Source organism: Muscardinus avellanarius (assembly GCF_963383645.1).
Source record: "Muscardinus avellanarius genome assembly, chromosome: X".
NCBI classification, from domain to species: Eukaryota; Metazoa; Chordata; class Mammalia; order Rodentia; family Gliridae; genus Muscardinus; species Muscardinus avellanarius.
In genome coordinates, this window is record NC_137792.1 from 89,898,085 (window position 1) to 90,042,263 (window position 144,179).

Here is a 144,179-nt window from a genome sequence, read left to right on the forward strand (position 1 = left end):
TTATACTAAGTGAGATTAGCCAGTCACAAAAAAATAAGAAATCAGATGTTTTCCTAATATGAGAAAGCTAAGGAGAAATGGGTCATAGAAGGAACTCTAGATGAAAAAGGAAATCCTGTAGAGGAGCAAACAAGACAACCTAAATTAGGGGGTGAAAGGGGGGAAGAAGGAAAATCTATAAAACACACAATGTACTTCAACATATCAAAGTCAACCACTAAGCCAAGCAAGGGAGGGAGGGATGGGGAGAGAATGGGGTGGGGATTGGGTAGGGAATAAATCGGCGATGTGTACATGTTTGTACACACAAGTATTTTACCCCAATATGATGTATGGATATAATGCACCAATAAAAAATTTTTTAAAAGAAAATGAAAAAAAATTGGTGATATCTTCACTTTTATATTGTCTCTATTTTATTTTTCTTATAATTTACATTGTATTTATTTTTTATTTTAAGTCAATCAGTTTTAAATTCTTGGCTATATTTGGCAAGATTTTGTAGCAAGGTCTAGTTAATTTTAAAAAAATCATAAGAGAACACGTTCTTTATTACCATGGTCTAATGTTTTCTTAAATTACTGGTTAATTATATATTCTCTGAGAATCTAATAACAACATAAATAAATCAGTCTTGGAATTTGTGTATATATTTCCCAATAAATTAAATGCTGAATGGAGAATTTCCATCTGTTCAATGATATATCTCTTTCATTTAGAACAGTACTTGCACAGAGAAGGTATTCAATAATAAATGTAAACTTATAAGTAATCTCTCAAGATCTCTTTTAGAGTTATTTGAAAGTGTACTTTTTTCCAAATTCACTTCACATTTTGCTCTATAATGATTATTTCTGACAACACACACACACACACACACACACACACACACACACCTACTCACCGTAAAATAAACTAGTCTATTAGACAACTCATATATAGAAACTACCAAAATAAACATTTAATGTATAAAAATTTCCCAATTATAGTAAGAATAACTACCAAAATTTGATTGCCATATTTTTCATTATTTCCAAATATGAAAATGCTGAAATGTCTTTCTTCTGGAATTTTTATGTTAGCATTTTAAATATCAATGATAGACATAATGAATTATTAAAAATTTCAATGTAAGATAGACATGTAGTTCATTTTCTTAGTAAAAAATGGTAAAAGCAATCTCTTCTCCAAGTCCTTTAATACTTTCCCGAACATATTTCACATCTAAAAGTCACTTCAAACAAGTTCTAAACATGATTAAAAGTAAAACAGTACACTTTTATGTTAAGTTATATGACAACATCATGAATGAAATAAAGTAGAGAAACCAAATTATCTTTGGTTAGATTTGATCGTAGCATATATATTTTATCTCAGTTTTCTAAAATAAATAAATATGGTCCAATGTTCTCAATTCATATGTGATCAGTTGTAAATAACATCTCCTCAGATAAATGGTATTATAATTTAAATGTAGTAAATTGTTTATTGTGGTGTTTGAGAATAAAGAATTATATGTTTTTCATAAATACAATATATCATTTATTTATTTGACCCTAGATAATATGGCACAATTCCCAATGTAAGAAACATGAAATCAGAAAAGCATAGGATTAGGTAATCCCCCAAAGGAGGTATGGGGAAATAGATTAAATTTTTATGCATATATGAGTATATCACTATGAATCTATTATATGCAGTCACAAAACACTAATAAAATTACAAAATGTACTAAATTTACAATGCCTTCTTGATGAAATATATAACAATATAACATGTGATCAGAAAGAAAATTCCCAGACTACAAGTTTCTTAATTTATTTTTATTTTAGTTTAAATCAATTTCTCTAAAATGTGTTGTAATTTCTTTAAAACATGAACTTATTCTTTTTTCTTTCTCCCAGTCTCACATAACACGTTAATAGGAAAAATACCCAAAGTACAAATGGTTAATACAGTATTTCCCACTGCATGGCCTTGGGTGGGAATTAAATAGTCTGGCCTTTTTCTGAAAGAAAAACAATAAGGAGGAAAGAACCATTTTTAGACAATTTTAATTAAGTCAAGGTTAAAGAGATAAATGGGTAATGTTCTGAACAAGCCAGATAGCTGTCCTTGTCCTTTAATCTTCAAATATCACCAAAAAATCTTTACAGATGACCAAATACCTTTGTGGTTTATGGGCACAGGATTAGTTGGTATCCTGAGGCCAAAACTAAATCATCTATAGAAAGTATTACAGAGTTTGATATGTATGCTTCTCCTTAGAAGCATAACAATAATTTTTTCTGGGCATATTGGTCATTCAGAATAAATAAAACATGTCTTATACTTTTGAGGAGCAGGTTGGGTAAATGACTATATTATCAGCAGTAAAATGAATGTAGAACAATATGCAACATTTGAGAAATTTCTTAAGAGAAAGGAAGCACATCTGTCTTCACCTTCCACCATCTTAGTAACTGAAACCCGTTTAACAACCATCTTGTATCATGAGGTAGAAAATTTATGTTGGGGATGGAAAAGCAGCAGCCCTGGAGCACTGGTAGCTTTTTTCAGTTTCTTATTTTTCAATTTATTTTTTCTTTTAAGTGGAACATATTAAAAATGGCATACATTTAGACTGTGCTTGGTCCCCTCTCCCCAACCTGCTTCCCCTTCCCCACCTTCCAACAATGAAAGTCTAGGTTAACCAGGCTATATTCATACTTTTACACATATTGAGATTTAGCTCCTCCTTTAATCAACCTTCTTCCTCTCCTGTCCTTCCATTTCAGCTTTGCTAAAGTTTCTCCTTCATTATCTATTATGTATTCCTAATAGTCCCTAGATTGGGCATATTAGAGAAAATATATCCCCCTTCACTTTCTGTTCTTGGGTGATCTCATTCTTCTGAATGACATGATTTTCTTCTTCTTTATAGCTGAGTAGAATTCCACTGTATGTATTTCCCATAATTTTGCAATCCATTCATCTGTTGATAGAGACCTAGGTTGGTTCCATATTTTGGCTATTATGAATTGTGCTGCTATAAACATGGGTATGTATATGTTACTGAAGTATTCTGATTTCAAACCCTTTGGAAAAATACCCAGGAGTGGTTTAGCCATAACATATGGTGGATCTATTTCCAGTTTTCTAAGAAATCTCCATACTGATCTCCATAGAGGCTGAACTAGTTTGCACTCCCACCAACTATGTTAATGGTTCCTCTTTCCCCACATCCTCGACAGTATTTGTTGTTATTTGATTTCTTTATGCTTGCCAATCTGATTGTGTTTAGATGTAATCTCATCATAGTTTTGATTTTCATCTTCCTAATGGGTAATGATGTTGAACATTTTTTCGTATATCTATTGGTCATTTGTATCTCTTCTTTTGTGAAGCGTTTATTCAATTCAGTTGACCATTTCTTACAAAATCAATAAAAGAAATCAATTGCTTTTTTATGCCAACAATGAATGCACAATGAAAGAAATAAAGAAAACAATTCCATTCACTATAACCTCAAAACCAATAAAACACCTAGGAATAAAACTAACCCAAGATGTAAAAGACCTCTACAACAAAAACTATAAAACATTAAAGAAAGAAATTGAAGAAGACATATTTGTTAAAGAAAAATTTTTGATGAGTCAGGTTGAGTATAGGGTATTATTTTATATGCAAAGGATTAATTTGAGGATACAAATGTTCTCACTCCACAGTTATAATTCTTACTTCAAAATTGAATGGAAATAGGTCTGCATCTTCCAAACCCAGGAACTACTATATTTAAAGCTGAAACTATATTAAATTCATATAGATGTGTTTAAATATATGATATCATATCCAAAAGAAATTCCTGAGCAATGAAAGAAACTCCATAGTGCAACTAAATGGGGGCCAGTTCTTATGCCAAATATACAATCTTAAGATCATTTACTATTCTTCTGTCAGTTTCACAACTAGGGAGAGATTGAAATATCTGTTTCTCGTCCTATCAGCAAACACACTGAAATATTCAATGTGTTTGTAAAATGTTGATGAGATATCTCTATTTATTCACCTTTTCAATACAAGAATACAAAAGTGAAACTACCAAATTGTATTGAGTGTTCTCTAATCAAGGGAAAACACATGCAGGCCAGATGATGAGAGGACCCAGAATTAGCAAGCCAGGCTAGGTAACTACTTCAAAGACCTTAATCAAAAGAATGAAATTATTTGCATCTTTTCCCTACTTACCAAAAAGATATTAGGAGATTAAATTAAATCATACCAATGAAGATGCTTTGAAATGCAAGAAAAAGGTAAACAAATATTAGGGCACAGATTATTACCTAGATTATCTGAGATGCTAAACATTTTGTAAATTAGATATGTAACAAATAAACTTATCTAACTTAAGTTACCACAAAAGCACTCCAAATAACCTAATTATTATTATTTTTGCAGGTCTGGAAGTAACCCAATTATAATATAAATATTACATATATTCAAACATCAGCCTTGAAAGCATTTATTACATTGCCCACAAATATTTGATAGTAAGATGTAAATTGAAAAATCTGCTATTTTGAAATTCAATATTGCTTTCTTTAGCTTTAATAAGGTATTAATGAAAATTATTATTGTTTATATTAAAGGTATATGAATGAGACAAAATTAAATACATGCATTTTGTAATGATAAGCAAAATGTAATTAATTAATATATTCTTTTTTTGAAGTACAGGGGATGGAAACTAGGGGTATTCTACCTCCAAGCTAAATCCCCAGCTCTGAGGCAACCCCCTCCCCACCCAGAAGGGCCCTGAGGTCCGGGCCGCCTGGCCCCAACCCTGGGCAGATGGGCGGGCTCTGGTGGGGCACCCTTAGGACACCCCCTCCCTACCCGGAAGGGCCTTGAGGTCTGGGCCAACAGGCCCCGACCCTGGGCAGACAGGTGGGCGCTGGTAGGGCACCCTTAGGCGACCCCCTCCCCATCCGGAAAGACCCTGAGGTCCTGGCCTCCAGGCCCCAACCCTGGGTGTGTCAGCGGGCATGGGCGGGGCACCCTTAGGTGACCCCCTCCCCACACACCCAGTTTTTAAAATAATTTTTCATCATTACTAAGTGCCTGATCCCACATCCTCCCCAAACCACACATACTCTCTTCTCTTTTCTTTTTTTTAAAAAAGGGAAAAGAAAAAAGAAAAATATTTGAGAGGGGTTAAGATGGCTGAGGTGGCAGCTAGAATACTGGAGATGCAGACAAAACATATACATCTGAACTAGAACTTTTGGAACAATTCCCCGCGAAGGAGGATTGAGGCTTCTCTACATCATTAAGAATCCTGGACATCACCTGTAAGGAGAGAGTCTAACGGAGACCTAGGAGGAAGGCAGTGGTGGTAGCATTGGCCGAGATGGCGGTGGAGACTTGTCTTTGGGAGAGGCAGACATCTGATCCAACCCACCCTGATACTCTGAAGAAATTACCCCAAAGGTCCAATGCTACTGTTGTGCATGCTTAGGAACAGTGCACATTATGCGGCATGGGAAAAGAGCTTGGGAAAGATTTCAGATGGTGGAGGCAGTCACATTGGCAGTGGCAAGTACTCTGGGGAGGCAGAGATCTGACATAATACACCTGGAACTTTTGAAGAAATTACCTGAGAGGTAGAATACTACCACCACCACATCCGGAACATGGGACAACCTGCTGGGAGAAGAGGGGGCGCAGATCAGAGCCTGCCATGAGGCAAGGCAGGTGATGGGGCCTCCAAGGCTGGGATCGGAGCCTGCCGAGGGGTAAGGTATGTGCCGGGGCCAGTGAGGCCGGGATCGGAGGATGTCGTGTGGCAGGGCTGGTGCTGGGGCCTCCGAGGCCAGGTTCGGAGGCTGCCAAGGGTTTAGGCCGGTGCCGGGACCAGCGAGGCCAGAATCAGAGCCTGTCGTGAGACGAGGCTGGTGCCGGGGCCTCCGAGGTCGGGATCAGAGCCAGCTGATGCATTAAGCCAGTGCCGGAGCCAGTGAGGCCGGGATCGAAGACTGCCATGAGGCAAGGCCAGTGCTGAGGCCCCCAAGGCCGGGATCGAAGCCTGTAGAGGGGTTAGGCCAGTGCCTGGGCCATCGAGGCCAGGATAGGAGCCTACCGAGGGGTTAGACTGGTGCCAGGGCCAGCAAGGCTGGGATCGGAGACTACCTTGAGGTATGGCCAGTGCTGGGGCCTCCAAGGCCGGGATTGGAGCCTGCCGAGGGGTGAGGTCAGTGCCAGGGCCAACGAGGCCGGGTTCAGAGCCTGCCATGAGGCAAGGCCACTACTGAGGCCTCTGAGGCAGGGATAAGTGCCAGACGAGGGGTTAGGCCGGTGCCAAGGTCAGCGAGGCCGGGATTGGAGCCTGTTGTGTGGCTAGGCCAGTGCTGGGTCCTCTGAGGCTGGGAGAGGACCCAGCCGAGGGATTAGTTCAGTGCGGAGGCCAGGATCGGGGCCTCCCATGAGGCAAGGCTGGTGCTGGAGCCAGCAAAGTCGAGATAAGAGTTCTCCAGGTGGCCAGGCCACTACTGGGGCCATCAAGAGTGGGATCAGAACTTGCAATGCGGCATGCACAGAGAGATAACACAGAAAATAAAATCCATGTTTCCCTTAATTAGCAAGGACTAGGAGGAAAGGGGTAACAAGAGGAGGTCGAGTAGTAGAAAGGGCCCTATTGAGAAGCAATTAACGTGACCAATCAGAGTGGAGGGGATGAGGAAGGGTGGAATCTCTTTAAAACTCATGAGGTATGTAAACAGTTATATCAAAGATAATCACCAATTAAGCATGGGATCGAGGGGGGGAGAGAATGGGATGGGGATTGGATGAGGGCTTATTGGATGATATGTGCTTGTATATCCTCTCGAGTCTTGTATTCCAAAGGGATGGATGATTACAGAAAAATAATTAAAAATAAAAAATAAAAAGTAAGTAAATAAATAAAATCCCCAGCTCTACTTTTATTCTTTATTTTGAAACAGGATCTCATTGTCTTGCAAAGGGCCTCACTAAGTAGTAGCTGAAGCTGTCCTCAAGCCCTAATCCTGTTTCAGCCTTCCAAATGCTGGAATTACAAGCATGTACCACCATGCTCTGCTTAATAAATACATTATTATCAAATATCATTACCATTTATGTTGGGGAGTTTACATTTAGATTTACTGTCCTAGTAACTTTAAATAAAAAACAGAATTATTTGCCACAGTCACAATGTTATACATTAGTTACTCAGAACTTAATCACTTTGTAATTGATAGTTTGTATTCTTTTACCAACATCTCTCCATTTCCTCAACATTCATTCATGGGAACCATCCTTCTATTCTTTTTTGCTATGAGTTCATATATGTAAATTATATGTACATATATGTAAATTATACTTTTTTTGCAGTACTTTGGATGGAACCCAGAAGCATTCTACCTCCAAACTTACACCCCCAGCCCTATTTTTTAGTTTTATTTTGAAACAGCATCTCACTGAGTTGCAAATGTCCTTACTAAGTAGTAGCTGAGGATGTTCATGAATCCAGATCATCATCCTGTCTCAGCCTCCCACATGCCTGGATTACAAATGTGTGCCACCATGCCTGGCTATATGGTATTCATCTTTCCATGCCTTGTTTATTTACTCTAGATGCAGATGCATCCTTCAGATTCACCCATGTTATCACAAATGGAAGTATCTCCTTAATTTTATGACATATATACATATATATGTATATATATGTATATATGTATATATGTATATATACAAATACATACATACATGCATACATATATATATATACATATGTATATACATGCATACACACATCACATTTTTTATTCATCCACTTATACATATTTAGGTGATTCCTTGTCTTGGCAATTATGAATAGTGCTGCAATCTACCAAAATTAAACCAAAGTATATAGAAACCATAAACCAACCAATAACAATGATATTGAAGCAGTAATTTAAAATTTTCCACAAAGTAAAAGTTCCATACAAGATGGTTCTCGGCTGAATTCTATCACAACTTCAAAGAACTAATGTCTATGATCCTCAAATTATTATATATAATAGAAAAGGGAAAATACTTCCAAATTCATGCTATGAAACCAGTGCCACATCAGTACCAAAAGCCAGATAAGAATATATCAAAGAAAGAAAACTGCAGATGAGTATAGTTGCAAAAATCCTTACTAAAATATTAGCAAACTGTTTTCAACAACACATTAAAAAGACTGTACAAGCCTGGCATGGCACATGCTTATAATCTCAGCCTTCGGGAGGCTGAGACATGAAGATTGCATTTCACAGACAGCCTCAGCTACATAGTGAGGCCCTCCAGAATTTAGTGAGACCCTGTTTCAAAATAAAGAACAAAAAATAGGGTAGGGGGGTGTAGCTTGGAGTTCAAATGCCCCTGAGTTTCATCTCCAGACGCGCAAAAAAAGGGAAAAAAATGATTGTACAACTTAATCAAGGCATTTTCATTCTTGGGGTACAAAAATGGTTGAGAACACAGAAATAAACAGAGTTCATTCATTACATATATATGTATGTATGTATATGTAAATATATATACATATATATATTATCAAAGAAAAATCACATAATATCAATAGAAATAGAAAAATAGAAAAAGCCATTGACAAAATCCATCACCAAATTTATAATTAATGTCTCTGAACTTGGTTATTTCCCTTCATCTAACTGAGTAAACCATTAAGCCAGGAGCTTTACTCTCATTTACATTCCAAATCTTTCATGAGTTCCTATGCCACCGTGTTCTGCTTGCTACCATTTTTCTTAGCACTTATACATATATTTTTGTATTTGATTAGTGTCTGTCTCTCATACTAGAGTGCATATTCTAGGTATATCTTTGAAAATCATCCAATTCCCAGAATATGTGTTTAATAAAACTTTGTTAAATGAATAAAACTTCAAGCTTTGAACTAATAGAAATAGTATGACATGACAATTTTTAAAATATAATTCCTCTACTTTTTATGTATATAAAGAGGAGAGTTGTTCCTCAAGCAGAGTTAGTAGTTGCCTTTTGACATTTGCCTTTAAAGTACCCTAGTTGTTGCCTTTAGCATTGGATTTTTAGTTAAGTGTGTCTTCTACCTTTAACAGAATTTCTTAAAAATTTCTAAGTGGGCTAGTGCATTAGTTCCGGTATGTGTTAACTCCTTTAATACAAATCAGGATACATGCCAATTCCTTGGTTGGAAATTATTAAATACTTGATGCTCACAAGTCACAGTGGAGATGGAGAAAGAGTAAGTGGATGGGGATAAAGGAATGGGAGAGTTTAGCTCAGGATTCAAACTCCATACACTCCTGCTTTTGCTACAAATTTCAAATGAGCTTAACATCTGAATCTGTTTTCACGTTTGCAAGAATAAAACCAGTATTGAAAATCCTTTAGTGCAGATTTGTTATGAGACCTATATGAATAATTGTCCTTGAAATAACTTTTTAAACTGTTAATGTACATAATTAATCCATTGTGACTATGGTTGGAATAAATGCTGAAGTATGAGAACGTGGAGGAAGTGCTTTTTCTGTCGATGATTTACAATTTGTGGACAACTAATTTCAAGGCGCATTTCCCATCTTTTTATTGTTTGTGGCACTGGGGATTAAACCCAGGGACATTCTTACCTCTGTGCCACACCCTCAGTCCTATTTTTATTTTATTTTTGGTTTTGCTTTGGTTTGAAACAGGGTCTTGCTAAATTTCCGAGGCCGCCCTCTAATCTGTGATCCTTCCCATCTCAGCCTCCCAAGTACTGAGATAATGGCCTGATCTACATTGCCTGGCTTCTGGCTTGGTTTTTTTGTTTTGTTTTGTTTTGTTTTTGTTTTTGAAGAATAATGGGGCAGTTGCAGCAAAGACAAACATTTTTTAAGGAATGAGGAGTACTTAAAAAAATATATATCTACCCAGTCCATTTGGAATCTGCACTTCTATCATAATTCAGCTTCTTGGAAGTTCCCTATTTGTCTCTTACTGTCCTCTCTAATGACCTGAGACAGTAAAATGTGGGTGGTTACTAAGCGCCACCTGGTTTCCTGCAGGCTAAGTTTTCCGTCTTCTGACTGTGACGTAGTGCCTTCACGTGCGTACCCAATTATGAAGTCCTACACCCTCCATACTTTATGAAGCAGAACGACGACGGCGTCTATCCCAGTTGTGCCAGGCACTGGGAGACGCATAGTACACTGGCAGCGGTTTCACCAGTGGGGCCGGCTAGAGGCCCCCTGCTTTCCGAGTGCCAGCTGAAACCCTCCACCCTGAGAAGAGAGAGAAGGCTGAAGAGGAACCATGAGCATCATTTTGCTTCTACTGAGCACCGCTGTGTTCGCATTTATGTTTGCCTTCTGGAAAATCCGGTTTCAGGTATAGGCATATTTAAGAGATAGTGAAATTAGATGTAGCCACAAGAACACATTAATTAGAGAATATGTTTGTAAAACTTTAAAAAGACACTAAATTGAGAAGGGGAGACATCCTTATTCCTTTTTCTTTCCAAAAGTCCCAGACCTACCCCCTTCCGCCTGCGATTCCTGAATTTTGATCAGGGTTTGGACAGTTGTAGTCTGTTGTAAAATAGGCTTGTGTAACTAAGTGATCCACCTGGAGAGACAAGAGCTATGCCTCTTCCCTTTTTATAGATGGATACTCTCTCACTTTTTTTTCCTCTAACTTCGACAAGTAACTGCTTCCTATTCCCACCATCGTTGTGGTAGTTTCTGAACATTCATGAACATTACAGTCTGTGTGTGGGTTTCCTGGTGTTATAAAAAGGAATAAGAAAAGTGCCTTTGGATTAGGGTCAAAGACAGCTCCACATGTTGACAGACCTACTGGATTGGCCAGGAAATGTAAGCGAACAGATATAGCACTTTGGTACAAGGATGTTTTCATATATATTTTTTCCTCAGTCTACTTCTGGTCAGATCATACTTCTGAATCAATGTAGTCATTCAAGACATTTTAATCTTTATCTATTAGGACACATCAGTTCATTTTCATAACCAAGTTATTAGGTAGTGTTTGAAAATTAATAAACTCAAATTACATATGTATAATTTATTTCCTTTACAGAGAAACAATGGTGATATGTCATCAAATCCGGCTTCTCTTGCACTAGTAAGAACAACTTCTTCTACTAGGTCACCTAGCAGCAATACCGATAGTCTTTCCATCAACAACCTCTCTCGGGATATCTTATGTAATTTCCCACACTCGATAGCCATACAGAAGCGAATATTGGTAAACCTCAGGATCGTGGAATACAAGCTGACTGAATTGGAACATTACCTAGCTATCAAGGGCTTAAATGGTGCATTAGTTAATCAGAAATCCACTGGAGAGGTTACAAGATGTAATGCCAGTAGAGGCAATCATTAAAAGCACTTTGAGTGGATTCATGTGATTATGTTTTTAATACCAAATGAATTATTATTTAAAAAGGAAGGGGAGGTCAATTCAGATACAAAATCCAGACATTTATCAATTTGCTTATTCACATTTTATTTAAAGAGTTGATTACATGCTATTACTAATATATAGTTTCCTGGGGGAAGGAATGGAAAATGGAAGAAAAATACAGAAAGAAAATCAGTTTAAGAAGTTTGGGGTTATTATAATAAGCTACAGTACAAAGAGAATATTTGAGATATAGTGATTATAATTCCATTCAAGTATGAAAATGTTTTCTCTATACTGGTTTACAGTATAATACTGCAATCGTCTCAATGTTTGCATTAAAGTAAGACTTTGATGGGACTCTATTATTCAGAATACTGTTTCTAACTACTGTTGATTCTATACAGTAATTATAAGAGCCATCACTGAGCACCCCACATTATGCCAAGCACTTAATTAAGATCTGTGCTTTTCAAGTTTGTGAAGATCATGACACAAACTCTTGATTAGTCTTTGTGGTCAGCTTTCTAAAAAAGACTGCTTCCACTTCACAGCCACTCTGACCCAAATAGATATTCTTTTATTTAAAATGTGCTCAAATATTCCCTAAATTGCAAGAGCCACCTATAGAAAATGGCATGCATTCTCCTGTTTGGTGAACAATCCATATCTCAAATAGCACCAAATTATAGTGGTAGATGCATGTAATGTAATGCGAATAAAAAAGAGTATAAACTCTATTTTAAATGTTTTATAAAATCTAGCATAACTAAGGCATTAACCTAATTGCTGATGTTTGCTTACAGAGTTTGACCTGACTCAAAGAAAACCCTCAAAATATCAAACATGATTTCATCATATATGTATATATATGCATATGCATGTATATATGCATATACATACATACGCTGTACATCACTCACTGAAATGGTTTAATTACAGGCCGATTTTATATATATTTCATGAACCCTCCCCTCAAAATAAATTACCAGTAGGAATTAAGGAAATGTCTTAATCTTTCACTCTAATTTTCAGTGAAAAAGGGAGGAAATGAAATTTAAAATGTAGAAGAAAATGTATTCCTTCTATTGTTAATCACTTGCCAAGCACAAAAAGCAAGCAGTAGGGCATATGCTTCTTAAAATTTTTGAGTCTCAGGATCCTTTGGTATTCTGATGAAAACTGCAGACTCTTCCTAAAATGTATGTGTACACAAATGTGTAGGAAATGATACATATAATTTCAGTGTAATAATTCCCTAAAGCCTATGTTAAGAATCTTAAAATTGATGAAAAGTTCCTTATATATTTAGGCAGTGTTTATCATCATAGGCTATGATCTTTAAACTCATTTTCAATTATATATAGTTAAATATGGAACTATTGGTAATATATTTAATTATCATGTATAAGGAAAACAGGACATAGGACCTTCTTTTTGGACAAGTTTGTCTTATATTATTATGTAAAGAAGTTATTACCCATAGGCAGTAATTTAATCACATAAACCAATCACTCTACTTGATATATTAGCTATATATCACAATCATAAAATTATAGATTTGATTGAAGCCATTTTTGCTAACCTTTTGATTTATATTCTATGTGGAGTTAAACTTGAATTCAGAAAATAAAATGAACTACTCAATGTTGTGACACAAATTTGAAATTAGATATGTCATAGTTTTCTTCCAAATACAAACTAAAGTAGGAAGATAGTAAAAAGAAAAATATTTTATTTTGTTTTCCAGATTTAGCCTTTACTGGTCTTATTTTTATGTCCTGTTTCACTAAGTTCACATAGAAAACATGAGTCATAAATTCATGAAGCTTTTAGACATATTTGGATCAATACTATTAAGCTTTAATCCTCACCTAATATATGTAGTTAAATTTTTTCATATATTTATAAAATTTCTAAGTAAGTTGTTTAACTTACTTAAAAACTGTTTCAACTTACTTTGATAGTTTTTTAACTTGCTTTTAAATACATTGATTGATTCCCCCCACTTATACAAAAGAAAGATTATATACTAAGAAAATAGAAACAAATAATATTTAAACTTGCATAATGCAAAATATAACTATTTTCTAAGTAATCTCAAAATAAATTCTTTAATATATTATAAAAACATATGGTAATATTTTAAATGTCATTGGAAATAGATTATTATGTGTGTTATACAGATAGCTAATCTTAAAAGAAATAAAAACATTAATAGATTCACATTTTACATTACATTCCTTTTTAAGTGGGAAAATAATTACCCTAATATGAACAAGCATGTGTATTTTTCTACTAGATTAACATACAAATAAATAAAATTTCTTCTATTCTAAAAAATCACATTATTCAAAAAAACATTTTAAAAAATGAGGTTTCATTCTGGTTTTCTGCTGCCACTAATAGTAGGTATTTCATGGTCAGTCTCTTTTTTTGGCTCTACCATGTCCTTGTATCTCTCCCCACGATGTTGCTGCAGGTATGGACCCCAGTTAGAAGCTGGTCTGCAGCAGCTTCTAATGCGCTGAAATAAACAACAAAAAAAGAAAAGGTCTTGTTTTAAAATTTAAGTGATATAATCTGTAAACAAGCAAATATTAAACTATATAAAATTTAAGTTTCTATACTAACAACAATAAGAATCAGAAAAGTAAAGTTTTGATAGCACCAATTCTTAATAATTTGTTCTAATAAGAAGAAATTATAAACAAATAGCTATTAAACAATTGCTAACAGAATTATGCTAATTACTAAATCAAAATAACAGAATATGTAAATGATTCAAGAAGAATACATGTAAGCTCATTAGTTTAATAGTGTCACTCTAGGTATCTTCATGTAATTGTGCATTTCCATTTTGGCCTTAGACTGAGGGTGAGGTGAGGATCTAAAGTAGCATATACTTGGATCTGTTCGAAGAACCAGGGTAATGGAGCTCCAGAGTGAAATGACTCTAGTGATTCATTCTTGAGTGGGGAATATTTAAATCTAAGGCTCCTGAGTCTACCTTGTCACTATTTTAGTAAGAAATTATAACTCTATTCACCTAGGCTTCCCTGAAAAACAGATTGATTCAGGGTCTAAAAAGTATTCAAGATCATATACCACTCTTACTTCAGTCTAAACACACTGCTAGGAATGGATTATAACAAGGTGAGGTTTTAATAGTAGAGATTATGAATATAGAAAGCAAACCAATGCACCAATAAAATAAAAAATAAAATATTGCTTTGTGACATATTTAGGGATAAAAGTATAAGTATAAAGATCATAAATGTTTATGTATTAAACACTGGAATAGGTCTTGATGGTATAGTAACAGGCAAGAACAGACTTCTCACAAGGATCTTAAAGTCCAATACAGGGAGATAGACAAATATTTATAGAACACAATGTTAAATACTGTATAAATGTTTTATAATATAATTTTATAGTATAAATAATATGATTGCTCATTATTTTCATAAATTAATCTGCATTTTTCTGATAGTAGTTTATACAAAATATTTTCAAATTTAATGTTCTTACTTGAAATATGTTTCCTTTGGCTTGAACTATTTTTATGAGAGCCATAATTGGAATCCAAATAATACAAAAAACAATCATACACCAGCCTAGAGCAACTCCCCAATCTGGGTATGGAATTTCACCATATTTGGGTCTATGGAATTTAACCAGTGACCAGATTAAAATTGCCTGTGAAAGTAAAAAAAAAAAAATGAAAAGAGAAAACTGAAGGTTAGACTTGGTTGTACTGATGATTAGCATTTTTATTTCATTCCTAAAAATAATTTATCAAAAACAATTTAAATGAAAATACAGTGAAATAAGATAATCAGATAACAAACCAGAAAATAATATGAAACAAATAAAATTTCCATTACTTTAAACGAATTATTCCAACTCTAATGCTGCCATATTTTACAAAAGATATGAGTACTTGCCCAACATGTATTTCAATAAATTATTTGACTAAGTATTAGACTAAAATTTTAAAAACTGAAATTCTGTTATTGAGTTTTGGTTTTCTGTTTCAATTTAAATAAACTTTGTTATATTTTTTAATTTTTTACTGATACTTTAAAATTGCATTATTAATGGGGTATCATGCTTAGTTTTGTTGCACATATATATTGTATGATGTTTAAGTCATGTTAAACATTTTATCTCCCAAAACACTTATCACTTCTTTATTGTAAAACTTTCAAAATTGTTTCTTCTAGCTCTTAGAAATGTAATGTTACATTATTGTTATTATAGTCGCCATACTGTGCAATAGCACACCAGAACTTCTTGCTCCTGTCTGACAATAACATAGAACCATTGTTCAGTATTTTATTATATCTCTCCTCCCCAATCTCCCTAGTTTTTGTGAATGACTTTTCTTTTTTCAGTTTATCTGAGATCATTTTTTTCATTCCACATATGAATGAGATCATGTAGTAGTACTTGCTTTGTGCCTGGCTTATTTCACTTAACGTAATGATCTCCAATTCCATTCATGTCTTTGCAGATAACAGGATTTAATACATTTTTAGTTGAATAGTATTCCATTCAGTGTATATACTGCATTTTCTTTCTTTCTTTCCTTTTTTTTTTTTTTTTTTTTTTTTTTTTTTTTTGCGGGTCTGGGGATGGAACCCAGAGGCAGGCATTTGACCTCCAAGCTACACCCCCTGCCCAATTTTTTATTCTTTATTTTGAAACAGGGTCTCAGTGAGTTGCAGAGGGCCTCACTAAGTAGCTGAGGCTGTCTGCAAACCGTGATCCTCAGGCCTCAGCCTCCCAAATGCTGGGATTACAAGCATGCGCCACCACGCCCAGCTCAGCATTTTCTTTATCCATTCATCAATTCATGGGCAATTAAGGTTTTTTTTTTCTTGGCTATTGTGAATGTTCTTTCAATGAACATGAGAATGTGGATGTCTCTTTGACATGACAGTTTCATTTCTTTTTGACGTACACCCAAGACTGAGCTTGTTGGCAAAGATATGGAGAAAATAAAACCCTTGCACACTACTGATGGGAATATAATTTAATACAATCATTATGGAAAACAATATGGAGGTTCCTCATAAAATTAATTAACTACAGAAGTACCATTTGATCCAGCAATCACATTACTGTGTATATATCCAAAGAAAACTGTCTTTCATTTATGAAAGGCATGGTTGCATTCTGTACTATATGCTAGACTGCATATGTATTAACTTAGTGAGAATGTAAAAATGCATATTACTGGACATGTATCTCTCGTCTCTCCTTGCTTAGCAATTGTTTCTATTATATGTCACCGCAAAAAGCACCCATTTTCTATCTCAAAACACATGTGGATTTACTGGCACATGTTTATCAGAGCACATTTCATTTCCAGGCTCTTACTGAAATGAGCTTAATATAAGTTTAGGTAATACAGTTATATCTAAATCATAAAAATAAAATCACATTAAGGCCAAGTTTAAACTATGTTTTTTCTTTTAAAAAAATTCTAGAAATGTTGAGGCATTAAAACTAAGTACTTAAGCCAGGAGTGGTGGCGCACGCTTTTAATTCCCGTGCTTGAGAGGCTGAGACAGGAGGATCGCTCAGGTTCCAAGCCAGCCTCAGCTGGTTTAAGAGACCCTGTTTCCAAATAAAATATAAAATAGGTCTGGGAGTGTAGCCCGGAGGTAGAAGGCTGCTGGGTTCCATCCCCAGTACCACCAAAAGAAAAAAAAAAACTAATTACTTGTAGAAATCTGTAAGGCAAAAGAAACAAAACCCCCCAAATTCCTAGCAGTTATTCTAAATTTAGCTCTTTGTTTTACTAGAAACAATGAAAAAGCAATATTATAAGAATGTTTCTATTAAGATATACAAGTGTAAATTTTATAATTAAGTGGATAAATTATATTAATTTTCTTTACTTGCAGTACTGTAAATGTGTTTCATAATTTACCATAATTGTACTTAACTATAAAAATGAAGGAAAGACAGTAGAATCTAATCTATATTTCTTTATATAAAATTGATGGTGATGTCAATTATTTGATATTTAATACTTTCACATTTTAAAGTAAATTCAAGTATTACACCTATATAATCAATGAAAACTAGCCAGTTAGGACTAGTTAAATCTTCTAAGTTGATAAACATGCTTATATTATTATGGAGACTTGTCAAATGGGGAAAATGATAGTGCCACTTCAAAGGAATTTATCGAGAATATTTAAACTGAATTTCTTGTAAGATTTATGTGGCCCTTATCTTAATATTTTCTGTACCTGCAGAGAGGTTTAGAGCATTATTTATAGCTCAATATATTTTATGGAATAACCTAATTCATAATTTTATATTTGTCATATTGATGGTTTTATCCCATAGATAATTTTAAGTTATAACTTTTAAGTCTACAGAAGCCTTTTACTTTCTCAAATGGTGTAAGTGTGAAATTGTGTCCTCAAAATTAATACTGCAAAGGCATTATAATTTAGTCAATTTAAAGGTACCAGCTATAAATACTGCTAAACGAGAAAGTTGTTCCTTTACTACAGTACATTTTCTTATTGTCTCCAATGTGAATGATTTTCCAAGTTTATCTTAGAAATGCTTAAAAGTATATATTATTTATACAAAATTCATGGCATATTGTTACTTACAATCAATAGCACAGGTGTAATGACAAACCAGCAAGCTCTCCACCATAGCCAGAACATCCACCTTTTTGCTCCAATCATCATTTCTATATCTTCAATGAACCTGTTCCCTCCTAAAAAAAAAAAAAAAAAAACAATGCCAAAGAGTACAATGAGCCCATGCTCATAGTTTCCTCAAATAATCATCACCCAAGTTACCTTTCTATATGTAAACATTTTCATAAACCACAACAATGAAGTATATACCTGCAAATGCTTTGCCTCATAATATACATTTGCCAATATATTATACATTACTATTATAGTAGTGCAGTTATTAATAGTGTAAGTACATGAAAATAATAAAAAGGAAACAAACTGTTTTAATGAAATTCACAAATAATTATATAGTCCCTATTTACCATAAATCCAGATGATTCCTACAATTTCCAATATAGCTGCAATCAAAATGCCCCATCCAGCACAGAAGTGGTCAATCAGATGGACCCAGTAAATTCCAGCCTACAAAAAAAGCAATTACTTCTAAGGATATATTAATTACTTTTATATTTGATAAAGTGTTCCAATTAAATCTATTAACTTGAATTTAACATATGTTTCTTAGTTTTGCTCTGGCAAAACAAAGAAATAATGTTCAAAATACAAAAAACAATTATGTTCCTAATTATCTAAAAAACTTTTCATTCTATATTGAGTTATCAGGAAAAAATAAGCACTTTGAATAGTTGATTATAAAAACCGTGGGCAGTTTCTGTATGCTCCGTAGTAGCTTCTCCAATATACTAACAAAATTAAAATGAAGAAATATGATCTAAAACTTAGAAAACTTTGATCCATTGAGAAGTTGTATTTTTCACTAAACACCCTTTTTTCAGTACTGGGTATGGAATCCATGGGCCATGTAACTCTGAGATAAATCCTCAGACCTATTCTATTTTTATTTGGAAACAAGGACTTGCTAAGTTTAGCCTCACTAAATTGAGGCTGGCTTCAAACTTGCAATCCTTTTGTTTCAGACTCCTAAGTACTGGGATTGTGTACACACTGTCATACCTAGCACTAAGCATCCTTTTTAGCCCTTGTTTTTTACCTTATATTCTAAAACATGCCCCAATTAATATTTTGTCTATGATAAGAAAAGGCTATAGCATACCTGAGTTACACAGACAAGACCAAGGAGAAATAAAACCAAACAGCAGCCCATCGTTACAGGAATTCTCATTCTCTTCATTAATTTGGGAAATAAATCTTGAATTGTTGTTGTAATTGTTTCTTCAAAGTGAAAAAATGACATATTATGTTGGATCAATAAAGATAATCACAGAATTCAACTTCTATTAATCATATTTACAAATATTTGTGGAGAATATATTTTTAGGAAAAAATCAGTTAAATGATTCTCTTTTAGTTCATCACTTCTTGATTCTAATGAAAATCAAAAGCATCTGTATTTGTTATTTTGTCAATTTTATAAGTTTTTTTAAAATTGATGACAACTGAAAGGTTCCTGGGAGGCAGAAGTAGTTTGAAAATAGTTAGAAAGGATCCATTTTATTTTATATTTTAACTGTTTATTGGTGCATTGTACATACATCTTGTAAGATGATAGAAGCATACATACACACATCACTCATTTAGCCCTTCCCCAATTCCCACCCAATTTTCTCCCCCTCCCTTTTCCTCATGTTTGGCTTAGTCACTGACTATGATATGTTTGTGAATGTGTATCATGTACATTAGGGAAATTCCCTATTCCCCCGTCCAAAGCAAATAGTTTACCTTATTTGCTCATCTACACTTTCTCCTTCTTCTGGAATTTCTCCCATGAACCTTTTTCTCCCTAGCTTCTGAATATTAGGGAGTGCACCTGATTTTTTTTTATTTCTGGGACTGACTAATCTCAGTATAATGTTCTCTATTTCCATAATTTTCCTTATAAATGACATATTTTTTTCTGCTTTATGGCTGAATAAAATTCCATTGTGTATATATCTCATAGTTTTGTAATCCATATATCTATTGATAGGCATCTTGGTTGGTTCCATAGTTTGGCAATTGTGAATTGTGTGGCTAACACTAGTGAACACTAATGCATGCATTAGTTTGGTAGTTTGGTTTTAAGTGTTTTGTATAGATACCCAGAAGTGGTAATGCTGGATCATATGGTAGGTTTGTTCCCAGTCTTCTGAGGATCCTCAATACTGTTTTGCAAAGTAGTTGCACTAATTTGTAATCACACCAGTAATGTATTAGAGTTCCCACTTCTCCACATTCTTGCCAGAATTTGTTGTTGTTTGTGTTTTAAATGAATGCTTTCTAGTTGGAGTTAGGTGAAATCACAGGATAGTTATTTTTGTATGTTTTCTTTGGCGGGTCTGGGGATGAAACTCAGGGGCATTCAACCACTGAGCTACAACCTCTGCCCTATTTTTTATTTCTTACTTTTGAAACAGGTTCTCACTAAGTTGTGGAGGGCCTCACTAAACAGCTGAGGCTGTCCGCAAACCATGATCCTCCAGTCTCAGCCTCCTGAATGCTGGGATTACAAGCATGTGCCACCACACCTGGCTCACAGGGTAGTTTTGACTTGCATCTCTCTGGTTGCCAATGAGGTTAAACATTTTTTCATGCATTTATTGGAAAATGGCAAACAAGGAAAGCAGCACATATTAGTCCTGCTGACACTCTATCGCCATTTAAACAGTGTCTTGACAAAAGAAAGAAACCAGCATAATTTTGAATAGAACACCAACAACTGAAAGGCAATGGAAACAAATCTAGAAGGCAAATCAGAGAGCATAAAAGTACCCTGCCCACCCAAGGTGGCCTTGGCAGCACCATCTTGCCTCACCACACTGGGACTGCCAGAACGACAATGTCCAGAAACCCTCAGCAAAAGAGCCAACAGCTTTTTTGAAACAAAGTAAGCAGCTGCAGCTCATCAAAATTTTAAGCAGTCATACCACCACCCCTGCCCAGACCCCAGCTACGCCTCATCGTACTGTTGGCCAAGCTCACTAGAGATTCAGAGTGTTGCTCATCAACACTGTAAGTGAACCAGCCATCCCCAAGTGAGACCACCAGACACAACTGCAGGGACTTGCTCAGTAAGTGATAGACTCACAAAGTCTGAGACTTTGTGGTTCACCCTGGTGAAGGTGGGAATGGAGTCTGCTGTCAGACACAGCAGAGGCTAAGATTAGCAGACAGCCCCATGGACAATCAGGCAAAAAGGCCTACAGTCTCCAGGGCTCAGAGCCATAATAGGGCCTCTGGAGAATGACACAGATCACCAAATTGTGGTAACTGGGGAGAAGTAAGATCATCCCAGCCCTAGTTGTGGAGAATGCAGATTCCTAAGTATACACTAGGTCTGGTCTCATCAACACCTGCCTGCCACCTCCATAGGCCAGGAGAGACACAGGTTCAGTGCTGGTGGAAAGCATGGAGACCTGAACTTTACACTAGATCCAACCCCATTGTTACTGACTGCATAGTCTGAGAGAGTGTTAGAGACAGGTCTTTTTGAGAGCTAAGAGACTAACCTTGCAGAGTGAAAGGTGCCTGTAGCACTGGCTATCTGCACAGAGACACTAGATCAGGGTCCTAATCATTGAAGGAGACCACAAATCAGGGCTGTAAACTAACCTCATTACTATAGATTACAGAGCAAATGAGAGTGCTTGGAACATGCTTGAGGACCTGTTATAGAATGTGAACGTTAAATGGCTGAGAGAATCCACATAAACCCAAGAGGACTGCAGAAGCCAAGTCTGCTCAGTATTCATATATTTGTAGGGTTGTATTATTTTGTTGTTGTTTTGCTTTGTTTTTTGTTAATGTATTTTTGTGTGTTTGCTTTCTTCTCCCCCTCTTACAAGCTTCTTCCCTCTCACATATTCACTCTCTTCTCTCCATCCCTTTTTTGCTTTCCTTTGTTTTATGTTTAATACACTTCATATCACTATATTAAACACTATACACTGGTTACTAGATTCCTACTACATATCACCTATCTCTAATCTCTACTATATATTACCTGACCAAACTCAAACTCTCATTCTATTTAATCCTATCTGCTACATTACCCTATTCTTGCCGTTTTTACTTCATCATCTTCCTGCTCACTCAACCTTCACATTTGAATACAACACAACTTGCCCTTGTATATAACACCTGACACCTACGGAGTGAGAGAAAGTTATCAAATGGGACAATGATACAAACTTAAGAAACCTGAAATCATGAGGAGGAAGAGCAAGAAAGCATGGGAAAGAAAGCATTGAGCTCCCAGAACCCCACAATAACAGAACTGCAGAGATAGCCAGAAGGACAAATCAAAACTTTAATAATAGAAATGATACAGGATTTCTGAAAAAAATTTAGAGCCTGAAAGAAATAAAGGGACAAATAAAGAATCTGACAACCTGAACCAGAATCAGAAAGAAGCTCTGAATGAAATGAAGGATGCAATCATTGAAGTGAAGGCAATACAAACTATAAATAGATTAGACCACATGGAAAATAGAATCTCACTCTTAGATGATGATCACTCCAAAAATGAATGTATAATACATAATTTAGACAAAAAAACCGTTCAACAAAATGAATTGGACATGAAAGAGATTTGGGCCCAGAGTAAAAAGCAAACCTAAGATCAATAGGCATAGAAGAGGAAATAGAAGAATTTTAATGTAATTTAAATTAGGTGAATTATTTCAATTAGTGGCATGGAGATAGGAAACAACCTCGACTTTAAAAACAATTATGTCCGTTAAGTAGGGAACTGGTGAAGATTATAAGTGAATGAATTAGAAAATATAGTTGAGATTTATAAGAGTTTTGAAAGTCAGTGATATGAATCTGGACTTTGTTTTATAAAGAAACTATGAAAATGTTTTATGTAAGAGAATGTGATAATAAAAATTGTTTTAGAATTTCTAGTTGTGTACTTTAGAGAAAATTCCTGTGTATACATAGAACCATGAATAAGGATAGTCATTGCAACAGTTTGTGTAATTAAAAAGTGGAATCCAAATGTCCATCAATATGACAATGGCCTGTGAATTAAACAGATCTATATGTCTATGAATCAGCAAGTATTCATAATACATGTAAAAACTGTCAGAGTAATATATGCTATAAAATTATATTTATGTGAAATATTTAAAATTTATGTTATGAACATATATTTACTGTATACAAACATGTGCTGACTAATATATAAACTATGGTGATGATTGCCTGTAGGGAAAAAGTGAATTGTATTAGTAAGAGAAACAGAGAGAACTTCAAATTCATCTGTTAACTATATATTTTCTAAAAGACATCTGAAGCAAATATAAAATATTAATGTGTATTTCTTTTGTGTGTCAGTTACATTAGTACTTTGTATTTTTCTGTATTTGATTTGTGTGTGTGTGTGTGATGTTGAGGATTGAACCCAAGGGCATTCTACCTCCAAGCTCCACCCCTAACCCTTTTTTGAAAACAAAGATTTTGCTAGGTTACCAAGAGTCTTCATAAATTACTGAGGCTGTCCTCAAACCTATGATATTCTTAACTTGGCCTCTTAAGTACTGGGATTAAATGTATGTGCTACCACACGCAGCTTGTATATTCATTTTAAATTAAGAAAGAATTCAGAAAATTCTCTCTGAAAATAACAGCCCAAAGGGGTTATAGGGAAAAGAAAATGATATAGTTCAGTAAAGAAAATTTGAAAATAATGTGAATGTAACATTAACACTGGTGGAATTACTTACCTATTGAAGCAAACTGAGAATCAAGCCCCAATGTTAAAAGCATGAAGAAAAACAATATGGACCAAAATGGACCACCTGGAAGTTGGGCTAGCGCTTCTGGATAGGCAATAAATGCCAAATCAAAACCTAATAAAATTAATGGTATTTTAAGTTAGTTGTCAGGAAACTTTATATAAATGGACATTTTCAAAATACTAAAAATATCTCATCTTAATTTGCGAGTGCAATCCATGACATATATTCTTTACCAACTTTCTCATTTTTATTTTTTAAAATAGTGGAATTGGTTGTTGCATGATATGATAATTTAAATATGTGGCATGGATTAAGCCAATGAGACAAATTTTGTATAGGGAACATTTCTCACATAAGGAACCTAGCAATTTTAATGGCTCTAACTGATTTCAATTTTTTTGATTACTGGGAATTGAAACCAAAGCATTCTACCTCTGAGCTATACTCCCAGCCCTATATTTTATTTTGAAACAGGATCTCCTTAAATTGTGGAGGGCCTTACTAAGTAGCTGAGAGTGTCTCTGAACCTGTGATCCTCCTATCTCAGCCTCCAATGTACTGGGATTGCAAGCGTATGTCACCATGTCCAACCTAATTGATTTCAACTTTTTAAAGATTGTTGAAGAATAACAACTCTCTTAAATTACAGAAACGTAAATTAGGTCACCTTATCTTAGCCTAGATATTCCATGTATGGAACTAACTTTTAATTTTTAACTTTGTAAATGTTTATTCAGTATGAATAATGTTATTTAAATCACTTTATGGATAGCTAAAAAAATCATATATTTTTACTTGCCATTATGCTTAGAAATGCTTTTTATTTTGTTCTAGTTTTTTATGTGATTGTCAGTTTTAAGTATTTTAAGATTTTTTTAATTTCCAAGAGATTGACTTAGGATTTATAAAAATTAACTTCTAGTCTAAGCTGAAACCCTTTCTAAATATTTGAGTTTGTGCAATATATAGATAATATTTCTATGCATCTGTTTACTTTGAGGAATTAGATACTAGATGACTTGAAGGTCTCTTCTAGTCCCGACATTCTCTTATCATTCAAATGATACTAAGTATAATAAAAAATTTTAAAGTATTTTCTACTTAAAAATACTAATATTCTTTTTCTAAGAATCTTTAGCCAGATAATTAAATATTTCTAGCTAATATTTTTAAAGTTAGGAAGTTTTTAAATCAGATTTCCTTAAAGCTGGGCACAGGTATGTATTCAAAATCACTTAATTCTATGATACTGAAGTTTTTACAAATTCAAATCCAACACTGTCATTGTATATTAGGGAATCTCTACATGTACTATCTCTCATAATGCATGGATTATAAATTTCATGGACTGAAACTTGTAACTGTGCAGTAAGTATTTTTATTATGAACTAAAAATCTAGATTCATCGTGTTCTCTTAAAATTGTTCCCTAATACATTCTTGCTTACCCATATGATATAAGTGAGCTACATTGAAGTAATCAAAATTGATAAACATAACTTTATATACCTGATTTTACAACTTGGGAGACTTCCTTTCCAGATATATGAGCCATGTGTCCCAAAATAGAAAAAATAGCAAATCCAGCAAACACACTAGTCAGGCAGTTTGTCAAACAAACTACAATGGCATCAGAGAAGCAGTTGTTATTGAATTTGTTATAAGATGATAAAGCAACTAAGCCACCCCAAGCCACTGACAGTGAATAAAATATCTGAGTGGCAGCATCTTTCCAAACCTAGAAGAAAAAAATTAAGATTTTAAAATGTGTGTTTAATTTTTCATTTGTATAAACTACTCATACAATAGATCTAAATATATATTATAAAAAATGAAACTAACACCTTTGTCCCCACTACTCAGCTTAAGAAAATAATGCCAGTCTTTTAAAACCTCCATTTGTGACTTCCTGATCTTATCACTCTTATACCTTCCAGCAGTAACTACAATTCTAAAATTAATATTCCTCATTTCCTTATTTATATTTAGCCCGGTTTTTTCCCCCATACTGGGGATGGAACCCAGGAGTATTCTCTGTACTACAACCCAGCCCTATTTTTTATTCTTTTATTTTAAAGCAAGGACTCACTAAGTTGCAGCGGGCCTAAGGAGCTGAGCCTGTCCACAAACCCGTAATCCTTTTGTCTCAGCCTCCCAAGTACTGGGATTACAAGTGTGAAAGAGCATGCTCGGCTTTTAGCTTGGTTTTGAATTTAGAGAAAAGTTGTCTTCATGCCTGTAATCTTATACAACTTGTTTATTGAATTCAGTATTGAGAAATTTCTCCATTATCAAGTTGAGCCATGTAAAATTTCAAATTTTCTAATTCAAAAATAAAGGAATATAGAAAAATATCTGTTTCAATTAAGCTTATGTAGTTTCATTTTGTCACCTTTCTATTGCCCCACTGTATACACCACAATTTATCTTTTCTCCTATTGATGGATAGTAGATTATTTAATTCTTTGCTATTATATAGCTGTCGCACATTCTTGGACATATCTCCTTATAATCAAGTGAGAAAGTGTGATGTCAAAGAGTATTCATGTATCCTTTCTTTTACTAATTCTTGCCAAATTGTTCCTCAAAAATGGTTGCACCATTTTGCTCTCTGAACTGGATATGGATATGAGAGTTCCCAGTCCCCTACATCATTGCCAACACTTTGTTGGAATTTTAATTTGATTCAATCTAATGGCAGTGAAATAAGTGTTTTAATTGCTCTAATTGCTTATAAGAGTTAAATATGTTAATACATAGAATTATCAATTAAAGTTATTTCCAAATAGGATATCAACAGTTCAAGGATAATTGATATTATCTGTTATACCAATTGGATATTGATTTATCAGTCAGATAATCCATCCTTTCCCCATTAATCTGCATTGCTACCTCTGTAATATCAAAAGTTCTGTTTGTGATTCTGTTTCTAAGATTAACATTCTGTTCTACTAGTTATATGTCTATATATACATTAAAACTATACTCTTTATTTATTTGAGCATTATCATATTATTTCATAGCCAGTAGGAAAATCTTTCTTCACTTTTTCTGTGGTGGGATTATGATAGGAATTCCATTGACTCTACATAATAATGTAGGGACAATAAAAACTCATTAATTCTTTGCAAAGCTAATACTAGGCAGCCCCCTTACACTCTTCATATAATCCCATCCCTTTATTGTTTGCCTTTTCACAATTGACCCATTCTATGTTTTTGTTAAAGGCCAATAATTAGTACAAAAATAAAAAATGAATTGTGCAAATTTCATACATATAAATGCGAGCAAAGGTGTCTTTTCAGCCCTTTAAAATTCAAATTGGTTAGTAGAATGCAGGAAGGTAGGTTAACTAAGAGATCTGGCTTTGGAGTCCAAATAAGATTTACATCTATTATCTCTTACTCCCTTTGACCTCGAGTTTTTTAACCTCTTTAAGCCTGTTTTACATCTATAAAATTAAGATAAAGAACAATTAAAATAATATTTTCCAAGTAATAATATGAGAAAGAAATGAGATAACACGTGCAAAGCAATTAATAAAATGCTCAATAGTAGCTATTATTGTTATTGTGGGAAATAGTCATAAATTGATACTCAATTTCTTATATAGAAATTTAAAACAATAACTTTACCCCTGAATATTATATCAACATAAGTGATATGGCTAGGAAATAAAATATCACTAAGTCTTCAGAATATGCTTTGATGTTAGATTACAAGGAGTCAGTATGAAATGAAATGGACAGATGGATGGGGAGATAGATATATGCTAGACAAACAGACACATAGATACATACATACATAGATCAAGGTTACTTCACATATATATATATAACAAAATAGTGTTAGAAATAAAATTTCTAACTTAAGTTGTTTTCAGGTATTTTAGAGATGAACAAAATGTTCATGTTGTTCTTTGAGCCTGTTGATATATTATGTATGTATATGTCTTGGGGAGCTAGAAGTGAGTATAGCAGCTCTGAATTGTATAAGAATGCTACTATATACTATGATGTTTACTTTATTGAATACAAGCATAGATATAAATTCCAAACAGTAATAATCCTCTTATCTGTCAATATCATACATATATATATGATTATTAGACTAAAGATTATGAAATCTTAACTCAAGTTGCATTAATTGGATGTCCCTACTTGACTCAATTTTAGTCTTAATGGGTCTCAGTTTCAACATTATAAATAGAAGGAGTTAGTATAATCTTCTCTGAAGTTCCCTTTAGCTATAAATTTGTATGGTTTTCTACTTTCCTGAAATTTTCAGATATCAGATATTCAAAGAAAAAGGAAACATATATACTGATGATCCCATTTTTAGAATGTCAATTGTAAGAATTAAGCAAAACGAATAAAAAAATTTTTGTATTGGGGAATGGAAGAGAGAGAGGATTGAATTTTTCATTTCACAAGGATCTTTAAGTAGATAACTCTGACTTTTTTTTAATAACATATATATCAAAACACAGAAAAATATAAAATAATCATTTATGTTTTTCAGGAGGGTTTCAAGGAAATACAAAGCCAAAGTGCTTGAGGCTTATAAAAGTTACTTAAAGAATATCAAAGGAATTTTACAACTGTGCTCAAATTTATGAAGTTTAAACACTACAGTGTGTCAACTTCTTAGGGACAATGTTGCAATTATGATAATGTAGTATAACATTAATAGTTGAAATAATTATGCATTAACTCACATTTATATAAAAACTACCATTTCTAAAGTGAATTAACTTATTTTATCTTGTTTAATAACCTAACAGAGAGAACGTGATGAAGCCCAACTTCCGTTTTATTTGTTTCTTATTCATCATCAAAAATGTGCTTTGAGTTGGAAAAAGATTAACAAACAAGGCTAAAAAGAGTGAGGCCCAAGATGAATGAAGAAATGCAATAAGATGTCATGTAAACACATCAAAGTACATGAATCTGCAAGACCAAAAAAATAAAATGTCATATTTCTGACATAATTTAAAGCCATTGTGGTTAATCATTGTGTGAAAATAATTGGGCATAATAAAAGAAACCAAAGACCATAAACTGACATTTCAATTTTTTTTGTGGTACTGGAATGAAACCCAGGGGCCTTCTACCTCCGGGCTATACTCCCAGACATGTTTTATATTTTATTTGGAAATAGGATCTCTTAACCCAGCCAAGGTTGGCTTTGGACCTGCGCAATCCTCCTGTCTCAGCCTCCCAAGCACAGGGATTACAAGCGTGTGCCACCATGCCCGGCTTGACATTTCAATTATTTGGGGGGGGGGCACAGTCTGGGGATGAAACCCAGAGGCATTTGACCTCCAAGCTACAACCCCTGCTCTACTTTGTATTCTTTATTTTGAAACCGGGTCTCACTGAGTTGGAGAGGTTTCACTAAGTAGCTAAGGCTGTCTGTGAATCACAATCCTCCTGTCTCAGCCTCCCGAATGCTGGGATTACAAGCGTGCGCCACCACACCCGGCTGACATTTCAATTTTTAAAAAGGTAAATGACAGGTTTCATGACTAACAGCTGAAACATTTGACATTGCTTACCAAATATATTCTACAACAAATCATTAAATATCTGATTGTAGGTATTTAGAAAATAGCTAGAAATTAGCATGAATTACACAAATAATATCATCGCAAACAAAACTAATATTTACTTTGGTTAGCATTTCCTAGTGTGGTAAATATTAGTATAGTGTTTCTCCATTTTTAACCTAAGTTTGTGAAGTTTAAACTGGCCAGAAGCTTAGTATGTTTCAAGAACATGATGAGACTACTAAAAGAATGGAAATCTTCCAAGCCTACATAAATAGAGTACATATATTGTTAATGTTTTCAGAGGTTAAAACTGTAAAAGATTTTATAGGCCCACGACATACAGCCATTATCTAAAGGTAGAATAACGTTAAAAAAGGGTACCCCGATTCATATTTATGACACATGTTTATGTTTCAGATACAAGAAACTATTTATGGAATGCTTAACCCATGTCAAATTTGAGTTTTAATTTTTTAAATCCATTGGGCAAAATTTGGTCTTACTTTTGATGGCTAACTTTTAAAACAATTATTTTTTCCAATAAACCACATATTCCTAGTCATCTTTCACAGGTATTTACATATGTAATATTATTTTTCATATTAATATACTTCAAACCTACTGGCCAAATAGAATCAGTTACACGAGTAAAATGACTTCCAAAATCCTACTGAAAGAAATTTCACTTTCATTAAGAGCATTAGGTTCATATTACATAGTTAAATCAGACATTCTAGTGGAAGAAAGAAACTCTAATCAATTTAACTATATACTTTTTAACAAACATTTTGCAATATACTATGGCATCAATGGAACCAAAAGAATTTTGCTATTCAATTTTAAGATCTGCCTCCTAATTTTAAATGCAAATTAAACCTTACCTCTGCTTCCCTAAGTTTTGTAAAATTTGATTGTGCTCCAATATAGTATGAAATGCCTTTCGATGCACCCTCCAGAGTTGCACCTCGTATTAACAGAATGAGTAGGACTACATAGGGAAAAAGAGCTGTAAAATATACCACCTACCAAAAAGACAACAAAAAGTTAACATTATTTTTAAATCATGATGTAAAACTGTATACAAGTAAAATTATTAGACAGTTTAAATTAGCAAAACAAAGTACTAGAGATTTTATAAGGTTATTAGTAAGTCCAATGATACCAATACTGACGTTGGCATCATTTCCCATTTTTGTTCTCATGTTTTCAAATGACCTATTTGCACTGATACTTTGATGTATGAAGCAACATTTCCTAGGTTTAGGTTGTAAATAAACAATACATTAGCAATATTAACTTTGGATCTACATGAAGCCTTTTACTAAATATACCCTTATAAATGTCTGAGGAGACTGAATAGTCTCATTTGAAATTATTACATTAAGATGAGAAAGGGAAATGATAGTAAAACCTCCAATGGTTAGTATATATTTAGCCATGAGGAAGAAAATTCCTATTAGTAGATGTCCAAATTCCATAAAATATTTATTAAAGTGAATTCTGAACACTTGTTATTTAAAGCTACCATTAAAAGAATTTGATAGCACATATATAAGTTCACTGCTTTTGCCCTAGATAACATGTGGTTCCAGCTGAACAGATTGCCTTTGAGCTTACTTTTCGTTAATGTGGATGATTTCTTTGATCCATAGATGTCCTATGTTTGATAATATGCCCTAGGAGATTATTTAAATAAGTCATCCAGAGACAAATAAAAATTAATTGCCTGGGTAATGTCCTTTAATGGGCCTTTCCAATATTATCATCAAAAAGGAAGCTTCAAAAATATACAATTTGAATACACCAGAACATTTCCACTGAGTTTATGATGTTCCCAATGTTTCTGTGACATAGCAGCATGTCTCACTGCATCTTAACATTAACTGAATGTGCTTTATTTTGTGCTAGGAATACAAAGATAATATCCACGGTTATTACAATTCTCCACCTTTGAGAAAATTTTGCTCTAGTAGTTAAAGACATATTAACATTCACTTTTTTTCAATACTGTGTAACTTCTCACAGAGAAAATTTTGTCATTCTCTTAAATTGCCATTATATTCTCTGAAAGATTTACAAGTTAAAATAATGAAGAAAGAAAATACAACAATCTTTTTTCAAAAGAGGTCCTTTCATATAGAGAAAAGGTTCTGAATTAATTTTGGAAAACTTTAATATAAGATGATTATTACATAATATTTCTCTCTCTTTATAGAAATTGAGTTCTGATACTATTAACCCATATAACATGGATCTAGATTTTCCAAAATCAAACATTACAATACTAATAAATAGTGGAATAAAAATTTAAAAACACTCAAGCCTCAGAATAGTTTTATTTTTGTTTTGGGGGGGCTTTTCTGGTGCTGGGGATTGAACCCAGGAGCATTCTACATCTGGGCTACATCCCCAGTTCTATGTTTTACCCTTTATTTTGAAACAGGGTCTAAGTTGCATAGGGTCTTACTAAGTAACTGAAGCTGGCTGAGAACATGCGATCTGCCTGTCTTACGCTCCCAAATACTGAAATTACAAGTGTGCACCACCATGCCGAGCCTCATAATGTTTTCATCAGCTGGAACAGTTGAATACTGAGAAACTGCAAAACTCTAGTATTAGTTTCTATTTTGTTTTTACAGTACCAATTCTGTTTATTTACTTAAAACTAAGATTCCTATTTGGAAACATTTTTTTCATATTCAAATGTTTAGAGAGAAACATGCATCAGATGATGGTAGAAAATGAACTACAATAAAATTGAAAAACAGTTATACCACTTTCTAATACATTTTTTAAATTACCTTGCCAGAAGACTTGATTCCTTTAAATAGTGCTGCTCCAACTATGAGCCAAGCCAGAAGAAGACAAAGTGCTAAATACCACACAATTTCTCCAGTCTCGTCCATTCCACTTGACCGGCGAAGTGCCACTTTACTAAAATAGATAAGCTCTTTTATGCACACAGAATCATTTCTCTTAAAAATATTAAATTTTGCAACATACTCCATTCAAGGAGAAGCTTCATGAATACTCTGTCTTATTAGTACATTAATGTCCTCTGAGTCTTTTATTAATAGATACTATTGTATGAAGGGAAAAAAATAATTCATAAAAATTCCAGGCTCTGAATATCAAGGTTAACCATAGCTAATCCAAATTTTTAAAACTTAGAATAAGGGACCTATTGTTTGCTTTAGCTAAGATTTTTTCCCAATAGTTCAAGACCACTTTAATTAAAGAAATTAATCTCATATCAGATGCCTTCATTTAATTCAATATAGTATTTTTCTCTAGTTAAAATAATGAAAACATTAAAAATTATATAAAATATTTCCTTATCCCATACTAATATATATTATCAAACTTTAATGGCCAAAGTATTTACATATTTTTCAAAGTTTTTCTGTTATTTCCACTAGCAATATGCATGGATCTAGAATTTTAATTCTTTATTTGATGTTTAATAACATTTTAAGATTCAAGCATTTTAAATGTCACATGATGGAAAACAATATGGAGGTTTCTCAAAACATTAAAAACAGATCTGTTTGATCTGTGACTATGCCCCGACACTATGAAATGCGCATGCCAAAGAGATACCTGCAAATTCTGTGTTTATTGCAGCACTATTCATAATAACAAAGAATTGAAGACAACTTAGCCCATCAACTGATGAATAGAAAAGGTGATGTGGCGAATAGATAATATAGAATACTATCCGACCCAAAAAAGGATAAAATCCTATCATTTTTGACAACAGAGAAAAAATTGCAGGTCATTACATTATGTGAAATAAGCAAGACAGAAAAACAAGTACTACATGATCTCACTCATATATAGAATCCAAAAGAGGTGATATCTTACCATACAGTGGCAATTGTTTGAAAAACAGATGAGGAATTACAGCTTGAAAAAGAAATTTTGTTCCCTTGTTCTCAATTATAGAAGAACTGTTTTTTATTAGAATGTGCTCATTATAATATTACATTTGTGTATTTTGTTCTTCAAAGTAATGCCCTAGCTTATAGCTAATAAGTACTAAGTAAATCATTATTTATAGTGCTGTGCCTATTGAATAACTTATTCATAAGAGACATATTAAGTATGAGCTAATTTTGTAGGTAATTACTACTTTTTGTTTATTGAGTGAAGGAAGGTACTGTGCATAAAAGAGTTTATTAAAATTTTTAATAACATCCACTTAAGAAGCATATCATCAAATGTACTTACTTCCAGTATTGTTCACTGGGAAGTTGTCCTGGCTGATAAATTTCACTGCCGTTTATGCACGTCAGATTGTGGGCATCTACCCAGCTAATGTTCGCTTCAATGAATTGTCCACCACCTATACTCACATTACATTGAGTAACTAATAATTTTAAAAAACAGGAAATACAGACAGAGATATGTAATTAGATTTGGAAGCATGCTTTCCTAGAAAAAAATTAAATGGTAAAATATTTAATTTAAATTTCTGTCTAAATTGTTACTTTAAAGATGGAACAAAAGTTTTGCAAGTAAAATAAACCATGTACATTCAATATCTTAAATATTCTCTACTAAGCTGGGAATGAGTATAATACTTTGTCTTTTTAAACTCTGCTGGTATTTATGGTAATAACAAAACTACAGAGTAATAATTATTTGAGTTGAGATTTAATGCTCTAAGGAACATTTTGTATGTGTGTGGTTCTGGGGATTGAACCCAGGGGCATTCTACCGCTGAGCTACACCCCCAGCCCAATTTTTTATTCTTTATTTTGAAACAGGGTCTCACTCTGAGAACTATGATCCTCCTGTCTCAGCCTCCCAAGTACTGAGATTACAATCATGCACCACCATGCACGGCTATAAGGAACATTTGTAGGTGTATTTCCGCTCTAACCGATGTAAATATTTTGATGCTTTTAAATTTCTCAAAAGCTTTAAATCTTTATAACTTTATCCTCTGATACATATAGATAAACACAGTTGTAATAGCCTACAATATTGATGCTAATTATTCCCAAGTTAAACAACATATTGACATGGACAGAGCCCACTATTTCTTGAAATACCTTACTACTACTATTATAGATAACACTTTTCTTTATTACTTTCACAGTTTTTTAATTTTCTCCTTCTCAGATGGACTCAATCTTTTAAGCTTATTTAGAAGAAACAAAAGAAGGATATGGTAATGCCAATACTTTAAAATTAAATCAATAAAACTTACCTATAGGTGATCTGCTACAGTTTTTATCTGCCCAATAAGAACAGTATTTCCATGGTAGTTCACTTTGAAAAGAAGCAAACATGTAGTAAAGACTATAGCCAATTATGACATTGTAATAGATTGTCACAAAAATGGATATCAGGACCATTGTAATTCCCACACCTAGAAAACAGAATAAAAGAAACAAAGTCAAGTGAAATTTATTTTGATAATTCATAAAAGGAGCTAAATCTAGAATGCCAAGCGTGGTGGCTCATGCTTGTAATCCCCGTGCTTTGGAGGCAGAGATAGGAGGATCGTGCAGGTTTGAAGCCAGCCTCACTGAATTAAGAGACCCTGTTTATAAATAAAATATAAAATAGGTCTGGGAGTGTAGCCTGGAGGTAGAAGGGTTCCATCCCCAGTACCACATACACACACACACACACACACACACACACACACACACACACACACAAAGAAGCTGAATCTCAATGTCCATAGGATCTACTTTAAATTAACAGACTGTTTTCTTTAGGGGTGATTTTAGGCATGTGGGAAGTGTGATACTCTCTGAATAGCTTTCTTTTTAAAATTAAAGCTATCTTAAAGATTGGCTTTCTGAGGCAGTTTTTCAGTTGATTATAAAATGTTTTAAGGCTAAGGAAAGACATGTATTAAGCCATCAACTTGACATAAAGCCTGTTCATTACTCTTATTAAGTCTACAAATACTTTTCAGTGGACAGAGAAGGCATTTTTTAAAAATTCAAAGCTTACGTCCTATTGATACACTGACCAACACTTACATCTTCATCTGTAAATGACATTTTGACAATAAGAAAATGAAGCCTCTGAATCAATGCCCTAAAAGGACATGGTACAATATTTCTACATATGCATATAAATAAAATTTGAAAATTCAGTAACAATATAAAATCAAAACTACAAAATTTCTTTAAGTCAGTATTCTCAAAATGTAGTTTAGGCTGGGCATGGTGTTGCATGCCTGTAATTCCAGTACATGGGAGGCTGAGAGATAGTTAAGAGGTTCAAAGCTAGCCTCCACAACATAGTGAGACTCTCAGCAACCTAGTGAGACTCTGTTTCAAAGCAAAATATAAAAGGAGGGCTCGAGGTGTGCCTTGAAAGTAAAATGCCCCTGAATTCAATCTCTAATACCACAAAAAATGTAGTTTAGCATACTAAATATAACTCCGGTGTTCAAGACCAGCTTTTGAAATGAGTTCTCCAATCTTTCAGCACAATATTCTAGTCACTTTCTATGGATTTATTTTTTATGTTGCACTGAAGCTTTTACAAATAGTGTTCAGTATTTAGCACATACCCAAATGATATTTAATCTCCTAAGAGAAAGGCAGTTTGATGTTTAGTAATAATCAAGACATTTGACCTAGTTCTACTAGTATCCTATTAGGAGCATCCAAGAAAAATTATGACCTGTCCTTCAACTTTTCTGAATGAGTCATTGTAAAAGATTTGCAAAGGCAGTAAAACAAAGAATATATATGAAGTATTTCTGAAAGCCAGAGCTGCAAAATTAATGCACAATAAGATGATGTGCCAAATAATTAAAAAGATGGAAATAGGAAATCAGTAATATCTTTATGACCATCTCTAGTGTCTTTTCTAACTCTACCCATATCTGCATCTATGTTAAACAGAATGGAAATGAACTTACTATATGACCCAGCTATATCACTCTTGGATATCTATCTACCCAAAGGAATTAAAATAAGACCCCCATAATAATGCATGCATATTTGTTTCTAGCAGCAGAATTTATAATAGCCAAACTATGGAATCAACCTAAGTGTTCATCAACAAATGAATGGATCACAAAATTATGGTATATACACACAGTAGAATTCTACTCAGCCATGAAGAAGAACAAAATTACATCATTTGCAGGGAAATGGATGGAACTGGAGAACATTATGCTAAATGATATTAGCCAGTCACAAAAAGTAAAAATTCAGATATTTTCCCTCATATGAGGAAGCTATGGAGAAAATGAGACATAGGAGGGACTCTAGAAAAAGGTGAAACCTTATATGAGTGAAGATGAATTGACTGAGGGTAATGGGAAGGAGGAAGAGGGAAGCACCTCAGTGGACATGATGTATATACACAAATTTATCAATGCCAGTCTCAGTGTCATGTATGGGGAGGGTGAAGGAGCCGGAAGGGAATCAGGGGTTGACTCACTTCATGCTATGTGCATGTACTTCTTTATCACTCTGAAATGCATCATATGATTACAATGCACCAGTTGAAAAAAGTGAATACTAACAAGTATTTCTCCCAGCAAAGTTAATTCTTCATTATCATTGTGCTAAATAAAATACATCATGTGATTAAAATTTTTGACATAAAACTCTACATATTTTTATGTCCAACATAATGTTTTAAAATATACATATATTGTGAAATGGTTATATCTACTCTGCATGTTTAAGAGTAGAAGATATTGTTATTAACTCTAGTCACCATGCTGTGACTCTTTGAATTTAAAGATTTTTCGATTATAGATGTCTTTAACTTATTTCTCCTATTTAACTGTAACCATATATCTTTTGGTAAATATCCCTTCCTTCCTCCATAATCACTCTATCCTCTCGTGATCACCATTCTTCTCTCAGTTTCTATTAAACCAAATATATCCTACTTCTTTTGTTTTTCGCATAGCAAAGACATCTATATAAGCACACATAGGCCAATAACTTACTTTGACATTAAAAATGCTTTAATACCAGCTGGGCGTAGTGGCACATGCTTGTAATCCCTGCACTTGGGAGGTGGAGACAGGAGAATTGCACAGGTTCGAAGCCAGTCTCACTGGCTTAAGAGACCTTGTTTACAAAAAATATATATAAAATAGGTCTGGGAGTGTAGCCCAGAGGTAGAAGGGTTTCCAGGAACCCTAGTACCACCAAAAAAAAAAAAAAGCTTTAATACCAACCTTGAAACAATGGCAGAATCCTCCAAACCGAAACAGGACCTAAGCTAGCAAATTGTCCCAGTGAACACTCTAGGAAGAACAAAGGCAAACCAGCCAATGCTAGCATAATTGCATAAGGTATCAAGAAGGCACCTAGAAATGGAAAAAAAAGGAACAAAAGCACTATTACCTCTCAAAATCTTGATGGCACATTGACAACCAGCGTAACATTTCACTCCTAATAGAGTGAAAACGCACTACTTTTTGTGAGAAAGTAATTGATTCTCTAAACCTGAGATTTCTCATCTGTGAAATGAAGATATACTTAATAAAATAGTTTCAATTATTAAAAACAATAGCCTACAATAGGCTGTTGAGCCAGATGGATATGAGTTGCTGTTTTCACCATTCACTAGTTATGTGACCTAGCCAATTTACCCAACCTAGGAACCTTGTGTTCCCCATACAAGTAGAGAACAATACCAACTTATCAGTTTAGGGTAAGGATTCAAATAATGAGCTTATGTTAACACAGTTGGCAACATGGCAGGCTCGCACTATATGTTTAATGTTCCTTTCCTCTTCTCTCCCTTAAAAATAGTGGCATGTTTTTAAGACAGGGTACAAATACTAATTGTGGTTCAAAGTAGAATTTACTGCAATTACATTCATTACTCTTCAAATAGCCATGATACTCTTTACTCAATGTTAACAAGAAATTTAATGATTTTGATAGAAGAATCTTAATTTTTTTGTGGAACTGCGGATGGAACACAGGGGTCTTCAACCTCCGAGCTATACTTCCAGGCCTGTTTTATATATTATTTAGAAACAGGGTCTCACTAAGTTGTGAAGAGCTTCACTAAGTTGCTGGGAATGGCCACAAACCTGAAATCCTCCTGTCTCAGCCTCTTAAGTACTGGGATTACATGTGTCTGCTATGACATCTGGCATGAAGAATCTGAACTTTTAAGACAAACTCATAGTTAACTTAAAATTTCAGTGGCACTAATACTCCTATATTAGATTATCTAGCCCTTCTCCCCTTTTTACTAAACCTATCATTTTAACTTACTTTTTCCTATTCATATTTGGACCATAGTATTTCTCATTAAAACCTTAACCAAAGCTGGACATGGTACTTAGAAGGCTGAGACAGGAGGATAGCAGGCTTGAGATAAGCCTCAGGAACTTAGCAAGACTTTCAGCAAATTAGCAAGACCCTGTCTGATTCAAAAAAAAATAGGGTTGGGGGTGTACTTCAGAGATAGAAAGCCCCTGGGCTCAATCCCCAGTAACAACAATAGTAACAACAACAACAACAACAACAACAAATTTACCAGATTATAAACTGAAGCAGTGACAGAAAATTACATTTATTTATCAAATATTCTTTACATTTTGGAAAAATCTAATAAAAACAATTGTAGACCATTAAATATAATAGGCTTTGGGGTTATGTACCTTTCATTTACACATGTTTGCATTTTTTCTCAAGTATTTTTCATATTATCAGATGGTAACATCATATGTAAAAATTACACATTTTCAACTCTTAAAATAGATTTTACTCAAAATGAGATAATCAAGCTCTTCTTACATACTCATATTTATTTTGATGCTAACACTGGAAGGCCATAGTGAAAAATATGTTTTAATTGATGTTGCAATGTGCATGCCATCATCACTATGACTAATAGAAATTTAAGTCTTACCAATGACAAGTATGAAGAAAATATAATGCAAAATGTTTCTGTTTAGCCTTCAACAATAAAGTTTAACATCCCAGTTGTAGAAAAGCATTTAAAAAATTGATTATTTTTCTCAGTTTTATATATGGCTTTTTTTATATTTTTATTTTGAAACAGGTCTCTTAAGCCAGCGAGGCTAGCTTCGAACCTGTGGATCCTCCTGTCTCCACCTCCCAAGCGCGGGGATTACAAGCGTGCGCCACCCCGCCCGGCTATATATGGCTTTTTATCCATTATTTTATTTCATTCTTAATAATAACCATGATAGATAAATTGTTCACAAAATATAGTAGCCAAAAACTGTTAATAATGCTTCCCTAGATCTTAATTATTAAAACAATCTATAGATAAAAATATTTCCATATTTTAGCAGTACTTTTCTAAACTTCACTGTGATTTTAAATCTGGTCTTTTAACATTGGTCAAATTTGAATTTCGTGTTCCTGTTCTATCCTAGGGTTGGAAAAAGAAGGAATTGAGAGAACACAGAATATCTATTCCCCAAAATGATGTGATCTTTAAAAAATGAGAGCTGTGCATAGTGGCACATGTTTGTAATCCCTGTACTTGGGAGGCTGAGATAGGATGATTGCAGGTTTCCAGACTGCCTCAAAAACTTAGTGAGGCTCTTTTTCAAAATAAAAATAAGTAAGGCTGAGGTATAGCTCAGAGGCAGAAACCCCTCCCTCCAGGTTCAATCTACACACACACACACAAAAAAAAAAAAACAAAGAGCTAATATGGCATATTAACTTTTAAATGAAATGGCAAACAATAATATCTTATGTTAAATAATACTATTATGTTTGGGCTATATTTTAATATTCTCTACTAAAACTAGATTAAAATGGTATCTAGGAACTTGTGGCAATTGCTCAGTTGTATTTATGATGTCAAGTCATAAGGAATTTCATATTCTAAACACAAAGACAAGAGGCCCAAAAGGAGTCTGAGTTCTTCTTTTCACCCATTGAACCCTAGGACACAGAAACCAAAAAGACTGTGGTTTCTGACTCATTCATCATCTAATACCAAAACCGCAACCAAAATGACGTCAGTCCTACATAGGGAAATTTATTCTGCCACCACTTAAAATGTTTAATGAAAAGAACACCTTAAATCTGAAGATCAATATTAACATTTTTATGCACCAATTAACAAGAAATAGAAGATTGAATATCTCCACAAAAAATCCTATTATACTGAGAAAAAAATAATTATAGTGGCACAGTTTCAGTGTTGCCCAGTTATGAAATTTAAGGGCATGTCACCTCTACATTTCTCATACAACCTGTAACTACAAGTAAATAAAATATGGTGTAAGTGAAAAGTTGTTTCAACATTACTAGAGTATTGTGCAATTCATTTTATTTCCCTTCACATGTCACTGTTATTCTTTTTCCTTTCCTTTTTGTTCTAATTGAGCCTATCTTAATGATCTAAAAGGTGTAAGCACCATTATTTTGCAAGAATAAAACACCTAGCCTTGAATTAAATTCCTCCAAAGCTTAGAAAGTTCTACATAGTCCTTTCAATTTAGAATACGTATAACTGTATATTATATTTTAAGATAAAACATTAATTGCTTTGCCATCATCTCTTTCTACACTTAAATGATCAGAATGTAATTCTTTGTTTTAATTAAGCAAACAATTAAATTGGGCTTCATGATAGAACTAGGTTTCCCTTTTATCCGGAATTGAGCTATAATTTAAGCAAATCACAAGGTGAGTCTGAAGAGTAACATATGTATTTTTTTCTTTTAAATCCTAGATGAAAATTACATGGGATCTGAAATCACAAGATCAGAAGTGCTAAACATAAAACTTTTATCAAGTAGACAGTTGAGAATTTTTGAAGCCATATTCTTAACTTGAAGTAGTAGGTCACAGTCTAATAATAAATGGAGTATGATTGTTTCTCATCCTCCCACTAACCCAAATATCATCAAAGACCGTACTGATAACTGGAGGGAATAAAGGAGCGAGAATACCTCCACCATTGTTGTAGGTCAGATATGGGAATCTCCACACATTTCCCAATCCCACTGCATAGCCAACCATAGATAGAAGATAATCTGATTTTTTGGACCAGTTGCCACGGTCCTGATTCTCATCATTTTCACCAACATGGAAATTCTCAGATGAAGCTGTCACTTTCTGAGGAAGAAAAAATATCAACAACTTGTCTTTCTACTATTACAAATTCCACAGAAGAATAATTTCACAAATCCATAGTTAAAGGAAGGGAAGGGAGAAGGAACAAATCCTGAACACTGTATCCAAAGGGAATCTTCCTGAAATTGGAGAGATCTCTGCTTTTATTTAATAGTTTCTCCTTGAGATAAACAAAAATAAATCTGTGGGCCGGTATTTGTATGACGACTACAGCTGAAATCATTTAGATTTTAGTGAAGAGTTAAATTTCATACCAGAATGAAGGGTAAACAAAAATCTGGTTTCAAGTACAAAAGTCTTAAAGATGCATTAGTAAAAAGTAAAAGTCAATACTCTTGATATTGTATCAGATATTTGAGAGGAAATATCAACTGTAGTTTCTACTGAAATAAAAATAATTTGAGTACTCTTTTCTTGTGCACTGATAGATTTTAGTGTTTGAAGTCCAGAGAAGTTTAACTTCTCTGTCTGTCCTGGAGCATTAAAATCAGTGCTTTTCAAACTGCCAGAATAATCTGCAGATACAGTTAGTTTCCTTATCCCACCAGGTGGAGCAACTCTCTTTCCACTTGGAGGTGGGAGGAGAGGGGTTTTCTTTCAACCTGTCAGCCACTCTGGGGTATGAAAGGCCCTCGGGTCAGATAAGGACAGTGCACTTTCGAATTTCCCTCCAGCATATGGCCACAGCCTAGAAGAGGACAGATAACAGGACTTTGTGGACATTGCCAAGGTACAGGCTGAGGTGGTCCTGAGTCTCCTCGCTGTGAGCATAAGAGCCTTTCTCTTATTCGACTACTCTTATGTGGACATCTCCAGAACACAGCTACAATTTGGAGAACAAGGAGTAACCACAGAAAGCAAACCCTGAGACTAGCCCTCCCTCTTAAGTTTTCCCTTCCAGGGCCCTCCACACTTCCAACGGCTTCCAGACCCCTACCTCCTTCCCCCTGCACTTGAAGAAGCTCAGGCACTTCAACTTGTCCATGGTTCACTCACTCCCTCTGCTTGCTCCGCCTCGCGTCTTCTCACAGTCCGGCTGAGCTTGACTGGTGGCAGGTGCCAGAATGAGCCACCTTGCCCAGGGGTGGGACCATTTATGGAGGGAAGCTCTCCCTTCCCCCTTCCGGGCTCCCAGTGGTGTCAATTAACCGGAAGGGACCAAAGTGAGGCTCTGGTTTTTTCCCCAGGTAATCCTGCATGTAGCAATTCCCTGCCCCAGCCCCAGGAAAGGGCTGGGCTGCGAGAGAGCGGAGCAGCCTGAGCCCGGATGACTGACAGCCTTTGACTCAGAGTTGCAGGTGCCTCAGCAATCTCGTCTCCTTTCCTGGATTCCCAGCTTCCTCCTAACCTCGCCTCTCAGTCTGGTCTCTGTCCTGAAGCCAAGTGCTGATCTCCTGTGACATGGAAAGGCTGGAGGGACACAGTGCGTGGGCTGCATTATGTCCACCAAGATTATCTCAAACACTGAACTTCCCTGGGCCCTTGAAGTTCCCAAATTTTGCACCCCCACTAGATAGTTCCTCATCCTCGAGGGAAAACGCCACTCCTAAAGGGAAAGCCCCTGAATTGGGCACCTTGAAAGGTAGCCAGCTAAGATAAGATTACCCAGCTGGCTCTGTCTAAAAAGAGTGACTTTGAGTCTCTGTCTCAACCTCCTTTCTCTGCCTTCAGCACAGTTTTGCCTTTTACAAGGATTGCTTTGTGTAGTGTTCCAAAGAAGCCAAACACAAACAAATTATTGAGCAGGTTTATGAGAAATTCTAACCCTAACAAAGGATTCCACTCTACAAGAAGGGCGAGGCCTAGAAAGTAAACTTTAAGGAAATATCCCAGCTCCACCGAGGAAGAAATAGTTATTAGAATGCTGTTTACCAATGGAGTAACTTTTCATAAAAAAAACTCACAGGTTTTAAATTCAGTATTTCCAGGTAAGAGATAGTTGCAGTTCTAAGAAACAGTACAAATCCACTCAAACAGAGGAAACAGCAGAGAGCTGAATTCTGTTCTATGTAAAGTTCCTTTGTTTCCGACTAGCTGACAAACATTTTCCATTTGCAGTAGAAATAACGCCTTCAGGAGTCTAGGCAGGTAGAGAAAATAAGGTGAAAGCATCAGTAAGTTATCAGTGAGCTTTATATAACTTGGTCTTGAACATAACACAGCTAGTGTGTGTGTGTGTGTGTGTGTGTGTGTGTGTGTACATGTACACAAAAAAGAGTGAGCATAAGTGTGTGTTAGTATTACATAATACTGGCATTACCTAAAAGTTGAAATGAAGGAATTATGAGCTTGTCTTATATATAAAAGAAAACATAAAGTGAATGGCTTATAAACTTTATAAAATGTTGAGCTGAAAGTGGGTGTGGTGGCACACACCTGTGATCCCAGTAGTTGGAAGACTGAGACAAGAAGATAGCAGGTTAGAGACCAGTATTCACAACTTAGAGACACTATTTCAAAATAAAAAATATATAAAGGGCTTGGATATAGTTCAGATGTTGAGGGATCTTGGGTCCAATCCCCAGTACAAAAAAAAAAAAAGATGGGCTGAAAAAAATTGAATAGCTTTTACTAAACTATCAAAGAACCACAGAAGCAAAAGGGATCCATTGTGGTCCAATCTAAACAGTTGGGAATTGAAAAAATAGAACAAGACCAGGAATCCTAGGGATAGATTATGAGGATCAAAATGCAACAGATGGTATATAGAGAGAACAACCAGCAATTTTCCCTGCACATTACACAAAAGAGAAGCTGTAGTCACCACTGGATTTACAGCACTGTAGGTTAAAAATATGAAGATAAAAGGTATTTTAGAGAATGCGCTGTTTTGCTTCATTGGGGATGTCACTCCCATCACTGTGCATGGCTTGTCATTACTTGGCTACTGCCTACCATCATCTATTGTCACTCTTTATCTGAAACTTTTAAGCTTGGGTGTCCTCTCTATATATGCTATTTCTCAACCCTGTCTTTGCTCATGCTATTTCTTCTTCTGGAAATTCCCACCCTCTTCTTTATTTGGCTAACTACTACTCATCCTTTAAGACTCTGCCTAGGTGTTACCTTCTCTGGGTCATTCCACAATAGTTCCTCCTGTATTACTACAGACTACATTGAGATGCCTCTCCTCCATATTCCTGTGCTACCCTTTACTCTTTGCACATTGCAAGAAATTGTTTGCTTATAGTCTTCAGGACCAATGAGGTCTTTGATGGGAGGGAGATCTTTTAAAAGGTTTTATAAATATATATGCATTTTTATTTAACAGATACAATAAATATGAAACATGTATATATTAATGGGGTACTATGTAAGGTTTGATAAATATATACATTGAATTATTCATTATACAAACATTAGTGGCCAGGCGTGGTGGCGCATGCTTGTAACCCTTGCGCTTGGGAGGCGGAGACAGAAGGATTGAGCAGGTTTGAAGCCAGCCTCACTGGCTTCAGAGACCCTGTTTCCAAATAAAAAATATAAAAAATAAGTCTGGGAGTGAAGCCCGGAAGTAGAAGGGATTCCAGGAACCCCAGTACCACCAAAAATAAATAAATAAAATACAAACATTAGTGAATTATTTCTATAAAGGTTTCTTTTATTTCTAGGAAGCAAAACTTATTTAACAAAGCTAATTAGAGTACTAGGTTTATATCTCAGTGTTATATCCTTTGGCTAATGTATGCATGGTCCTAGGTTCCTTCACCAGCACACACATACACACACACAAGCTCATACACACACAAAGACAATCACATACACATTGTTGCTATCAGTCCATGTGGTAATGTTTCTCTAGCTTCATCAATAAGTGAATAAAGGGAACTCACTCATACAGCTTTCCTTCAAAATATAAAATATAACAGAGCACTTGAAAGAAAATAAGAGCTCCTAAAACATAATATTATATTGATGCTTTCAAAACAGGAAAAGTGGATTTGAAAATTTTTGTACTTTTAAATTGGCTATAGCATGCCATAAGAGTTTTTCAAAGTATAAACCTTATAAGAAGTCTGACATGCATAGTTAAAATGGGCAACTCTAAGATGTACAGCTTGATGAATTTTCACAAACTTTATATTCCTGCACAACTAGCAACAAATTCACGGAACATTACCAGACCCCTAGGAAATGCTCATTACCTCCCCAAAGTTAACCATCTTGTGTCTTTTTTTTTTTGGTACATGTGGTACTGGGGAATTAAGACATTCTACCTTTTAAGCTAAACCCCAGCCCTTTTTTGTTTTATTTCATGGTGCTGAGATGGAATCCAGGGGTGTTCTATCTTCGAGCTACATTCCCAGTTGTATTTTTTTATCCTTTATTTTGAAACAGGGTCTCACTATGTTGCAGAGGACCTCACTATGTAGATGAGGCTGGCTACAAGCCTGCAATACTCCTGTCTCAACCTCCTAAGTACTGACTGAGATTACAAGTGTACGCCACGATGTACAGCTTTTTATGTTGTTTTGAAATAGTCTCTCTAGGTTAATAAGGGTCTCAGTATATTGTTAATAAAATCATCAAAACTGTGATCCTCCTTTCTCATCCTCTGAAGTACTGAGATTACAGGCATGCAGCATGATGCCCAACTTATCTTGAATCACAGTATCATGAATTATTTTTGCCAACTTTTGAACTTTCAACAAATAATTTATAATGTTGTTTCTGGTTGCATTTACTCAAAATTATATATTGGAGATTCTACCATACTATTACACATACCTGCAGTTCATCTATTCACTTTTTGTGTAGTGTTAAAATGTAATATACTAGCTGGGCAGGGTGATCGATGTCTGTAATCACAGTTCTTGAAGGCTGAGCCAAAGAGGATGGCAGGTCAAGGCCAGCCTAAGCAACTTAGTGAGACCTTTTGCAACTTAGCAAAACTCTTTCAAAATAAAAGAGCTAGATGTGTAACAGCTCAGAGGTAGGATGCCACTGAGGTAAATCCCCAGTATTCCCCCCAAAATATATATACCAACTTACCATTTACCTACTCATTTTGCTGATAAATATTTGAGCTGTTTCTATCTTGAAAGTATTTTCAGTAGTCCCTCTATGGATTCAGCTGATCCATATGAGCACAATCAGTGCTCAGTGCTTAGGACGAAGGCTTGATTTCAGTAACTATCGCTTAGATGCAAAGGTAGATATATATTTTTCTCTAAGATTTAACAAAAATGCTTGGTTTGGAGCCTAAATCAAAACAAATTCTTATTATGACATACCTGAATCAGTTGGGCAATGGAGCTAATGTAGTTTTTTGACTATTTTCAAGCAAACAGATCAAAATTTTCTCTACAATGACAGAGAGCTTTTTTTTTTTTTTTTTTTTTTTTTTTTGCGCGTCTGTGATGGAACCCAGGGCATTCAACCTCCAAGCTACACCCCTTGTCCTGTTTTTTTATTCTTTATTTTTATTTTTTATTTCTTTTTTATTTTTATTGGTGTTTTATTCTTTGTTTTGAAACAGGGTCTCACTGAATTGCAGATGGCCTCACTAAGTAACTGAGGCTGTCCCCGAACCGCGATCCTCCAGTCTCAGCCTCCCAAATGCTGGGATTACAAGCATGTGACACCACACCCAGCTTACACTCATTCTTTCTATCACACTGAAACTCTGGATATGTAGCTAGTAGAGGCATTCTTTAATTTATTAGTATCAATGAATAAACATTTAACTTGACCTAGTTACCTGATCCTGTTATGATGGTGCATTAAACAAGGGAAGCACTTTTAAGTCTTCACCCTCAGTGCACTGGCATGTCTCCTTTCCGATGCATTGCTGTAAGGTAACAAACTTTATCAGAATTTTGTACACCTTTAATATCAGGCCCTTTACAGAGCCAGGTGTCTAATCTTTTGCTTTCCCATTTAAGGAAATCATTTATTCTATATGATCCACATGATAATTACTCTTGATAATATCTTAAGTAAAATAGCTGTAAAATAATTTATTATGGAACCAACTGCAATTCATGTTCTAGAATCCTATGGGGAGATAAAATCAAAGAATAATTATGTTAATAATAATAAACTTAGGTACAGGCATTTTCTGTATCTTCTAATTAATGTTGAATTTTATCACTACATATTCTAAAGAACTTGAAAAGAAAGTACTAGAAACAAAACCAATCATGTGTATAATGTATAGCTTTATTATTACTTGATTGGATGAAATCTTGTACTGTGAAAGTGATGTAAAGCTGAATACCTAATATGTGAATAATATAATGAAATTATTTTCTTTTCCAAGCAGAGTGATATTCAAATTTCTTTTGCTAAAATAGACATCTGAGGGGGCTATCTGTAGTATCTTTCATAGATACACTTTTTTATTGTTAAATGTCATGGCAACTGATTTGCTGTGTTTTATTACTATCAAAGAACGTTGTCACTAACAATAATACTGTAGCAACAATAAAAATAACCACCACCCAAATATTAGCTACATTTTGTTTGAATAGCTAATATATGTCATATACTTTATATGCATCATAGAAACTCCAGCAAACAAATAGTAATATTACCCTAATTAATTTCACAGGTTAACAAACAGGTACATAAAAGTGAATTGACTTGTCAAAGTCATAGTGCTGGAAAATGTAGGGACTGGTATTCAGATCCAGTTCTATTTACAAAACCTGAGCTTTCCCCAAGACTCACACTTCTCAGCTAACTCCTTCCCAACTCAGCCTTTCTTGATGATTCTACTACTTCTTCTCCTCTTCTCACCATTCCTCCCCCTTGTTTAACTCTCTTTCTCCTTTACATCTTTTTTCATTTAGCACTTCTTTCAAACTGTTTTCTCTTTCTTGACAGGTTCTCCTCCTTTTACCCCTCCCCTCTCAGAGGCTCCTTAAAACAGAAAAAGAGGGTAATTAGAATTCATTACTAGCCTGAACAGATAACACAGTAACACCTGCCAAATGTCTCACTGCTGCAATATGGGAATCCCTCTCAAAAGATTGCAGAAGAGAGGAAGAATGATTGTGTGTACAATCCAATTGAATAAATTTTATAAGTTTCCTACCTACAAGCAGAGATTTGTTTGTGAAAATGACACAGATTTCCACCAATATCCATGTATAGGACTTATAAACAAAATGGAGTCCAGCTCTATAATCAGTATTCTTAGAGTTAACAATAGTGGGATTTAGCATCCAGCTACCGGTGCTCAAAATTTGAGGCAGCCTATGAGCCTGTGTTATTGGGATATACTTGTTTTCAGGCTTAGGAGTAGTGATACACTTGTCCTGTAATTACACAACACCAGCTAATGCCTCAGTGTGGGTTACAGTCTGACTCATTTGTTTAGATCTTTTCTGTCTAGAAATGAAGGAAGCTATGTGATTAAGACTTACAGGGAAATATTATTCAAAATGCAGAAAAATTAAAACAAGGCCTCTTACATAATACCTTTCTGAGAAATCCTTTTACCAACCTGACTTGCTCATTCCAATGAGGTACAGAGTGAAATATAGTATGTGTTAGTCTTATTATTCTAAATAGTTAAGAAAAACACATTGTTGTGAGTATGATAGGTTTTAATTATGTGTTACGTATCAGTTTATCTCTTAATTTCAAATTATGTACTTTAAGAATAACAGAGTTGTATCGGAAACCTGTAAAATACTAGAAACATGAGAAAGACTGGTGATTTTTTGTATGATTTTCACAGTTGAATTTTTGGGTTTTTTAAGAAGACTTTGTTGATACCAAGACCCTGCCATTTAATGCCATATCTCTACCAGCATCAGAAGTAGTCACTGCTTTAAAGGTATTATGGAATAACTTGTGCCTTCTATTTACAGTGAAAAAGAAGTGTTGTGAAGGCATTTGTGGTCATCAAAAACTGAATTAAAGGCCCTGGATTTTAAAGCAAAGAAAACATTATTATATAACTCCTCGATGAAAACAACACTAGGGATCCAAAAAATAGCAATTTATCTTGGTATAAGTACTAAATCCTATTATCTGTTCTGACTAGAATACCTTTTAGGAAAATTTTTAAAAGCCTATATTGATAGTCAGTTTATTGAATAGTGATAGTTAAAAGCATGTCACTTTTCTTTTTTTAATTACTGCCTTAAACATGGCATGTGCAATCTCCAATTTCTAACCCCTAAAAACATTTCAAGTATATTCCCCAGCTTTTTTTGTTGTTGTTGTCATTTTCAGGTATTAAAAAGTCCAACTTAACCTTCTTATCCCCCCTCCCTTCTGCCCTTTCTAGTATCTAGTGACCACTATTGTACTTTGTTCTATAAGATTAACAATTATGGTTTTCTATAGCACAGTAGGGTAACTATTGTCTACCAAAGTCTATGATATATTTCAAAATAACTAGAAGAGTACTAAAGCTCCCAACACAGAAATGATTAACACTGGAGAAAATTATAGTGCTTATTATCCTGATTTGATCATTACACATTGTATACATATATTTATTTATCATACTTTAACCCAAAATATGGACAAATATTATGCATCAATAAAAATTATAAACAGGAGCTACGCATAGTGGCACATGCTTGTAGTCCCAGTACTTAGAAAGACTGAGACAGGAGAATCTGTGTTTACGGCCAGCCTCAGCTACTTAATGAGGCCCTTTGAAACTTAGTGAGACCCTGTTTCAAAATAAAGAATAAAAATCAGGCTGAGAGTGTAGCTCAGGTTCAATTTCCAACACATGTGTTCAATTTCTAGCACCACAAAAAGTTATAAACCAAAACAAAACGTCCAACCTACTCTAACACATTTTGAAACTTCAGTATTGATTGACCATGTATCTTTTCTCTTCAACTCCAGTACTTCCAGACTTCACTTGGAGGAACTTTGGAGTGGTGATGGAATATAGGAATGAAGGTTAAGTTGTAATGAAATCTCCTGGAGTAGGGTTGGTTCAAGACAGAGAAGCCTTGTTCAATATCTCAACTTAATATATTAAAGCAAGTCTCTGGTGAAGAAAAGGCTAATTGGTATAAGCTTTTCACTAGGTGCTGTGTGGAAGGAGCCTGCAGTCTTTCACAGGAGGAAATTAAGACAATGAATAATCAAGTGGTAAATTGTAGGCACAGATTTAAGTATTTAGATGATGAGAATAGCTGAGAAGATCTTCATAGGAGACTTAGGATAAACTTTTACTGAGTGGATTAGAGCTTACTAGACAAGATCACTATCTTCAGGAAAGAATGAGTATAAAATGACATGATAACAGTCAAATTATAGCCAAAGATTTTCTGGTAGGGTTAGAAGTAGAAGTGGTGATTTGTTTCAGTGAAATTATCAGACTGTATGCTTTCAGGAGGAACTTTGTCTTCTTCACTACTGTGTTCCCATTGCCTCCAAGGAGGCCCAGAGTGTGGTTAAGTTTATTGTATTTGTCAGTTGCTGAGCCTAAGAATACAGACACTTGAACATGGATTTTTACCATGTAACTTAAAGGGATCCTTCACTGTTGTTATTGTTGTTGGGATTGAACCCAAGGACATCCTAGCTGTGAGCTACATAACCAGTCCTATTTTATTTTTTTATTTTGAAACGGAGCCTCAGTAAGTTGCAGAGGGCCTCGCTAAGTTGGTGAGGCTGGCCTTGAATCTAGGATCTTTCTGTCCCTGACCCCAAAGTACTGGGATTACAGGTGTGTACCTGTAATCACACACCTGGATTCACAGTTATTGTTAACAAAATCACTTGAGAATTTTCTAAGGTGATTGTCTAACTTTATTTTCTGTTGCTAGACATAGTATCATAGAAGTTTATTTAGCTCATGGGTTTTGAGGCTAGGTAGTCCAGAAGTATGGTACTGACCTCTGGCCCTCACTCTGTGTTGTAACATAATGTGGATACGCAAGCATCCACAAGACAAAAAATCAGGGAAAACTAATCCTCCTGATCAAAAATACACTCCCAGTGGAACAGATTACTGACATTAATCTATTCATGAAGACAGAGTTTACAACTCAATGGTCTCTTAAATGTCTACCTCTCAATAACTCTACAGGGACAATAAACTTTCTACATTAATTTTTTTGGGGGGTTCAAACTGTAGGAGTGCCTTTAGCATTATTTTGAAATTTATTTTGTATCCATCTTCCTTTTACACCCTATTTCTATCTGAATATATCTCAGTGTAAGTAAGGGTAGTCCTAGCACATAAGACAAAAGAATGGTAAAAGTAGCAGTCGTTTCTATTTCTATGACTGCCATCAAAATCAAATTTTATTATATTTGTGTTTTTAGTGTGATCTGAAAAGCCAGATTTATGTTTATTTGCATAGTTGATGACACTGTAAATTGGTATACATTTCTGGAAATCAATTTTGCAACATGTATCAAATATCTGAAGATTATAGCCCAGGCATAGTAGCACAGGCCTGTAATCCCAGTACTTGGGAAGCTAAGAAATGAGAATTGAAAGTTTGAGGCCAGCCTTAGCAATTTAGCAAGATCCTGTTTCAAAATAAAATATAAAAATAAAAAGTAGCTCAGAGGTAGAATGCCCCCTGTGTTCAACTCCTATTTAAAAAAAAATTTTGAAGAATGTTCGTTCACTTTGACCCGATGCTTCTTAATTCTAGGAATCTACCCCAAGTAAACAAAAATGTGGACAAAAATTTAATTAGAAGTCTATTCATTTTAATGCTATTCAGAATTTCTTAAAAACTCAATGTACTGAATATCTGAACATTTTGTTAGTGTTTAAGTAAACTTTACACTGTTCAACTGAGAAAATATATTTTGCAGAATATTTAACAACATGGAAAAAGCAAATGTATCCTAATATATTGGAAAAAGTCTAGAAGAAATTATGCCAAAATAGTGAAAGTGAGTTTTCTCCAGGTGGTAAAATTACATTTAATTGATACTTGGGTCTTTTATTTTTTATACTTATGTCTTTTTAATTTGTGTGTGTGTGTGTGTGTGTGTGTGTGTGTGTGTGTGTGTTACTGGGGATGGAACCCATGGAATTCTACCTCCGAGTTACATTCCAGCCCTATGTTTTTTATTCTTTATTGTGAAACAGGGTCTCACTGAGTTGCAAAGGGCCTCACTAAGTAGCTGAAGCTGTCCTTGAACCGCGATCCTCTTATCTCATCCTCCCAAATGATGGGATTATAAGCGTTCGCCACCATGCCTGGCTACTTATGTCTTTTTTAAGTCAGGAAAAACTATGCCTTGTGAGTTTATTTTTATCTATATTTGATCTTATCTTCTCATCCCTTTTACAGAGGCAAAGAAGGAAAGCGAACAGAGAAATAGTGTGATAATGAAGTCAGTTCAATGGAGCAACAAACATGCCAGTAGGTATTTACGAACTATACATAGATATCTTAAGCCAATCCCTGGAATAATTCTGTAAATTACTTTTTCCAAATAGAATTTTCATGCAAATAGCAACAGAAAACCAAAAGCAAAACCAAAAAGTTGTAATCACACAACTGCTTTCTGATGTCTCAGAGAGAACCGAAAACAGTGTGTACAGCTCTAAGTCTGGGAATCTTCTGGAATACTAACCAGAATGTCTTTTTGGTTCCTACTTTTAAGATTGTTCCAAATTTGAAAAGAAAATGGAGGAGATGAAATCTTCTATACCTGCTCTCAACTTCTGGATAATTGGAAGGATTAGGAAATGCTAACCTCAAACAAGCACTTCTTTGCTGGCTAACTATCTGCTGACATCATCCAAGCTAATGGCTGCATAACAAAAGGGAGGGTGATACTTTCTGAACTCTATGTTCTGTGGCCCAAAGCATTTGCCCTTTCTTTTTCTCTTGCTTCTTTCCTTCACACCAAGTCAATGGTTCATATAGGCTCTATCAGCCACTCAGAGTTTCAAACTGCTAAAGAGTATGGCAATTTCAGGGTATAAACTACAAACAGATTAGATAAATTGCAGGTACACAGGCTTATTATTTAAATTAAGCTGGACACACTTACCTGTTAATTAGGCCCTTGAGTAGGCTGCTGCTCTAGATTTTTCTCCAAGGCTAGACAGCTCAGACATTAGGCTCTCATCTTTCCCAAATGAGCAGTAGGTCCACCCCTCAGGGCTAAGGTAAAACTTCACCTTTCTTAAGTATTTCAAAATTATACAATACATAGTATTTCTTCTACCTACTAATAAAAATAGTATTTTTGTTTAAATTTTTCATAAAATAAAAATTTAAAGTAAAAACAAAAAAAATCCACAAAACCATTTTTGTTTAGGCAACTGTTTCACATGCATATATAAAAAAGCAAAATTGGATTTATGTTATAAAAACAGTTTTTCATATCACTGTATGAATCTAGAATCATATTTTTACCATATTTGTATGTCAACATCTTTCAAAATGGCTTTATAGCATCCTATTACCTGGGTATAACTATTTGACCTTCACATAGTGACTTAGAATACTTTCAAGTTCTTATCGTTACAAATAATGTTTAAATGAGCATCTTTCCTATAAACTGTTTTGGATTATTTCCTCAGGATATATTCCTAGAGTATAACTAGGAATAAAAAGAAGAGATGAATCCCGGGAACTCCCACCTAGCGCTATGTGCATGTATGTCACTATCACTATAAACCGCATTATGATGTGGGATAATAGGGCCCCCCAAAAATTATAGAATTTTTAAAAATTATTATTTAACTATTTAAGATATATCAATAAATTGTCATCTAAAATTATGCCAATTCACACTATCACCAGAAGCATATCAGACTACTTTGATAATTCTTTTGTTTTTGTGATACTGGGGGAGGAACCCAGGGGCTTTTCTACCTCTGGGTTATTCTTCCATACTTCCAGATCTTTTTTTTGTGTGTGTGTGTGCTGGTCTGGGGATGGAACCCAGAGGCCTTTGACCTCCAAGCTACAGCCCCTGCCCTAGTTTTTATTCTTTAATTTGAAATAGGGTCTCACTAAGTTGTGGAGGGCTTCACTAAGTAGCTGAGGCTGTCCACGAACCGTGATCCTCTGGTCTTAGCCTCCCGAAGGCTGGGATTACAAACATGCGCCATCACGCCCGGCTCGACAATTCTTGATATATGACAACTAGAGGGCAATGTTTGCAGTATGGTTTAGAAACGCTGACCCTAAAACAAACGTGTTTGGATCCCATGTTTCCTGCAATTTACTACCTATGATCAGAAGGTTTTTTCTGTAGATCTCTATGCATCATTATGGAAAATAACTTTTCAATATGGCCATACAATAGAATTAGTCTTTTCATTACCTGGTGTCTTATAGGTTCATTACTCTGTGATTCCATCTACATCCTAAGTCACAACAGAATGTAATAAAATTTTAAAAACAAATGTCCATGAGAAGGTCTTTACAAATAACTACTCTGATTTTGGATGGATAGAGAGAACACTAGATAATGTAAAGTATTCTGTGTATTATATTTCAAAACTTCAGTCAATTCCCATGAAAGTTACATGAAAGACTAACATATTTTGAGTAATAACATATGCAAGAGAGTGCATAATTCTCAACTTATACGTGTCATCCCATTAAATCCTCACGAGGTTCTTAGGTGGAAATTCTCAGTATGCTTGCTGTTTCACTCATGAGGAACCTGAGGCTTAGAGAGAGGTTAAGTATCTCTACTCCAATCACTATAAAATTGCAGAGCTACAGGTGAAATCCATGTCTTTCTGGTACCATGGCTGTAGCTCTTTCCACTTCACTATGTGAAATTCAGAAACATCAGGTTATCAGAGAGATTGTTGCTTATAATCAATAATTTGAGTTTTCCCACCTCCTAAATTCTCAGGCTGTGTTTGATTCTGTATTTAACCCAAAACTTTCTGTCATAAACAATTAGTACCCAGTAATATTCTGAAGATGAACCAATAAGTGATTGCCAAGCATATTTGAAGTCTAAATACAGACTCTTAAAACCACCAAAAACCCATCCAAAATACATGAATGTTTCTATTGTAGGGCAAGATGACTTACACTCATGGGCTCCAATTTTTTTTAATTGCTACATTGCAGTCATTCATCTTATGGAGTACAAGATGGTAAAGGAATACATGCACACATCACTCAATTAGCCTTTCCCCAATTCCCACCCCATTCCCTACCCCCTCTTTCCTTCTCATGTTTGGCTTAGTAATTGGCATTGATATGTTTGTTAACATACATTGTATGCATTAGCCATTTTGCTTCTTCCCCCCTCCCATCCACTCAGTTGGGTTGCCTTACTTGCTTATCTACAGTATCTCCTTCTTTGAGTAGAGTTTGTCCTATGATACATTTTCTTCCTAGCTTCTACATTTTAGGGAGACCATCCAATTTCTTATTTTTTGTGACTTATTAATCTCACTTAGCATAATGTTCTCTAGTTCCATCCATTTCCCTGTAAATTATATGATTATGTTTTTCTTTATGCCTGAGTAAAATTCCATTGTGTACATATCCCATAGTTTTGTAATCCATTTATCTGTTGATGGACATCTTGGCTGGTTCCATAGTTTGTCTATGGTGAATTGTGCTGCTATGAACATAGATACACATGCATTAGTTTGGTAGTTTGGTTCGTTTCCTTTTGGATAAATACCCAGAAGTGGTATTGCTGGGTCAAATGGTAAATTAGTTCCCATTTTTCTGAGGATTCTCCATACTGTTTTCCAAAGTGGTTGCACCAATTTGCAATCTCACCAACTTCAATGTTTTCTGTTAGTCTATTTTTATTTTCTTTTTGCTTTGTATTAGGAATTGAGCCCAGGGGCATTCTACCTCTTAGATATACACCCAAAACTTTTATTATTTTATTTTTTATTTTGAAACAAAGTCTTGCTAAATTGCTGAAGCTGGCATCGAACCTGTGATCCTCCTATCTCAGATTACAAAGTACTGGGATTATGGTATGTATCACAATGCCTGGCTTCTATTAGTTTATTTTTATATATGTGTGTCCTTATTTTACAAAATTGAGAGAGAATATTTACCCTCTGAAACCTTTGTTGTTATTTTTGTTGTCTAAGAATTCCACACAAACATATGAAAGAATTAGACTATTTCTAAGTCAGGGCACAAAATTCTAAACATGATTTCAGTACTAATCTAATGAATGAATCATCTTGTTTCAGAGTATCTCCCTTCTTGCTCTTCCCTTATAAGGAGTAGTTTGCATTTCAATTGTTTGTTTCTTGTTTCTTTGAATAAACTATTAACCACTTACCTGAGAATCCTATAAATATTTGGGAAACAATCTTTGAGACAATACTTTGTGTTCATAGGAGCCATCTTGAGTGCATTAAAGCTATTGGAATTTACAAGTTAGCAGCCTACTTACAGAACTGGTATTGTCCTAGATAAGCTCATGCAACAAACCTGTAAGGTGATTTATGATTATCCCTCCAAGTTGGAGTTTCTCAACCTCAGCATTATTGACATTTGGGACCAGGCGACTCAGGAATTTTTTTTCATTTTTATTACTGTATAACTGACAAAAGTATTATATATATATATATATATATATATATATATATATATATATATATATTTAAATACTCCAACATGAAGATGAAGATTATATATATATATATATATATATATATATATATATATATATATACAGTCAATACATCTCACATAATATTATGGTTTGACTGTATCCTCCAAAGTTCATGTGTTGGAAACTTAATCCCCAAAGTAACAGTGTTGAGAGGTGGTACCTTAAAGAAATGATTGGGTCATGAAGGCCCTACCTTCACTAGAGATTAGATGACACTATTTTGGAAGTGAGTTGTTTATAAAATGATGAGTTCAGCCAGGCGTGGTGGTGCAGGCTTGTAATACCCATGCTTGGGAGGGTGAGACAGGAGGAGTACACAGGTTCGAAGCCAGCCTCAGATACTTAGGCTCTCAGCAACATAGTGAGACCCTGTTTCCAAATAAGATATGAAATAGGTCTGCGAGTGTAGCCCAGAGGTAGAAGGCCCCTGGGTTCCATCCCCAGTACCACCACCAAAAAAAAATGATGAGTACAAATATTGCACCATCTCTCTTGCCCATGTGATAACTTCTGCCATGTTATGGTGCAGCAAGAAGGTCCTTATGAGATAGAGGCCCCCTCAATCTTGTACTGTCCAGCTTTTAGATCCATGATCCAATATATTTCTGGTAATCATAAATTACCCAGTCTGTATTGCTGATACAAGCAAAAGGCAGACTAAGAAAATTTGTAACAAGAAGCAGGACAGTTGTTATAATAAATAAATGCAAAAGTACAAGTAGCTTTGGATCTGAGTAATGAGTAGAACCTGGAAGAGTATGGAAGAGCAGATTCAAAAACTGTGTATTGCTGTGAATGGAATGTTAAGGGCAATTCTTTTGAGGACTCAGAAGTAAGAGCTATAGGGGAAGTCTGAAATATTTAAGAGATGACTTAAATGGTCATGATAATAATGTTAGTATATATATGAACAGTAAAGTCCATTTTAATGAAGTCTCAGATGAAAATGAGGATTATTTTGCTGAAAACTAAGTGAAGATAGTTCTTGTTACAATTTGGCAATGTCAATTGTGTCCATGTCCCAGAGATTGCTGAAAGGCAGAAGAGTGATGAACTAGGATATATAGCACAAGGAATTCCTGAGCAAACGACTGAAGAAGCTGTATGGGGAATTATAACTCCTTATGATAATGAGAGAGAGAGAGAGAGAGAGAGAGAGAGAGAGAGAGACAGAGAGAGAGAGAGAGAGAGAGAGAGAGAGAGAGAGAGAGAGAGAGAGAGAGATTATTTAAAGGGAAAATTTCTAATTAAAGGGGAAGCACAATGGAAATATTTGGAAAATGCAGAGTCTGGCCACATAAGCAGGAAAGGTACAGCCAAGCAGCCTGTTGATAAAGGGATTAGTGTGGCTAGAAGGGAGCAGGTGTTATTTATCAAGAAAGGTGAAAATGATCCTAAAGGCATTTCAGACACCTTTAAAAGCTAGGAGCTTAAGAGCAAGGTTACCAGAGAGATATCAGCATTTACTGCCCAGGGCCATGTCTCTGTTCCCTGCATTCCAGCACAGTGCCCCTTGGCAACCCCAACCATAGCTCAGGCAGGCTTAGGTGTGGCCCTGAACAGCATTCTGGAGAGCTCAGGCAGTAAGCCTTGGTATTGTCTGCATGAAGCTATTCTTTTAGTCACATACACTATCTGAGCTGTGGGGCTATGACAACTTTCATTTAAATAGTGTAAACTCTATCAGATGACCTGGGGCCTAGGCACAAACATGGTTCAGGGTAGAGTTGCTATAGAGAGCTACCACTAAGAGAACACCTACTGGACCCAGGGAAATGGGGCCACACCTGAAATCCCAGAATTTTAGAGCTACTAGTTTGTAATTCTAGCTTTAGAGAACTGCAAACAAAATACTCCAAAATATAAAAGCTACTACATGGGTTGATCCCAGCAAAGAAATATGGATGAGGCTCTCTAAAGCTTTAGGGGCTCAATCCCTGCCTCATTGCATACAGGAAGTGGCACATGGATTGAAATTTTATTTTGGAGCTTGAATATTTAATGCTTCCCCTCTTGGGTGTTGGACTTAGTTGGAGCCTATTACTCCTTTGTCTTTGCCTACTTCTCCCTTTTGGAATGGGAATACCTGTCCTATGCCTGTTCCACCACTGCATCTTGAAAGAATGTATCTTGTTTTGATTTCACAGGCTCATAGCTGCTGGGGAATTTGCCTCAGGTTGAAAAGTACCTGGAGTCTCATCCATGTGTGATTCAGATAAGACACTGATTTTGGACTTTGGAGTAGATACTGGAAACATTTAAGCCTTTGGGAGCTAATGGAACAAGGCTAAATGTATTTTTTTGTGTGAGGACAGAAATTTGGGGAGCCAGAAGTAGAATGCTATGGTTTGAATACTGCTCCTAAAGTTCATGTGTAGTCCCAATTCAACCTGAATGAGAGGTGGAAACTTTAAAGGTGATAAACATATGAGGTCTCTGCCCTCATGAATGCATTATTGTCCTTATTGTAAAATGACTTTGGCCCCTTGCCCTCTCTTCCTTGCCCACATGATGCCTTCTGTCATGTATGATAGAGCAACAGGGCTCCACTAGATGTTGGCCCTTCAATTGTGGACTTTCCAGCACCCAAAACATGAGCTAATAATTTTCTTTTCATTATAAATAACCCAGTTTGTGGTGTTTAGTTATAACTGCATAAAGAGACATATGAAATGAACTTATTTTAGACAGGCCTGGTGGCACATCCCTGTAATTCCAGTACTTGAAAGGCTGAGACAAGAAGATCACAGGTCTGTGGACAGTGTTAGCAACTTATCCAGACCCTCAGCAAACTAATAAGACCCTGTTCAAAATAAAACAAAAAATGTAAAGGGCTGGGGGTGTACTTTGGAAACAGAATGCCCATGGGTTCAATCCTGTAACACACACACACACACACACACACACACACACACACACCTTTACACATTCTTAAATGTACCTACCTAGTGGGAGGTGACAAACAAAATCTCCCCAAACTGAGAAAGAATGATCTAAATAAGGGTCCCCACCTATTTCATAGTGAGTGAGGTGCACGTCGGGTTTCCATTCAAAGCTTGAGGCTGGAGGTAAAGAAGAGAGAAATTGTTATAGAACGAAATCTTGTGAGTTGTGGAGAAGGGGTTAAGAAGGTTGAGTGATTTATGTAAGAACTGTAGAAGGAAATATATAACACTAGGCTTCATTAATATGACTGAACAGGCTTTAAAACAGACAAATTGAAAATCCCTTAAGCCATATCGCCCAAACATATTATTTACTGTTTCTTTTGCTAGCATTCCTTGGGTAAGATTAGGCAGGTTAACAAAGCATTCTAATCCTCAATTTTCTGTTCAATAACTGAAAACTGCCTGAATCTCTTTCCTAAGAGTTTGTTTTTAAAACAATCAAGAAAGTTATAATCATATGATGCGATAGCACATTTATGGAAAAATATATTAGGATGGTTAAAAATTTAAACTCAGCAATAATATGTATTTCCTTGTGAACCTCAGCTCTGCCACTTACTGGGTGAGTGACATTGGATAAGTTTCCTAGGCACTGCATCTATTTCCTCATCTGAAAAATAGGAATAATAACAGTACTTGTTTTACCACATTGCTGTGAGGATTCAAAAAAGAACATAAATAAAATACACATCTAAACAAAAAGAAAAGCACACCCAAATGGTACCTCCTATTCTGTAAATAACAAAGAAATACACTTGGAAAGTTGTTTGACTAGTTTTTTTTTTTCACCTTGATCTTTTGATTTGAGAAATACAAAAAGAAAAACCTGGCACTAAATGTATTTTATGAACTAAACCATAGAAATAATTTCCTGAACAGCCTTTCTTATAATCTTCTTGTCTAAATGGAATTTAAATTTCTTACATGTGCCAGGAAAATGATTCCTGAATTTGTAATCTATGCATGATTATTAAATATGCTAAGATAATTCTGGAACTCACCGAAGCTGACCAACGAACCTGTATTGCATATGCACCCATGCACCCGGAACTAGAGAGCCCCAGCCACTCTGGAACCACTACAAAGATTATTCAAAACCTGTAAGGTAAGAGACAGCACAGCAGAGGCCTACTGGCCTTCTGCCAGTAAAATCATGTTAGACCTGTTTGGTTCATGTGTGATTGAATTGGCTTATGACAAAACATACAATTATGAAGCCAAAATGTTGACCTTTTCTGGACCAACCTGTGAAAAAATTCCAATTGAATTCAAATATCAAAGCCCAAGCTTAGGTACTTCCCCTTTAAAGCACAATACATTTAATATATAAGCTGCCATTGCAAAGTAGGCAGGCAAAATAAAGTAATTGGTTTCAATACACATAGAGATTTGGTAGTCAAAAGTTTGCCATAAACATCTTTATTATTGAGCTCCTCTCTTTACATTCTTTTTTTAATATAGGTACCACATGGAAGATCCCTTGAGGATGTTGAGAAGAATGTGAGAATGCCGTGTTCCTGTTTCAGCTTCCACAAATCACCCTGTCTTCACAGTATCTGTATTAACCAGGTACCTCAGGGCTATGAGAAAGCAACATATTATGCAGAGAGGAGACCTATATTGAATTTGTGACAACAGACTCTTGCACAGACCTCCAAACCCACAAATTTCTGCTGATTAATATAGTGATTGTAGGTAAGCAGAACCTGAGATATTTCTCTGGCTTTTTCCTTTCTTGTCAAACAGATTCAAATCTGTCCAATTTGAGCTTTACTGTAGGCCTTACTACTTCAGGTTTACACTAAATATTTATGATGTTCATGTACTTTTCCCAGGTCATTCTCATTCAAAGAACAAAGCAGAAAATAAAAAGTATCAATGTTCCCACTTGTCAAATATGCAAAAATAATATAAGAGCTTTCTATGGAGGTATTTTTTTATACTGGGACTTTAGCCCACGACATTCTACCTTCAAATTATACCCCAAGCCATATATATTGTATGAGGTACTGAGGATTGAACCCCGGGACATTCAACCTCTGAACTATACCCCCAGCTCTATTTTATTCTTTTTTTTTTTTTTTTTTGCGGGTCTGGGGATGGGACCCAGTGGCATTCAACCTGCGAGCTACAGCCCCTGCCCTATTTTTTTCTTTATTTTGAAACAGGGTCTCACTGAGTTACGGAGGGCCTCACTAAGTAGCTGAGGCTGTCCGCGAATCACAATCCTCCGGTCTCAGTCTCCAGAATGCTGGGATTACAAGTGTGCGCCACCATGCCTGGCTTTTATTCTTTATTTTTGAAACAGGGTCTCACTAAGTTGTAGACGGCCTCACTAAGTTGTTGAGGCTGGCCATGAACCTGCAATCCTCCAGTTTCAGCCTCCCCATTACTGCCATTACAAGTGTTCACCACCATGCCTCCTGGCTGCCTATTACTACTATTAATTTTTTTGGTGGTACTGGGGTTCCTGGGAACCCTTCTACTCCAGGCTACACTTCCAGACTTATTTTATACTTGTATTTGGAAACAGGGTCTCTTAAGCCAGCAAGGCTGGCTTCAAACCAGCGTGATCCTCCTGTCTCCACCTCCCAAGCATGGGATTACAAGCATGAGCCACGACGCTCGGCCATTATTATTATTTGAAATGGGATCTTGCTAAGTTGCTGAGGCTGGCCTCCAACCTGTGATCCTTCTGTCTCAGTCTCTTAAGTAATTGGGATTAGAGTCATGCGAAACACAAACTGCCTGGCTTATAGTTGTGTATTTTAAACAAAGGAAACATTTGTCATATTCTTTTAACAAGTGCTTTCTTTATCTGTTATATATTTATAATATATATGTATATATCTATGTATATATGTGTGTGCATGTATGTGTGTTGTGTGTATACACATAAATATATATGTACATATATAAATATCTTCAAAATGCTGGAGACAGAACACATTGTAAGTACACAGCTGAATGAATATTTTGTGTGTGTGGTACTGGGGTTCCTGGAAGCCCTTCTACCTCCGGGCTACACTCCCAGACCTATTTTTACATTTTTATTTGGAAACAGGGTCTCCTAAGCCAGCACGCGCGGCTGGCTTCGAACCTGCGCGATCCTCCTGTCTCTGCCTCCCAAGTGAGGGGATTACAAGCGTGCGCCACCACGCCTGGCTCTGAATGAATTTTTACAAAGTAAAAATGACCCCTGTATTCATTCAAATCAAGAAGTACAATAGTAATAGCACCTAAGTGCTGTTTGCACCTTCCCAGCAACTATCCTCCCACAAAGTAAAACACTACCCTGAATTCTTTTGCTATTCACTACTAAGTTTCTGAACTTTGTGTAAATGGAATTATAAAGTATGCACTTGTTTTTATATCTAGCTTCCTTTTTTGTGGTATTGGGGATAGAACCCGGGGGCATTCTACCTCCAGGCTATACCCTCAGACACAATATATATAATTTTTTAATTTGCAAACAGGGTTTCACTGAGTTTCTGAGAGTCTCACTAAGTAGCTGAGGCTAACTTGGAACCTGTATCCTCCTTTCTCAGCCTCCCAAGTACTGGGATTATAAGTGTACAAGAGTGTGCCACCACGCCCAGCCTATATATCTAGCATCTTCAAGTATCATTATATTTATAGGATTCACACAAGTGGTTGCATAGAAGTTCATTGTGTGAGTATACAGCAAGTCATTTATTCATTCTACATGTGGTGATTATTTGGGTTGTTTCCAGTTCTTGGCTATTATGAATAATGCTATTGAAATCATACTTGCCCAAATGTTTTGTGCATTTATGTTCACATTTCTCTTAATCACATTAAGAGAAGGATTACTGCATCATAAGCTACATTAGCTTTCATAGGGTGTCAAACAGCTTTCCAAAGTGGTTATATAAATTTCCACTCTTACCAGCAGTCCATGGGAGTCCCAAATGTTTTAGATCCTTGCTAGTACTTGTTATCTGTCATTTTCATTTTAGCCTCCTGGGTTGATTTGTTTTTATTTACCTGTGTGCTTCTAATTTGTAATTCTTTGATGATTGATGATGCTGAGGAGTTTTTTGTATGCTCGTTGGCTATTTGGATATTCTTATTTATTTATTTTAATTAAGTTATTTATTTATTTATTTATTTATTGCGGTAGTAGGACTGAAACCCAGGGGCATTCTACCTCTGAGCTGCACCCTTAGTCCTATTTTTTATTCTTTATTTTGAAACAGGGTTTCACTAAGTTGCAGAGGGCCTCACTAAGTACCTGAGGCTGGCCACAAACTGTGATCCTCCCGTCTCAGCCTCCCGAATGCTGGGATTACAAGCGTGCGCCACCAAGTCTGGCTCTGGATATTCTCTCTTTAAAAGTATATGGTCATATATTTTACCCATATATCTATTATGCTGTCTAACATTATTGATTTGTAGGAGTTCTTTGGAGTATCTGGTCATATTCAATTGTATTCATTTTTTTGTTTGTTTTTGTTTGTTTTTCCGGGTCTGGGGATGGAGCCCAGGGGCATTTAACCTCCGAGCTACACCCTCTTCCCTATGGTTTTTTTATTCTTTATTTTGAAACAGGGTCTCAGTAAGTTGTGGAGGGCCTCACTAAGTAGCTGAGGCTGTCTGCAAACAGCGATCCTCTGGTCTCAGCCTCCAAAATGCTGGGATTACAAGTGTACGCCACCACACCCAGCTAATTGTATTCGTTTTAAACATCTCCCATCTGGATGGAGTTTGTTTGCTCTCTTTCTTGATGATGTCTTTAACACAAATTCTGTGTGTGTGTGTGTGTGTGTGTGTGTGTGTGTGTGTGTGTTACTGGGGATTGAACACATGGATATTCTGCCTCTGAACTACACCCCTAGCCCTATTTTATTTTTTATTTTAAAACAGGGTCTCTGTAAGTTGCTCAGGCTTTGAACTTGTGATCCTCCTGTCTCAGCCTGTGCCACCATGCCCAGCTTGATTAATATAAATTTGTAATGTTTAACCTTATAGCATGTTGTTAATAATATACTTGTGTTCTAAGAAATATTTGCCCAAAGCCAATAAGATATACTTCTATGTTTTTCTAGAAGTATTATTGTTCTTTTACATTTTGATACGCAGTTGCAATTCATTGTATGTGGTATAACAACATTATTTACTGAAAAGATCAACTTTGTCTGATGCACCGCAGTGCCACATTTTTATTACAAATAAATAACTATAATGTATCCATCATTTTCTTAACTCTTAATTCTTCTCTATTTCTATAATAATCTAGTTGTGCTTACTGATATGATACATATTTACTTCTATTTTTCCAAACATTTGACATTTTTATGGTTGCCTTTTAATTTTTCATATATATACACACATTTATTGGTATACCATAATTATAAATAGTAGCGAGGTTCAAAGTGATACAAACATACATGCACAAATCACCTAGTATAGTTAATTTTTCATTTCTATGATACTTTCTGGCATGTATAAACAAAACCATATACTTGATTTTGGCATTTACTGACCTTGAGAATTAATGTTTTAATTTCAATAGTTTGCTCATAATTTTTTTTGAATTTTATACATACATAATCTCATCTATGAATTATAGTTTTCTTCCTTTCCAATCTCATTTTTCCGTGCACTGGCCAGGATGTTTAGTTTAATGATTAAGGGAAGAATTGACACTGGCCATCCTTGACTCAACCCCAAATGTGATGTGTATGGAAAGAAGGAAACTTTCAACTTTCCTCTGTTATTCATAATGTTTCCTGTAGGCTTTTTGATTAAGCAATCATATTACCAGATTAAACATTTTCTCTTCTCATAGTTTGTTAAAAGTTTATATTTTTATTTTAAATGGTTATTAGATTTCAATTTTCTGCATTCAGTCAATTAAAATAAAAATATGTACTTGATTATCTAAATGGGAATTACTTTCATTGATTTTAAAATATTAAGCCACCCTTGCATTTTTCTTCTTTGTTTGTTTGTACTGAGGACTAAACTCAGGAGCATTGTGCCACTGAGCTGCACTCCATTCACCTTTATGTGTGTGTGTTACTAGGAATCAAACCCAGGTGTTTCTACTTTCAAGTTACACCCCCAGCCCTTTTTTATTTTTTTTGTTTTTTCTAGAAACAGGGCCTTGTTAGTTTGTGGAGTGTCTGGCTAAGTTGCTGAGGCTGACTAGAAACCTGCAATTCTTCTACCTCAGCCTTATTTTTTTCTTTAAGCACATAATTTATTATTGAAAGGTGCAGTAATGATAATTTACAGGAAGACTCATACTGTTTTATTTTACTAATTTATTGTTCCAATGCAAATATACAGGTGTCTCACTGTACCTCAAAAAGCAACGGTATATGCCTGTAATATTAAGATATTCAATATCAGGCCACATACCACATTGAAGTTCATTTTAACTGTATAGTCAAATACAGAATTGCATCTATGGAAGCAAATATGTACAATTTTTATTTATGATTTAAGAAATCTCAAATAAGCAACTTAGTGAGACCCTGTTGCAAAATAAAAAATAAAAAGGGTTAAAGGTGAAGCTTGGAGGTAGAATGTTCCAGGGTTCAATCCCCAGTATCCCATAATCCCCCCAAAAAAGAAACCTAAAAACACTGTGCAATAAAATTTGTTCATAAAATCATCAGGCCTATGTCAAAACTGGAAAACGAGTTCATTAAAGCAAATGTTTTGTCCATAGTCAATGCGGAGTGTGCCACATCGGACTTCCTGGCTTGTTTCCACTTTTACTCTGCAGGCATCTGTCAGTTCTCTTTGGCAAGATGTCCACTAGCTAACTCCCATGTCCTTATATAACAGGAAGAAAACAACTCAAACAAATGTATGCTCTTAGAGGGTCTTGCAAAGTTGTGGAGGGTCTCAGCTTCCTGAGGAAAGCCTCCTGTCTTAGCCTTCCAAGTACTGGGATTACAGGCATGCACCACTGTGCCTGGCCACCTTGCATTTCTGAAGTAAGCTTAATCTAATCTTTTGGGAATATATTTTCCTTTTAAATATAGCATTGTATTCTACTTGATAAAATATTAGAATTTTCCTTTGCAGGTTTTTTTGAAAACTTTTAAAATTTAACATGTATAAATCCAACCTGTCAATAAATAATAGATTTACATAACCAAATTTAATGACTGCATCATTCCCCATAGTGTTATATCATCATTTAAACTCAATGTTGAATACTTAAGCTGTTTTCAAACTTTGCTATCATAAACAGCATTATACTGAATACCCTTGCACATAAATATTTGACATGTACTTGTTTTCCATAGCACTAATCAACACTGTCTTTTTGATGTCACTGGAATTCAGTAGCTTAATAAGAATCGATTGGCAAGAATGAGAAACCCAGATTTCCTGGTTGCTTTCTTCAAGTTCCCAAGAAGCAAAAGCTTGCTTGTGTATAACATTGTGCTTGTTACAGTAACTCTGACTGAGAATGGAAATCTATTCACAAACAATAGGATCTGAGAAGCAAAAATAACACTAAGCACTTCAGTGCTAAAGTGGAAAAGAATCTGAGGAAAATACTCTGTGAAATAATTGAATATGGTCTCAGAAAAACTCAGATAATGACAAGAACAAGGCAAGTGATGTCATAAACACCAAGTTCACAAACCAATTACTAGCTGTGATATTAAGCAGATTCATTCTTTGTATAACCCTGAATTTCTTCACCACTAAAATAGAAATATATTAATATTAGAGGGTTATTAAGAGTGGAATATGAGCAGCTTCCATTACTGCATGTATTACAGAATTGACAATAAATGACAGTTTCTCTAGTTTCTCTCTAGTTCGGTCTGTTTGAGAAATGAAAAATGTCTTGAAAGAACTTGCTAGTTTTTCATTAAAGGGACTCAGAGAAAAAAACTTTCTATACCTGTATCTTCTGTGGTATCAGGTATTTTTATAATACATGGAAATACAATACTTTCTATACTTGAAAGCTGCCAAGGTAGAAGGCCTGGTATTTTTAAGAATATCATTTCTTTTTACACAGTCATCATAATGTCTATGTAAATATCTTCTCAGTGTGACTTTTTAACTTCTCATGCAAGACTAAAAAGCTAGGGTGAAGTCCTAGTTTAGAGGTGACTAATTAGGATGATATCACATATTTCTTAGTTATGAAATATTTGAGTCGCATTCTCAATCTCCACCTTTGGATCTGAAGATGGTAACAAAAATAGCAGAAGGCACTTGTGATTAGGTACTTCAGTTATTTGTTTAAACTTACTGGCACTTTTGTCAGAGATACCTTAACCTTAATATCAATCATGAGCCTGTAGGCTCATCAATGAGTGTCTCTTGCCCTAATCCTAATTCTATCCTCTGGATCTACAAAAGTTAATGTTAACCTTGTTTTTGTGGCAATCCTTTAACTACTGAAAGACAGTATTCATTTCCTACTGCCCTTTTTGATGATATTATTATATAAATTCAGTTTACAGAACAGTGAATTGATAAGAGCTTAGATAGAACCTATTTTTAAAGAAATATCTCATGATATTTTAATCCTATAGTTTGAGGTCATTCACATGATTAACCACCCAAATCAGTACTTCTATAAAGGAGCTGTTCATTTAAAAAAAGTAATGAAGTTGACCCTTTGGTAACACTTTTTATAGCATCACATTTGAATATCTGTACCATATTTGGATTTCTTAATAAATGTTGACTTATCAAAATGTCAAACTGATGAGCTAGGGAAGGGAAAGAAGAGCATATAAATTCCCCTCTTTTAAAATTAGAACAAAAATCTTTGCTAAAGTGTAAAAATCAGTTTGGACCTATGAGAAATTTGCTGAAGTACCATTGTTATAGGAATTATTGAGTTCCATATATATTGATCAACCAATCTTGGATCAAAAATATTAGAAAATAATTACATTTGCATTGAATATGTGCAGACTTTTACTTGTCGTTATTTGTCCCAAATAGTATAATAAATATTTATGCTGTATTATGTATTATTTGTCCCAAATAGTATAATAGCTATTTATGCTATGTTATGTATTATGGGTCATCTAGAGATGAATTTTAAAATATATAGGAGTATGTGCATCAGTTATATTCAAACATTATGTCCTTTTTACAAAGGACTTTTTAGAAGAGTGTAGTAGTTTAATGGGGTTAAGGGTAAGAGTTAGGGAAGGAAAGAGGGAGGGCTGGGAAAATAAACAGTTCAAATAATACTCAGGCAATATGTGAAGGCATTATTACCAATATCACTAACTCATATAGGGAAGGAGAAGGGGCGGGTGGGGTAGAATGTGGAGGGAATACGCAAAAGAGTTGTGTGCACATATGTTTTTAATACATCGAACCTCACTATGATGTTTATTTGCAATACACCAATAAATAATGCAAAATAAAGGACTTGAGTATCTAAAGATTTTAGTACATGGAGGAACCTGGAAGTAATTTCCTATAGATACAGAAGGACAACAGTACTCTTCTGGAATACAAAAATATTAGAGTTCAGCCGGGCGTGGTGGCGCACGCTTGTAATCCCAGCATTCGAGAGGCTGAGACCGGAGGATCGCGGTTCGTGGCCAGCCTCAGCTACTTAGTGAGACCTCTGCAACTCAGTGAGACCCGGTTTCAAAATAAAGAATAAAAAATACTGCAGGGGGTGTAGCTCGGAGATCAAATGCCCCCTGGGTTCCATCCCCAGACCTGCAAAAAAAAAAAAAATTTGAGTTCTAAGCGATCTTCAAATTCGCTAGTTCAATTATTTTGTTGATGAGGAAACCCAGCCACAAAGAAAATGTCATGTTTTAGGTCATTCAACTAGTCAGAAATAAGACTGAATTCCCAAACTCATTTTACCAGTTTCCACCACTCTTTCTTACTTTCTGTCAAAATCTGTGTTGGCATCCATAATTATCTGAGGGTTTTGTATTTCAGCAGAGGAACTAAATAGGTTGAATTGGATTGAATGGTCTGGATTTTGATGAAAAGAAGATAGTTGATATTCTTCCTAGGAAACATAATCTTGGGGTCCTTTATCTCCTACATGCTCAGAAAAAAAATTGGTTGGACTTCAAATCTGTAAGGAAGGACAGAGTTTGTGAATTACCAAATTACCAGTTAAGCCTGACTACAAGGTTAACACCAAACTCTGGCCCATACAGGGTTGCATTAAATATGAAAAAAGTTACTTTTCAAAAAAGAACCAATTTACAAATATATTGGTATCCTCCTTTTTCTGCATCACCTTCCCAAATCTAATGATCCCCCCTTCTCAGATCCACAGGGTAGCACCAGCAGTGGGCATGTTCCTGTGACCCCAGCTTCTAGCTGTTGCTTCCCATTCCCTTTTGCAGCATCAGTTATGTTCAGTTCTTCAAAGCCAAAATGTGAGATCTTTGCATGGTTGCCAGTCCCTGAGTATTTCCCAATCGATTCCTCCTGGGTTTCTTACACCCTGATCATGTTCTGTAAATAGTTCCTTCATTAAATGTTATTCAGATTTCAAGTTGAATGTATGCTATATTTCTTGCTGAAATCAAAACAAACACAAGCCTCTCTCTATTTTTCCTCATAAAATATTTTAAATTGTATAGAGATTCGTGTCACATTTTAGGAGATAAAAACAGGCACACTGTGCTCCATGTATAGTTGGTCTCCAAGATTCCTTTTAAATTCACTAAATACCACTGTTTGCACACTTCTACATTGCAGTTGGTAGAAAACAAATATAAAAAAATTTGTTTTGTATAAGTAGAAAAACTATTGTGAAAATGAGAGTATTGGTTCTGCTCATTTTAACAAGCAGCTTCCATTTTTGTAATTTTTACACTTTAATACATAGATGTTGTGCATATTTATGAGATACCCTATGATGTTTTGCTACAGATATAGATGGTATAATATGCATAATATATAGATAGATGGTATAAAGTTTGGTACAAGTGTAGACAGTATAATATTCAAATGAAGATAATTTCCACATACATTTATCAATTCTTTATGAAGAAAACATTCAAAATCCTCTCTTCTGGCCTTTAAAAAATACAGTACATTATCTATAGTCATCCTACTTTGCAAGTACTGGATACTTAAAAATTACTAAGAGAATAGATTTTCAATGTTCTCACCACTGAAAAAGGCATGTGAAATGATGGGTATGTTAATTGATTTAATCATTCCACAATAAGCACATGTAATAAAAAATCATTGTGTCCCATAAATATATACGAAAAATAAAATTTCTGAAAGTGAGGCAGGGAAGTAGAAGAAATGGTCAGAGCAATATAATGTGAGAACTACTCTTTCTATTGCTGGCTTTGCAGATGCAAAAAATGAGGCTACAAGCCAAGAAATACTGGCAGTCTCTGAAGATGGAAAAGGCAAAGGAACATATTCTTCCCTGAGCAGGAAAGGAATGCGGCCCTGCTAACAACTTGAATTTTAGCTCAGGAAGATTCGTGTCATATTTCTGACCTCCAGAAATGGTGATTATAAATCTATGATGTTTTGAGCCATGAAATTAGTGGCAATTTGTTACTGCAACAATAAAAAACACAGTGAGTTACTGAAAATCAACTCATTTGTGCTAAATATGTATTTTAGCACAGTTCTGACTCATATATTCTACACAGTATTATATAGTAAAAAAAATGCTACGAGGTTAAAAGAAGGGAGAGATTGACTAGCTGGAAAATTTAAAAATGGCAAAGTTAGAATTTAAATTAGAAAATGCGGGCAGGGTTTCTGGGGACTAAACCCCCAGGGGCATTCTGCCTTCAAGCTACACCTCTAGCCCTTTTAATTTTTTTGTTTTGAAACAGGGTCACACTAACTTGCTGAGGGCCTCATTAAATTGATGAGGCTGGCCTGGAACCTGTGATCTTTCTGTCTCAGCCTTCCAAGTAGGGAGTGTGCCACTACCACTGTGCCCAGCTTGAATTGGGTCTTAAAGGTTGGTACGATTGCCTGCAATCCCAGTATTTTGGAGGCTGAGACAGAATTGCAGAATTGAGGACAGCCTCAGCAACATACTCAGACTCTCAGCAACCTAGCAAGACCATTTCAAAATAAAAGGGGCTGGAAGTATAGCTTGGAGGTAGAATATCCCTAGGTTCAATCTCCAGTACCACACACACACACACAAAAAAGAATCGGTGAGATTTTAAATAGTGAATGTATCAAAACAAAAAATGTACACTGACCAAGGAAAGAATAAACAAATTGTGGTATATCCATACAACAGAATACTTAGCAATAAAAGTAGAACCATACTAGGTATGGTGGCACACATCTCTATTCCCAGTACTTGGGAGGCTGAAACAGGAGGATTGCAGGTTGAAGGCTAGCCACAGCAACTTAGCAAGGCCCTCAGTGCACCTGTTACAAAATTTTAAAAAAATATACGGCTGGGGTTGTAGCTCAGGGGCAGAATACCCCTGGGTTTAATCTCCACTACCAGAAGGAAGGAAGGAAAGAAGGAAGGAAAGTTGGTTAATTTATTCTCATAGACATTTTATTATTAAGAGAAAAAACATGAACATAATGCATACCTTATGGTTGAATTTTTTTAATTTTTTATTTGTGCATTATATTTATATATCATATTGGGGTAAAAAACTTGTGTGTACATAATGTACACATCACTGATTTAACCCCTACCCAATTCCCACCCCATTCCCTCCCCATCCATCCTTCCCTTGCTTGGCTTAGTGGTTGACTTTGATATGTTTAAGTACATTGTGTGCTTTAGACATTTCCCTCTTCCCCCCCTTCTTTCTCCTCCTTTAGGTTGTCTTGTTTACTCCTCTGTAGGATTTCCTTTTTCATCTAGAGTTGAAATTTTATGATATCAAGAACAAACCAATCTGTATTGTTAGATTCCAGAACATATTTTCAGGGAGTAGCAAAACTAATTTGAAAAGGCAACAAACTTTCTTGGGTGATGGGACTGTTCTCATTCAGGGCAGTGTTTACACTAATGAATACACAGTTAAATTTCCTCATTTTAAGCCAGGAATGGTTTTACATACTTGCAATCCCAAGCATTTGGGAGGCTGAGATAGAAGGATGACAGTTTGAGGACAGCCTCAGCTACTACTTAGGCCCTTTGCGACTGAGTGAGATCCTGTTTCAAAATGAAGAATAAAAAATAGGGATAGGAGTGTAGCTCAGAGATAGAATGCCCCTGAGTTCCATCCCCAGTACTGGTGTCACAAAAAATCCTCATTTTACTTTGTTAATTAGAACCTCAAAAATTAAACATGACCACAGTGGGTATCTTTAAAAAAAAAGCTTAAGCAAGGGCAGATAATCAAGATATATAGGCCAAATTTAGAAAGCAAAAGTAGCACAGTTAGTTTGGAGCAGTTATCAGGCCTAACTGCACATGACCTGGGGAGCTTTCACAAAAAAAGATGCCAGTACAAACTCAAAGATTCAAATTTAATTTGTTTTGGTGAACCCCAAGTATCAGTAATTTGTATGCACCCCAGATGGCTCTTTTATGAAGTCACATTTGAGAATCAGGAGCCAAGGGTACAGACAATGAAAAATAGCAAACATGAGTGTCCTGGAACACGTGCTAAGGTGTTTCAGTTTATTTGGATGGAAATGAAGGACAGTGAAAATAACCAGAGTTGTGTGTTAGAAAGTTTCATCTCACACCTGTGTCCTCTGTCAAGTAGACACAGAAGTAGAGAAGCAAATTAGGCCTGATGGTCCAAGTAAGAAGCAATGTGAGGCGGATATAGTGCAGTAGCTTTGGAACTTGAAGACAGTACATGTTGCATTTTGCAGTCAGTGCAAAGGCTGCAAAATTATTCTTCCAAGTAGATGGATAGATGGGATCGTTCATTCAGGTGATAAACATGTATTTATTAAGCATTAATCTGTCAGCATATAGGAATAAAGTTGATAAAAGATATTCCCTTGCCCTTCTAAGGGTTACAGTCTAATGAAAGGCTCTAACAATTTTAAATACTAAAGGTATGTTGGCTGTATGAGGGAGGTAAAAAAGAAGGAAGGAAAGAAAGAAGGAAGGAAGGAAGGAAGGAAGGAAGGAAGGAAGGAAGGAAGGGAGGAAGGAAGGAAGGAAGGAAGGATCAGAAGGAAAGCTTTTTCAGATAAGGTGGAAATGTTGAAGCAGAGAGCCGTTTTTGATGTTTTACTTGTTTATGTTTGTAGTATCTGTGGTATGTGTAAGTAGGAATGTCCACTAGATATTGGAATTTAAGAAGAGGACTGGGGTAGACACAGAAACATTAGAATCATTCAATCCGGGCATGGTGGCACATGCTTGTAATCGCAGCACTTGGGAGGATGAGAGGAGGATTGCATTGCACAGGTTCGAAGCAACTTAGTGAAAACCTGTTTCCAAATAAAATACAAAATAGGTCAAGAATGTAGCCTAGAGATAGCGAACCCCTGGGTTCCATCCCTAGTACCAAAAAAAAATAAATAAAAAAAATAAAAAATAAAAGAAATAGAATCATTCAGATCAGTGGCATTAGTTAGTAAATGAAAATGTGAAGAGAGAAAAGGTCTCAATAGACAGCATCAAATAGAGAGCAGTAACTGGGAAAGTGTGGTGATGTAAAAACTGTAGGAAGGCATTTGCAATGTAAAGTGCAGCAGTGAGATCAATTAATTAGAATTGCTATTGAATTTAAAATTAAGTCATTGGCAAATATCTGCTTCATTTGAGTGGTTGTGGTTGATTTACAGTTGGAAACAGTCCAAGTGTGAATAAAATACAAGGAAGAAGAAACAAACTTTGAACACAGCTCTCAGTTTTCTCATTTGTAAAACAAGGATGTAAATACTTCATTTCACAGGAAGTTGTGAAATGAAGTAGTGTTTGCAAAGCCATTAATATATGCCAGTAGCTCTTATCAGGAATTGTTATTGTTATTGTTGCTTTAATTATTCTATTTTTTGTGGTACTGGGGATGGAACCCAGGGGCATTCTACCTCTGAGCTACACCACCAGCCCTATTTTTTATACTTTATTTTGAGACAGAGTATCACTGAGTTTGAAAGGGCCTCATTAAGGATCTGAGGCTATTAGCAAACTGTGATCCTCCTGTCTCAGCCTCCCAAATCCGGGGATTACAGACATGCAGCCACCACGCCCAGCTGCTTTGGTTATTTTAACCACCACAAACCAGCAACTATAACAACAAACACTGTTTCAAAAGAAGAGAGTCTCTTTCCAAAGCAAGTGCTCTTTTTTTTACCCCCATTTGGTCTTACCTCCTCTTAAGGCCTTGCTGTTTCTTCTTTTACATGTGCAATCTCTTCATTTCTATTGGTGCTTGCTTGTTCTATCCTAAACAAAAAGTAGATCAGAAAAAAAAAACATTATGAAGCTACAAAGCTTTGGGGATTAGTAAAGCTTTTTCAACATTTATTTCTAATCCACTTGTTCTTGGATCGAACAAGAAGGCATTAGTAGAGATGAAAAGATTGCACATGTAAGAGAAAGAAGAGCAAGGACTTAAGAGAAAGTAAGACTGGATGGGGTAAAGAAAGGGACTAGCTTCAGAAAGTTACCCTTTTTTTTTGGTTAGATGTGAAGAAGAAGGGAATATTTTAAAATGGAAGATACTTATGACAGAGGAAATATATAGAAGCAATAGAGGCAGGAAGAAAATATAATGAGTTTACAGCACATTGCCTTAAACTTTTCCACAAAATAGAAAGCATAATCATCTAGTTTGAGTGAAACTAGTAGAGCTTTTGTGGGGATTGTATTCAATAGAAAATTTGGTGATAGACAATAAGGATGCAAATAATATATTAGTTAAGGAACAGCCAAGTACCAAAGACCCAGCTGAGAGTGCTAGGAATTTTCATTAAACCATGTTAGCCTGGTCTTTCTTCAGAAATTGCGGAATCCTGAAGTGAGAAAAGATATAACAGTGGCCACCCAGGGTTAGAAGTTAGCAACAAAGTGTGAGATAGCCCAGATATGTAAAATATCAATAGGGTTTGGCAAAGCTGGTTGAAGTTATTTTCAATGGGGTCTGTCTGAGGAGAGAAGTAAATAAAAGCAATAAGGAAGAAGTATTGGATAAATATGGAGGATTAAAGTGATAAGAGGCCATGATGAGGACTAAAGAAAATATGAAAATTGAATTATTCCATAGATTAAAAGGATTTGATATGGGGGGCAGTTCTAGTTTCAATGGTTTTAATACTGAGTTCTAAAATTTTTCTTACCCTCTTTTGCCTTATGAAAGAATGGCTTCAAGTAGTGAGGAAACAAATGTGGCTTCAATCCTCTTGACTTTCTTTCAGGGCTTTGGATATGCTAGACTCCCCCAACCATAAAACTTTTGCAAATACTACCCCGACTGCCTCATTCAGTGCCAATTTCCCTCACCTAGTTAACTCATACTAATCCTTTGATTCTTAGATTAAGTGTGACTTCCTCAAGAAGCCTTTCATAGCCTCTCAGACATGACCTAGTATCGCTCTTTCCTAGATATATTATAATCGTAATTTTTAATCCTTTTTTACTTTTTAGCACTGTACAAGACACACTTCCACCCTATTTTAATTGTTTATTTTGAAACAGGGTCTTGCTAAGTTCTGAGGGTAGCATCACAGTTGCTATCCTCTTGTCTCAGCCTCCCAAGGACTAAGATAATAGGCATGTGCCACCGCCTAGGGCTTTGTCTATTTCTTTGATTAGTATCTGGCAGAAAGTAAGTATTCAACAGATAACCTATAAGAAAAATTATTATGTAGAAAAATTATTAAATAGATGGGATATATTTTATTAAATAAATATGAACTAAAAATATGGGCTACAAGAGGTCAGTGTGCCTGAGTTTCTGGTTTGTTTGTTCTTCAGATTTGTCCAGCAACAAATACAAAAGATTTCCCTACATAATAAAGAATTTTACTGGATCAATGAGTTTTCCCTAGAACTAATTTTTGAGAGATATATTCAAAGCTTATAATGTATGTATTTTTAAAAAAAATGGTACTAGGAATTGAACCCAGGGTTGTTCTACAGACCCAGCCCTTTTTTATTTTTTGTTTTAAAACAGGATCATGCTGGGTTGCTGAGAGTCTTGCTAAGCCACTTAGACTGGCTTGAACCTGTGATTCTTTTTTCTCAGCATCCCAAGTACTGAGATTACAGGTATGCACCACCGTGTCTGGCTATTTATATACTCTTTAAGAGTAGAACTGAGTTTGAGCAACATTACACATTATGATTTGTCTATTGTGTTTTGCAGAAATCCAAAGTGTAGAATGATGGGTAAATGAGCAGCATTGGCAACACTTGAGTGCCAAACTGAGCCATGTCTTTAAAACAAAGAGGTTCGAATTCTTACATGGGTTACAGGCTGCTCCCGAAGACAATCACCATAGGTGCTATACACATAATTAATCATTTCTGCAAGATCATACAGTTCCTGGTGCATATTCTTTTTTTTCTGGTGCATATTCTTTAAAACACATATTTCTTAATAAATATCTTCAATGAGAGATGTGATCTGCTCATAACATATGGTGCTCATGTTTTGAAATGTTGCTATACGTCAATGAAACTAAAAATTTTAAAGTCACATTTCTGATTGTTACATCTAATACTACTTACCAACTTCACTTGGGGCGTGGAAACTAAAAGAATGGGAAACATTAGCAAACTCGGCAGTTTTGTACATCTCATTGATGTATTTAGAAAATCATGGTCCCTCCCATATTATCAGCACCAATATTCTTATTCATGAGTCCTGTATTTCCAAGGTAATAGAGCCTGGCAATGATCATATATTGCAATAATAGTTACAAATGATGTTTCTGCCTCTGTCCACTCTGTAGCAATTCCAACTGTCTTCATACATCTTTCAAATGGTTCTGAGAATCTACAGTAAGAATTTCCTATGTGTTCTGTACCTACCCTCGAGCATTCCCCATTCCCATGCCCACAATCCTCCTTCCTACTCAAGCTTTCCTTGATCAGGTATGCTCTGGCCACCAATGCGTAAAAGGCACAACTTTGCGGCCACTGTTCACCAAAGGTCCACTAATGCTGATGCATGAGTCCAGCTCCATCGTCTCCCCATATGTGTATTAAGTGTATCACTATCTATTTTTGAAGGAACATATACCTACAACAATGGCACTGACTGCTGTTGCTACTGAAACTACTAGCACAGCCTACTGCCTCTGCAGAAACCAGTGTCAACACTGCTGCTGACACAGAACATTCTTATCTACCTAAGAGATCAGAATGAAATAGCCCTTTTAGCTTTCACTCAATGTCATTATCCCCTCAGGCGGGATTCCAGATGGGCTGGGCAAGATGAAAACCTGAGATATGGCACTTGAACTGCATTTAGAAAATCTTCTCTTCCCTCACCATGATGCATTGTCTCTTTAGCCAAGAAAATGTGCTTCTCACCTCTATTCTGTCAGAGTTCATACTACCCTTCTTTTCTCGAGGCTGGCTGATCCACTCAGATGTGCATCAATTCTCTAAAAGCAAAAAAAAAATTGTAGGTTTAAGCAAATATTCTTTCTATATAGCTAGAATATGGACTATTGTGGAAGGAAAAAGGAAAGCATTTATTTTCATATAATAAACTATATACACTTTCAACATACAATGCCATTTTGATAATAAGTGTTAATCTATACAACTCACATAAGTATTATTGGGTTCTAGGACTAAATTATTTATAAATGAAAAAATTAAGGCAATAAAACAAATGAAAGAGCATTTATAGAAATCCATTAAACTCTCCTTCACTTGTTCTACCTCATCTTTTACTTAAAAATACTCATTGTAAGAGAATTAAAAGTAAGTTACAAAATTTGTCATACTGTTCTTACACAAAATCTACAGATAGTATTATTACTAATAATAGTAGTGGCAATTATTTATCCAATGCATACTACTTGCAAAGCACTGTGGAGTATATGAGAATTCATTTATTTCTCTCTCTCTATCTCTCTGTCTGTCTGTCTCTCTCTCTCTCTCCATCAATGTATGATCTAAAACCAGCCCCATGTTACAAATTGGACAAGCATGACTTAGAAAAAAAATAAGTGACCAAGAATAAAACCAAGATAAGTACAGATTATATTTCTAACAACTTCCATGTGGGAGTGTGTGTGTGTGTGTGTGTGTGTGTGTGTGTGTGTGTGTGTGGTGCGTGTGTGTGCGCATGCATTGGGGATTGAACTCAGGGTCAATTCTACCTCGGAGCTACACCCCCAGGCCTTTGTTTTGTTTTGTTCTGGTACAGGGTAAAACCAGGAGGAATTTTGCCTCTCAGCTACACTCTAAGCCCTGTGTTATATTTTGTTTGTTTATTTATTTATTTATTTATTTATTTATTTATTTATTTATTACAGTACTGGGGATGGAACCCAGGGGCGTTCTACTTCTGACCTACAACCCCAGCCCTATTTTTTATTCTTTATTTTGAAACAGGGTCTCACTGAGTTGCAAAAGGCCTCACTATGTGGCTGAGGCTGTCTGTGAACCATGATCCTCTTGTCTCAGCCTCCTAAATGCTGGGATTACAAGTGTGCAACACCACACCCAGCTATTTTTTATTTTGAAACAGAGTCTCACTAAATGGCAGAAGTCTTAACTAAATTGGTGAGGCTGGCCTTGAACCTGTGATCTTCCTGTTTCAGGCTCCCAAGTATTGGCATTAGAGGCATGCACCACCATACCCAGCTACCCCCACCCAAAACCTTTTTAATTTCAAAACAGGGTTTCACTAATTTGCAGAGGCTGGCCTCAAGCCTGTGATCCTACTGCCTCAACCTTCCAAATACTGGGGTTACAGATGTGTGTCACTATGCCCAGAAATAGCCTCCTCTTAAAGGTTCTATATACTACTGAGGCGTGAGGTTTAGGAGCAGGTGATGAGCACTAACCATACTGAAGGATGTCCACATTCCCACTGGCATGCTGGGATGGGTTATTCTGTTACAGATAGGTCCTTTCACTGGGGACAATGTGAGGGCATCTGAGAGGTGCAAAGACAACTGGAACTTGAGGGACCAAAACCTCAGAAAAGAGAAGCATGGAGGATGAACCAACACTCTACAAGCTTTTTACTCCAGGGCATTTGCCTGTTCTAGGCATGGGGTGAGAGACAGCTAGCAACGCAGAGGACTATGGTTAACAGGCAGAGAATCTAAGAAAGCTTTTGGCAAACTCAAGGGACTAAAAGGGAAAAATCGAGTTTGGAGCTTTCAAAAGAACAGGAACTTTAGGGACCAATATCCCAGACAGAAGAGGGACCCGACACTCACTTCTTTTCCACCTTGAGGATCTGTGGAATTCATGCTGATCAGGACAACAGGCTAAAAAGCTAAATGGAAAGCGGCTGCAAAACAAAGCCAAGTTTTCAAGTAGTTCCTTTATTCTGCGTTCCCATAAAACTTGAGAGGCCCCACTGAACACAGCTGCTCTCTACTGAGATCCCTGGGGAGCTACATGCTAGAACTAGGACATAATACTGCCAGCCAGCCAAAGAAATATCCTGTAAACTGACCTGAACTCTGCTCAGCCCCATATTGGATAAAAGTAATTATCCCTTAACAGGCTACACACCAGAGAATAAGGTGAACCCACTCCAGAGGAAAATATCATATAGAATCTCTACAATTTTCATATATCTAGCTATGTTTATGTATAACATTCAGCAAATTTTGTGGAATTTTGCTTTTTTAATACTGGAGATTGAACCCAGGGACATATTTCCTCCTCAGCCCTATTATATATTTTCTTATTTTTAGACATGTTCTAACTAAGTTGCTGAAGTTGAACTTGAATCTTCAATTTTCCTGTCTCAGCTTTCCAAGTACTAGCATGATAGGTGTGTACCACCATGTGCAGCATCCAACAGATTTTCAAACGTAGTATACAGCATTCGACAAGGTAGCATAGAAATCATCCTTTCCCAGAATACATGAATTCAGGAAGAGATTAACACTGGGAAAGATTAATATACTGGTAAATATAAATTACTATGTTTGGTAAATTTCTATTAATAATAAAGTCTTGTATAGTCAAAACATAGGTAGCCACTACTCACTATTTTTCTAAAGAATTAAAGTCAAAATACTATTATAATATATTTATACCTGTTGCTTATAGTAGCACAATTCACAATAGCCAAATTATGGAAATAATAGGTATCTATCAACATATGAGTGGGTAAAGAAAATGTAAAATAGTGTGGGGGAGGGTGTAGCTCAAAAGTAGAATGTACCTTTGGAGGAGGGAGGGAGAGAGAGAGAGAGAAGCTGACAACTTTCAGTTTCTAGCTCCAAGAATATGCCATTAAGCCAGCTGCCACATAAACAGTCAACTACACTGAGGTCACCAAGTTGTAAGAAGCCCAAGCCAAGCCAAGTGTGGTGGTGTGCACTTGTAATCCCAGCTATTCAGGTGGCTGAGGCAGAAGGATCATCATTTCAAGGTCAGCCTGAGAAATTTAATAATACCTGTCTCATATAAAAAATAAAAAGGGCTAAGGTATAGCTCATTGGCAGAACCACCCTGGGTGTTTCAATACCTAGAACAAAAAATACATTGAAATAAATGATAAATGTAAAAATAAACATGATAAATCTTTTTATTGTATTTTTTTGTATTGAGTGCATTGTAATTTTACATCATATTGGGATACAAAATGTTAGAAAATTACATGCGCACACTCTTGTTGCCCCACCAGGTCCCTTCCATTCCTCACCTTTACCCCACAAGTCTTTGATATTAGATTTGGTAGTTTTCTATATGTTCATAGCATTATTTCTATAATTGTATTGTTTATGACTTTGTTTCCCCTCTCCCTTTCCTATCTACCTGATGTTGCCCTTATTGTCAAATATCTCTCTAGCTTCAACATATAAGAGAAGAACATACATATGCTTGTTCTTTGGGATTGGGTATATTCATTTAGCATAATATTTTTGAGTTTTATCCATTATCCATTTTCCTGAAAAAGGAGTCATTTTGTTCTTCATGGCTCAGTAAAAGTCCATTGTGTGTATACACCAAAGTTTTATGATCCATTCATCTGTTGATGGACATTTAGGCTGGTTCCATATCTTGGCTATGGTAAATTGTACTACTACCAACATGGATATACATGTATGTTTATAATATTCTGGTTTCATTTTCTTTGAGAAGATAACAAAGTTCCCTTTCACTGGGTCATGTGGTAATTCCATTTCCAATCTTCTTGGAGAATACATAAAATAATAGCCTCATGACTTTGGAACAGGCTACAATTTCTTAATTAGGACATAGACTTTTCTCCCAGCATCTAGGCTAATGCCTGACAAAAAATAGATACTCAATAAATGCTTATCATGTCCCTCCTACCCCCAGCCAAAATCATATTTTTCTCTTTTTCCTAAGTGCCATGCTTTTGACATGTTTAATGTCTATTTAGGAAGCATTGTGTTATGAATTTCAGAGGAATTCTATCCTCTTAAAAACTGTGTGGTAGATTGCAATATTGGGCTCATCCAATATTTTGGATGTTGCTCAGGAAGTTTAAAAAATATTTTGACAAAAAATAATCTATTAAACTTCTAGTTCTATCAAATTAAAAAAAGATAAATGTGTCAAATATTATAACAGAATCAGTGAAACCCAGACTCTAGAACTTGGAAGAATATTTATATCAGTTTCTTCAACAGATGTATTTCAAGAAAAAAATAAATTGGAAGTATAACCCATAGATAAAAACATACCAAACAATCACAATATGTGGATCTTACTTTAATCATGATTCCAAGAAACATAGGATGCTCATGTTATACTTTAGAATTTAAATGCTTGTTAATTTTTAGGTGTGCTGTTTCTAAAGTGTGCTATTTGTGATAATTTTACTAAAACATCTTCACCAAAAATTATAAGGATGTGAGGTTATGCAGATATTAACTATCTTGACTTAGTCACTCCACAATATATGCATATTTCAAAACAACATTTTGTACATATACAAATTTAACATTTTTATTGTGGTACTCTAGATTAAACCCAGGGCCTTGTACATACTAGGCAAGTACTCTACCACTGAGCTACATTCCCAGTGCTTATTGGTCAATTTAAATAAATCCTGCTCTTAAAAAAATCACACTAAAATATTTTCAGATGAACTAACATGATGTCTGAGTTAACAGGAAAAAGGGTCAATGGGTAGGGGTATTGGTAGTACATTAGTCAAAGGTTGAGAATTATTGAAGCTTAGGATTAAAATACAATTATTTCCACTTTTGTATGTGTTTGAAATCCTCCATAATAAATTTTAAAATAATACCTAAAGAGTATTTCATACAGAGACTATTTCTTTTGTGTGTATCAGTGGGAGTACTGAGGATTATGCCTATGGACATTCTGCCTCTGAGCTACATCCACAGAACTAATTCGACCTCCGAGCTACACCCCTGCCCTATTTTTTATTATTTATTTTGAAACAGGGTCACACTAAGAGGTCCTCACTAAGTAGGTGAGGCTGTCTTCAAACCACGATACTCCTGTCTCATCCTCCCGAATGCTGAGAATACAAGCATGCACAACCATGCCTGGCTTAATTTTTTAATTTTGAAATAGTATCTCACTAAATTGCGGAGGGCCTCATTAAGTTATTAAGGCTGACCACAAACCTGCAACAGTCCTGTCTCAGCCTCTCAAGTACTGAGATTAGAGGTGTGCACCACCACACCCAGCCACAGACTAGTTCTTGACTAAATACATTTGGTTATATGTTTACATCTATTTGGTGCTTTTTGTAAACTTTTCTTCCAATTAGATGGAAGCGATAGACTTTAAGTGTTAATCATTAATTTCAGATATGCAGGGCAAAAATTTTGTTAATGAAATCAGAATTTCAATTTGACTTACCTCAAGCCTAGGATCTTTAGCAGGGAGGTTTTGATCTCACAATAATTTATATGAATTGTTTAGGTGAGTCAATCGGACAGCTCTTCAGCAGCAGGTAGACAAAATGTTTACATAAGGATTTCTACTGATACACAGTTAAGAAACCAATGAAGCTTTTTACTACGAGAGAAAAATAATTATATATCCCACTTGCTCCTCTGTCAGCTTACAATATAACAATGAAAACAAGAAATGTACCCAAATCATCATAAAACAAAGCAGCTGGTATAAAGAATGAAGGAGGCAAAATTATAGGCAAAGAGACCACCTCAAAGAGCACTGCAATAATGTCAGCATGATGCAATTAGATCTATCTCGTCTCTAAAGCAGTTGTAGTGAGTAATAGAGAGAAGGAAAGGCATTTGGGGTGTGGATGTAGTTGCCCCAGATTTCACATTCCTTGAACCATGGTGCCAGTGGTGGCTTTCATCAGCACCCTGACTCACGTGAACAAATTAATCCTTAGTTCTTTTTGCAATGGCAATATAGGGGCCAATTCCATAGTGCTCGTTCTGGATTGCTGAAACGTGGTGAGGAACAGAAACACTCCAGATCCAGAGGCACAACAACCCTCAGGAAATACTGAAAACAGTTTGCCCCAGGTGTAAAGAACATGCCCTCTAGGGACTTTGGAGTGTGGTCAGAGGAAAGTCTGCAATAATCAGAGGACCTGGTAGTCCCTGAGCAAATGTCAGCACGCAGATAACCATTGAAATAATATCTGCCACTGCTACTTCCCCCAATTCCTTAAAGTTCACAGGGTGATAAAGTAATAAAGTGGTGATGAGCAGCACGGGGTCACACTTGGTTTTTTACTGTTTGTTACTATTAATTTTTTTTGGTGGCAATGGAGATTGAACCCAAGGTCATTCCACCTCTAAGCTACATCTTCAGCCCCTTTTTTTTATTTGAAAACCGGGTCTCAGTAAGTTGCTGAGAGTCTCACTGAATTGCTGAAGCTGGCCTTAAACCTGCGATCCATTTGTCTTCACCTCTCAAGTACTTACTGGATTACAGGTATGTACCACCACACATGGCTCAAGTGATTTTTTAGTCCATCAGTAGAATATACTGTGTGCCCCACAAGTTGCAGCATAATCACTTGAACTAAAATGCTTCACAGAAAACTCTCCCCTTATCCCATAGTCTAATTTGCAGGTCTCAGAATAGAAGTGACCATCTCAGAGTAGCCTTCACTAAAGGCTTTGTCTAAACCAGGTGCCCTTAATTACTCTAGTGTTATATGTACACCTAATGTTTAGAGCAGTACAATTCACAATAGCCAAATTATGTAACCAACCTAGTTACCTATCAAAAGATCTTCTAACTTTGTTCTTTTTTGAGATTGTTTTGGGTATCTAGAGTCCACATTCCATATTAGGATAGATTTTTTTCTGAAAAATAAATATATAAATATATGATAGTTTCACCTAAAAAAAAGAAAAAATATTCTCTGGTAAGAAAGAAAGCAAAAAGAAATATTGAAATGTTATCTTTAAGTTATCAAAAGCTTGGTATCAGACAAATGAAACTGTTATGTGAGATTATCATTTTTAATTTTCGATAAATTGCTATAATACTAGATGTCAACCACTAAGCCAAGCATGGGAAGGAGGAATGGGGAGAAAATGGGGTGGGGATTGACTGGCAATGTGTGCATGTAAGTCTACAAAAGTTTTTTTTGTATCCCACTATGATGTATGAATACAGTGCACCAATAAAAAATTTAAAAAAAGATAAAGATAAATGGATAAAGAAAATGTGATACACACATGCGCACGCACACACACACACACACACACACACACACACACACACACAATGGAATGTTACTCAGCCCAAAAAAGAACAAAACTAAAGCATGTTTGCAAGAGAATAGATAAAACTACAGAATATTATGCTAAGTGATACAAGGCAGTCTCAGAAAGTCAAAGGGTATCTGTTTTCTCTTATATATGGAAGCTAGAGAGAAAATAGGAAACAAAGGGACTTCAGATAAGTTAGAAAAGAAATAAACAGAATAGTATAAGGGGACTGGAAGATGGAAGTGGGGAAGAGAAAAAGGAAGATAGAGGAAGGAAACACCTCAAGTAATATTATGTCCATATATGAAGGTATCATTACCAATCTCACTAACATGTACATGGAAAAAGAGGCAAAACTGGGTGAAATTCAGAGAAAAGCACAGCAATATGTGCATGTATTAATGAATCTCTTTGAAACACACTATGATGTATAATTACAATGCACCAATAATAGTATAAGGAAGTCACTATGAAATCACCATTAAAACTGTGATCTTTAGCCCAGTCACCTTCTGCAATAGTCTATTTTTTCTTGTTTCTTTTGTCTGCCTCTTCCATTAAGGTGGCATTCCCCTGAAGGCAGAAGAAATAACTAGCTTATTTGCTGTTTATGTGCAATACACTGTATTGTTCAATAAATACTTGTTTTATGCTTGGGCCAATATCTTGATCTTCTGATTAAAATTGGTATCTAATGAAATCCATCCCCAGTTTTTCTGAGCAGCTTCTTAATGAGGGCTTAGTCAATAATGTAGCAATACATCTCAGCTATTAATAATGAAAAGATCTATGGTATATTTTTATTAAAATCCTTGCTCTCCAAAGTGTTTACTGGTTTCACAGTCCCATTGGCGTCTGAATATTTGGGAAATAAACCTTTTGTTGGGCTAATTGCCATACATCAATGGTTATTCTGAATCAATATTTTCCAAAGGTGCACTGACTGCCATTGCTAATAGAAATATTTTTATTGGTATATTTTCATTATGCATAATAGAGGGGTTTTAAGTGACATATTTACATATGCACATAACATTATTTTGGTCTGTTTTATTCTCCAGTATCCAACTTCCCTCCCCCGGATTCCCTTTCTCTATTTTATTTATCTCCCTTTTATTTTCATGAGAATATTTTCCCTTTTTTCTCTCTACTCTCCACATATGAGGGAAAACATATGACCCTTGACTTCTAATAAGAATATGAAATTTCAGGCTTTTCTAAACTCTGTGTGGGCCAAACACTTAGCCCAGGTAAAAGTAAATGTATATTAGAGCCATGTAGCCATGCTAAAAGTAAATATATTTCAGTCATTGAAAGTCAATAATTCACCTCATGTTTTCTTGCTGCTTAGCCTAGTCTGCAATATTGTCTCCTGGCTTCTACTTAACCATAAATAAACACCTCAGAAAACGTTTATACCTAATTACCATTTGATTTTTGATTAGGGAATTGAAGAAGTGAGAAGCTATAAACAATAACTGATCACACCACCCTAAACTAGCTGGGAAAGCTCTTCTGGTGTGTTTCAGAACTTGTTGCCAAGTCCTGTTCCTCCTTTCCTCGGTTTACACTGAGATTTTAAAGCAAAAGGGCAAAAATGTTAAACCCAACTATCTTAAGAATGAGCCTTGATTTGCATCTCTCTGATTGCTAATGATGTTGAGCATTTTTTTTCATGTATTTATTGGCCATTTGAATTTCTTCCTTCGTGAAGTGTCTATTTATTTCATTTTCCCACTTTTGATTGGGTTATTTGTTTTCTTACTGCTGAGTTTCTTGAGTTCTCTATATATTCTAGATATTAGTTCTCTATAGGAGGAGTGGTTGGCAAAAATCTCCCATTCTGTTGGCTGTTTGTTCTTGAGAGTTTCCTTTGCTGTACAGAAGCTCTTCAGTTTCATGCAATCCCACATATTGATTCACCTTTTTTTAAAACTATACTTGTCATATAGTACATTTTTATTTATTTTTTTAATTTTATTTTTATTGGTGCAATGTATTCATACATCATAATGGTATAAAGAAAATATTTTTGTAGACATACATGCACACTTCGCCCAGTTAGCCCCTACCCGATTCCCACCCCATTCCCTCCCCATCCCTCCTTTCCATGCTTGGCTTAGTGGATGACATCTAGTTTTATAGCAATTTATCCAATATTAATGATAATAATCTCACAAAACAGTTTCATTTGTATGATACCAAGCTTTTGATGACTAAAAGATAACAGTTCAATATTTCTTTTTGCTTTCTTTCTTACCAGAGAATATTTTTTCTTTTTTTTTTAGGTGAAGCTATCATACATTTATTTATTTATTTTTCAGAAAAAATCTATCCTGATATGGAATATGGACTCTAGATATCCAAAACAATCTCAAAGAAGAACAAAGCTAAAAGATGTATATTTTCTTATTTCAAACCATATAAAGCTACAATAATTGAAACAGTGTAGTACTGTTCCAGAGGCAGATATATAAACCATTGGAGTTAAATAAAAGCCTAGAGATAAATTCTTCCATATATTGTCAAGTTATTTTTGACAAGGTTTCCACGAACATTTGGTGGAGGAAATAATAATCTTTTAACTAAATATTGTTGAAAAATAATAATTACTTGAAAAATAATAAAATTGGACCCTTACCTAACATATTTACAAATATTAACTCAAAATAGGTAAAAGACCTAAGTATAAATCTTAATACTATAAACTTTTAGAAGAAAATCTGGGTCATAAAACCTCACAACATTGAAATTGGCAGTGATTTCTTGGATATGATTTCAATGGCACAGGCAACAGAAGAATATACAAACTCCCTAAAAAATAAAAAAATATTGTATATCCAAAGACAATGTAAACAGAGTTAAAAGTTACTGATAGAATGGGATAAAATATTTCCAAATGCTATATCTGAAGGTATATTAATATTCCAACTAGAAATCCTAAAAATTAACAACAATCAAAGCAAACAATACAATTTAGAGATAGGTAAAAGACTAACATAAATAATGAGTCTCCACAGATAACCAATCTTAGTTGTCTGTTGGATGGAAAATCTTGTTTCTCTGGTTCTGGTATGTGTTACCTAATTCTTCTTTGTAGTTAATCTCTTTGAGTATTTTCTCTAATGCTGGTTTTGAAGACATAAATTCCTTCAGTTTTTGTTTGTCATGGAAGCTTCTTATTTCTCCATCTAATTTGATAGAAAGTTTTGCTGGGTAGGAAATTTTTGGCTTGAAGTTGTTTTCTTTCAGAGTTTGGAACATGTTACTCCAAGCCCTTCTGGCTCTCATGACTTGGTTTGGGAAGTCTAGAGTGATTCTAATTGGTTTGCCTCTGAATGTCACTTGGCCCTTTGTTTTTGTTGCTTTTAAGATTCTCTGCTTGGCTTCCACAGTGGTCATTTTGACAATTATGTGGCGTGGGGATCCTCTTCTCTGATCCTCTCTAAAGGGAGTTCTATAAGTTTCCTGGACCTGTGTATCAACCTCTTGCTCTATGTTTGGAAAATTTTTTGCTATTATTTCCTTGAAGAGATTGTAAATCCCTTTGGTTTCACCTCTCTCCTCTATTCCAATTATTCTTAGGTTAGCTCTCTTAAAATGGGCCCATATGTCTTCAATGTCAGATTAGTTAAGAAATCGTGTGCTTTCCTTAATATGCAAAAGCTAGGGAGGAATGGGTAACAGGAGGCACTCTAGATGAAAAAGGAGATTTAATACAGGAGCAAATAAGACAACCTAACTGAGGGGATGGAAGGGGAGAAGAGGGTAAATCTCTAAAACATACGATGTTATTAACCATATTAAAGTCAATCACTAAGCCCAGCATGGGAAGGCAGGAGGGGGATAGAATGGGGCGGGAATTGGGTAAGGACTAATTGGGTGATGTGTGCATGAATGTCTCTACCATCTTTGATCCCATTAAGATGCATGACAACAATGCAACAATAATTTTTTTTAAATGAGCCTTGACATCACATGGATTTTCTGACAACCCTATTTATTTAAGACATCAGTCATATTATTGAGGCATATTATTTATAGAAAATGGTGGGTTTCCTTGTAGTTCATACATATATAAAAACATAATTTGATCAATTTTACTCCCAAATGTCTCTTCCACCTTTTCTCTCTTCCCTTTCCCTGAAGTCCTTCCTCTATACTAAAGGTCTCCCCTGTACTTCCATGCTTTCTCTTTTATTCCTTGTTTTTCTTCTCTAGTTTCCAGATACAATTTTTTTTCTGAGTCTGGATTATTGTGCATGACACAATGCTTTCTATTTCCAAAAATTTTCCTGAAATGACATAATTCTGTTTTTCTTTATGGCTGAATGAAACTCTACTGTGTGAATATATATATATCACATTTACTTTATCCATTCATCTGTTGACAGATAACTAGGCCAGTTCCATAACTCGGTGGATTGTAAACCATGCTGTGTAAACACAGATATGCATTTACGACTGATGTGTGCTAACTTAAACATTTTTGTATGAATATAAAGAAGTGGTATCATTGGATCACATAGTAGTTCTATTTATAACATTGAGAGTAATATCTATACTGATTTCTATACTGGCTGCACTAATTTACATTTCCACAAATAGTATATAAGTAATTTTCTCATATTTGTGCCAATATTTAGTATTTGTATTTTGGAGGGTACTGAGGATTGAATCCAGGGGTTTTCTAACCCTAGCCATATTTGTGTTGGTGTGTGTGTGTGTGTGTGTGTGTGTGTGTGTGTTTTAATATATATATATTTTTTTTTGGGGGGGGGGCAGGTCTGGGGGTAGAACCCAGGGGCATTCATTCGACCTCCAAGCTACACCTCCTGCCCTATTTTTTATTCTTTATTTTGAAACCGGGTCTCACTGAGTTGCAGAGGGCCTCACTAAGTAACTGAGGCTGTCCAAGAACCGCGATCCTCCAGGTCTCAGCCTCCCAAATGCTGGTATTACAAGCGTGTGCCACCATGCCCAGCTGTGGGTTTTATTTTGAAAAAGGTCTTTCTAAGTTGCCTAGGGATCTTGATAAGTTGCTAAGGGTGGCCTTGAACCTGCAATCCTCCTGTCTCAGTCTCCCAAGTACTGGGAGTAGAAGCATGTAACACCATGCCCGGCTCTTTATTTATATTCTTGATTATTGCCATTCTAACTAGAGTGAGGTAGAACATCAGCATAGTTTTGATTTATATTTTCCTGGTAACTAAAGATGTTGAACATTTTTTCATATGGAAGAATGTATCTCTAGGCTTTTATTTAACTCCAATGATTTATATATCTGCCTTTAGAACAGTACTACACTATTTCAGTTATTGTATCTTTATATTATTTGAAATTAGAAAATATATATCTTCTAGCTTTGTTCTTTTTCAAGATCGTTTTGGTTATCTAGAGTCCATATTACATAACTTAACATTTAATATTTAACATTTAATGTTCCTGGTTAGTAATGGTAGTCAAAACACAATTTGTACTTCTTTTCAGAAGTGTCTGTTTGGTTCACTTCCCCATTTATTGATTATTTGTTCTTCTTAATTTTCTTTTTTTCCAACAATTTTTTTATTGAACATAAAGAGTATACATTTAAACTATATTTGGTGCCCTCTCCCCCCCCTGCCCCATTGTTTTTTAATGTTGAATTTTCAAGCTTGTTTTATATTCTAGATATTACTTCTCTATCAGAAGAGTAGCTGGGAGAGCAAGGCATGGTGGTGTAGGCTTGTAATTCCTGTGCTTGGGAGGCAGAGACAGGAGGACTGCGCAGGTTCGAAGCCAGCCGCTCTGGCTTAGGAGACCCTGTTTCCAAATAAAAAAGTATAAAATAGGTCTGGGAGTGTAGCCTGGAAGTAAAAGGGTTTCCAGGAACTCCAGTACCACCAAAAATAAAAATAAAAAATAAAAATAGGTCTGAGAGTGTAGCCTGGAGGTAGAAGGATTTCCAGGAACCCAAGTACCACAAAAAAATTTTTAAAAGGTAGCTGGGAAAGATTAGACCAGGGTCTATAGATTTTCCTCTTCACTCTATTATTTCCTTTGCTGTGGAGGTTTTTAACAATATGTCATCCCATTTGTCGATTCTAGTTCTAATTCCTGAGGTATGGATATTTTATCTAAGAAGCAATTGCCTACACCTATGTGGTAAAATGTGGCATCCATTTTTCTTCTAACAGATGTAAAGTTTCTGGTCTTATATGTTTGTCCTTCAATCATATAGATATGACAGAGTGAAATATAGGGGTTTAGTTTTATTCTTCTATATATGGACATCTAGCTTCCCAATACCTTTTGTTAAGAAAGCTATCTCCAACATATGGTTTTGGCTACTTTATCAAGAATCAGATGAGTATAACTCTGTGGATTTGTCTCTGTGTCTTATATTCTGGTATTTGTGTCTCTTTTAGGCTAATACCATGCTACTTTTGTTACAATACCTTTTGAATATACTTTCTTCCCAAGGAATGTGCTGGGAAACTATTGATTACAGGGATATAGGAGACAACCCCTTGGTCACCAATACAAGATTTCAGCTATTTAGTGTTTTGGGTTTCAGTCTAAGACAATACAAAGCTGCCTTTACATTGAAAAAATTCTAAGTTCCAGAGGAGCCAAAGAAGGCCTATGCAGAGAAATTAAGAGGAAGAATTCTTGAATCAAATTAGATGATGTATTGAAATATATTTCAAAAAGGATAAAGAGCTTTACAAAATAATTTATTTCTGTAATGGATTCACAAATTCTTCTAGGCAAACCTCGATACTTGCTACATATAATATTGTTTAAAATATCCATACTACCCAAAATGATTTATGATTCAACATTATCCCTAAAAAAGGACCAATAAGGCCACCCAGAGCCCCACATGTGCAAGTTGCTATGATGGAAGTCAAAGGGAAAAATATTCACAAAGGTATCACAATAAAAGAGATTGCATATAAACAGTGATTCTAGCTCTTCAAAGATATTCCCAAGGAAAGTTTTTAAAGAAGGTGGACCTAACATCACATCTAAGAAATTTAAGAAAAGTGTGACAAAACCTGGAGAAAGGGGTGTGAAACAATTTAAGAATAAGCAACACGGGGACAAAGGACCAAAGAACAAATTGCAGCTGGAAAATAAATTCAAAAAGAAGAGAAAACTCCCCAAAAACAGTGAAAGTTCAGAATCAGCAGCGAAGAAACCCAAATAGGATGACTTCAAAAAGGAGAGGAAAGAATTGAAGCAAAGCAGACAGCTCAGGGAAAAAACCTACTATGATATTGTTATCCCAGCAAAGTAGATCTGGGAGATCCAAAGAAGAAAAGATTGTGACAAAGAAAAAAGAGTGAAGTTGATGAGTGACTTACAGAAGCTGATTCAAGGGAAAATTAAAACTGTTGCATCTACATATGATTCAACTCATGTGAACCAGTGTTACATTCAGTATGGTAACAAAGAACAGAGAAAACAGGTATTTGATTAGTTGCAAGGTGATTTATTTGAATTAATTAAAGCCAAATATTCAAAAATATTGTTAAGAAATTTATCATGTATGGAAGTATACCACAGATTTCAGAGATAATCATAAGTTTTAAAGGCTGTGTGAGGAAGATGGTGTGGCACACAGAAGCATCAGCCATCATGGAGTATTCCTACAATGACAAAGCCATTTTGGAAAGAGGAACATGCTGACACAGGAGCTCTATGGGAGCACATTTCAGCTTTACAAGTCAGCAGATCTCCCAACTCTGGACAAAGTGTTAAAGGTACATCCAGAAAAATTAAAGCTCATTATGGATGAATGAAACAGATCCTAATTCCAGTGGCCCAAATGGAAGATAGTGATTAAGCACTCGTTGGTCCACAAAGTATTCTTGGATTTTTTTTTACTTACACAGCCCCAAAACTTAGATCATAACTGATGCCATCCACAAGGCAGTGGTCTACCTGTCACACATGATAGGGACAGAGTTGCCTTGCACTGCCTGTGGCATGGCAATCCCAAGGACAGGAAAGTCACTGTGAAAACAATAAAGACTCACACTGAAAAGGTGGCTAATGGCCAGTGCTCTCATTTGGTTTTACTGGAGGCATTTGACTGTATCAATGATACTAAGCTTGTAAAGCAGACTATCATATCTAAAATCATCAATTCTTTGCATAATATAGTAAATGACAAATATGAAAGGAAGATCCTGTTATATTCACTGAGTCACAAAGATTCTGCTAATAAGAGTATGAGAAAATATTTAAGTTCTTCAGAAAGGAGATGGAAATGGACATAGAAAGATACAGAGATCTGCCATCGTGAGCTCTTAGAATCCATTTCTCCAGTTTTGTTAAGCTACCTCCAAGTATATGCTAAAGAGGTGGTGCTAGATAAGTCTGCATGTGTGTTGGTGTCTGAACTTCTGGGATCTTCCACTGGAGCTATCCATCCTGCCATGGATGCCATTGCCAGCTTGGCAGAAGCAGAATTATATCCTGGTGGCAAGGACAGAATGCTTCATGTTGCAGAACATAATGCAGAACATCTAGTTCTAAAGTGGTTAATAAAGCAAGGTAAAAAGGTGAAGTCAGGAATGGTAGCACACGGTTGTAATCCTAGCATTTGGGAGGCCGAGACAGGAGGATCGCATTTTGCAGCCAGACTCAGCTCCTTTGTGAGGTCCTTTGCAACTCAGTGAGACCCTGTTTCAAAATAATGAAATAAAAGTAGGGCTGGGAGGTAGAATGTAGCTTGGAAGTAGAATGTCCCTGTGTTCAATCACCAGTATTTAAAAAATGAGAGGCCAGAGACTTCCGGGAAGATGGCGACCAAGAAAAGCGGGGCTTAAGAGCACCGCTAACAACCAATCTCCATTACCACAAAATCAGCGCCTTTCATAGCCAGAAAACACCATCACCAGAGAAACAAAAAAAATCACCAGGCTCGAGAGAGAAAGTGGACTGAGAACAGAGCTCAGAGCCACAGTGGAGATACACTGGCCTCACGCCCGAGGACGCAGCAGCAGCGCCATACTGCCAGCAGCAGCGGTGAATTCACCTGACGGCTACAGCAACCCGAGGTGAGCCTTTGCGGAACAGCCAGGCGGGATTTCTCGCCGCAGGTAAAATCTAAAGCTCCCAGTGGCTGAGCTCAGCACACGCTGCAGGGATTCAGAGTGGAAATCAAAACCAAGAAGAAATACGCCAGCCTCACGGCCGAGGGTGTGGCAGCGGCGCCATATTGCCACCGCCGGCAGCAGCAGAGAATTCACCAAGTCCAGTACGGCTACATCTGCGTACTCAAGAACATTGAGTCAAATTGCGGGTTACAGAGGAGAAATCCCAGTACTGTACTCCCTGGGACTTGACCCAGTGGGGGAGTGGCGGTGGCAGAGATATCACACCATAGGAGAACGTGCAACGTGGCACCCCCCACAGTCTAAAGCAGCCTCTATCGACTCCCTGGGTCGGAGACTCTGTGATACAACCCAGTAAAGGAGTAGTGGGGTCTGAGATACTACAGACTCGAGATCCAGAGCACCTTAAGTGAAGTCATAGTGACCCAAGGGAAGAACCCAGAGAAGGCACAAACTTCCAAAATCATGCGAAAGAGGAATAACACTGGAGCAAAGAATGCCCACAACCCCACAACATCAGAACCCGATAAAACAGAAAATCAGAGATTTCTAGAAGATCAAATCAGGAAAATAACTGTAGAAATAATAGAGGTGCTTCGAAAAGAACACAGAGAGAGCCAAAAAGAGATAAAAGATGCAATTAATGAAGTAAAGGCCTCAATTCAAAGCACAAACAACCGATTAGACCACATGGAGAACAGAATCTCGCTCTTAGAAGATGATCATTCCAAAAATGAACGCATAGTTTCTAATATAGAAAAATTATCTGACAGCAAGAATCTGATATTGAAGAAATATGGGCCCATTTTAAGAGAGCTAACCTAAGAATAATTGGAATAGAGGAGAGAGGTGAAACCAAAGGGATTTACAATCTCTTCAAGGAAATAATAGCAGAAAATTTTCCAAACATAGAGCAAGAGGTTGATACACAGGTCCAGGAAACTTATAGAACTCCCTTTAGACAGGATCGGAGAAGAGGATCCCCACGCCACATAAGTGTCAAAATGACCAATGTGGAAGCCAAGCAGAGAATCTTAAAGGCAACAAAAACAAAGGGCAATGTGACATTCAGAGGCAAACCAATTAGAATCACTCTAGACTTCCCAAACCAAGTCATGAGAGCCAGAAGGGCTTGGAGTAATATATTCCCAGTTCTGAAAGAAAACAACTTCCAGCCAAAAATTTCCTACCCAGCAAAACTTTCTATCAAATTAGATGGAGAAATAAGAAGCTTTCATGACAAACAGAAACTCAAGGAATTTATGTCTTCAAAACCAGCACTAGAGAAAATACTCAAAGAGATTAACTACAAAGAAGAAATAGGTAACACACACCAGAACCAGAGAAATAAGATTTTCCATCCAACAGACAACTAAGACTGGTTATCTGTGGAGATTCATTATTTATGTTAGTCTCTTACCTATCTCTAAATTGTATTGTTTGCCTTTATTGTTAATTTTTAGGATTTCTAGTTGGAATATTAATATACCTTCAGATATAGCATTTGGAAATATTTTATCCCATTCTATTAGTAACTTTTAACTCTGTTTACATTGTCTTTGGATATACAATATATTTTTTTATTTTTTAGGGAGTTTGTATACTCTTCTGTTGCCTGTGCCATTGAAATCATATCCAAGAATTCACTGCCAATTTCAATGTTGTGAGGTTTTATGACCTAGATTTTCTCCTAAAAGTTTATAGTCTTAAGATTTATATTTAGGTCTTTTATCTATTTTGAGTTAATATTTGTATATGGGATTAGGTAAGGGTCCAATTTTATTCTTTTCCATGTAATTATTATTTTTCAACAATATTTAGTTAAAAGATTATTATTTCCAACACCAAATGTTCGTGGAAACCTTTTCAAAAGTAACTTGACAATATAGGGAAGAGTTTAGCTCTAGGCTAACTCCAATGGTTTATATATCTGCCTTTAGAACAGTACTACACTGTTTCAATTATTGTAGCTTTATATGGTTTGAAATCAGAAAATATATATCTTCTAGCTTTGTTCTTTTTCAAGATCGTTGTGGGTATCTAGAGTCCATTATTCCATATTAGGATAGATTTTTTTCTGAAAAATAATTATATAAATATATGATAGTTTCACCAAAAAAATAGAAAAAAAAATTCTCTGGTAAGAAAGAAAGTAAAAAGAAATATTGAAATGTCATCTTTAAGTCATCAAAAGCTTGGTATCAGACAAATGAAACTGTTATGTGAGATTATCATTTTTAAGTTTGGATAAATTGCTATAATACTAGATGTCAACCACTAAGTCAAGCATGGGAGGGAGGGATGGGGAGAAAATGGGGTGGGGATCGGGTGGGGGCTGACTGGGCGATGTGTGCATGTATGTCTACAAAAGTTTGTATCCCACTATGATGTATGAATACAGTGCACCAATAAAAAAATTTAAAAAAATGAAAGAAAACAAAAAACAAGGATGCTTTGCAAAAACATAGAGCATTTTGCTATGAAGAACCTTAAGTCCTGGGCTAGTGTAGATCGAAGCGTCATTATTACTTCCAGCCTTTTTGAGAGGGCTGACCACGAAGTTTTAAACAAAGTCAAAACTGGGATGAAAAGCCTGATTACCACATTGGGGAAGAAAATCCACAAAATCTCCAGTAAAAGAATATAAACTCTACTTGAAAAGCTGACTGCATAGGTGGAAAAAGTTAAGAAAAAATTGGACTCATTTTTCCCCTAACTTGTTTTCTTTTCCCCATGCAGAAAAGAAGGATGGGGGTCCAACTTACTTGTAACTTGGGAGCTCTGTACATATATTCCTTCTTTGTGTAAGAACCTAGTTATATAAAAAAGACCAATAAATTTTTTCACAAAACTAGAAAAACAGTTCTAAAGTCTGCATAGAAGCACAAACCCAAATAGTCAAATCAATCCTGAATAGAAATAACAACTATGGAGACAAACTGATATCTGATTTAGAAATAAACTATAGTTCCCAAACTATAGTTTCCAAAACAACATAGTATTGACATAAAAGTAGATAAGTATACTAACAGAACGCAATAAAAACCCCAGATATAAAACCATAAACCAACTGACAATTTATTCTCAACAAAGATACCAAAAGACAGCTTTGTTAATAAATGGTGCTGGGAAAACTGAATGGTCATACTCAGAAGATTAAAACTTAACCCATCTCTCACCCTGTTCAAAAGTCAACTTGGTGGATCAAAGAGTTAATGTAAGACCTGAAACTCAAGCCTAATAAAGGGAAACCTAGATAAAACACTTTAACATATTAGTAAAGGTAATGATTTTCTGGACAGGGCCCCAAATCGCAGGCAAAAAGAGCAAACATTGACAAATGGGATTACATCAAATTAAAAGGCTTCTGAATGGGAAAGGAAATAATCACTTGACAAAAATACAAAAGACAACCAAAAGAAAAGGGGAAATATTTGCCAACTATTTATCGGACAGAAGATTAATATGCAGAATATGTAAGGAATTCATTAAGCTAAACCATAAAACAATAATGCAATAAATGAATACCAAAGGGAGTCCAAATAATGAAGGGGAAACCTCAGCAAAGGCAGGAAGGAAGGATAGAGGAGGAAGAAGGCTGAGGTTCATTAATGGAAAAGCAACATGTGACTATGTGGTATGAATATAACATTGTTAACGTGGACACTCAGTGTTGAGAGAGAGGGAAATAAGGAAGTGAGGGTAGGGGCACCAAGTACTATGTGAATATATGTCATTGTCAACATGATCCACATTAAGATGTGAGACTATACTGCACCAATAAATCTTAAAAAAAGAAAATGGGTAAATGATCTGAATAAGTCTTACTAAAAACAAAAAATATAAATGGCCTATATATATATATATATATATATATATATATATAATCAATATCATTATCAAGGAAATATAAACTATGAAGATGTACCATCACACACATTAGAATGCTTATTATCAAAAAGAGTAAAAAATAACAATAATTTTGGGGATGCAGTGAAAGGAGAACTTTCGCACACTACTGATGATGATATAAATTTGTATAGCCATTATGGAATACAGTATGGTGGTTCCTCAAAAAGTTTTAAGAATACCTACCATATGATCTCACAATCACACTTCTGAGTATATATCCAACGGAACTGAAATCCATATGTTGAAGGAGTATCTGCACCTCTGTGTTTATTGCAGCACTAATCACAACATCCAAGAGATAGAAACAACCCAGGAGACCATCAACAGAAGAATGGATAAGAAAAATGTGGTATATACACATAATGAAACATTAATCCACCATTAAAAGGATGATATCCCATCATTTGTGACAATGTGGACAGAACTGGAGGTCATTATATCAAATGACATAGACCAGGAACAGATATAAATATACCACAGGAACTCTCACTCATATGAAGAAGCAAAAAAAAAAAATTGATCTCATAGAAGTTGAAAGTAGAATGGTGGTTACCACATGCTGGGGACAGTAGAGAAGAGGGGAGTTGGGAAAGACTGGTTAGTGGATACTTAACCAATTTGATTAATAGGGAAGATTGGATAAGTTACAGTTTGAACTTACAGTAGGAGCAAGAAGCCAGGAGAGGTGGCTCACACCTGTAATCCAAGTACTTGGGAGGCTGAGACAGGAGGATCTCAGGTTTGAGGTCAACCTCAGCAACTTAGTGAGACCTTGTTTCAAAATAAAAAAAGAGTAGGGTGACTATAGAAAATAATGTTCTGTACATTTAATAAGAGCTAGGAGAAAGGGTTTTGAATGTTTTATGGTAAATGTTTGGGGAAATATATATGTTTACCCTAACCTGAATGTTTCTCTCTCTCTCTCTCTCTCTCTCTCTCTCTCTCTCTCTCTCTCTCTCTCTCTCTCATATATATATATATATATATATATATATATATATATATATGTATGTATATATATAATTGTCATATAAAAAACTGAGAAAAAGAATCATTGGAGGAACTCAAGATAAAGAAGGAGAAACCATAGATCATCAAATATGACAGCCTAAATGAGGGGTGTGGGAGAGGGAAGAGGGAAATTTCCTAATGTACATGATGTACATTCAGAAGCATAGCAAAGTCAATCAGTAAGCCAAACATGAGAAGGAGGGTGGGGTAAGGGAATGTGGTGGGAATTAAGGAAGGGCTAAATGAGTGGTGTGTGTGTGTGTGTGTGTGTGTGTGTGTGTGTGTGTGTGTGTGCCTCTACGATCTTGTACACCATTAAGATGTATGATTGCAATGCACAAACCCATTTTTTTAAAAAAGAAAGAAAATTGCACTCCCATGGTCATTGCAGCGGTAGTCCCAATAGCCAAAATCTAAAATAAACCAAGGTTTCCAATGACATAAAAATAAATAAAATGCTATATATGTGCACAATTAGTCAGCCACATGAAAGAATGGAATCTTGTCATCTGCAGCAAAATAGATGGAACTGGAGAACATTATGTTACATTAAAATAAGAAGGATGAAGAACAAGTATTGAATGTCCTATCTCATATGTAAAAGCTAAAAACATGTCAAACTGAATGTAGCGCAATGATTACTGGAGGCTGGAATGGGTTGGAAGAAGGAATAAAGGGATGTTGTATAATAGGTACCAAAACACAGAGACCTTCTGGTGTCCTACAGCACAACGGGGTGACTATTTTTCAAATACGATATATTTTATGAGTATATGAATGAGAATAGCTTACATTTTCTAAATATAAAGAAGTGTCAAAAAACGGAAATGATAATGACTCTAATTTAATCAGTATATTTTTAAATGTGTTGGAAAATTTCACTGAACTCCATTAAAAAAATGTGCAAGTGCTGGGCTTGGTGGCACATGTCTATAATCCCAGTACTTGGCAGGCCAAGACAGGAGGTTCACAGGTTTGAGGCCAACCTCAGCAATTTCAGGAGACTCTCGGCAACTTTGTGAGATCCTGTTTCAAATTTTAAAAAATAAAATAAAATAAAATAGCTGGGAATGTAGCTTAGATGTAGAATCTAAGCTACATCTTCAGTAGTCCCCAAAATACATAAGTATTATATGCTAATTTTTTTTGTGTGTGGTACTGGGGATGGAACCCAAGGGCAATGTAGTTCCGAGATACAACCCCAGCCCTATTATTTAGTCTTTTTAGTTTTGAAACAGGGTCTCACTGAGTTGCAAAGGGTCTCGCTAAGTAGCTGAGGCTGTGTATGAATTGATATCCTCTGGTCTCTACCTCCCAAATACTGGGATTACAAACGTGTGCCACCAAACCCAGCACATGTTAATTTTAAAGTAAAATAAAGTTAATAATATTTGCTAGCTAGCACATACTCGAATACATTATAATTTGACTCAGGCTCTCTCACCCTTGGCTGTGACTCCTGCAGAAAGTGTGCACAACCCAGAGGACTGCAGTACTTCAAGTCTACAATAAAAATGGACTCCAATAAAACTATACTGCAAACCATGGAAAAGAAATAGAATAGAAAGAGTAAAAATATTGAAGAGTCAGAACCTGAAGAAATTATGGTAGAAAAGGTACTGGACCAGCATGTGGTGAATGGGAAGGAATTTAGAGATGTTGACAATACTTGGGAACCTGAAGAAAATTTAGATTGTCCAAAATTAGTTGAAATTTTTCTTCATTCTCAAAAAGTTGGTAAAGAGAAAGACAGCACAAAAAGAAAATCTTTATCTGAAAGGGAATCTAATTATAGCAAATCAAAGAAGAAAAGAGATGCTGCTGACAAACCGCTGGGCTTTGCCAAAGGTCTTGACCCCGAACAAATAATTGGTGCCGCTGACAGCAATGTAGAATTGATGTTCCTCATGAAATGGAATGATTCACATGAGGCCAACTTGGTGTTGGCAAATGAAGCCAATATGAAGTGTCCTTAGATTGTAATGGCTTTTTATGAAAAGAGACTAACTTGGCATTCTTGTCCAGAAGATAAAGCCCAATAATTGTTTGCATTGTGTGTATGTACACACACACACACACACACACACACACACACACACATATATACATACACACATTTTATATATATAATATTATATATAATGTTATATATATAATATTATATATATATATATAATCTGAGTCTTGGTATTTGATTTATTAGTGTAAAAAATAACTACATTCTACTGAAAATCAAATTGAATATGTTGGTTTTCAAAGTAGCCTTGGGGGAATTACTGTTTTTTGTTTGTTTGTTTATTTGTTTGTTTGTTTTGCATCAGTAGCACTGGTTCCCTTGAGCAAATAAAAGCTTCCTTTTTCAGAAAACAGCATTTGGTATTATGGTATGTTTCCTATACCTTTCTAAATATTGGGAAATTTTCCATAGTCATACTCTTGCAGAGCCTGCTTTAAACTTAAATGTCTAAGAACCATGCTTATTTTTTGTTTGTGTGTGGGCACACACACGTGTGTATACATAAAATATATAAACAGTTTTTGTTCTTAAGCATTCACCAAAACAAAAACCATGGGTTTATAAGCACATATTTCTGATGCCATTATTTTGAGCAATTTATAAAATACATCACCTCAAGTTGCATTGAAATTTTTTCTAAAGCCATAACCTTTATAATTAATTATTCTATATATCTCATTGGACATTTTAAGTTAGATAGTTTAAAAGCTGCAGCTTTAAAATCCATATATCTTTATATTTACATAAATGCAAATTTGTTAGCAAAATTCTTGAAAGGAAAAATACTATCACTAAAAAAACTTTGCCACCCACACAAGGATACTAGACAAATCCTGATTTCTTCTAGTTAACTAAGCAAGAGCTGGTAAGTGGTCATTTAAAGGTTCCTCTAGTGAAGCATTCCTTAAAAATAATCTGGGCATGGTGATGTTTCAAAACAAAAACATGAAAAGGCCTGGGGACATAGCTTGATGTAGAATGTCCCTGGGCTCAAACCCCAGTACCATACACACATACAGAAATTTGACACTGAGGAGTATAGGAAGTATAGTGGCGCACTCCTATAACCTCAGTACATGGGAGGTTGAAAAGGGATGACAGATTCAAGGCTAGTGCGTGGTGGCTTGTTGAGATCCTGTTTCAAAATAAAAAAGACTGGGGAGGGGAGTAAATCAATAGTAGAATGCCCCTAGGTTTGAGTCCTAGTACCACAGATAAATTTTTTTAAGTTAGAATCTAAAAAATCATGATTAGTGATCTTTTAGACTTGGTTCTTGGGAACGTAATCAGATATTTAGAGATATGGACAATTTAGGACCTACTGACATAAATAGGTGAGAAATTTTTATGACCTAAAGTTTCTTACCTGCATGCATTTACCCCAACTCATTCATTAGCATGTAGGCTCAATCTTTTCAGTGTTTGGGTTACTAGTTCATCGCAAATCAGGAAATCACTTTGTAATCATCAGAATGTAATCCAACTGTGTGTTTATTGTAAATACTGGTAAACAGTGTTCAATAAAAAGTTTTATATTCCTTTAAAATATGTCAACTCAGGGAATAATTGAAGTAAATAAATGTAACTTTTGAAATCTCTTCCTGTCACAGAACAACACAAAGTCAAAGCCTTACTCATAACTGCTCAAATTTCTTATATAGAGGTAATCTTAGAAGCCAGGCGCACACCTGCAATCCCAGCATTTGGGAGGCTAAGACAGGAGAATCACGGTTCACAGACGGCCTCATCTACTTAGTGAGGTCCTTTGCAACTTAGTGTGACCCTGTTTCAAAATAAAGAATAAAAAAATAGGGCTGAGGGTGTAGCTCAGAGGTAGAATATCCCTGAGTTCTATCCCCAGTACGGCAAAAAATAAAAAGTAATCTTAGAACTTGTATTACAGGCCCCAACTCATACCTACTATACAAAAGTACCTGGAGACACCTTTAGAGATCATCTGTTGAAGTGCTTCTTAAACTTAATGCAAATATAAATGATCTGGGTATCTTGTAAAAATGCCAGCACTGACTTAGTAGGTCTGGAATAGAGACTGGCATCTCTCAGAGGAGCACTATTAAATTTTCAAGAAGTATTTTATGTTTCTTGGTACTTTAGAATAGGAGAACTTTTGTGAAGCAGTTTCTTGAAAGTACTTCTACTCTAAAACTTCTGAGAAGTGTCTGTTCTTTATCCCTGGAGAAAGCTCACTGCTGGGATGTGCTTGGGATAAAGCACCCAGGAGATCTCTGAATTAGTCTTCTTTATGATCAAATTTTGCAGTACTAGGGACTGAATCCAGGAACATTTTGCCTCTGAGCTACACCCCCAGCCCTTTTCTGATTCTTTACTTTTAGAACAGGGTCTCACTAAGTTGCAGAGGGCCTCACTAAGTAGCTGAGGCTTGCATCGAACCTGTGATCCTCCTGTCTTAGACTCTCAAGTACTAGGATTACAAGTGTGTGCCACCATGCCCAGCTAACAAATTTGGACTAATAAATGTAATTTATGGCTCCTCTAAAATTCCCGAAATATGCTATTATTATTCTATATTCAATTATTTTATATGGTACTGGGGACTGAATTCAAGGGCATCCTATATCCAAACTACACCCTCAGCAGGTTTTAGTAAGTTGCTGAAAGCATTGCTAAATTTCTGAGGCTGACTTCCAATATTGAATTATCCTGTCATAGCCTTCCAAGTATTGTGATTACAGGTGTGCACCACTGGACCTATCTTCAACTTATTTATAGTTTGAACAATAGGAATTCCAAGGCCCAGAAGAAAAAGGTCTGACTTGGTTGTTTGGTCATATGGTATGAGCTGAAGGGTAATGGTTTAAAGATCACACCACTAATACTTTCAATGATTTTAATCTTGCTCCAACTTTTCTCTTCTCATTGCCTTTGTCATCAAAGTTAATGGAAGAGTTCTCAAGATATTTAACAAATTGGATATCAAGAAAAACATAATATATGTTATATGGATGAAATACTGATAGTTTATGAATTTAAAACCTAACCTTTCAAATTTTAGAATTAGATTTTCTTCATACTAAGGCAGTCCATACTATCTAACTGAGTAAATCACAGGTCAATAATCTAAGAGCCTGGAATATAATCTAAATATCCCTGTAAATGGCAAGAGAAGCTTCATTGTTTGGCATATGTTGTATTGATGTTAAATGACTAAGATATCAATTTCCCTAAATATTTCTGTACAAACTAAACCACTGTTAGCCAGCACTATCATTTTATATGATTTTTTTTACCATCTATTAGGACAATACAAACACACTTCTAAGCAGCCCATATGCCTAAATAAAAAAATTGCATTTTCAAGATGAATTTATTATATATTATACTGTTTTGTGCTATACTCCATACTTATGTATATAGTTCACAGTTGTATGAAACCAAGCAACTCTGAGAAAACTAACTGTCAGAGAGCTCTAAAAGAAAATACCACTCTTTTCAATGCAAGCTCATGACACTTTCTAAAAATTAAAGAAGTTTGTGGGCTTTGAAAATTTGGGATTTATGCAAATAGAGTCTTTTGAAGGAGATAATGAAAATGATCTGAAATTTATTGTGGTGTTCACTGGATAATTCCTCATTATACTAAAGTTACATTGAATGAATTATATACCCTAAATGGATGAATTATATGGTATGTAAGTTATCAATAAAGCTGTTTAAATATTTTATCTCAGTATCTTCAATCATATCCACAGTAATAAAATTTCAAACTTAAGGTGCTTTTTTCTAAGCCACATTTTGAAGGTAATTGAGGATAAAAGAATTATATCGTATCCTCTGTACAAGATATAATTAACTTTGAGGGAATTTAAAATAATTTAAAATATATATATAGAAATAGATCCCTCATGATTTTTATCTGCAGTAATAAGTGACAATTTTTTGAAGCAGCTGGGCTGAAAATACCCCACACATCAGAGCTTTCAGTCATAATTTGAAAGTTATTTTCATAGAATCTTGAAATACAGTTCAGTACAATCCTCTCATTTTCCAGAAGAGAAAACCTGTGGGTGGTGAAAAAGAGAACTAAAGCCAGGCATAGTGGTGCACAACTGTAATTCTAGTACTTGAGAGGCTGCAAAAAGAGGATTGTAGGTCTAATGCCATCCTCAACAACTTAGCAAGACCCTCAGCAACTTAGCAAGACCCTGTTTCCAAATAAAAAATAAATAAAAATTGTCATAGGGTGTAGTTCAGAGGTACAATGTCTGGGTTCAATCCCTAATTCTGAGAGAGAGAGAGAGAGAGAGAGAGAGAGAGAGAGAGAGAGAGAGAGAGAGAGATAGATATCATTAAAAGACACATAAATTATATATTTATGATAGAATAATATTAGAACAAAGTCTTCTTTATTTTTTTATGAGACCATTGCTAGGATCTCAGCCACATGAATCAGGGAAGCTCCCAATAAACTATGATCATAAAGTCAATCTAGAGATCTGATCTCTGCCAACATCTACTTGATCTCATGTAACTCTTGCCTTGCTCACAATCCTCCAACACTTTTGCCTATGTTCCTCTTGCATACCAGAGGAATTAATTTCACTTGTTCTTCCTTCAGATAAATCTTTGCATGGCTGGCTCCTACTTACCCTATAGATCAGTTGAGGTAAGAATTCTTTATAGTGAACATTTCTAACTACACTATTTTATTTTATTGTTACTGAGGATTAAACCCAAGGGAATTCTACTTCCTAGTTACACTCCCAGTCTTTTCAATATTTTACTTTGAAACAGTTTTTCACTAAATTGCTGAGGCTCTCATTATATTGCTGATGCTGTTCTCCAAACAGTGGTCCTACTATCCCAGCCTACCAAACACTGGGATTAGAGGTGCATGCCACCAAAACCCCTCTCTTAAATACCCTATTTGAAATAGCCCTCCTCCTGCCAGCATATTGGCGTACATCTGTGATCCAAGTACCTGGGAGGCTGAAATGGGAGGATCACAGGTTCAAGGCCAGTCTCGGCAACTTAAAAAGAACCTCAGCAAGTTAGCAAGAACTTGCTTCAAAGTTTAAAAATAAAAAACTCAAAGTTTCATTATATGTAGATGACATGATACTATACTTAGAAAGCCCAACAAACTCAACCAAAAGGCCAATAGATCAACAAATTCATCAAACTGTATGGATACAAAACCAATCCTAAAACATCAGAAGCTTTTCTGTATACCAACCATAATCCATTGAAATGAAATCCAGAAAACACTTCCACTCAGGATTTCCCAAAAAAAAAAAATAAAATAAAATACTTACGAATAAACTTAACCAAGGAGGTAAAAGACCTCTCTCTACAAAGAAAATTATAAAACATTGAAAACAAGAAATCAAAGAAGACCTTAGGAGATAGAAAGATCTTCCATGTTCATGGATTGGCAGAATAAATATCATCAAGCAGGGTATGGTGGCACACGCTTGTAATCCCAGCATTTAGGAGGCTGAGACCAGAGGATCACAGTTTGCCGACAGCCTCAGCTACTTAGTGAGGCCCTCCACAACTCAGTGAGACCATGTTTCAAAATAACGAATAAAAAAATTGGGCATGGGGTGTAAATTGGAGGTCAAATGTCTCTGGGTTCCATCCCTAGACCCACAAAAAAAAAAAAAAAAGAATAAATATCATCAAAATGGCCATACCTCCAAAAATGATCTACAGATTCAAAGATTCAAAGCAATACCCATTAAATTATCATGATCTTTCCTCACAGACATAGAAAAATCAGTCCTAAAGCTCGTTTGGAACAAAAAAAAAAAAAAAAAACAAAAAAACCAGAACAGGAAAAGTAGTTCTCAGCCACAAAAACCATGCAGGAGGAATCACAATACCTGACTTTAAACTACACTACAAAGCCATAGTAATAAAAACAGCATGGTACTTGCACAAAATCAGATACACAGACCAATGGAACAGAATATAAGACTCAGAAACAAATCCGCACACTTACAGCAAACTGATTTTTGACAAAGAGGCCAAAACATACATTACACTAGAAAAAAGATAGCTTTTTCAACAAATGTCGTTATTAAAACTGGTTAACCATATATAAAAAATGGAAATAAATACCACTTTCTTATCCTGTACAAGAGTCAATTCTAGATGGATTAAAGACTTGGAAATTAGACCAGAGACCTCGAGGTTCCTTGAAGAGGGCATAGGCCCAACACTGCAAAACATAGGCACAGATAAAAACTTTCTTAACAAGACCAGAAAGGCACAAGAAATTAAAAGATGAATCAAAATGTAGGATTGCATTAAACTTAAGAGCTTCTATACAGCAAAGGGAACTGTCAAGAACCTCACTTGAGAGCTAACAGAATGGAAGAAGATTTTTGCCAACTACTCCTCTGATAGAGGACTAATATCTAGAATACAAAGAGAACTAAAAAACTCAGCACTAAAAAAACAAATAACCCAATCAAAAAATCGGCAATTGAACTAAATAGATGCTTTACAAAGGAAGAAATTCAAATGGCCAACAAATGCATGAAAAAAATGCACAACATCATTAGCAATCAGAGAGATGCAAATAAAAACTACCCTGAGATTTCACCTAACTCCAACCAGAATGGCAATCATTCAAAATGCAAAAAACAACAAATTCTGGTGAGGATGTGGAGAAGTCGGAACTCTAATACATTGTTGGTATTATTGCAAATTAGTGCAATCACTTTGTAAAACAGTATGGAGGATCCTCAGAAGAATGGGAATGAACTTACCATATGATCCAGCAATACCACTCCTGGGTCTATACCCAAAAGAAAGGAAACTAAACTACCAAAATAATGCATGCATATCTATGTTCATAACTGTACAATTCACCATTGCCAAAATATGGATCCAGCCAAGATGTCCATCAACAGATGAATGGATTACACAACTATGGGATATGTACACAATGTAATTTTACTCAGCCATAAAGAAAACACAATTACATCATTTACAGGGAAATTAATGTAACTGGAGAACATTATGTAAGTGAGATTTGTCAGTCACAAAAAATAAGAAATCAGATGTTCTCCCTAATATGCAGAAGCTAGGGAGAAAATGGGTCATAGGAGGGACTCTAGACTAAGAGGGAGATTCTATAAATAAGCAATTAAGGCAACCTAACTGAAGGAATGGGAGGGGCTAAGAGGGAAATTCTTTAATGCACATGATGTACTTTAACAAACATATCAATATCAATCACTAAGCCAAACACTAGGATATGGAATAGTGTGGGAACTGTGTAAGGGCTAATTGGGTGATGTGTGCATGTATGTTTCCACCATCTTGCATCCCATTAAGATGTATGAATACAATGTACCAATATAAATAAATAAATAAATAAATAAATGAATAATAAATAACCAAAAAGCACTGGAGATGTACCTGGAGGTAGAATGCTCCTGCTTTCAATCCCCAGTACCAAAAATGTAAATAAATTAGCCTTCTCCCACTGCCATTAGTCAGTCTTTCTCCATCATAGCTCTTTCCTACAAATTATTGGTCCTTTTCATTATTGCCATGGCACATTTCTTTATGCTTTTTAACACTTAGTTTAGCCCTCTTGTCCCCACTAGACTACAGCTTTATCAGGGCAGAAATCCTGGTACATAGAATTTGCTTAGTATATAGTTGTCATGAATAAATTTACAAAATACTTCCTGAACTGACTTCCCATTGCCTATGGTCTAAATTCTGAATGCCGTATTATTATCTTCCAGGAATCAGGGAAACCTTAGCCAGAGTGAAAATCTTGGCACAAAATCTGGTCCATTACTCTACCCTGGTATTTAGGAATATAGAAGATCCAGAGATGTAAGCTAAGTCAATGTCCTTAAAGGCTCAAGCTTAATAAGCAACAGTCATTTGAAGTCAACAAAACTAAAGGAGAGGAATGACATCCAAAATAGATAACAAGAATCAGTATTAGTGGCACAGAAATGAAATTGTAGGCAATTCCAGAGAAATGCATGCTATTTCCTATGTGAATGTTGAAAATGTGGTATCTGTGTCTTAACTTTATTGGTTGTTTAGTTTATGATGTGGGTATGACTATTAAAGCTACAAGGGTAGAACTAAAAAGGACCATCATAATTTTAAAATATCCACTTCCCTCTCAACTTCCACAGTTGATTGGCAATGTGATTCTGTCCAAATTAAAGGCATAATATGTGGATACTCTTTGGCTTTGACAACAGTTTGATTATAAAATTTCCATAAGGATAAGTATCATATTTTTATTTATCTCTGCCCTGGCACTGTGCTATGCACATAATATATGCTGAATAAATATTTTCTAATTGAATGAATGGACTTCTGTTCAGAAGGGGCAGTCAGGCAGTTCTCTAAAGTGTGCATGGAAGAGATGCAGAGTATAAATTGAATCAATCTTTGGAAAGATTTTTTTCTTCTTTAAAGGTCAAGTTACACTCCACATTACATTTGGACACGGGATGCTGGTTGTGACTCACTCGTTGGACTGTATCATCTTTGGGTATGTGCCCTCTTTTTCCATCTGAACCTCTCTCATTCGTTCTGTCTAGTTTTCTAGGAAAGTGTGAGACTTCTTCACTAGAAAAGCTGCTGTTTCCTGAAGAAGGCATAGAGAACTATATTATGAGTTTTGACAATTCACCCGCCCCAGTCTGCCATGTGCTAGGAGTACAGGCATGCACCACCACACACAACCACTTAAAATATTTAATAGGAAGAATTCTTATAATACATACATAATTATTGTCCTTTTTGATTATCAAAGTAAGTAGGTGAATATCCATTTATAAAGCTGCAAATAATGTCAAAATGGGAATATAATAATCTGATCAATTACAATACAGATAGTAAATTATAGTGATTCCCTTCATTATATGACTCTTGATATTTATTATCTATAAAATGGGAGGTAAAATATCTTACTGATTATTGTTTACATTAATATAAATATTTAAATGCTTTGAAAATACACTAAAGTATGCTCTTATTTTCAGTATTGCCTTCTACAAGTTCTTCTTTGCAAAGATTAAACTATACATAAAAATTTAGTATTATACTTCTTATGGAAAGCCTATGTGATAAATGGCTTACTTTGCTTCTCAGAATCATGTCATAATAAATTCATTTAACTCAAAATTCAATTAATTGTTATTATAAATTACAACTGAAAAGCAACCTGTCCTACATTCTTTTATTATCTTAAAATAAATATACCTTCCCTTGAATTAAGAAAAATATGATAGGAAGATAAATATGAGCTATCTTTAATCACAATGACTACTGGATGTGAAATAGTATACTCATTTAAAGACAGAGGTCTATTATAATAATAGATGTTCTCTCCTTTTCTCCCTCTGCATTTCTCTTTCTCTCTTCCTTTCTCTCACTAAATAGCTGAAGTGGTCCACGATCTGCAGTCTTCTTATCTCAGCCTCCCAAGTGCTGGGATTACAAGTGTGTGCCACCATGCCCTGCTTAGTTCCTTTAGTTCCATTTTTTTTTTTTTTTTAGGGTCTGGGGATGGAACCTAGGGGCATATGACCTCCGAGCTACATCCCCTGCCCTATTTTTTATTCTTAATTTTGAAACAGGGTCTCACTAAATTGTGAAGGGCCTCACTAAGTAGCTGAGGCTGTCCTTGATTCTCCAGTCTCAGCCTCCCAAATGCTGGTATTACAAGTGTGTTCCACCATGCCCGGCTTAGTTACATTTTTCTACAAATGGATAGCCAGTTTTTCCAACATAATATTTTAAAACACTATCTTTTCTAAACTTATATGTCTGGAACCTTTGTAAAAAATCAATTGACTATAAGTATGTGGATTTGTTTCTGTATCTTCTATTCTGTTCCGTTGGTCTGTGCATCTGTTTTTGTGCTAATACCATGATGTTTTTATTACTTTAGCTCTGTAGTATAATTTGAAGTTAGAAATTGTGATGCCTCTTGGATGGTTCTTTCTGCTGAGAATTGCTTTGGCTATTCTGGGTCTTTTGTTTCTTCATATAAAATTTATGACTGATTTTTCTAGGTCTGGAAAGAATGACATTGGTATTTTAATAGAGATTGCATTAACTCTGGAGATCACTTTTGGTAAAATTAACATTCTGATAATATTTATTCAGTCTATACAGGAGCGAAGGAGATCTTTACATCTTCTATGACAATATTCAATTTTCTTTAGTGTTTTATAATTTTCTTTGGAACGATCTTCCAAACTCTTTAGTTAGGCTTATTCCTACGCATTTTATTGATTTTGAGGTTATTGTGAATAAAATTGTTTCTGTATTTCTTTCTCTGTGGATTCATGGTTGTCATTTAGAAAAGCTACTGTTTTTTAAGGTTGATTTTGTATCCCACTACTTTGCTAAATTTATATGTCAACTCTAATAGTCTTTTGTATCTTCTAACTATAGGATAATGCCATCTGCAAATAAAGATGATTTTAATTCTTTTTTTTCTATTTGATTTTTTCTCTTGTCTTATTGCTCTGGCAAGATCTCGAGGATTACATTGAAAAAGACTAATGTCTATGTCATACAAAAAATTTAAAACTTTACACTAAAAAACCACAAATAAGCCAATCAAGCAATAGGCAATTGAAGAGACACTTAACAAAAGAAAAGTATATGAATAGCCAATAGATAATGAAATAGTGTTCAACATCATTAACAATAAGAAAGATGCAAGTAAAAACTACATTGACATTTTGTCTAACACCAATCAGAATGGCAATCATCAAGAAGTCAAAAAACAAAAAATGCTGGCGATGATGTGTGGAAATAGGAACTCTTCTACACTGTTAGTTGGATTGCAAATTAGTTCATCAACTATGGAGATCAGTGTGGAGATTCTTCAGAAAACTGGGAATGGACCCACCATATGATCTGGCTATACCACTCCTGGGTATCTTTCCAAAGGAGATGAAACCAGAGAAGTACAGTAATACATGAATACTCATTTTCATAGCAGCACAATTTACAATAGCAAAATTATAGAGCCAACCTAGGTGTCTATTAACAGATGAATGAATTGCAGAATTATGGGAAATAGACATAATGCAATTCTACTTTGCAATAAAAGAGAACAAAATTATGTCATTAGCAAGAAAAATGTATGGGCCTGGAGAACATTGTGTTAAGTGAAATTATCCAATCACAGAAAGTGAAGGACAATATGTTTTCTCTAGTATGTTCAAGCTAGGGAGTATTTGGGAAACAGGAAGGACTCCAGATAATGGAGGAGAAACCTCAATGGAGCCAGGAAGCTGGTCTAAGGGAAGAGAAGGGGAAAGACTGAGTTTCATTAATGGAAATACTACTATTGACTATGTGTACATATGTGACTATACCAACAGCAATCCCAGTACTGGTTTGGAAAGAAGGAACATGGGGAGGTTAGGAGGCCACCAAGCACTGTGTAAATGTATGTCACTTTCAACATGATTTACATGAAAATGTTAGACTATAATTATCAATAAAGGCATATTTTTGGTGGTGGGGGTAGAACCTAGGGGCTTTTCTACCTCTGGGCTATACTCCCAGACCTATTTTTTAAATACCCAGTACTGGTTTGGAAAGAAGGAACATGGGGAGGTTAGGAGGCCACCAAGCACTGTGTAAATGTATGTCACTTTCAACATGATTTACATGAAAATGTTAGACTATAATTATCAATAAAGGCATATTTTTGGTGGTGGGGGTAGAACCTAGGGGCTTTTCTACCTCTGGGCTATACTCCCAGACCTATTTTTTAAATACTTTTTGGAAATAGGGTCTCACTAAGTTGCTGAGAGCCTCACTAAGTAGCTGAGGCTGGCTTCGAACCTGTGCGATCCTCCTGTCTCAGCCTCACAAGCGCTGGGATTACAAGTGTGCGCCACCACACCCAGCTAATAAAGGCATATTTTAAAAAAACAAAAATATAAATTAACAAAAATGTTAATTAAACACAAAATTGGTTTTAAGACACTGTACAGTAGTTGATGAAGGTCAGTGATAGCTGAGGGATGAGAAACAAATAAGATGAGTTCTATGATTATCACAACTTGATACTAAATCTTAAAATATTTTCCTAGATATAGCATTGGAAGGGTGATTAATGCATATGTGAGTAGACTTTTTAGGTTGTTCAGGTGCATTTCAAAGACCAGCGAGATTAGTGTAGTTATATTTTATAGGATAGAGAACTTATGAAAACACAGCTGTACCAAGACAGAACTGTGGAGATCTATAGAAGGCCTCTCTTATATATTCAATAGACTGTTTATTAGTACACGTGTCTAATCAAGAAACTAATCAAGACTGAGAAAGAAGCATCGGAATGAAGTAGATGAAACAACACCATCATGCACAATGGAAAAATCTCATAGTTGTCACGTAATTGTATTTCTTTATTTTTCTGATTTTATTTCTCTGTTTTCTTTGGTATAGATTGTATTACTATGTCTTTATTTTCACTAGTATTTCACCTGTAACAAAAACTTTGTTGCTAATACCAGCTAGTGTGCTTTTCATTTTATACACTGAAAATTTTAATCTTTTGAAGCTTGATGTACGTATTTTTATTTTATTTTCATTTTTATTGGTGGTACTGGGGTTCCTGGAAACCCTTCTACCTCTGGGCTTCACTCCCAGATCTATTTTATATTTTTATTTGGAAACACGGTCTCCTAAGCAGTGCACAGGCTTCGAACCTGCATGATAGTCCTGTCTCCACCTCCCAAGTGCAGGGATTACAAGCATGCGCCACCATGCCCAGCTGTATTTTTATATCTATGTACCTCCTTAACTTTTTACAACATAAGAAGTCCGGTTATAAGTGTTTCAATGTTTCTAAGGTAATTCTTGCATGTGTGTCATTTCTCAGTTTTCAAGGAATTATTCTCACCATTATAGATAATGTTTACTACCTCTTTGATTACCTATTAGTCTTTGATTTGATGTCAAACATTTCATCTTGTTAGCTGATTAATTTATTTATTTTTAAAAATATTCCTGAATTTTGCTCTGTGAAGCAGTTAAATTACTTGTAGCCATTTATGTTCGTTTTGTTCTTGCTTTTATGATACTTTACAGACTTGAAAGCAGTTTCCCCCCTTCCCCCTCTTTTCCAACACCCTTCCACTATTCTATGTGTCTTACTCCTTACTATCATGAACTCTCTTTAGTTTCCTATTTCCCCCCTAGCTTCCACATATGAGAGAAAGAATATGACATTGAGTTTCTGAGACTGGCACAATGTTCTCTAGTTCTATTCATTTTTCTAGCAAGTTACCTATTTTTCTTATTCTTTATTGGATGGGATTAGGATCCCAATCACACCAAGAGTTGTTTGTGTGCATATGTAAATGTGTTACTTTGAATCTCACTATGATGAATGATTTCATTGCACCAATAAAATTCTAAAAAAAATCCAAGTTTGATAAAACTTGCATTGCATGTATATAAGAAATTCATCAAATTACAAACACAAAATATATGAAGAAAACTGAACCAAGAATATATTAAAATATTGATTAAATAGCATATTTAATGTGTGAGGCAAAAGAAGGAAGAAATTATGAAACAGCAGTTTCAAAGTATTGAAAAGAAAACCCTGTCTACCTAGAATTCTAGAGGTGATAAAAATCTCTTTTTCAAAAGAAAGAAAATAAAGACACTTTCAGGCATACAAAAGCTAATATAATTTATCATCAGAAACCACTCACTACATGATAGAATCAATCTCACCATATCAATGACTACATTAAATGTAAATAATCTAATTATGCTAATTTAAAGGTAGAGATTGTCAGATTAGGTTTTAAAACAATAATCAATTGTATGTTGCTTACAATAATCACGCCTTAATGCACAAGTATTTTAAAAGGAAAAAGGGTGAAAAGGAAAGTCTATGCTAACACTGCTCAAAAGAAAATTAAAGTGCATATATTAATATCAGACAAAGCAGGTTCCAGAAGAGAAAGTTTCATTTATTTTATCAAGGGCACACATCTTACAGTTTCTACACAGGAATCAAACCCTGGTTTGTCTTATTTCAGAAATTTTTTTTGCATCATGTTATATCAGAGCACCATTTGTTGACTGTTTCTTGGAGACCTGCAGCTGAACATTCTCAGGAAAAGAATCACTCCACATTCAAAATAACATTTAATTAGCAGTCAGAGAGAAGACTAGCTTTCTGGTGCCAACTCTGCTCCTGATTACCTATACAAATATGAGGAGATTATTTAACTTCCTTGGGCCTCAGTGATCTTTCCAATTGAATTATGATTTTGGATCATGTTTTTCCTAAGGACACATGTGCAGTCATTGCAGCAGCCAGATTTTGACCCTGGTTTAAGACTTACACTCCCTAAAGCACAGGACTTGGCACCAGACACCAATAAGAACATGTGTAGGACACTGCCCTACATAAAAGGTTTTAAGGAACCCAGTACCATGGGAGATGGGGTGGGGCTGGTGATGCACAGGAGGGATACAGAGGTCTGGAGATGCAATTGGAAAAGGTAAAGTTTATAGTCTTGGAAAGCACCCTGCTAGGGTTGTACCGGGGTGATGCTAAATCCTGCCGTGCAGAAAGCCTTCTCTAGCCAGGACGATGACGCATTTGCAGTTCATTTCCTGACTTGGAGCCAATCTCAGACTTGGATCAATGATCTCCCAACCCCCTCCAGTCCCAAAAGGCATTTGAGAATTAGACTGAGTGTGTTGCAATATTAGTGGCGAAAAATTCAGCTACACATTTAATGACAGCCTTGAAATATGTTGCTGCATCTGTCTTGAGCCATTTGAGTGTTTTCTAGATATGTATACAACAGACATAGGCAGATTAATTCAGCTGAAAACATACTGGCATTAAGTAAAGACACAAGGAGTATTTTCAAAGTTTTTCCACAGAAATGGGTGTTCAAACATAATATTTTGAAAAATCATTAGCCCTGCCTGGGAGATTCAATTTCTTTTCCAGGATAATTTTTATTTTCTGTTAATACTACACAGTTCTGTTTCCTAGTTCTGTGAAGAAAGTCTATGGCTGCCCCTAGCTTTCTGGCAAAGCTTCTGAAGGTATCTTTTGCTACCTGTTCTGTTCTTAGGCTTCTTGTCTTCCAATTTTCACTTTAAAATGTACCTTAACCTTTTGTTTTTCCAGTTTTTCCTGGAATAACTTGGGGCTAGGGAAAGAGAAGAAATAGAGTATTCATTGAGAGCCACAAATGCAAATTATATTAGCCTGGAATAACAGTGCCATGAGTGACTTCTGAGTTTACTTAGTCTAAGTCTCCCCATTTTATAGATGAAAGATTAAAGAATATGCTCAGAATCAGATGGTGAGTTTATAGTTGAACTAGGACTGAAATTCAGGTTTCCTAACACAGAAAAATATGGGGTTTTGTCCACTTCACCCTTATAAGTGAAAATCCATTTTTACTACGATATTTTGGTAATTGTTTCAATGTTCTTTATTTAAACAGGTCAAGACAGGTTTGGGTAATCATACAGCTGTGAAAACAAAGACGTCACAACACAATTAAAACCCACAATTACAAGAAACCTGTATTTTGTCCCAAGGTTTACTGAAACGAGTCATCAACCAAAGAGATCCAGAAGTGTGAATAGAAAGATCCTATTTTGGAAGAAATAAAAAGGGTCTACTTGAAAAAGATGTATGAATCTATCTATGTTAAGGGTATCAGTATGAGCTGGGCCATGGTAGTACATGTTTGTAATCCCAGCATTTGGGAGGCTGAGACAGGAGGATCATGGTTGGAGGGCAGCCTCAGCTACTACTTAGTGAGACCCTTTGTAACTCAGTGAGACCCTGTTTCCAAAAAAAATAAAAAATGAGGCTGGGGTGTCACTTGGAGGTAGAATGTCCCTGGGTTTTATCTCCAGTACCAAAAAAAAAAAAATACAGTAGCATTACATTTTTCAAAATAAAATTGGTGCTTTGATCTGGCCATACTCCACTTTTCACAATGCACAGTGTGCTCATTCCCACAAAAGAGTGGATAAAGCTAAGAAACTTGGTGCAAAATACACATTTTATTAGTTTTACACTTTGGATATATATATATATATATATATATATATATATATATATATATATATATTCATATATGGTATGTATCATGATGAGTGCAAAACAAGAAACCAAATGTCAAATAAGGTCTATACCACATTGTCATTTATGCAAATTTAAAGTATATACACACAAAATGAGGCCAAGACAGGAGGATCATAGTTTCAAGGCCAGCCTCAGTAACTTAGTGAGACAATGTTCAAAATAAAAAACTAAAAGGGCTTAGGATGTAACTCAGTGATAGAATGCCCCTAAGTTAAATCTTTAGTAACACAAAAAAATCATTGTGCAAAACAAATAAAATGATCCATGTCAAATTTGTTACAATGACTGCTTATGGTAAGGGAAGGAAAACAGAAGCTAGAAAGAGGGATGAAACGAAATAGATAAACCAAAGCAAACAACCTCTTTTTGACTCTCACTTTAAGAAAGAGATCCAGTGAGGAATACTTGATAGGAACAGTATTTATTTCATATTAAGCTCATATTATATAGTTTTGAGACAAAACTGAAGTGACTTAAGTTTCTGCGACTCCAGCATGTATATTTATACAACTCTAAACCTATCAGTCTATGTCATATATGACCAAATTGCAATCTAGTTGAGCCTAAGCCCAATTCCTTTCACCAATACAAAAGGCTTAATGATATTTTTGTTAAAATGTAGGCATCAAATATTTCAAAGAATTTTATTGGTTTGATATAATTATATGTGTCTTTAATTTGATTGAAAAAGGAGGTTAAACTTTTTACTTGGATTTGCCAATTTATGTTTAACTAATTTTAGTCTAATTTTTTTCATTTGGTTCATTGTTTTTATTTGGTTTTTCCTTCCAGTTGAGTGTTTGGCCACACTTCTAGTCCATATTGCATCAATAATGTGTTTCATTCTGAAGTCATTAACCAAAGAACACATTTCCATTACAAGCACGTAGTAGAATAAATTTCCATTCTGGGTCCTGAAACACGTCAGAAAGGGTCTCGTTATACTTTGTTAATTAAACATGTAAACAAATCCCTAGTGGAGACAGGCTTCTTCCTTTCCTAGCTTCTCAGAAATGCAGCCTTCTTGGCCATCATTTGAACTCTTTTTGGCGAGAAGAGAGGGGAGAAATAGGGCAAGAGGGTGGGTTCTACCCTGGTGCATTTCTGTTTCTAACTAGATCCTTAATGTAATATAGGGATAGAAAGTACAAGAAACGTGAATCATAAAGTGTGATACAGTAGTTCTTAAGCACTGGGGCTTAGACATCTAAAACTTGGAACCTGAATGCAGCTCCATATCCTGAATGCAGCTCCATCACTAATTCTGGGAACGTGATCTAACCTGTCTAAGCCTCTCTTTCTTTAAAATGGGGATAAGAGTAGCAGTTATCTCTCAAGGTTGCTGCTAGGTGAGATGATTATGTAAAGCACAATTCCTGATATACTGGAAAACACTCAGTACATGTAGCATAATAGTTGTAACATTAGCAGTAGTACTAGTTATAGTAAGATAGTAATAGCCATATAGTAAGAATTTCTGCCATAAGCAACCAAGTAGGGTCTGAAATTCAAACTTTTAAAATGTTGGGCTGCCATCAGGGAAATGCAAATCAAAACTACACTGAGATTCCATCTAACCCCAGTCAGAGTGGCAAGCATAAAGAAATCAAATAACAACAAATGCTGGCAAGAATGTGGGGAAAGAGGAACTCTTTTACACTGTTGGTGGGAATGCAAAATAGTTCAGCCACTATGGAGATCTGTGTGGAGATTCCTAAGAAAGGTGGGAATAGATCCACCATATGATCCAGCTATACCACTCCTGGGTATCTTTCCAAAGGGGCTGAATTCAGAGAACTACAGCAACATATGCATACCTATGTTCATAGCAACACAATTCGTAATAGCCAAAATATGGAACCAACCCAGATCTCCATCAACAGATGAATGGATAGCAAAACTTTGGAATTCTATTCAAAAATTCTATTCTAATACACACAATGGAATTCTATTCAGCCATAAATAAAAACAAAATTATATCATTTGCAAGAAGATGGAAAGCCCTGGAGAACATTATGTTAAGTGAGATCAGCCAAGCACAGAAGGAGAAGGTACATTTGTTTCCTCTAATATTCCCAAACTAGGAAACACAGAGGATACCAGTGGTACTCCAGATAATGGAGAGGAAATATCAGCAAAATTTGAATGGAAAGATAGGAGAGGAGGAAGGCTGATCTTGATTAATGAGAGTCTACATCTGAATATGTGTAAAATTATGAATATGACATGGTTACCCTGGACAATCATTGGTGGGAGGGGGGAAGGGAATACAAGGGCAGGGGGGAGAGGGCACCAAATATAGTTTAAATGTATACCATTTATGTTCAATAAAAAATCTGTTTAATAAAAAAAGAATTTTGAACATGTTCATCACAAATAAATGATATTTGAGAATATATACATATATATGTGTATATATATATATATATCCTGATTTAAACATTACATAATGAATATACCATGTAACAAAATGTCACAATACCCTATATGTACAATTCTTACATTTTATGTATCTGTTAAAAGTAAGCTTAATTAAATCAACCAAAAAGAAAAAAAAATATTGGGCTGCACTGTTACGAGGTTAAATGTAACGATCAAATGATCTGGGACAGGCAGGAGAACTCCATTTTTCCCCCAAATAAAATCAATATTTATTAATCACACCTCAAAGTTTGAGTTTTCTCTCAGTACAAAGCAACCACTGCATACACATAAAACACTCATTTGTTAATGTAATAATTTCCCTGACTTATCCAACGTGCAATGCACACGACTCCAAAGACTACAATTTGGGGTAAATGTTCATAAACTGAAATAGCACAATTTCAAGTTTTCAAAACTAGTTCATAAAATTACTTACAGGACACTCAGGTCAATTTTACTTCTCAGCAAAATTTATCAAGGTACCTCAGCACACAACTATCAAATACCAATATGAGGGTCTAGAGATACAATGTAGATCCTTAGTTGTTTACTCATTATAATAAAGTGTGCCTTTGCAATCTGCTGAAGACCCCTATATACAGTCTCATCACCTAACGATTTCTAATAGGACTCTGGTCAAGTGATGATACATTTAAAAAAAAAAAACAGCCAATTTCTACAACATCAGTCACTCAGAGCCCAAATTCTGAAGAATAACTAAAACCAAATCTTTTATTTTTCATAACTCTATAAAAGTGATCCAAATGTGTCCACCACTAATTTTTTCCTGAAAGAAACATTCTATAAATAAGCAAACTACATCTGCTCACTGATGTGTATGTATGGAAGTCGTAGATTTCTCACTGGGCTTAATTACAGACCAATCACAGTAATAGATTTTTAGTGTAAAGTGTAGCATGATGTTAAGCCTTTTTAGCTTTTGCACATACGTGTTGCACTTCTGGCTGATAATGGAGAAAAATTTGCAGCATTACACTGTTAAGCTAGGTTGCATTCATTCTTGTAAATAGCATTATTATCAATGTCATCCTTGTTTTCAGACTTCACAGTTTCAACTTTCAGTACACTGGCAGTCTTGGAATACACCACCTCAATGTTCTCATCTTCATCTTCTTCTTCACCACCCGAGGATTCTTCCTCTGCCTCCTTCAACCATTTTATAATTGGTTCTGCTTTGACACGAATCTCTTTGGCAAGTTCTTTTGAGACATATTTCTTGGATGCCTTTTCCAACCAGCTGATGATGACCTCCTCTTCTAAAAGGTCTGTGTCATACATCTCCTTCAACATATGCGGGATCTTGGAGATGAGTTGAGCTTGATGCATTGCCACCACACACTCCAAACCATGAAGAAGGTATCTCTGAGCTTTTTTATTATTGTGACAAAATCTTAAGAAATGGCGCCTGTATTTCTTCATTTGTTCCCTAGTCTTCTCATTAAATAGAACCTCAGTCAGAACAAGAGGACCCATGGCTTTTACATCCAGTCTTTCTGCTTCTGCTACAATTTCTTTGTCAGATGAGTAAATGATACTCCCTCTTCCTTCTTTTTCTTAACAAAACCAAATAGAATATTGATACGCTCTTCTACAGTTCTTTCCAAATCATCACTGAGTGTCAGAACTTTTGCAGAACTTTTGGTCACTGATTTCATCAATTCTGGGCCTCTGAGCATCCTCCGTGGTATCCTGCCCCCAATAATCATCCTCCTCTTCTTCCACAGCATGTGGAGGAGGACTGATCTCATTTGGTGGTGGTGGCGGCGGTGTCTCTCCACTGGATACAGAACCATTTTCCTTGTCTTTGCCCTTTCTATTTTTCTTTTCCTTTTCTTTCATTCCTGTACCACTATCACTATTCTCAGGTGGGTTTTGGAGAATGAATGTGCAGAGTTTATGATGTGTGTCAAGCATGCTTCCATAGCCACAGGCCTTACAGGAATTGTTTCTTTGGATTGACATGCAGATCTGTTACTGGATTCTCACACTCAGGACAGAGAACAAAATTTTTAATGAATCCATCCAACATGTCTTGCAGCTTATTCACCTCATGAGATCCATTGACAATATAAAGATCATTCTTAACATCACAGTGGGTCTGTGCTTCCAGCTCACAACCAAAATATTTGGTGGGATATGATGGAGGCCAATTAAGCGCCTTTGCAATGTCAACCATGTTGACTATAACTGTCTTGGTTCCATTTCCTTTGCCCTCAACCTTGGTAATCAGACGGGGCATCTTGTAGCCATAGAACTAGTCTGACACACTGCGTTTGACATTGACAGACATTTTGGCTTATTGGTGGCTTTATCAATAAGATGAAGAGATCTTTGATTGAAACTTTTTGGTATCTTCTGTCTGGAGACAAAGGGATGACATAAAAAACCGCAAGAGTTCTCGGTCTCTGACATGAAAAAAATTTCGCCACTGAGGCTGTAAGGTTCTTGCTTTTGTGCTATGTTTCCCCCAATATAGGTACCAATGGCTGCACAACAGCTCGTTTTCATTAAATAAAGACATAAACCCAACGCGGCTCGCCTGGGACTGGAAGGGTGAGGCGCTGGAAATCTGGTCCAGAGCGGAAGGGAGGGCGGCGAGCAAAGGGGCGGCTGGATAGGTGCCACTGCCAAGCAGCTGGAAGGGCTGTACCAGCGACGTCCAGGTCCACACCTGCAGCGCTGAGCCTGGCAACCTCTGGAATGTTCTCTCTCTCAGAACTCCATTTTTAAGGGTCCAACTGCACTAATAAAATCGATCTGACACCCAGATGCAATTGTATACCTCTTCATGCAAAACTTGGTGCTGTCATTTCATTTAGACACCTTAATCTCTTTCTTTAGAGCCCCAAAGCCCCAGAAAAATAACCCACCCCTAATGAAAAATGAGGATGGGGATGTAAGCCCATCACTAAATGAGTTATATTCATGAGGTTTTGTTGTAGTAATAAAAAGGTACATTTTTATACCTTTAAACTGTTTTATTTTCATACCATTTGTCTAGTTTATGGAATGTGAGTAAATATTAAAATTTGTCTGTCCATCTAAACTTGTCTACTATATATCCACTAACCCACTTATATCACTGTTATATTTAGCTTATTAGTCCTAAGGAAGCAAGGCTTTTCTGCCACTTTTGATTTATATAGTGGATCATGGGCAGGCTTTAAGTAATGGTGGCAATGCTTTCTGGTGCAGTCAGGATGGTTACTAATAAATAAAATAGTTCTTTCCTGACAGTAGGGGTCAGGGGTAATAGTTTAAGAACTATCTGTAGTATTCTAAAGCATGTAGGGTGTTTAGCATGAGACCTTCTTATCCGCTAGCCACAAGCACAAGGTTTTCCAAGTTCATTAAGATGTTTTTCATCACCTTTGGTGGTTACATGGATCAGAACAGAACAGAAGTAAATTGGCCCCATGCTGTAATGCAGAGACCCCTGTGGACATCAGTAGATAAGACAAAGCCTAATATGCTTGGTCAACATTTTGGAGGTAAGATAACTAGATCTCAATCATTCCAAAGGTTTCCATAAAAACTAAATGCCCTTCTAAAAATGAGATCATTCCATGACGTAAAGACATTTCTTGCTTTAATAACCACCACCTGTCAGGGCAATTCACACAGTGGCATAATATCTTCATATATAAAGAACCAATAGAATACATGAGAGCACACCAATGTATTCATTCCATGATTAGCAAAAGTTAAGGCACTGACTTCCAGAGATAGCTGAATTGTCATATCATGCAAAACTTTGTGCCTTTGGCACAATGTTACCTACTGGTTATCCTCAACTTTTCTCTTACTCCCATTTCTCCATTCTTTTCTCAGCTTCAGAACTTTCAATAGGTCTCTGAGCTCCAGGACAATAACTCAGTCATAGGACCTCTATTCCGCCACAATGGGCCAAGAAAGACAAGAAGTGACCTCAAGGGGATGAGACAGACTTCTCCCATCTGGCTTATAGAAGTATTCCTCTTGATGATTTATTGACCCACCACATGCATTTTCTTTCTTTCTTTCTTTCTTTCTTTCTTTCTTTCTTTCTTTCTTTCTTTCTTTCATATATGTATAATTTCTGTGGGACTGGGGATGGAATCCAGTGGCATTCTACCTCTGAGCTACAATCTTAGCTCTATTTTTTATTCTTTATTTTAAAACAGGGTCTCACTGAGTTGCAGAGGGCCTCACTAAGTTTCTGAAGCTGGCCGCAAACCAGTATCTTCCTGTTTCAGCCTCCCAAATGCTGGGATTACAAGCATATGCCACCATGCTGGGCTTCCTATATATTATTTGACTTGTGCAAAAAGTAACTTGTTTGTTGGTCAAGTTTCCTTAATGATACATGAGTCTTTAAAAGCATCTCCCATAAAAAATTAACCTGATAGAAGCCATATTGAATGCTAACTTGCTTTCTGATTAAATGGATCCCTGTTGATAATATAGATGAGCATGAAGATTTATTCTCCTTTCAGTATTTGAAAGCTTTTTCATAGCAAAGCCTTTACAAGTAATTATCACCATCAGCAATAATTATTGAGAACTTTTTGTACAAGTCAGTAATCTGCAAGAAGTCACTTACCTCCTGTATGCTGCCCAACTTCTTGTAACTAACTTCTTGTAACTTATTTTATTCCACAGTCTATGAATCCTAACTCTGTTTCACAAGCCTATAATGAGGATATACAGTGTCTGCATCTGGTTCTTATTAGATAAAAACTGAAATTGTGGATACTGAGTGCACTATAAAAAGCCTCAGCCACCCTTTTCCTCTCTCTGTGTCCCTCATTCATTCTGTGTAGAATAGGTTATGTATATATTGTATAATTTTTAAATCAGGATAAACATATCCATCTCCTAGCATTCTAAACTGTACAGTTCATTATTATGATATATAAGGCTAATAATTATGATATATATTATTTAATGCTGAGTAATATTCCACTATATATATATATATACCACATTTTATACATTCATTAGTGGACGGTTACAGGCCATTTCTATTTCTTGGCTACTATGAATAGTTCTGCAATTAGCACAAGAAGTAATAATACCTATATAATTCTATGGTATATATTGTCTTATCACATTCCATTGTTTGATAATAACATGTTATTTCTTATTTTGCTCTTGATGATGTTTTAGACAATTTTTACTTTTTCATATAAACTACTGTGCTTTGCTCTATTTGAGTATTACTTCCACAAAACAGAAACTTTTGTCTGCTTTGTTCAATGATATAACCATGTGCCTAGAATAGTATCAGGCATATGGTAGACATTCAAAAATATGTGTTGAGCCGGGCATGGTGGCGTACGCTTGTAATCCCAGTATTTGGAAGGCTGAGATAGGAGGATCGCAGTTCGCAGACAGCCTCAGCTACTTAGTGAGGCCCGCTGCAACTTAGTGAGATGCTGTTTCAAAATAAAGAATAAAAACTAGGGCAGGGAGTGTAGCTTGGAGGTCAAATGCCCCTGGGTTCCATACCCAAATATGCAAAAAAAAATATATATATATATGTGTGTGTGTGTGTGTGTGTGTGTGTGTGTGTTGGATGAATGACAGAACTATTGCACATGAGATCATGGTTGTATATGCCTCCTTGAGTTCATGTATTTTCTATAATATGTAGTTAGACACAAAGCAACATCTATATTTGATAGGGGTAGGTTTATGCACTTTGAGTTTAATTAGATCCTGCTGCCTAATTACTGTCAAAAGTGTCTATACCAATTAAAGTTCCTAACAGAGTATTTCTTGTACCTCACATTTTGGTATTATCACTGTTTTTTTTTTCATTTATATAATTCTGATGAGTTATAAATAGTATCCTATTAAGGCCTTAATTTACATTTCTTTAATTAGCCTTTGGTAGAGCATAATTTCATATATTTATTGGACTGTTGAATTTTCCATTCTGTTTTTATGACTATTAAATCACTAAAATCTAAGGGATCAGACCTCATTCTTTATTCCTTTATCTATGAGCCATGGTATCTATTAAGGCCTATTCGTTTTTAAGTAAGGTGATATCATCATATCCCTTGCTTGTGCTATTTACCTTTTTTACCTATTTGGAATCAATTATTATTTCTGCAACAATTTAAAGAGACATGCAGATAATCACTAGAATAGGACTGCATGTTTTCAGATAATAAAATTATTGTAAGAACTCTGTATACAGTTTTCATAATTAAACTATACAATTATCTTGCAAGGTCAAAATAAGTGATCCAAATACTCAAGGAGACCTACCTTGAAAAGTATGCTAAGACCTACAATTGTGCTTCTCAGGCTTGACCAACTACCATAAACCCTTCGCTTGTTTTATCTTATGCTTTTATTAATATGTTATAGTATCACATCATAATGTAGTTGTATAGTGATAGTAGCATGCACACAGCACATGGTGGGGACCCTTAGCTTATTATGTCAGCTGGACTAGCTTTTATAAACACTGTGAAGCAGGCAACTCATTTTCTGCTGATATTATGTCTATTTTAAGGGCCCCCCTTTCTTTCTTTCTTTAGTACTGAGAATTGAACCCAGGAGGGTTTTGCCTCTAAGGTACATCCCCCGCTCTATTTCATTTATTTTATTTTGAAACAAGGACTTCCTAAGTTGCTGAGGGCCTCACTATGTTGCTGAAGCTCATCTTGAATCTGTGATTTTTCTTTTTTTCTTATGGAGAGGGGCCTGAGGATGGAACCCAGGGGCATTTGACCTCCAAGCCACACCCCCTGCCCTATTTTTATTCTTTATTTTTAAACAGGGTCTCACTAAGTTGCAGAAGGCCTCACTAAGAAGCTGACGCTGTCCGCAAACCGTGATCCTCCAGTTCCAGCCTCCTGAAATGCTGGGATTACAAGTGTGTGCCACCACGCCCAGCTTGAACCTGTGATTTTTTTGTCTCATCTGAGCCCTTTTTCTCTTTAGGCACCTAAAATTTTTGTATTGCTCCATATCTGTCCTACTGAAGAGAGGACAGGTTACATTATCTCAATCACACAAATACAACTAAAGACAGATAAACGGATCACTTTATTCCTCATATATTTATTCTTTTGGTAAATATTATTAAGTACCTACTCTATACAAAATAGTGTGCTAGACTCAAATCTGACATCCATCCACAAGGATGGATGAAAGTACACATTTCCAGTTAGATGCTACAAGCCACTGCAATTATCCGGCTAACTACTTTTACTCTTTTCTATGTTCAGTTGCTACCTTATTAGGGAAGTCTTTTCAAACCTAGTAACCCTCCACAAAAGTACTTTTTATTTCCTTATACTTCTCTACTTTTCTTCACACCACTCTTTATCATCATGATTTTTATAATCTGTCTCTAACTGGTAGAATATAGCATCAATAAGGGCAAATATTTCATCTGTTTTCTTCACTCTCATATCTGGAGCACCTTAAACATTGCTTGGAATATAAAAGATGATAGATAATAAATAGATAGGAAATGGATGATACATATTTTAAATGCATGAATCACTATCATAAGAAGAAATAAACAGTGAAATTATCTAGTAATTTTTAAAAATCAGTGGCAGAATAGGGGAGATAGATATATAATTGGCCTTAGAGTAGTGATCACCATGTCCCAACACTCTAAAATCAGTAGGTTCCATTCTTTTCTCTACCAGAATACACCTAACAAATGAAATGAGCAACCCAGATCTCTAACAGTTAACTCCAACCCTTTCACATTTACTCAAGAAAGTATATCAAATTATATGTGAATGTTATGAAAAAGAAACAATAAACGGAATAAAAAGGCAACCCATGTAGTGAGAGAAAATACTTGCAAACTATATACCTGAAAATAATTAAAATCCAGAATATATGAGAAACTCCTACAAGTAAACACAATGAAACAATGTAAAAGGAAGCAAATGGATTAAGTAGACATTTCTCTAAATACGCTACACAATATGCCAATGAATATATGAAAATATGGTCAACAATATTAATTATCAGAGGAGATAAAATCTAAGCCATAATGAGATGCAATCTCATATCCATTCGGATGACTGCTGTCAAAGTAACAGGAAATAATGAGTGTTGGCAAGGATGTGGAAATATCTGAACCTTTGACAACTTCAGTGGGAATGTAAATTAATACAACCATTCCCCCCCCAAAATTATAAATGTTCCTCACAAAATTAAAAATGTTATATTCACCGGGCCCCCTGGTCCCGACCCTGGGCGGGTGGGCAGGCGCTGGCGGGGCGCCGCAGGTGACCCCCCCTCCACCCAGAAGGACCCCGTGGTCCAGGCCCCCTGGGCCCGACCGTGGGCGGGTGGGCAGGCACTAGCAGGGCGCCCCTAGACGACCCCCCCCCTCCAACCAGAAGGACCCTGTAAAAAAGGAAAAGAAAAAGAAAAAAGGAAAATATCGGAGAGGGGTCAATGAGGTGGCGGATGCCAGGATACTGGAGATGCAGACAAAACTTATCCAAATGAACTGGAATTATTGGAAAAATTCCCCGCTAAGGAGGACTGCTTCTTCTCTACATTGTTAAGAATCTTGGACATCACCTGTAAGGAGAGAGACTTTAGCGGAGAACAAGGAGAAAGGCGGTGCTGAAAGCGGTCTCCACGTTGACGGTGGAGACTTGTAATCAGGAGAAGCCGAAATCGGAGCCTACCAACCTTATTTTTTTTTTTTTTTTGGAGAAATTACACCAAAGGTTGAATGCTACTGTCACGCATGCTTAGGAAGACTGGACAACATTCAGAGTGGAAAAAGAGCTTGGGAAAGATTTGAAATGGTGGAGGCAGTGGCAATGGCAGTGGCCAGTACTCAGGGGAGGCAGAGATTTGATGCATTACACCTGGAACCTTTGAAGTAATGACCCCAGAGGCAGAATGCTACCACCACCACGCACCCTCGAGAACTTGGAACAAATAGTTGGGCGGAGAGGGTGCTCAGATTACAGCCTGCTGAGGGGTGAGGCTGGCAACGGACACAGCAAAGCTGGGATCGGAGCCTGCTGTGAGGCAAGGCTGGTGCTGGGGCCAGCGAGGCCAGGATCGGAGCCTGCCAAGGGGTTAGGCCGGTGCCGGGGCCAATGGCCGGCATCGGAGCCTTCCGTGAGGCAAGGCCATTATTGAAGCCTCCGAGGCCGGGATCAGAGCCTGCCAAGGGGTTAGGCCAGTGCTGGGGCCAGAGAGGCCGGGATCAAAGCCTGCTGAGAGGCAAGGCCGGTACTGGGGCCTCCAAGGCCGGGATCAGAGCTTGCTGAGGGGTTAGGCCCGTGCCGGGGCCACTGGCCGGCTTCGGAGCCTTCTATGAGGCAAGGCCACTATTGAGGCCTCTGAGGCCGGAATCGGAGCCTGCCGAGGGTTTAGGCCAGTGCTGGGGCCAGTGAGGCCGGGATCGGAGCCTACCGTGAGGCAAGGTCAGTGCTGTGGCCTCCGAGGCCGGGATCGGAGCCTGCTGAGGGGTTAGGCCGGTGCTGGGGCCAGCGAGGCTGGGATCAGGGCCTGCTGTGAGGCAAGGCCGGTGCTGGGGCCTCCGAGGCCGGGATCAGAGCCTGCTGAGAGGTTAGGCTAGTGCCGGGGCCACTGGCCGGCATCGGAGCCTTCTGTGAGGCAAGGCCACTACTGAGGCCTCCGAGGCCTAGATCGGAGCCTGCCGAGGTGTTAGGCTGATGCCAGGGCCATCGGCTAACATCGGAGCCTGCCATGAGGAAGGCCGTTGCTGGGGCCTCTGAGGTCTGGATAGGAGCCAGCTGAGGGGTTAGGCCAGTGTCGGGGCCAGCGAAGCCAGAACCCTGGCCTCCCATGAGGCAAGGCCGCTGCTTGAGCCAGCGAGGTCTGGATCAGTCCACTGGGTAGCCAGGCCACAACTGGGGCCATCAAGAGTGGGATCGGTATTTGCAACACGGAATGCACAGAGAAATAGCGCAGAAAATTAAAACCAGAGGCTTCCCCTAATCAGCAATAACTAGGAGGAAAGGGGCAACAGGAAGAGGTCTAGCTATAGAAAGGGCCCTATAGTGAAGCAATTAAGGTGACCAGTCAGAGGGTATGGAATAGGGGAGGATGGAGCCTCTTTAAAAAGCAGGAGGTACATAAACATATGTATCAAAGTTAATCACCAAACAAGCATGGGATCGAGGGAGGGGGAGGGAATGGGATGGGGACTGGATGAGGGCTAATTGGATGATGTGCGCTTGTATATCCTCTCAAGTCTTATATTCCAATGTGATGTATGATTACAATGCACCAATAAAAATAAATTTTTAAAAAAATGTTATATTCATAAGATCCAGGAATCCTCCATCTGGGTTTGCATCCTTAAAAATTGAAAACAGAATCTCAAGGAGTATTTGCACACTCATGTTCATCTCAGCAGCATTATCCACAATGGTAAAGAGGTAGAAGCAACTCAAATGTCCATTCACAGATGAACAGATAAAGAAAATGTCACACACACACACACATACACACACACACACACACACACACACACACACAATGGAATATTATTCAGCTTTTTTTCTTCTGGTAGTAGGGATTAAACCCAGGGGCTTTCTGCTTCTGAGATACACCCACAGACATGTTTTATTTTTTGTTTTGAATAGAGTGTGGTCAAGAACCTGAAATCCTCCTGTCTCAGTCTTCCATGGACTGAGATTACAGGTATGTGCTATTCAGCCTTTTAAAAAAAGAAAATTTTGACATATTCTATGACATGGATGAAACTTAAGGATACTGTTCTAAGTTAAATCAGTAAAAAAAATGACAAAAATTTTATGATCTCACATCTCTAAGGTATCTAAAGTAGTCAACATCTTAGAAAGTGGGAGTAGAATAGGGCTTGGAAGAAAGGGAGAGGAGATGTTGCTACTCAATTGGCATAGAGTTTTGGTTTCCAGAGATGAAAACAGACTAGATATCTGTTGTACAACCGTGTATATATAGTTAGCAATATTGTACTGTTCACTTAGAATGGGTAGGATGGCAAATATTATGTTGCATGTTTATTACTATAATTAGAACAATACAAAAAAGAGAGTACATCCTATAAATAAGCAACCTCAAACCTCTTCTGAAATAGTTCTTAAGTAAATCATTCCCAATCTTTAGAGATTTAAATGCTTTGTAGTAAGTGACCAGAGTCAATGTCTCAGTTTTTTCCAGCATCAATTTAGCCAAATGAGTTATATAGCATATTTCTGAAAACAGAAACTCAGCCACGCATGGTGGTGCATGCTTGTAATCCCCGCACTTGGGAGGCTGAGACAGGAAGATCGCATGGGTTCGAAGCCAGCCTCAGCTGCTGAATGAGGCTCTCAGCAACTTAGTGAGACTCTGTTTCCAAATAAAATATTTTTTAAAAAGGTCTGGGAGTATAGCCCGGAGGTAGAAAGCCTCTGGGTTCCACCCCAGTACCACCAAAAAAAAAAAAAAAGAAACTCAAAATCACCAGAGAATAAAATAGAATATTGAGCACATCTACCTCGTGTTTATTATTAAGCCCATTTTGGTACATACTGATTTGGAATCACAGGTAGTATTTGGCACTGCATAATTTAGTTTGGGATACAAGTTTCTTTCAGGAGATGAAATCCCTGTGAAATTATATATTAGACATTGTAATAAAAATCCATCTTTACAAGGAACATTATATGAGAACTTTTTTATTTTCTTTCCTAAGATTCATGGCATTTTATATTGAGCTACATACGTATTTTAAAGACAATTTTAGATATATCTTGAATTTGGATGTTTAGCTTCTTGGAATAATTTCTTTTAGTTCTGTATTTAAATAGTATATTTTATGCATGATTTGAATGTATTTTATCTGTCTACTAGCAATTTTCCAAAATAAAAATTTAAGATACAATGTTAGCAAGTCATTCTGTCTTTCTAATTTGGTTTATCAGAAGTACCATGAAAGCTGATAGTGGATATGTTTCTGTGAAAATATACACAAGACTAGCTAGAAATTCTAGAGATCTAGCCTACTCTGGAAACACTAGCCCAACAGTTTCCCAGTTACTCTTCCTGATTGCAATGGTAATCAATGGAATTTACTGTATGCTAGGCTTTATGGGCCATGTATTATTTTAATACATGACTAAAATGAACTATGAACTGATACTGCAATTGAACATAGATGCAAATGGAAGGATTGTCAAGCAGTAGCTAGTCTTCAAGGGGCCACCCATTCCTGCTGCTCTATTATAAGTTGGCATCTCGAAAGCTAATTTTGAAAATTAACATAAAAAGTTTGAGACTAAGCACTTTGTCTCTGAGAACTCCATTTTAATTTCCATAGCAACATAAACTGTAAAATCAGCCCAAAGTATTATTTTAGTTGAATCTTATATAATACATTTATTGAAATAAGTAATACATAGACCTTCACTCAAGGCAGAAGCTGAGACTACTGTGTACAGTATGATTTGGTTCGAGGGTTATTCAAGAACTGAAAAAGCAATGCCTTGAAATGACTGAGAGAACAGTAATGTGTACTCAAGGAGACTTGAAATATTTTGGTGTGTGACCTTGGGAAGTACAGGTAACCTTTCTAAGCCACACTTTTTTGCTGTATAAAAGGGAAGGTGATAAAAATATGTCTGATATAATTGTTCACAATTTTATTAAATATGCAAAATACCAGAATCACAAATATATAGTAGAAGCTAAAAAAATGATGGTCATAAACCATTTTGAAATAGAAATATAACAAAAATTTGTGGAAATAAACAAAAGTGAGAAGAAATAAATCTATTTTCTTTTTTCTTTTTTATTTTATTTTATTTTATTTTATTTTATTTTATTTTTTGCGGGTCTAGGGATGGAACCCAGGGGCATTCAAACTTGGAGCTACACCCCCTGCCCTATTTTTATTTTTTATTTTGAAACAGGGTCTCACTAAGTTGTGGAGGGCCTCACTAAGTAGCTGAGGCTGTCTGTGAACCTGCAATCCTCCTGTCTCAGCCTCTCAAGTACTAGATTACAAGTGTGCACCACCATGCCCTGCTCTAGAGCTATTTTTAAATGTGTCAATAAATTACTTAGCACTGACTTAAAGTTCAATCCAAAAGAGTTAACATCTGAATTTCCTACATTACACACTATTGAGAAATATACTAATTTGGTGTTGTGGTATATGTCTGTTATTCTAGTACATGGGAAGCGGAGACCAGAAAAAAGGACTGGATAATATAATGCTCCTAGGTTAAATCCCTAGTACACAAAAGAAAACATACTGAGAAAAACTATTTTCTTTTTTTTGTTTGTTTGGTTTTTTGTGGGTCTGGAGGTGGAACCCAGGGGCATTTGACCTCTGAACTACACCCCCTGCCCTTTTTTTTATTCTTTATTTTGAAACCGTTTCTCACTTAGTTGCTGAAGGCCTCACTAAGTCGCTGAGTCTGCCCTCAAACCGCGAACCTCTGGTCTCAGCCTCCCAATTGCTGGGATTACAAGCGTGAGCCACCACTCCGGGCTAACAACCTATTTTCCATTTTGTACTGTGTTCAAATTGATATTTTATATATTCCACCTAGTTGACTTGCTTCATTTTTAATCTGCTGTTGAGAAAAGATAAAATGGGCCATCTGAGGTGGATCTGGCGGAGCAACAGTTTAGATGAATGCTACTATACATTCAGTCCCAAAAGGCTAGAATAATATTTGAGTATTTTATTGAGATAGCCAAGAGTAGAAAAAAATCTATAAGATAAATATAAACAAGAGTATTTCAAGAGCTCTAAGACTGAATCAGAGTCATTAAAGATTATTAACTGCAAAGGACTGAGAACTAGGGAAAATTCCAGGAATCAACAACCAGGAAAAGGCTAGAAAAATTAGGAGGTAATGAGTCAATAGAGAAAATTAGCCATTGTCATGAAGAAGGACTACTTGCTGATATTTACTGATACAAGACTGGAGTAGATGCTTTCTGAGAAGTTTCCACTCTAAGAGAGTTGAAAGGGCCTGCCCAAGATGGCTACGTAGCCATAGGATTAGGTTAACTACTTAGAGTGGGATTACTATCAGGCTTGTTCCCAGCTGAACCAATAAATGTTATTCTAAAATTATTTATAGTAACTGAGCACATATTATATAACATGAAATGATATACATTATCACATTTTTTATGGGTCTGGAGATGGAATCTGAGGCATTCAACCTCCAAGCTCCAATCCCTGCCCCGTTTTTTATTCTTTATTTTGAAACAGGGTCTCACTAAGTTGCAGAGGGCCTCACTAATTAGCTGAGGTTGTCCGCGAACCATGAACCTCTGGCCTCAGCCTCCTGTATACTGGGATTACGAGCGTGCGCCACCACACCCGGCTTACATTATCGCATTTGATCCTTATCAAAACCCCTAGGTACATTATTGTCAACATTTTTGAACGGGGGGGGGGGGACAAAGGACTAGAGAAGTTAACTTGCCTAAAGTGAACCAGTAGCATGTGAAAAATAAGAATTTGAGCCCTGGTTTGTCTGATTTCAAAGTCATGTTTATAGCTATTATGCATATTTAGTTTTTCTTCAATTCACAGATTACAAGCATAGTCTAGAATGAGCTGTTTTACAAATATGTATCATTAGACATAACAGGATCTAAATGTGGGTGGCCCAGAGCAAATTCATCACCACCCAAGGGGAAAAACATAACAATTAAGGCCAGGTCTTGATGATGCTCTGCTTGGTGGGCACATGTTCTTTGACTGCCAAATTTCACAACAGAATGCCACCTCTAAATTGTCATTTAAAGATCTATTTAATTGGCAATTTGGAATAGCTACACCCAACATCTATTAAGAGCTCAGTGAAGAAAAATATTTATGGAGGTTTATATTTATTTTGTAAGGGCATTTTTGTTGTTTAAAAACATTGCTATGTGCCCTTTCTAAAAACAGGTTAAAGAAATATTTCTCCTCAGTCTCACTATCAAGAATAATGGTGTTTCTCCAGGGAATATTAGTAATATTTTGTTTAACATTAGAGTAATCTAGGGAGATATTTTAAAATATACATGCTTGGACCCAATACTCCCCCAATCTGGTATATTCTGTCTAATTGCATGGGAATGAGCATTTTAGCTCTTCCCAGGTGAATCTAATGCACAACCAGTGTCGAGAACAACTCCTACAGATGATTAAGTTTAGATATTTTCTTTGGTAAAATGCTTAGAAAGCTTATCGTCAAAGTTGTGGTTCACCCATGGTCAATGTGGAAGTACTCTGAGATATGCAGTATTTTTAACTTCATTCATGACTGCATTTTACATTCTTCCCCTTATATTTACTCTGTTAGCTTCTCAACTACTAACCAGAAATTATGATATGTTCAGTATTTAATATTTCAATCTAAACTATGTATTTATAACATGTTACTGCATATCACTGATATATTATGGTGAAAATGACAATGTCCAGATGATATAAACTATAGTTAGAAGAAACTGCTTCTATCATGTTTACTCTCAGTGTTTGCAAAATTTTAATGACACAAAATTATGCCCTACCCTTTTGTGCTACTGTGTTCCAGATAATGGAAATATAAAAAAACATAAATATTGCTGGTTCTGTTCATTATTTATTTTTCTGTTATCTAATAATAAAGCACATATGAAGCCATGCAGGTGGTTCAATTGTGTCATTGTATGTTAGACTGAACAATGGATTTGACAAAATAATTTTGATTCTTTACTAACTTTGTAGCTCTCTGATCTTTCACAAGTCAGTTAGCATCTGCAAAACTCAGATTTTCACATTAATAAAATAGAAAGTAGTGAGAACTGAGCTAAATTCCTATTCCCTCTGCCATTTCTGAAATCCTCATGCACCAGACCTAATTTTGACATTTTGAATTTTTTTAGCTTCTTTTTCTCTTAATTACTAAGTAGGATCAGAGCATCTATAATGGCAACTTTACAACTATTGATCTTATCACACAGCCTACATGGTTTCATTATAAAATAGGTTGTTAAATTTAAAGCAAATGTTTATTGTGTTGAATCAACAAATAAGGCAGAACTCAGTCAGAAGAAAATTTAAAATAAAAATCTGTAACAGAGTAATAAGATGGGGATACTGAGTTATTACACACCATGGTAACATTGGGAAAGAGCTAATAACCTCTAAAGTGGGGGAAATGATAAATTGGTTTAATAGAGAATTCTTAGATAAGACATTGTTTTTAAGGTCAAAGGCCTTGTCAAACAGTGCGATAGGGTGATTATTTGAAAAAAATCCATCTTGTACTCTCTACCTTCATTGCTACCACACTAGTCCCTTTGATTTCTTGCCTAAACTAAGTAGCCCCTTACCTACTATTTCTCTGTGCACATTTACCCACCAACAAATCATCTTCTACTCATAGGGGGGTACTAGAGGCTGAGCCCAAATTCACTCTACATCTGAGATACACCCCCAGTCCTTTTTACAACTTTTAATTTTCAACAGTGTTTTGCTAGTTTGTTGAGGATCTCACTGAATTGCTGCGGCTGCCTTAAACCTGTGAACCTTCTGTCTAGCTTTCTATGTACTGGTATTACAGGCATGTGCCATATGCCAAATCAATATTCTATTTCTAAAAAATCAAAATCTCTATTATGTTCTTTCCTGCTTAAAACTCTTGAACTGCTTCTCTCTGCCCTTGGAAAAGAAAATTAAAATTATTTTATGGCCTACAAGGACCTATACAACCTTACTCATGCCTATGCCTCCATCCTAATTCCAAAGCAAGTTTTTCCCTTGATCTGTGCATTCCAACCATATTGACATCTTTCTCAGATTCACAGGTATACCATGATCCATTCTGTTATAGGGGTTTTGCTTATATAATCTCTGAAATTATTTGTACAATAATTCACTTTCTTTTTTTAGTTAATAGCCTTTAAATCTTATAGCAAACGTCATTTCCTCGGGGAAGCCATATGAGATTATATAAAGTTCACCTCCTACATCCTTTCAGGACATCAAAGCACCCTATATACATAGCATGCACCAATGTTTGTAACTATACACTTGTTTGACTACCCTGTGTCTCCCATTAGACTGCAACCTCCTTGAGGGCTGAACCTAATTCATCTTGATTGCTACTGTATGTCCTTCATGAAGTACATGGAAAGTAGGTCAAAACATGTTTTGTGGTATTGGGGGCTGAATCCAGAGGCATTATACCACTGAATACAGAGCCACTACCTATGCCTGAAATATATTTTGATAATGGACTGCTTTAAGGACAAGGGCTGAGATGTAGTATTTCCCAGTGACCATTGTAGTGTCTGACATGTAATAGGTACTCAAAAGTTTTATAAGCCATATGTGGTGGCACACATATGTAATCCCAGAATTTGGGAGGCTGAGACAGGAAGATCACAGGCTCACACATTTGTAGCCAGCCTCAGCAACTTAGTGAGGCCATCAGCAATTTAGCAAGACTTTGTTTCAAATAATACACAGTAAAATAGAGCTGAGGGTGTCTCTCACAGGTAGAACACTTCTGGGTTAAATCACCAATACCACAATATAATGTTTTATAGACAATAAATGGGCCTTGAAATAAAAGACATTTGAGTGATGTTCCTAGTTATTCAACTGTCAAGGGTCACCATAAAAGAATATCTTAAATCTTCTTCATTGCATTTGTTAGTATGCAAATGATTGCTCAAAAGAGCAAGTCTAAATCTATGGATGGAGTAAGGCATTCTAGTGTAAAAAGGCCACTCCAACATTCCTTCTCCAACCCATAATCACATTATATTTGCCTGTGTCCAATGGCACAAGTTAAATATTTATAATACAAAGCAAAAAGAAAAATAATATGTGATGATATAAGAAGCAATTTAATGCTGCTTACTTAAAATTCCTATATAATTTGCCATTTCTCTTCTCACATGAAAGCCAAAAGGGCAATTTACAAAGTCACATCCTTTTGTTTACGATAACATAGTGTTGAATATATTTGCCAGTATTCTATCTCCCCAGTACCAATCACAAGGTTCTTAGCTATTTTTAAAAAGAAGATACTATCTCAGAATACCACAACTGTCAGGCTGCTGAGATATTTTCATATGTAAATTCAATCATATTTGGACCACTAAAGGTGGTCACAAGAAAATTAATTCACAGTATGATAATATTCACCTTTAACTGAATGGCTTATGTTAAAATTATTATCTGTAATCCTTGCAATGGACCTATAGGATAAATATATATATATATATATATATATGTATATATGTGAATTATATGTGTGTGTGTTTGTGTGTGTGTGTGTGTGTGTTTAAATTATATATATAAGAAACCTGAAGCTTAGAAATATAAAAGCAATGGGTAAGGGCTAATTGGGTGATGTGTGCATGTATGCCTCCATCATCTTGTATCCTATTAAGATGTATGACTAGAATGCATCAATAAAAATGAGAAAAAAAGAAATACTAAAGCACTTCCCAGAGTCCGAATTTGAATTAATTATCTAGTTACAAACACAAAAAGACAGTGTTATTGCTAGGTGATTTACTGGTCATCTGACTTTCACCTCACCTTTTTTCCCTCAATTATCCCAATCCATAAAACAGTGCTTATTTTTGCCTCTCCTTGTCATTACTTTGGGAATCAACTTCCCAAATGAATGACTATATCAAAGAATTATGCTGAACCACACTGAGACATGATCTCATCAGGAATGGATTTTAATTTCATGTTTTTGTCTTGGCAAAGCAGTAGATTGCATGTAATGTTCATGTCTCTTTTACAGTAAACACTTTAAAGAAAAGAGCAAATAGTGCCACTCAATGGAAAAAACTTGTGTCTGAGATTCTCGTTCCCAGTCTTCCAAAAGTTAGCTCTATCATTTTAGGCATACCACTTAACCTTTCAACACTGCAACTGCAGATTTGAACAACTTGAACCACTTTGAAATATGAATAGCTGCATGATTTTTCCTATAATTAAAGTTCACCTTTGAAGTTGAGAATCATATTGAAATAAAACCATTGTCATCTTGTTCTGCCCACTAAGTGAAGGAAATAAAAACTCTAGAGATCCTTTTTCCAAGGCCATCTACTCAGTTTGTTGAGGGATTACAATTCAGATACAATAGGATTCCAGTGTAATAATAATGACCCTTTCTCTTTTTTTCCTAATTGTGGTATGATGCACAGTAATTACATGTTGGCCAAAAATGGGAGACATACCAGCACACTGTCCATTTCATAGACAATTCTTAACACATTTCTAATGAAGTAATAAATGTATATTTTCTGATTCTCTATTCCTAGCATATGTGCTTATCTCATCTCTACTGAATCCAAGTATTCAGTAATAGTATTCTATATTATAAAATAATATTATATATTATCCAAATTCAAACTTGAAATGTTTTAGGCTTACATTTGAGGAGCCACAATAATAAAACCTGCATTTTCCTGAAAACTATGTCATTATTTTAGATAAAGTTTTATAAACCATATTATATTCAAGTTAAGAGGATAAAACTTTAATTTAGAAATTGAGCCTACAATACTCCAACATATAGGCAGAGGCAGTAACTTTTTCAACAATACCTCCAAAGCACAGGATGTGGGGAAAAAGGAAGTGTTTTACACTGTTGGTGGGAATGCAAACTAGTTCAGCCGCTATAGAGATCAGCGTGGAGACTCCTTAGAAAACTGGGAATAGATCCACAATATGATCTGGCTATCACTCCTGGGTATATTTCCAAAGGAATTGAAATCAGGGAACTACAGTAACATATGCGTACCCATGTTCATAGCAGCACAATTTGTAATAGCCAAAATATGGAACCAACCTAGGTCTCCATCAACAGATGAATGGATTGCAAAATTATGGGAAATACACACAATGGAATTCTACTCAGCTATAAAGAAGAACAGAATCATGCCATTGGCAATAAGATGGAAATACCTGGATAACATTATGTAAGTGAGAACAACCAAGCACAGAAAGAGAAAGAACATATGTTTTCTCTAATATGCCCAAACTAGGGAGCATTAGGAATACCAGGGGGACTCCACATAATGGAGGGGAAATCTCAGCAAAGCTACAATGGAGGGATAGGAGAGGAACAAGGCTGAGGTTTATTAATGGAGGAGCTATATTCTAATATGTGTAAAATTATTAATAGAGCATGGTTAACCTGGACACTCATTGTTGGGGGGGAACTGGGGGAGGGGAGGGAAAAGAAGCAGTCTGTTTATATACCATTATTCAATATGTTCCACATATAAATAAAATTTTAAAAAATAAAAAAATAAAAATTGAGCCTAACTAAACAATAAATTACATGCATAAGGTTAAACAAATATATATTTTTCCAACATCATACCCATTTAGGATATTTTTTTCTTTTTTTTTGATACTGGAGACTAAATCTATTGACATTCTATCTCTAAGCTACACCTCCAGCCCTATTTTATATTCTTATTTTGAAACAGGGACTAACTAAAATTGCTGAGGGTTTAATACAATTATTGAGGCTGGCCTTAAACCTACAATCCCCTGTCTTAGCATCTCAAATACTAGGATTATAGGTGTGTAAAACCACACCCAGCCATATACCCATTTGTTAGCACAAAACCCAGAACATAGTAGATTGGCACTAAGTATTTATTGACCAATCATGCATAGTTTAGCTATATCATGTAGTTCAATGTATCAAGATTGAGTTAACATGCATAGGTAAGAATAGTATTTGAATAATCATATAAGAGAAATGTATTTCACTTGAAGTACTGGGACATAGCCATTCTATTTTTTCTGTATGTATGTGTTACTAGGGATTGAGCCCAGGGGCATTCTACCTCTGAGTTACACTCTGAATCTTATTTTACTTTTTAGTTTGAAACTGGACCTCACTAACTTGCTGAGGCTTGTTTCCAACCTGCGATCCTCCTGTCTCAGCCTTTCAAGGACTGAAATTATAGGCCTGGACCACCACATCTAGCTCCATTCTATATTATATTTCTTCTTTGTTTTTTTGGTACTGAGAATGGAAACCAAGGGCAATCAACCTCCAAGCTACACACCAGAATTATTTTTTAGTATTTTTATTTATTTATTTATTTATTTTGTGGTACCAGAGATGGAACCCAGAGGCATTGTACTTCTGAGCTACACCCCAGCCTTATTTTTTGTCTTTTTATTTTTGAAACAGGATCTCACTGAGTTGTAAAGGGCCTCACTAAGTAGCTAAGGCTGTCCACAAACTGCAATCCTCCAGTCTCTGCCTCCCAAATGCTGGGATTACAAGTATACATATTTCTGAAGTGATATAATGGTATATGTTGTTTCCATTCCTAGTCTTTTGAGAAACCACCATACTGGTCTTAATATTAGTTGCACTGATTTGTAGTCCAACCAACAGTATAGAAGGGTACCTATTTCCCCACATACTCAGCAGAATACATTATTATTTGTATTCTTTTTTCTTCACTCCACATTCTTTTTATTTTTTAATTTATTTTTATTGGTACATTGTAATCATATACCACATTGGAATACAAGACTTGAGAGGATATACAAGCACACATCATCCAATTAGCCCTCATTCACTCCCCATCCCATTCCCACTCCCTCCCTCGATCCCATGCTTGTTTGGTGATTAATTTTGATACATTTGTTTATGTACCTCCTGAGTTTTAAAGAGGCTCCATCCTCCCCTATTCCATAGCCTCTGATAGGTCACCTTAATTGCTTCGCTATAGGGCCTTTTCTATAACTCGAACTCTTCCTGTTGCCCCTTTCCTCCTAGTTATTGCTGACTAGGGGAAGCATCTGGTTTTAATTTTCTGCACTATTTCTCTGTGCATGCCATGTTGCAAGTACCGATCCCACTCTTGATGGCCCCAGTAGTGGCCTGGCTACTTGGTGGACTGATCCAAACCTCGCTGGCTCAAGCAGCAGCCTTGCCTCATGGGATGCCCCAATTCTGGCCTCGCTGGCCCCCACACCGGCCTAACCCCTTGGCTGGCTTCGATCCCGGCCTCAGTGGCCCCAGCACTGGCCTAGCCTCGAGGCAGGCTCCGTCCCAGCCTCGCTGACCCTGGCACTGGCCTAAACCCTCGGCAGGCTCCAATCCTGACCTCGGAGGCCCCAGTAGCAGCATTGCCTCAAGGCAGGCTCCAATGCCGGTTGCTGGCCCTGTCACCAGCCTACCTCTCGGCAGGCTCCCATCCCGGCCTTGAGGCCCCAGCACTGGCCTTGCCTCACGGCAGGCTCCCATTCCAACCTTGCTGACCCCCGCACTGGCCTAACTTTTTGGCAGGCTCTAATCACAGACTCGGAGGCCCCAGCACCGGCCTTGCCTCTCGGCAGGCTCCGCTCCCAGACTTGCTGGCCCCAACACTGGCCTAACCCCTCAGCAGGCTCCGATCCCGGCCTCACTGGCCCCGACACTAGCCTTTCCCCTCAGCAGGCTCCAATCCAGGCCTCGAGGGCCCCAGCACCGGCCTTGCCGCACGGCAGACACTGATCCCGGCCTCACTAGCCCCTGAACCGGCCTATCCCCTCGGCAGGCTTGGATTCTGGCCTCGGAGGCCTCAGTAATGGCCTTGCCTCAAGGCAGGCTCCGATGCCAACCGCTGGCCCCAGCACCGGCTTACCCCTCGGCAGGCTCCAATCCAGGTCTCGGAGGCCTCAGTAGCGGCCTTGCCTCAAGGCAGGCTCTGATGCCAGCCGCTGGCTCTGGCACGAGCCTAACCCCTCAGCAGGCTCCAATCCTGGCCTCAGAGGCCCCAGTAGCGGCCTTGCCTCATGGCAGGCTCCGATCCCGGCCTCGCTGGCCCCGGCACCGGCCTAACCCCTTGGCAGGCTCTGATCCCGGCCTCAGAGGCCTCAGGAGTGGCCTTACCTCACGGCAGGCTCTACTGCTGGCCGCTGGCCCCGGCACTGGCCTTAACTCTCGGCAGGCTCCGATCCCGGCCTCAGAGACCCCAACTCCGGCCTTGTCTCACTGCAGGCTCCGATCTCAGCCTCACTGGCCCTGGCACCGGACTAACCCATCAGCAGGCTCTGATCCTGGCCTCGGAGGCCCACTTCCAACACTGCCTTCCTCCTAGGTCTCCACTAAACTCTCTCCTTACAGGTGATGTCCAAGATTCTTAAGAATGTAGAGAAGAAGCAGTCCTCCTTCGCAGGGAATTTTTCCAAAAGTTCCAGTTCATTTGGATAAATTTTGTATGCATCTCCAGTATCCTGGCATCCGCCACGGCCTTCTTGACCCTTCTCCAATATTTATCTTTTTTCATTTTTCTTTTTCTTTTCCTTTTTTTTTTTAATAAGAGAAGACAGTATGTGTGGTTTGAGGAGGTTGTGGGATAAGGCAATCAGTAGCACTGTGACCCAGGCCCGGTTTCCCCAGGGGTCCAATGTGCTCCGCAGGACTCTGCCCAGGGGCCCAGAGTCCTGAGACCCGGGCCCTGGCTCTTCCGGGGGCCCAGGGCCTTGTGACTGGGCCCGGTTTCTCCAGGGGTCTGGCATGCTCCTTGCGATCCCGCACAGTGCCCAGAGTCCTGAGACCCAGGTCCCGGCTCTTCTGGGGTCCGGCATGCCCCACCTGACCCCTGCCTGGGGCCCAGGGCCTTGCGATCAGACCCCAGTTTCTCCATGGGTCTGGCGTGCTCTGCATGATTCCACCTGAGCCCAGAGTCCTGGGACCCGGGCACCATTTTTTTATTTTTTAATTTCTTTTTACTGGTGCATTGTAGTCATATATCTTAATGGAGTACAAGATGGCAGAGGCATAAATGCACACATCACTCAAATAACCCTTCCCTAATTCCCAACACATTCCTTCCCTTCCCTCCTTCTAATGTTTAGTTTAGTGATTGACTTTGATATGTATGTG

At 36.2% G+C, this 144,179-nt stretch overlaps 2 protein-coding genes and 3 pseudogenes across 5 annotated transcripts; 3 read left to right on the forward strand and 2 right to left on the reverse strand.

Moving 5' to 3' along the window:
* Nucleotides 1–10,320: 10,320 nt before the first annotated feature.
* CT83 (cancer/testis antigen 83) lies at nt 10,321–11,409 on the forward strand (the record flags this gene model as incomplete). Its single annotated transcript, XM_080718960.1, has 2 exons — nt 10,321–10,395; nt 11,104–11,409. The coding sequence occupies 2 exons, from the start codon at nt 10,321–10,323 to the stop codon at nt 11,407–11,409; spliced, it is 381 nt and encodes a 126-aa protein (XP_080575086.1).
* Nucleotides 11,410–13,807: 2,398 nt separating this feature from the next.
* SLC6A14 (solute carrier family 6 member 14) lies at nt 13,808–42,463 on the reverse strand (the record flags this gene model as incomplete). The annotated part of the gene is made up of 14 exons (XM_080719279.1): nt 13,808–13,954; nt 14,959–15,126; nt 18,069–18,178; nt 18,467–18,566; nt 19,219–19,337; nt 23,831–23,956; nt 25,354–25,582; nt 30,277–30,417; nt 32,197–32,329; nt 33,626–33,764; nt 34,611–34,772; nt 37,572–37,703; nt 41,295–41,460; nt 42,416–42,463. The coding sequence occupies 14 exons, from the start codon at nt 42,461–42,463 to the stop codon at nt 13,808–13,810; spliced, it is 1,920 nt and encodes a 639-aa protein (XP_080575405.1).
* Nucleotides 42,464–42,879: 416 nt separating this feature from the next.
* LOC308278982 (pumilio homolog 3-like) lies at nt 42,880–97,439 on the forward strand (annotated as a pseudogene). The gene is made up of 4 exons: nt 42,880–43,060; nt 58,506–58,596; nt 92,631–94,229; nt 97,211–97,439. The product of its transcript is annotated as a pumilio homolog 3-like (transcript).
* A 3,790-nt stretch (nt 97,440–101,229) lies between these two features.
* Nucleotides 101,230–101,691, forward strand: LOC308279474 (chromobox protein homolog 3-like; annotated as a pseudogene). Its single transcript has one exon. The product of its transcript is annotated as a chromobox protein homolog 3-like (transcript).
* A 19,608-nt stretch (nt 101,692–121,299) lies between these two features.
* LOC308278983 (eukaryotic translation initiation factor 5-like) lies at nt 121,300–122,611 on the reverse strand (annotated as a pseudogene). The gene has a single exon. The product of its transcript is annotated as a eukaryotic translation initiation factor 5-like (transcript).
* Nucleotides 122,612–144,179: the final 21,568 nt, after the last annotated feature.